At 40.9% G+C, this 140,151-nt stretch overlaps 4 protein-coding genes across 7 annotated transcripts; 2 read left to right on the top strand and 2 right to left on the bottom strand.

Moving 5' to 3' along the window:
- The first annotated feature begins 32,486 nt into the window (after positions 1 to 32,486).
- On the top strand, positions 32,487 to 47,557 carry MCUR1 (mitochondrial calcium uniporter regulator 1). The gene is made up of 9 exons (XM_058806851.1): positions 32,487 to 32,715; positions 33,715 to 33,825; positions 35,268 to 35,371; positions 37,478 to 37,579; positions 38,269 to 38,310; positions 39,888 to 39,959; positions 43,393 to 43,446; positions 44,616 to 44,730; positions 46,083 to 47,557. Exons 1-9 carry the CDS (start codon positions 32,487 to 32,489, stop codon positions 46,136 to 46,138), a joined length of 885 nt encoding a protein of 294 aa, XP_058662834.1. The 3' UTR covers positions 46,139 to 47,557.
- A 38,371-nt stretch (positions 47,558 to 85,928) lies between these two features.
- On the top strand, positions 85,929 to 126,420 carry RANBP9 (RAN binding protein 9). 3 transcript variants are annotated; one of them, XM_058818411.1, is made up of 14 exons: positions 85,929 to 86,391; positions 94,647 to 94,758; positions 105,473 to 105,525; positions 107,261 to 107,428; positions 110,498 to 110,520; positions 112,466 to 112,650; positions 113,458 to 113,570; positions 114,885 to 114,993; positions 116,384 to 116,574; positions 118,121 to 118,268; positions 119,979 to 120,100; positions 122,158 to 122,309; positions 122,976 to 123,087; positions 123,429 to 126,420. In XM_058818411.1, the coding sequence occupies exons 1-14, from the start codon at positions 85,929 to 85,931 to the stop codon at positions 123,557 to 123,559; spliced, it is 2,082 nt and encodes a 693-aa protein (XP_058674394.1). In that variant the 3' UTR covers positions 123,560 to 126,420. The 3 variants fall into 3 exon arrangements, with proteins under 3 accessions (XP_058674394.1, XP_058674538.1, XP_058674475.1); XM_058818555.1 differs by having other exon boundaries at positions 86,184 to 86,391; positions 122,164 to 122,309; XM_058818492.1 differs by having other exon boundaries at positions 86,281 to 86,391; positions 119,979 to 120,052.
- On the bottom strand, positions 123,855 to 128,986 carry NOL7 (nucleolar protein 7). The gene is made up of 8 exons (XM_058818679.1): positions 128,781 to 128,986; positions 128,164 to 128,224; positions 128,007 to 128,062; positions 127,805 to 127,836; positions 126,790 to 126,886; positions 126,065 to 126,186; positions 125,905 to 125,982; positions 123,855 to 125,141 (listed from the first exon to the last, which is right to left on the bottom strand). Exons 1-8 carry the CDS (start codon positions 128,969 to 128,971, stop codon positions 125,068 to 125,070), a joined length of 711 nt encoding a protein of 236 aa, XP_058674662.1. The 5' UTR covers positions 128,972 to 128,986; the 3' UTR covers positions 123,855 to 125,067.
- A 107-nt stretch (positions 128,987 to 129,093) lies between these two features.
- On the bottom strand, positions 129,094 to 138,974 carry SIRT5 (sirtuin 5). 2 transcript variants are annotated; one of them, XM_058814123.1, is made up of 9 exons: positions 138,930 to 138,974; positions 138,282 to 138,420; positions 136,087 to 136,220; positions 134,346 to 134,571; positions 132,739 to 132,826; positions 132,303 to 132,356; positions 131,008 to 131,131; positions 129,636 to 129,751; positions 129,094 to 129,278 (listed from the first exon to the last, which is right to left on the bottom strand). In XM_058814123.1, exons 2-9 carry the CDS (start codon positions 138,394 to 138,396, stop codon positions 129,203 to 129,205), a joined length of 933 nt encoding a protein of 310 aa, XP_058670106.1. In that variant the 5' UTR covers positions 138,397 to 138,420; positions 138,930 to 138,974; the 3' UTR covers positions 129,094 to 129,202. The 2 variants fall into 2 exon arrangements, with proteins under 2 accessions (XP_058670106.1, XP_058670098.1); XM_058814115.1 differs by lacking the exon at positions 138,930 to 138,974 and adding an exon at positions 138,660 to 138,883.
- Positions 138,975 to 140,151: the final 1,177 nt, after the last annotated feature.

The raw sequence follows: 140,151 nt of genomic DNA, 5'->3' as shown, positions 1-140,151 counted from the left end.
ACATTTCCAAGCCACCAGTCCTTCCTAATGGAGACAACCAACCTCATGCACTCCTTCCTAATGGAGACAACCAACCTCATGCACATGTACTCTGTGGTAGCCGTGCTGGAGAATTTGGCTTATGTGACTTTAGCTCTCAAGATGGACTTTTATTCCCAACCATTAGGAAACAGATCTTCAATCAGTAATACAAATTCAAGGAAAAAAATCTGAAATGGTTAACTGGGGTTTTATTTGGTTGTTTTCTTGGGTTTGTCGGTTTGTTTGTTTTTGTTCTGAGTTCACAGAATGAGCACTGTAAGGAGATAATGTGACTTTGGGAAGATTTTTGTTTAAGGCATAGTCCTTCAAAATGTTTTAATACTCTGAACTCCCCCTGTCACCACTGTGAGTTGATGGCAATCCAGACGTGGCAATTAGCATGTCTCCATTAGTGGAGCTCAGAGGAATTACTGATACTTTACCATTCCACAAATAGAACCAGGCCCTGTAAGGCTTGCTTGTATTTTGCATGGTTTAGGCTATTTTTTGAACTACTGGAAGAACACAAAAATAAGTAATATTTAATGTTTATGTGTATAACTAGGTCTAGCAACACCGCAGCTGCAAACTGGTTTTCTTGTGCACAGCAGAGTGAAGTTGAGCAGTGCAAGCCTGGTTTTTGGGTTTGGCACAAGACTTAATCATTTCAGGGCAGTGTAAAAGGGAGAGGGGTTTGTTGCATGAAAATTGAATGTATGGCCTAACAATATACTCTTAGAGCAAACAGACTTTGGTAAGAATGAAAAAATGACAGTGGGAAAAGCAGAGCCTGTCAAGAGGATTTGAAGTTAAGGTGGTTCAGTTTTTGTAGACAGCACAGGTGGTATCTGCAGTTTTATTCCTATTGCAAACAGAGAAAATGTGGAAATGTAAAGGTCCTGCTTTTCTTGACCCTCATTTTCTAATAGTGCGTATATATGTGTGTGTATGTACGTATAGACACATATGTGAGAAGAAAACTTACAGCCAAATCATGGTTTTCAAGTGTATGGAGTTATGGAGCTATGTATTGAATGATTAAAGGAAATGTTTCAGACTTTTCTGTAATGACAATAATTATACCTAAAATATTTTCAGAATTCCTAGAAAATGCTGTTCCTAAGTAGTTGTTTTTAATGTTTGTGGTAAAGCACATGTAGTTAGAATAGGAATCGTCTCCAGTCAAGGTTTGACTCATCTATGAACTCATAAATTTTAAGTATCCAACAACAATCATGTCAAAAAGAAAGAAAAATAAAAACCTATGTGGTTTTATAGAACTTCATGACTTTTGGAAAGATGTATTTGTAGTGTTAGGGGTTTATATGTTTTAGGATTTGTTCAATTTGTCTGAATATAGTGTCTCTAATAAAGGGCTAACAGAGGATATAGGTTTTGCAAATGTGTGATATATATGAATTACCTCTGCACGACATGCTCTACAGTGCTACCCGTTGTTTTTTCCTTTTGATTTTCAGCTGATTATCTTAGCTCCAGCGCCAGGTATTTTGTACTCTGTTTTAAAACAGCCTAATTGTAGCAAAATTACAGTGGTATCAGTTACACATCACAGCACAAATTAATACACCTATTGTTATACTTCTCTACTTTTCAGACTGCCAGCCCATTAAATTTATGCTGTTATTCCAGGCTGTGCTGCATTTCTAACCCACTCAAAGATGCAAGCCTGCAAAAGCATATTGATTGTACAGCTATGCTGCCACTCAGCCAGAGCATGCTATTGCCACTTTGGGGTCATAAAATACCTATATGACTTACAATATGGCCATTGAGAATCACTGGGAGATAAATCTCAATTATTTGTGGAGAAGAATTTTTGCTGTGTGACTGACCAGAAGAACTTCAGATATTACTCTTTCCTTATTTTTATTCTCTACCATCCTTTAGACTTTGGTCTGAAAGCTCTTGTGTCCTCTGCAGTGGAATAACTGTGCTGAAATCAATGTAAATGGGGCTAAAATCAAGACTAGCTTACTTCTCTGCCTGGTTTTCCTTCCTTTTTCTCTGACTGCTTTTCTCTCCTTGGAAAGTAATGGCTCCTGAGGTTGTAAAATACTGCCTGCACACTAAGGCAATTTCCTTTCAGTGGGATTTATTCCTGCTATGCCCAGACATGACTCAACCAAGTACAAAGTGCTAGAAATTCATTACTACAGGATTAATTTAGACCAAATGAGATTTTTTGTCTTGTTTTGTTTTTAATTCCTGCTTATCCTATGGATGCAGGCTCTATCCTTGCCAGCTGCCCGTGCACAGTATGATATTGTGGTATCCCCTGAGGGCTGGGGCAGGGTGATGCAGGAGCAGCTGCTGGGCACAGCTTAGGAAGGATGTGCTGAGCTGGGCCATCCTGTGAGCAAGATGAAGGTGAGGGAGGAAGCTCTGCAGGTGTGGCTTGAGCCCAGAGCCCAAAGGGTAATTAAGAGAGCGTGGGTCAACAGAGTCTGTGGGCTGTTACATAGAAAGTGGGGCTGGGCTGGGCTGACTGAGAAGCTGAGCAAACAGAGAGGGGAGGTTTGTCTATGCCTGGGACGAAGGGGATGTTTTGGATAAATATTTTGGGGTAGAGCTGCTGCAAACAGATTAATGTTTTCCATACCGACCCTTCTGGGGTTTAAAATTAATTAAATTAATTCCCGGCTGTTATTACAGTTGAGTACATTTACTTTCCAAATGGCAAAGCATTGAACTTCATTCTTGTTTAAATGGATTCTTAGATTTGGGCATAATCCCACTGTTATGTTAACTATTTAAAGCTAGAGGACTGGCCAAAGTAAGGGCTGATGTCTTTGATTTAGCTGCATTGTGAGCTTTGGTGGGTCCTGCTATATTGATTATAGGCCCACTAAACTGTATATGCTAATATGAAACACTTAAAATAGGCAAACTCTTGTCCTGATAACATTACTGGCAAATTTCAGTGTTGCCAGTATTTAACAATGTACCCAAAAATAGACCCTTCCAAACAGACTTGATTACCTGAAGGTACAGATAAGTTGGTCAGAGCATGATGCTGATGACACCAAGGTCACGTCTTTGATCCCTGTATGGACCATTCACTTGAAAGTTGGACCCCATGATCCTTGTGGGTCCCTTCCAACTCAGAGAATTCTCTGCTTCTGTGGAGTCCAGCAGCACACAGCCAGATAGACAAGCACAGAACAGGAAAACACAGCTTTCCACCTAAGTGGCTACACTTTAACCTGAGGAAGAGGAACTGAGGAGGTTCACAGGATGGTAGATGATGTTTTTGAGGGAGTTCCTTGTTATTGGGTACAGGGCTGTTGTTTTTCTTAATTTTGACCAGTTCTAGTGGTCAATTCAACTCACTACTCCTCTTACTTTTCTGCCCCCTCTCATGAACCAAGTCTACATGAGCTGTGGATAAATAGTGTTTTGTAATAAAGCAATCTTTCTTTTCTACTACACTGAGTTTGCAGCCCAGTGCAGCAGGGCAAGGCTAATACTGAAAATATGGCAAATTGGAGCCAGGATGTGAGAGTGAACAGCGTGCAGAGGGTAAACAGCAGCATGCTCTTGAAACAGTTTTGATGTCAAAGCAAGGAAAACATGGGGCTGTATCCTGCCTTGTCTTGGCTCGTTCACAATTACTGAGAGGGTGTCCCAAGCCTGAGCACCTGAGCTGTCCCAAGCATGGCTCAGCAGCCACCCCTGCATTACCTCTGGGACAGTTCACTTCAGCTGTACATCTTGATTTCTTGCACAGGAGTTCTACAATGTGATTTCATCTTCCTGCATGGATAGCAGACGGAGTGAAAGATCCTCAGTGTTACATTTTTAAACATTTTGACTATCCTAAGGTTTCTCAGGGTTGGGTTTTTTTTTTCATTTCTTCATATTTATTTCTACAAAGCAAGACAGTAAACTTTTAGTGCCCTCAAGGATTAAAAAAAAAGGAGAGAAAAATAAAAAATGAGAACTGAGAATTTTGAAGTAATTTTAAGATATTCAAAGTAGAAAAGACCAAGTGTCTTTTTACTTTCATACTAGCAGACTAGATATTATCCTTTGAGTGACATCAGTAAATATTTAGTGCTGGAGATTCCTGAGGGAGTTGATAAGTCTGCTAGACCTTAAGCACAGACCCCATACTCCACTACATTTCTGTAAAGCACCATTCTTCTTTTGCATCAACAACCTCTGTCAAAGGTGAAGCAGCACAGTTCACAAAGAGTTCTGGCACAAAGAATAAATCCCCAGTCTGGGGACAATAAATCATCTTTTTACAGACACATGTGACAGTAGCAAAGCTTTCAGTGTTAGACCTTAAACAAAGAGAAGTCATCTTGCAGTCTGAATTGCTAGCATAAATTTAATTTTAAATCAAGTTTCATTGTGCCGGGCAGCATTACAACTAGAAAACGGGTTTTTTTGTTTTTCTGCCTTTTGCTATCCAAATGTGGTTTGCATTTTAAAAAATGTATTAAATTGTAGAAATCAGAGACGGATAGGAAGAAGCCTAATAAGTAATTTTATCCATTTCCTTTGCCCCTGTAGAGATGAATGCTTTGTCTAGTCTGGTTTTAAATATCTAAAGTGATGAGGCCTCCACCTCTTCCCACAAGGGACTTCTCAGCCATTTAATAGGCTTCTTTGTTAGGAAATACTTGCCTCATACTGATCCCATTTTTTTTCTTCTGCATAATGTAGTCCCTTTCTTCTGTGCCCACTATTTTAACTTTTATGAAATCTGGGAAATGTATCATATTTATCCATTTCATACTGTAGCTGAATAATTCATAATCCTTGTTATTCAAGTAACAAAAGATATAAGCAAGCAGTAGCTGAGCAGCTAATACTTCACTGAGATGGTGTACCACGTACCAGTGGGTATATTTCCTGGCAAGTCCTGGCTGACACTTCTTTCTGCATTAGGGAGTGAAAAATGTCAAAAATGTCAAGTGAAACTGAAGAAATGCATCTTCCCAAGTGCATGCATGGAAATATTACTGAAATTTCAAGAGGTGCTGAGGCAAAGAACCTACTTCTTTGGATAGAGCTTTTCTTTCTAAAAGTGGATGATTTTATTAAAAGTACTCTTTAAAAAAGCATTTGAATTTTCTTTTCATAAGAAAACCTCTAAGATGAGAATCACACTATGTCAAAACTCTTTAACTTGTTGAGAGACAAGGCTGGATTGATTGCCACTCACTGCTAAGCAGTTTTTGCTGACAGCTTAGTTCAGAAGAAAAAATGAATCCAGTGTTTGAAAAGATGCCTTTGCAACTGTGTCACTGGAATCAGATCTGTGCATGAAAAAATGACTCATGTTTTGACAACAGTAACTGCATTTCTGATTTAATTACAATATATTAGATAATCCTCTGCCTCATTCAAAGGACAAGAAGGAGCAGTGTGACTAAGAAAATCCTAGGTGGACATCTAGATTTTATGTGGTTTTGCATTCATAAGCTACTTACTTCAAAAAAGCAGTGCTATGCTTTATGCTGACCCTGGGCCAGGTGGGAGGTCTGCTGGGTTTCTCTAACCTCAGAGCTGTAGTGGATGCACATAAAAAAGGTATATGAACAGCCCACATGATGTAGAGCTCCTCATATACCTCCTAACATATGGCAATCCGCAGTTGGAGATCTATTGAGATGGAGGTTGTGCCTGTGGGTTTCATCCTTGCCTATGGACTTCTTTGGATTCCTTTAAAGGTTGTGTTTAACCCACTTAGAGGTGCCCACTAGGCACCTATAAATTCCCACAGCATAGGGTCCCACAATTTCATTCTATACTTGGTGGAAAAGGTCTGCTTGTCTTAAAAACCCCTGAGATACTTCTGCCCTACTTATTCCAATAAGGAAAGCAGTTCTGAGGTACGATGGCATTGTTTCCTCTACACCTCAGAACTTCATCTATCCTTGGAGATGTTAACATCAGGGTTTTATCCCTCAGCTGCCTTCTGTCCAGCCTGTTTGCTCTCTCCTTAGGCAGCAGGCTTTCCATGCTCACCACCAGCCACTGCACTTGCCTGAACCTTTTCTACTGCTTCCTCTTTCTTACTTTGAGTTGGGATGAAGCGATTAGAAATAGATTCTGCTTAGTGCCATTTATTGATAAGCCATGTGACCACATAAGGTACCTGTACTCCTACAGCCATGGAAATGACTTTGTCCTGACAGCACATCTGAGGTGTTACACTTGATTATTGTTATTTTATATGTTATATGGATGTGCATTGATAAACCCACTAATATATGAGTTTATCCTGTGCATTCTTATATCCCTGTTAAAATTGTCCGCTTCACATGGGTGCAGGAGATGGTAAATTCCAGAGAATATTTAATTTAATCTTGGCATAGACTGTATGGATTTTAGCTCTATTAAGCACATGGCCTGACACTGCTGGACTGAGCAGCCACTCATCATCTCTCCCTGCCATAGTGGTGGCATCTACCTCACCCACTTGCTGCAGCCATCCCAAACTACAGCCTAGAGCCTTTTTTATTGCACGAATATGTTTTTCTTTTAAACACCTTTTACTGAATCTTTTATTTCCTTAAACCCTGTGGCCTTTTTCATGTCCCTCTTTCTTCATTCCAAGAAGAGGAGGTGCTCTCAGATAAAATTATTAATAATGATGCTGTTTAGACAGTAAGCCTATTACATTGGATTCTTCATATTGCCTAGTAGGGCAAAGCTTTGGGGTCTCTTCCTTCAGATGTCCTACCAGATATAAGCAGGGACCTCAACATTTTGCTGTCCTGGGCCTCACAGAAGGCTGCTGTCAGCCCCTGGGGATCTGCATGCTGATGCTCTTTACATCAGTGTACCGTCTTTGGGTTAGAAAAACTGAGTCACACTAAGGAAACATCATTATTGCATTAAAACTAGATAGAGCTTATTTTCTTTCAGCAAAGAATGAAATTATGAGGCTGAAATTTTTTGGGGCACTTCCAGGGTCAGCTGCAAATCTCTAACAACTTTTTTTGTTTATTTTAGTAATTAAACACAATAATAAAGCCAGGTCAATGAGGCTGCATGAATCATGCAGGTAGTTAATGAAGTTTCACAAGTAGGTGCTGAAAATGTTGGGGGAGAAAAGGGATTTTAAAAAAAAAAGGAAATGGAGGAAAAGGCTTGCTCACACAATAGGGCTTGGGTGGAGAGGGCAAGCAGCTGTAGATCCTCTACAAGAGATTGCAGAAATAATGCACAAAGACAGGTAGAATGTGCAAAATGTGTGTGTACGCTCCAGTGAATTATGGACACATTATAGAGTGAAATTGTCAATCCAACAAACTTGGAAAAAGGAAGTTTTAAACATATATTGCTTTACTTTTTACTTTGTCACAAAAATCCATAGGTTTTAAATTCCAGATCAAGTTGAGGCTTACCAAATGTAAAATGAGTTTTATGAGAGGAGTTTGGCTGCTGTAACTTTGCCTTCTATAACTGTCTTTTTTAGAATAATGAGGAAAAGTCATAATGTGGGAACTTCTTTTTGTTTGTGTTTATTTCATGGGTGGAATGATGAAATCTACCATAATCTTGCAGACAAGGAAACTATGACATGGAAGCAAATGGCAAAAATATAACCATTCCTATTTGAAATAATGAAGTACTAATGTAAAACCAATTGTTTCACTCAATAAAACTTTAATTTTTCAGTAAAGATTTGTCATGATAAGCATATTTCTTACTGTCTGGTTTTGAAGGTCTTTCAGATTTTATTCCTGTTATTCATTGGAACAGTTTAAAAAATAGACTGAAGGGGAGTATGTGATAGTATTTCACAGTTTTTTAACCAAATAGACAAAATATTTTTGTTTACTGCACAAGTATGTAAAGTGTTTTGTGCAAAGGAAGACTGCAAGAAAACTGAATTAAATCTAGACAAATTTCTGGATGATCGCTCAACCATGTATTTTTAAAATAAAATGACAGCACGTATGAGGGAGCATTCCAGGTAGCAGCCAGCAAGTAGTTTGCGGCATCTATTTTGCATTAGAGTCCTACATTTTCTGGCCTTGCCAACTGGTTATTAAAAACACAGGGCTGATTCCTGGTTTAGAGAAGGATGTTCTTGCCTGAAAATCCTTAGTGCAGACACCTCTAAAGCCCAAGTCTACATGTGTTTGCTGCTTTTGGAGGCAGCCAGCTGCAGGTTGGGCTGTCCCTGGCATTGTCAGAGAGGTGTTGGTGGAGCCCGGTCTCAGGGACTTGGATGGGATTGGCACACACGTGCACAGGGAAATGGAACTGCTCAGCCAACACACGCTCCCCTGGCATGAATTATTCCTTCTTTTAGCAGGACTGCAAGAAGTAAGAGTGTTGTGTAATTCTGCTGGCTTCAGGTGCAGCCAGACCACAAAAGTGTAACTCACAGAGGTGCAGTATGTGATCTTGTAGAAGGGGGTAGAATAGGAAGATTTATTCACATTTACCAGTATGTGGCCACTGGGGTAATTTGCATTTTGAATGGATGAGACTTCGGTTTAGTGATGGCTAGATATAAAACTCATGCAGTGCTTCTTTATTTTTTAAATTACAAAACCTTCCCTGCCATGCTTTGCTTCCTTCTTCTCTGTTAAGCTGGGATGGCCCAGAACTGATCAGCTTTCTGATACCCAGATCTCATGAGCCTCTAAGCTTGCAGATCTTTGAACCCTGGATTGTAGGCCAAACCCACTCTGAGCTGAAAGCAACCCATCCTTGGAAAAAGGTGGATGTGTGTGATAATTACATATGCTCTGAACAGAGGATTTTCCTGGGAAGCTGTGAGGAGCTGCAAGAAAGCTCAGAGAAAGAATTAAAACTATTATTACCTCAATCTCTGCCCCTGGCAGGCAATCTCTGTTTGTCAAAGATGTTTACAAGAAGGAGTTCTCCCTTCTTGATCAATAGGTGACAGAAGATTCCTCAGACTACAAGAAAAACTCCCTCAGACCTCCTTGCATGTTGGTCAATGGTGGTACTAGGGAAGTGTAGGGTAGCATCCATGGGGAAGCAAAGGGAAGTGGGGGAGCAGGAGTGGGGGCGCCCAGAGGGGACAGTTGTCACCGTGATATTTTCTGAAAAATCCCTTTGCCAGAATTTTTCTCCTGAGAAGCCTCAGAAAATAAATGTAAACAATAATTATCTGATTGCTTTGGAATGTGGTCTGGAGGTTGTTTACCAACAGGAGCATCTTTGATTGGTTCCATGTGAATTGTTTTTAATTAATGACCAATCACCATCAGCTGTGTCAGACTTTGAGGGGTCAGTCACAAGCTTCATTATCATTCTTTTCTAGCCTTCTGATGTATCCTTTCTATAGAATAGAATAGAATAGAATAGAATAGAATAGAATAGAATAGAATAGAATAGAATAGAATAGAATAGAATAGAATAGAATAATAAACCAGCCTTCTGAGAACTTGGAGTCAAATTCTCATCTCTCACCTTGTCCTGGGGACCTCACAACACAACAGAGAGTGATGTGTAATGAGTAGGGAAGGCCGTGTGGTGAGGAGGTGAAACCGGGAGGTGGAGGCTAATGAAAACTCATACCCCATCCTGAACTGAAAAACCTTCTGTAAAGACTCTTTATGCATCAGTCTTCCTTAAGGAAAATTTGTCTGTGAGCAAATGGCTCGTAAAATTAATACCAGTGACAGGTAAAATTGGGCAAGAAAAGGTGAGACCATCACTGGTTAGCTTGGAGGCTCTCCAGTCAGGGATGTCAGATGAGTTTTTCCTAGGCTAAAAGTTCTGGTAAAGCTGCCTCAGACCTATCAGTGGTCCTCTTCAAAAATTCAGGAAGGATATAAGAAATATCAGGAAGAAGGGAAAAGACAGGTGTGTTTATATTTTTCAAGGAGGATTGGGTAGGAGCAGGGAATTAGTGACTGATCAGCTCTCTGCAGCTCTCTGTGGTTCCCCTGTTATACTTGAAGGCAGATGCAGGACTACCCATTGCTCCTGCTATGATTGTGTCTCTGAATGATTGAAAAATTTCATATTTGTTATGGTAAAGGAAAAATCCAAGGTGAAGGTAAAAGCATAAAGGGAAAAATCTACTATAAAAAAATACGCTGTAGGAGTTGCATGCCTCTGTATCACCTAGGATTAATTTAATAACCAATTGTTTCAGTAAAACTGTAGTAAAAGAAATTTCCTATTGACAAGGGTTTACTTCAACAGCTGCCAAGCACAAGTCAAGTAATGTTTACTTTGGTGCCTTTGTCTGACAGAGGATTGTTTCTGGCAAGCACTTTATATTGTATTAAGATATCAGTCAAAACAAACAAGAATGTGAAAATTGCATTTCAAAAGTAATCTAAAGCCACCATGCAGAGTCTCAAACATTAAAGGACACAGCGAGGGTAGGTGTGTTGGCATATTCAAAGAATGGCAATATATTTGCCTCTTTTATATTCTTGATGTGAGTGAAACTCTTCTTGATCCATGGATCTATTCTTTTAGCACAGACAATAGTGCTCAGACTTTACAATGTCATTGACTGTTGTTCCTTGCACCAAGATATCCCAACCACCAATGTGTTTGTGCAAAAAATTTGAGCAGTTAATTTAGCTCCAGGCAAGTCACAAGTAACTCCTGTATTTCCACCATCCAGTACCAGAAGGGCTAGAGAATAGGGAATACAGCAGATCAAAGCAGTGTCATTAATATATTTAAAATCTTTTCCAGTAAACAATGTATATGCTGCATCTAGAAAATAGCAAGTTATAAAATAGTTCAGCTATGTAATTTCTTCTTTCAGCTTTACATGGTTTTCTTAACATATGACTGTTGAAAGAGATTTTCACGAGTGTTTTTTTTTTCCAGTTGCTTTGCTGTACAACTTCACCTTTAAATTCTTCAACCTGACAAAACTTTCAGTAGCTCAGTATACCAGAAGCTCCTGCTGTTAGTCCCACTGCAGCACGTTAATTGCAAACCAGAGATGATAGCTCATGTTCAAAGAGCACAGACAGAGATAGGACCAGTGATCTATCTGAGCTCTGTTACAGTGTGAAGCCTTTCTGGGAATGCTGCAGGCTAACAGAGAGAGAACAAAAATTTTAAATGATGTATCAAGAGTGCTCCCCAAACCAAGAGAAGGCCACACAGCTTCCTCAGGTGTGAAAAGCTGTACACTCCATCTATCCTCAGGCACAGCATCACACCAAGATGTGCCTGTATGTGAAGGATCTGATGTTACTGAAGTCACTGATGGGGTTTTCTCCTTCCTTTTCTGTGGGTAGGAGAATGAATGTATAGGATGCTTCCTACATGTAGTGGATGACAATGAAACCCACCAGCATGCTTTAAAAACATAAACATATATGATTTTCGTCATGTTAAAGGTGACACAGTCAAAGAAATTATTCTTGCAGCTGCAGCAGCAAAGGGTGAAGAATGAAGATGGAGAATGGCAAAGTGTGTTCCCAGAGCAGCTTGTTAGATCCCAGCAGCAGGTGTAAGGGAAGCTCTGCCTGCCACACAGGTGAGTCCTGCTCCTACCTGAAACTTCCATGGTGCTGGAAAAGGAACCTCAACAAACTGGTCTTGGGTAAACTTCCAGTTACCATAAACCATGGGGTGCATGAATGGTAAAATGAGAAATCCAACACTCAGGAAAGTACCTTAGAGCAGACAGCAGAGAGGTAATTTAGATTTGCTGAGGGGACCTGCTGTTGTAGCATGATGACCTAAGGAGGTTTCTCAACCTAGAAATCTCTGATGTCTGCCTCCCCACCTGTACCAGGCAGCTACAGCTCAATGGATACCAGGACGATTGGCTGAAGCTATGTCATTGCTCACCAGAATGGGGCCATCCCTGAGCCAGAGGTGGTGGAAAACAGGAAGCTGAAAAGCTGCAGGATGATGCAGCAACACACACGTACAAATGCTGCATTGCAAAGTGATGCAATATAGGATCAGAGACTTGTACTCTACAGGCTGAGGCAGTAAATCAGTGAGGGCAGCACTGTAACAGCATGATCTTCTCTGAAAGCTTCCCACTGCAGTCTCATGAGATCCATTTGACACATGTATTCCTCTTTCCTCATCCAATCCCACGGATAAGAGCTGGACCTTAGTACTAATGGGGATCCTTGAGTCTGTGTTGTCCAACCAGCTCACCCTGAAACTGCAAAGAGAAATGGAAAAGAGGTGGAGACAGATTTGAGTCCTGTGAGTCTTCACAGGTGAGTCCTCCTGCATCGAGGATGGTCCCCGTGAAGCACTGAGGTTTCCTATCTTTCTAAGTTACTTTGCTAAAGGTCCACGTTCCCTGCCACTTCCCTCGGGCAAATGGTGCCCTGAATTGGGCAGCAGTATTAAAGGCCCACAGCAGAATCTAGAAAGGTGTCAGGGTTAGCACTTCCTTGTAGAGTTCTTATTTGAATTTTGGGTTTGCACAGTCTACTACATTAGGTAATCCTGCCATTGCCCTCCAGCTGTCTTTACTTTGATGAGCTCCTCTTATGCTTCTGATTTGATATAATCAATAACTTCCTGTTAAGACTGATATCCCTTGCCATCTTTCTAAAATACAGTTAGAAGGTCCATAAAAGGCAGGGAATTCACAATTTTATGGAACAAGATCAGCCTTGAATCTTCACATTAGTCTCTACATAGGGCCTGACTGCATGTGAATAAAACTGACTTCCTTTTATTGGATTTGTTTTTGAGAGAAGTGTGGTTTACCTTACAAGATTCCTGTCAGTGAGGTGACTCTGAATTTGCCTCACTCAGAAGGGGTTTAAAATGAAGATGGTATCCTTGTGGCTCTAAGTCAGGAAAATATTCAAGTGTGTGCTGCTGTAAGACATGGGGTCTTAGCACACTCTATTGTCAAGGAAATTTATTTTTAGACAGAGGTGAATTTAAACAGCATATTAAAACCTGTCTTGAACTGGGACACAGTAGACAGCATTAACCTGGCTGGATTTCCCTACTGGCATTCAGTTTACCTAAGTCATTTGAACCACTAGCAAAAAGAAAAAAAACATATGGTCGAAACTTTGCTAGCAATGGTGTTTGTGTATACTGTAAATGTGTCATCAGTTGCCTTTTGATAGTATTTGTAACACTGAACTGTTAATTACAGTCTTGTGTAATCTTGAATTAGTAATTACAGTTTGGTGTAATCTAATGCCTTAAAATGTTTTTTTTTATTTGTATTTTTGTTATACTAAATTCACTGGTGTTGCATAAGCTTTGCATTAGTACTGGTCGCTGTTGACATCAAAATTAGTAAGTAAATTTAGCACAATACACTAATGTGCAAATAGAATCCTTCTTAAGGAGTCTTTGGGGGATTTTTTTAGATCATCCCTTTTTTCTCCCCTTAAGACTACAGCAACAATACAAAGCATCACATCTTTACCTTCCACAAGTGCTGACTGCCTTCCTGCATTCTTCAGCCTTCTGCTGTGTTTCCACAGCAGCAGCAATCTTCACAGTTCACACAATAAAATTATTAAGTAAACTGTCATAATATTATGGTAAGATAAATCCATCTACCTGGCCACAGTTCATTTGCATTTTACAAATCATCGACAAATTTTATATGGAACATGTGAAAACAAAACGCTTTTGACAAGAGATGGAGATGATTTTGGAGTTCTTTATTAGTGTGGATGATGGTAATAGAAGATATGTAAATCACTGATATACTCCTGCTCATTATGGAGATCTTTAAATATAGTATATAAACACATTTGAAGCACTTTGCATTGTTTAAATCAGCTCAAATAGAAACCAACCCACAGATTTCTGTGACATTCTGTCTTAGGTGCTTAGAATGAAAATGATAGAGAATGAGTAGCTGAACAAAAGGTGGTTACCTAAACCTCTCTGAGTCCTGAAAGCTTGTAGAATGCAGGTTATTACAGTGCCTAAATGATAGGAATATTTTCGATAAAAACTTTCTTCTACCTCACTGAAAAGCCACAGATCAAAAAGCAATGCTGGAGCATAGGGGATCAAAGTCAATTTAGGCTGGCTGCTTTGTTTATTTTTATGTCTTTGCATTTTCAAAATGGGTTCTAATTGTTTCTTGAAATGCTCCTGCCTTTAGCTCTATACTTCTGAATTCAGTTTATTTTAAGAATTTGTTCTCCTTCGTTCACCAGCAAACTCCCACTTAAAAACAATGCGGCCACAACATTCTCCTTTCTCTAAGAATACAATTCTTAGAGAAAGGAGAAAAATGTATTTTTCTAACAAAAGTGAGAGAATTATAAACAGGAAAACCATACCAAGCTAGAAGTAAGTTTGAGCTGCTGGGTGTTATTCTGTGTTTGCAGCTCCCTCAGGAGTGAAGAGGAGGAGATCCATGGTACCAAACAGCAGGGTCTGGTCCCGTTTGAACACAACATTCATAGCAGTTATCACAAATGTCTACAAAGACCAGTCTTGTGTATGGATTCAGTGATAAAATACAGGATTCTAAGGTATGGGGTCTACTGAAATAAGTCACAGCTTCTCTGAACTACATTTCACATGTCATTTGAAATTACTGACTGCAAGATTCCAGTTACTGGCAAGTTTCTGTGCTCTGTGGCATCTTTGGAGTTCCAGTGGTGTAACTGAGATGAGCTTACAGGTCCTTTTCAGCACTAGGCAGAAAGCCATTGCTGTCACTACCTTCATGTTATTCCGTCAGTACACATTTCTTTGTGTCACCAACATGCCTGACTCCCTGACCACTTTCTCAGAAGCTGGACCCATCCTTCCTGCTAGCAGAACACACACACAGTCCTTCAGAGCTGTCAATTATTCAGTGTGAACTGCCTGATGAAAAATCTTGTATCAATTCACCCCTTAAGAAGTCAGTATATCAAAGTGTCTTGAACCATACCCAGACACTCTTCCAAGATGGATTAATTTGCAGGCAACTTCATCTTGAATTTCAGATTCCCAGCTCTACCCTAATTTTTTTGTTTAAATTACTGTTTTTTAAAAAATCTTACTGAAAACAATTCTATCACAGAGAATCCAAAGTCAACAGAAACTTCTGCAAAAACAGAGCTAGGGCTTGCAGGAGCACCTACACTGCAGGGAGAGGCAGCACGTGATGAAAGAGCTGGAACAGAAACTGGGGTTGTTATCTTGCATTACTGTGTAAGAAGATGGAATCAAACTCACATAAACACCTGATGGAAAAACAACAACAAACAGAAAGAAGATGCTAATGATAGGCATGAATTTGAACCATGGTTATCTGCAGAGCTAACAAAAGCTTCATTTCTTAAATGGATAAGAGGAAATACTTCACATAAAGACCACTGAAAAATCTGTGCAATTAGCTTCTCAGCACAGATGTTACTCAATTGAATTCAAATTAGGAAGAAACGACTCCTAAGCTTGCTAAGATTCATCTGAATTTGAAGTATAAGATTCAAATGTAGATGATCAAACAACAGCGTGATTTATCTGTTAGATGTAACAAAAGAACTGAGCCTGGGGTTTGAATTCACGCAGGGCTTTCAGCCACTTTATGCAACATGGTATTTCTGCTCTCTCTGATCATTTCTTCATCTTTCTTTTTCATTTTTTCAAGATTTCTTTTTGCGTCATGAGCAAAGTACACTGCTCATTCATAAGGGGATTGCTCAAATCCCAAGCTCTTCTTTATTTCTGATTTCATTTGCATGAACGTTTTACTCAGCTCCTTCCTATTCTGGAGAAAGAGGAGCCATGTGGAGACTCCTACTGTCTACTCCAGCTGGCCTTGAATCAGCCAAGATCCAAGCCTTAAACTCTCCCCTCCTGCTCTGCTCTCTCTGAGATGGCCAAGAATCTTCCACAAGGATATGAGCCACTTTGATTCCTACCATTTTGACAATGCAGCTTCTTCTCCTGAGATTTTGCCTTGGCATAATTCTGTGTACAGGGGGCATTAGGAATGCATTAGTGTTGCAAAGTGTTCTTCTTGAGACATTTGTGGAAAGTACTTTTTAAACATATAAGGCTGTATTTTTGAATTGTAGAAAAGAAGTATGCTTTCCCCTAAATATTTGATTATCTGTGTAAAAAATGCGGCTTCTCTTTTTTAGTGTCTTAAGGGACAAATGCCTTTCCTCATGATAATTATTCATTATAAACAGAACTTCCCAGAGCATTAGAGAAGATAAGAAAACAAACTTGGACCAGATGTTAGTCACACTATTTAATGCATTATTGGAAGGTACTCAGATCTTGTGGTGATAGCTGTCGTATAAAAAGCTGTGCAGAACAGAAACTAGCAGCCGAGAAGCTTTCAAGCCCAAAGGAAAATAGAATTAAATTGTCCAACTGTGCAGCTCTGGTATTCTACTTTGTTGTATGTAGTCTGATAGGTTTTGTTCTGTTCTCCAGAATACTTCATTGGGCTAAATTTAGTTGTGTGTAATTCCATAGGCTTTAATACACTCATAGAAGAGTTTAGTTTGGTCTGTTGGATGTTGAGTCTTTTGTGCATGCAGCATCATTCCTGGGAGAAGATTACTTTAAAGATACATATCAAGACATGGTCCATCTTCTACCTGAGACCCAAGAGAGAAAAATAAAAATGTCAACAAATTAAGAGTTGGCAGTTGTCCAGGAAAATGAGTTGAAATGCTTTTCAAATTTTTTTTTCCATAGTTCCTTGGGAAACATTTCTATGATGTTGGAGAGAAAGATGTTATGTGTGAGGGTTTTGTTTATCCTATATTTAATTCATTTCTATCTTCATTATTTAAACCTTAAAGCTACAGAGACTAATTAGGCAATGGTATAACAAGGATTACCGAACTGTAATTATTATTTATTCAAATCAGTGGAAGAATTACCAGGGCTTATGTTAAATTCAATAGAAGCTAATGGAGGAAGATGCAAAGGAGGCCAGTAGTGATTTTAACTGCATATTGTAATAATTTAACTTGGTATTGTCAGCCACCCAGCAATGCAAAAGTAGCCATTAATTGACACCCTGAAACAGGGAGCCGGCTGATGTTGGCTTGTGAGTTATTCATTTCAACCATAATTTTTTCATATAACCTCTTTTTAAAGAAAAATCATTGGGAAAATTTATATATAGGGTACGAACACCAGTATTACTAGCTGGTTGATGAAATAAAGTGCCAGGAAAAAGCTGCAGAGATATATTTGCCTGATATTTTCTATGTATTTAAATTTGTGGTTCTTTGCTCATTCTCTGAAAGACTCCAGACTGCTTAATTGCTGCAAGTGCCCACGGCTTTTCATCTGCAGTTTTAACCCACCAGTTACTTCCCAGCTGCACTTCTAGCATTCAAAAAGCCAATTCCAGCTGCATTTTAATTTCACTGAAAATTTTCAACACTCCCCAAATGGAATAGTGCCCAGCTGAACTGCCCAGTGGTCTCCTTCCCCTCATCCCCTTCCCTCCAAACACACTCCAGCTACCAAACTTGTCAGGGCTGGTGCAGTTTACAGGCACATTATGGTGTAGTACCAGGGTTTAAGCTGGCAAAGATCCCAATCTAGAGATAAACTAGCTGATGCAGAACATCAGTATTGGCAGCCCAGTTATGTTCTCTGATCTATCATGAAATACTTTGGTTCAGTGGGACAAAAACATTCTCATTCTGGTCAATCCAAAAATATTCCCATTTTACCCAATCAGGTAAAAATTGAGATTTTTTGTAAACTGTCTTGCATTTAGTTGTACTTGCTGGAAATGGGACCCAATATCACTTGGGACTCTAGGTGCTAGTAATGAAGAGGAAGTAATTTAAAGCTGCATTTCCCTTTCTAGTTCTTCCCTACTCTCAAGTTTCCCAGATCTCAGACTGATCTCTCTGTTAATGTTACTCCCCCGAAGTCACAGGAGATGAAAGCAGGACATGTGTGTAATTTCAACAACATGTGCCTCTTGCCGAAGGAAAATCAATATGTAAAATCACCTTATAAGAGATTCTTCTTTCCATTTGATAAAGAAGAAATGTCCTTGCTTTCCTCCCATGCAGCCTCAGGTCATGTGCATTTCTCTAACTTCATGTGCATACACAAGGAAGGGCATGTGACAGGGCACAGTCACAGCCTGGAAGGGCATCACAAAAGACCTAAGATGCAGAAATGGCCATGGCATGACTGCATGAAGAAAATTCAGTGTATAGAGCCCTGAAGTCTCCTGCACTCTGCAAATTTGGGGACTGGTCAGTTGCCACAGGGATCCAAGAGCTAAAATCCTTTTCTCTCAATGAAAGCACAGCTGTCACTTTCAGGCTAGTGAAACCTTGGGGCTCCTTGGGGCAACCACAACCATGGGATTTGAGAGATGAGCCTGCTTGCCTTTATCTGCACAAATATATGTCCTCACTGTCCATTTACTGGAACTATGTGGTGTCTTCAGTATTAACCTAACAATTCATAATAATTTCCTTGCTCCTAGTAGTGTGCTGCCTTCAGTTCAATCCTGAAGATAAAGGTGATAGAAGTTAATGTCCAGATGGGTTATATGTACTGAAAACACAATTTTACATTGTTAGTTTCATATAATGTGTCTGATTTTTTGTGTCTGAGCTCCAAAATGCTGCAACAAAGATGTGGTTTTGCTACATAATCTTCTTATTTGTTTTTTAAATCTTTCATTCAGATTTATGCAGATGTTCAGTCTGCAGCTATGCAAAACTTCAGATGGTTGTAGACATAGAAAACACGATCACAAGTGTGTACATAAGCAAAATGCTTCAGCAATGCTGACTTGAAAACCTGAGCTGACTGTCCCCACTTCATCTCTGCATAGCTGGCTGATTAGCATTTGGTTTTTAACTTACCTCTTCAAAGTACATCAAGTGTACAGCTCGGTTCTTTTGAAGCATTTCCATATGAGTTTTTACACGGCATCTGAAATGGAACTTGAGATGTCATCACACCTACCCCATCTGTCTTCGAGCCGACGTAAAAAGAAACTGCTGACACACACACTTCCACACTCAGAGAAATGTTCCTAGGTCTTACTGACAGACATTGCTCTGTTTCAACCACTGCTGTTATAAAAGCCCCTTGGAACAAAGACATCCTTTTCATTTTGGTGTGGCACTTAGCATTGCAATGTCCCAGTCTGCGACTGGGGCCTGAGATGCAGTGGGAATAGAAATAATGTTGTAATACAGCCACTTGGAAAATTCTACTCAGCTGGCTTTCTGGTGCGAGAATTTGGCTTTGCTCTTGATGAGGTCATGTGAAAGGAGCATTTATTTATTTATTCATTATTTTTGCATATGTACAAAAGGGTTCTGGAAGTGCATCCTCAGCACCTTTTACACAGCTACAAATTATCTTTATAAAAATATCACTAAAGCAAAGTGCAGAGCAGCCACTCAAAAATAAATAGTTAAAAATACACTTGGCAAATGAAAAGCTGGAATCACATTTCTATATTAGTGAGATTCTTCCCCAAGCACAGTCCTGTTCAGGGAAAAATGAGGGTCTTTGTACTTAACCCATAGAGTCAACAGATAAGACATCTTTCAGAGTCTGAGACCTCAATGAGTTCCAGAACCTAAAGGCCAGATGTAAACTCCATGGAAGGCCTTCAGATTTCAAGTGACTTTCTTGACACAGCTAAGATGGGTGGCATCAGTGTGTGTGAGATTCCCTTAATTTTCTGTGTTTCTACCAGTCAAGAAATTACATCTGTTCTTCCAGCTATCCATGTCTTCAATATTATGTCAAAATAAGAAGAACGAGACTCACAGTGGATAGAAAATATTGACATAATTTTCCCATCAACAGCTGTAGGAAAGTAAAGATATAACAAAAAATGCTGGGTCCTTACAAGGTTAGGATCTCTCCTAAGACAGAAATTATGGCTATCAGCTTCTATTGCATTTAAAAGTGTTTATTTGAATTAGAGTTATACAAAAAAATCTAAATACTTCACGGAAATAGTTCTGCTGAAAGTTTTAAATCACCTTCTGGGTGATATTGTGAACACAGCATTGTAATCTGGAAAGATGTAATGATTTTAGTCATTTGGGCCAACTAGTTTTGTCAGGCACTGCCAATTGAGTGATCTACCTTAGGAGCAGTATTTACAGTTTTTTGTTTTAAACATAAATTCTGTTTTTTAAAATATAAAGTAACTTTTTACCTTGTTTTGTTAAAAAATGCACATACATCATTTAACATTCCTTGAGGAGAAAAGCATATAAAGCAAAAAGTGTCAAACTTTTTCAGATGTTTACAGTAACCTTAACAATACTGAGATACTTAAATGTATAATGAGTTTCTACTTGTCCTACTGAATTGTAAGGGCTTTTCCTTGCGGATGAAAATATATGAAAAAAAAGTCAGCAACAATAATTTAGAGGCTTTATCTCTGCAATACAGAAATTATAATAACATTTCCATTTCTCACAGCAGCTCCAAAAAGGATGTTCATTAGTGTTTAGCAGGCAGAGAGAGTACATATCTACATAATACTCTCAATGAAAAGATGTGAAATGAAAGTCTTCTGTGTGTATAAACTCATAAAAACCTCTTCCAAAAGCCAGAGCACCTTGCTTATTCAGATGGCCAAGTCATAACTGAAGTAATTTCATCTTTTTAAAATCTGTTCTTTGATTTTGGTACTCCAACAGCATTTCACATCAATTAGGTACTCATTTCAGCAAGTGTACCTTACCTAAATGTATTTAGATTAATTCAAAGATTATTTTTGTCAGATTTTTACAAAATCAACCAGCTTAAACCTTACACCAACAACATGGATATTCTGTAGGGTTTCTGCCAATTCTGGAAAAGGTATTTTCTGCTGACAAGCAATCAGCTTTCTGCTATTATTAAAAATTATTCAATGGCATTTTTGCCATCTGTTACGATGTGTACTCTTTTTAAATGTAATGAAATTTGACACTTTAGCGCAGAGTAGAAAAGTTTCTGCACAAGCAAGATCTATCTCAAAACAACTAGGCACCCTGAACTGTAATCTCTTTTCACATGTTGCCAAAAATGTTTCAAGCAGTTATGTCCCCAAATGACCTTACTGATGCAAAATCATTTCTTGGACTGCTTTCTTTCATCTGGAAATGCTACAAAATGTTATAACCTAGACTATTGGTCAGTAATGAAATGAAACATGTTACTTCCTTCAGCCACTGTATTAATTCATAATACCTTGCAGTTAGGGAGTGAAATTTTATTTTTTGAGTGATCTGAATTTTATTCTGTGGTCTAGCAGAATCCTAAAGAAATGGGGGTTCACTCTTGGTTGGTAATTTCCTTTCTCTTTCTGAATACTTAAGCAGTTATCTATCACAACCTAAAGATGTCTTCTTCCGGGTGTTTTGGCCTCACAATATTTATTTTTGGAAAGCTTTAGGTGATGTTGACATTTTAACGTTTTTTTCCAAATACTCGGGCATTTATTTTATGCAATTTTTATGGTTATAAAGCTAATTGTATCTCAGTCCTCCCGTGAGTCACTCCAAGCGCACCCCAGCAGAGATCACTCTTCATGTCAGCTGTAGAGGGGAACATTCCCTATTTTTAGATGAGTCTTCAGCGCTCTGTAGAGCAACCAGTCTCAGCCCAGACACATAGTCAGTTTCTGTCATTTATGTCACCTCCCCAGGGAGTCTATGACCAGGTCTCATATTTTAGCCATGATTAGAAGAAACAAAGCATTAGATAACATCTAGGGTATTTTAAGTAACTCATGCTTGCATCTGTCTTACCTATTCACCATTCCTTGCAGACTGTCTTCTCTGAGCCCTCACCAAGTCTGTGTGACTTCTATAAAGACAACTGACATTTCAGAAAATATATCATGGACCTCGTTGGCGTTTCTCAGAGTTTGTAGAGTCACTGGTCATTCCTAAACAAATGACGCTTCCAGGCTCAGAAGGAGTTTGATTACATGTCCTCGAGGACATTGAGTTGGCCGTGTCTTTATGGGTCTTTAGTGTCAGTTAACAGGTATCTGCCTAGAAGCTAAAGTTTTCTGAATTGAAACACTGCAGTTGTCCAGAAAATGCTTCTATAACCAGTTCAGTAAATCAACCGTTCCTATGGAATATTACACAAAAGAGAAACTTCCTCTCTGGACTACAGAGTTTGCATTTTTCCATGGAGGCAAAAAGAATCATTTGTATCCAACCAGAGAGTACATTTAACAGTATCTTCCAATTCATTAATAATTATCAACCACAGAGCCTTGGGTCCACAGCCAGCCTCTAGTCTAGATGTACTAAAGACATCTGTAAATACTGGAGGCTATAGGAGGCAGGTCAAAGTAAGGAAAAGCAATTTCCTAAAGTGCAACTACAGCCAAACATACTGCTCGTTGTCAAAGGATAGAAAAACCCACTCAGGAGTTAAATGAAAGGAAACAAGGTGGCTTGTTCCCCTTTGTCCATGTTTTTGTAAACAAGATCATGAGGTTTTCTTCTGGTAATGTTGGCAAAATGTCCACCCTCTATCCACACCTTTAAAACTCTTTGAACACTGATCAATGTTGCCAAAGGACAACAGTGTTACCTAAAATGTCACTCATCTCTGTAACTCAGACTGTTGGCAGACATTCAGGATTTCTGCATGTTTGGCTTGAGATGTATACATAATTTTCAGTTTTAAGCACCTTAAAACATCATTTGGCACAAGAAACAAAGAAGGTTTAACACTAACACAGCATTAACCCGTAACATGAGATTAAATTCAGCCAAACAAACTCCATAGTTCTAACAGAAGATAATTCTAGGATGGGCATGTTTGGAGAGAAAGCAGCAGTGAAAGAAACAAATTAAGGGTGTTGAAAGCCCATTTTGAAAGCAAACATCCAGTTTGAGCCATTTTGCACAGAGCATGCCACAGATTTGCCCTGCTCCCTAAAACTGAGTTTCTAGCTGAAATGAAAATGAGGAAAAGTCTGCAGGAACCTTAAAAAAAACCTAGAGGCCCCATGAAAATTCTATATGTAGATGCAAAGACCAACAAAAAGCATATGTGTGAATAACTGATTAATATTGATTCCAGTTTTCATACCTTAAAGGAAAAAAAAAGAGGAAATATTTAGTTGTAACTGGCAGCTTTGCCCTAGCTCATTCCTTCAAAATAAATAAATAGTACAAGCAGCAGAATAATGCAGGTGATATTGCGTCTCTTGCCTTTATAATTTCTGCGTATTTTCCACACAGAAAAAAAATTCTATTCGTGTGTATACTGTACCTGCATAGTGCCCAGTGCATGGCTGGGTGCTTATAAAAGCAGTGCCAATTTCAGCAGCCCTGACCCTCAGCATAAAGGTCTTGTCACATCACCTTAAGAGATAATCCTGCGTGACTAATACCAATTGCAGGTGCAAGATTTGATTCTGATGTGCTGCTCCAAAATCATGACAGAAAGCCACAGATAGGAGCAACTACCAAGAGCTGAAGCTAACATAATCTAATTCAGAGGAAAATAGGAGTTTACAGCATTTTTAACATGGCTGAACAGAAATAGGGTGGCATCATATCCAACCACATCTTCTGCTTCTGCTTCAGCAGACACCACTTTCCTTTAAACTAACTTTTATGTCATATTTTTCTATTTCACCTATTTCTTTATTATGTTTTTTAACAGTATTGGCTAATGTATTAAGAAGTTTCTGTTACTAGTTTCACAATACTTTTGCTAAAACAAATTAATAGTTATTACCATGTTTATATTATTATCATCAGCACATACGATATAACTTATCTTTCTAACCAACAAATACAACATTAAACCTTGTTGGAAAAACCAATAATTGCTTCAATTGAACATATATATTTTTTGTGTGAAAAACATGTTTTAGATATGAATATTATGTGCTTGCACTGCAGCATTGTCCAAAGGGGAGGCTTGGTTACCTACTGACAGACAGACCTCTTCACTACTGTGCTTCTGAGCTGTAGTGAGAAATAGCAACCCTAACCTCAGTGGGACAGGGGAACAGGATCAGCAAGAGTGGCTTTTTGCCAGCCATCCTAAGAATCCAACTAGACTTGGAACATATAATAGTTGGAAGAATCTAGTACAGCATTTCTTCTCAGCTGGATCCACAAGTCAAGCCAATATATCACAGGATGGAAGTGTTGTCTAGGTAAAGGGTTTGAGTGCTTAACTGGTAAAACACATTGTTCTCTCAAAGATTTTACAGAATCCTTTCTCTCTTGCGAGGTTTTTGGGGTTTAGCTTATTTAGCTTGGTGTTTTTTTTTTTTTGTTTTTTTCCTAAAGATAAAATGACACAGCATATCGTGTCCCCTGTACATTGAAACCACAGGAATGAGGACTTGGAAATTAGTTTTCCACCACCTTAGGGTCTGCCTTGTATTTTTATCTGTTTAAAGTAAGACAGATGTCTCTTGAAGCAGAATCCTTACACTTGACACTATCAGGGAGAGTAGTATCCAAAAGGCTGGTTAGTTTTCATCCAGCTGTAACTGCAAAGACAACTGACAAAATGGAAACATTTCTCTGCTGATGGTTGACACCTATTTTTTAGAGGTGGAAACCAATGCAAGACGGAGGAGAATTCAGCTTTCAGTCTCTTTGGTAGAAAGTACAGTTTGGCCCTGATTAATCTGGGGGCCATGAAGAACCCTGAGCCTCTCTGTGCTGCTTAGATGAATACAGAGACCATGAATCCCTCATGCGTGTCAGAGCTAGAGTCATCTCTGAACCTCCTTTAGCTCATGTCCACGTTCCCAGTGAAGGGAGGCTTGGGAGAAACAGGCCCCCTCTGCTCTGCTTCTGCAGTGGCTTCAGAACCTACTGCAGCCCAGGTTAGTCTAGCCCAAAGAGACAGATGAGAGTATGTCACAGAGGGTCTGACAACTGGTGCAGGACTTGTGTCTTCATTAGTTTTGCACCTGGTTTTATGATTTTAATTTGGATTTTTTTCTGTGCATGAAGCTGCCTCAGACATGCCCCTTATCACAAAGGAAGATTCTTCATAATTAATTCTCAGCATTATGGTCCCACTTGATAATTAACTAATTTATTCTCTTGCTGTATAACTGTTTCTCTTCTTAACCGACTGACTTCGGTAATAGTTCTCTGCATAATTGATTCATATTGCTGTTGATTCTCCCCATTTTTATTTAATATCAGAAATTATTTGCTGTATAACTGCCTCATTGCATAACTCATTATCTACACAATTGCTTGGTATCATAATTGATTCACTGCTTAACTGTCTCACAAAATAATGAAAAGCACATAACAGCCATCCACTTTTCACCTCCATTTCCCTTCCCTGCATCTGCCTCTTCCCTTCTTTACATGACAGACCAAATCTTGCCTGTCATCCATTTTAGCCCCTCAGCCCAGTACAAAATGTCACTGCTACCAGCAGTGCCCTGGCCCATATTCAGATTCCTCCAGCCACCTTTGGTGTCTTTCCCCATTGTTCTCTCAGCTGCATCACACAGAGCCGACACAACTTCAGCTCTGGGTCTGTTGTATATCCTCAGCATATTCTCAGCCTGTCTTTCAAACCATGCTGGCACCAGTTCCAAGTCAGGCTGGTTTTACAGTGCCAAGTGGCTCCTGCAATCTGCCATCAGGAACCTGGAGTGCTGAGTTTTCTTTCACAGGGAAAAGGCCTGGTGTTGGTGTTCGAGGGCCTGTGGTCCTTGGGGGCCGGTTGGCTGCTGAAATTCTGCATTGCCCAGGATGCCTCCCAGACTCAAGCTGGAACTAGTGCCAACACAGGTTGGTTTGACAGTGCCAAGTGGCTCCTGCAATCTGCCATCAGGAACTGGGGTCTGGTGACTTTTATTTCCCAGGGAAAAGGGCCGGCGTTGGTGTTCAGGGGCCTGTGGCCCGGAGTGGCCGGCTGGCTGCTGAAATTCTGCATTGTGCGGGATGCCTCATCTCATCTGTCCTCCTTTCACCACTTCATGTCTGTCCCCTCTACAGACATTTTTATCTACTACTATCTCTTGTAATATTTCTTTTGCATATTCACACCTGAAGACACCTTTGTACTAATCCACAAAGCCTCTTCTCTGCCTCCTCCTTAAAATCTTTCCTCAAATCCATACTTTCTGCACTGCACACAATGCCTGCCACACCAGAGGCCACTACAATATTGCTGTCCTCATATGACAGTGGTAAAACTTTAAATCTGCTGGCAGCACACCCAGATTTCTCATGCATCCTTGCACACACCATCACACGGCTCCTGATCCTAATTCTCTTCACAGCATATCATGTCCTTCTTAAAAAGCACACATAGGCTGCTGACTTTGTCTTGTATATTTGCACTGCCCTGCCTGAGATACCTGGGAAAAACTGTAAATAATAGATGCATTTCCAGAAAGTTAAAAAGTCAACACACAATGATCCCTAGGGAGGAAAGTTTCCACCATTAGATATGAGCCCCAAATTCCAATCTACTCCTTCTATTTTCACTTGCCTGGACATTATATATTTTTTCAAGTCTGCCAGAATAAACCAGATCTCTGAGGAGCAATTAAAATGCAGCACAGAAAGTCCTGCCTGGCAATCCCACTGCAGGACTCCTTTAGGAAAGAAGTAAGTCCAGGGTTGTGGAGACATGAAATTCTTATTTGCAACTTATATGATTCCCAGCATGTAAAGATAAAAATAAGAAACCCCTATGGATAATAGCATCCCTTACTTCTGTCTTCCTGCACATAGCAGTCAGAAGCAGCTGCTGCTGCCCTTCTATATCATGACAACAATTCCTCTTGCCTTTATTCAGTCAAAGGTGGTGAATGCATAAATATTTTGTATACAAGGTAATTCTTGGGTTAGCAGGAAGGGATATTGGTCCAAATTGTCCTCCATTGTAATGGCACTCAGTTTTGATAGCTTTAAACACAGATGGTATTTATCTGTTCATTCTACAGGAAAAACACATCCGATGAGAATATAGCAGGATTTCATATTCAAATATAAATGCCATTTCTTACTCTGCTGTCAACGATAGCACTTGAATAAATATTATACCTCCTTCCTTCAAGAAATCACAGCAGGGTTATTTCTGGCAATTGAACTAGCTTCCAGGGAGATACACTCTGCTGGTGGTTTCTGCAAGGAGTTCGGTGCATGACCCCATTTTAAGATCTCTGGAGTAGCTGTTTAGCGACTCAGAGGATCAGGTCAACTGGTTTAAACCTCATCTGGGTCCCAAGGCTGAATTGGAGCGGCACTCACAGGCAGCACCAGCAGCAGTTACTGCTGCCACCTACGGGTAGCATCCTTTTGGCTTCATTCCTCAGCGATCCTTTCTTCCTTACAAGCCATCTACACCTGTTCGTGTGCATAAACAAGTATAACGGGAGAAATCTCATACTCATCAGTTTTCCCCTAAAAAGAGAACAAAATAACAGAGGAACTTCACTTATGCATCCCCCTGAAGAGAATCGAAGAAGACTTTGAGCATTTAAAATTATTATCTGCTGTAGGTAAGAAAAAAATAGTATCTTCTTATTTTCTGTGCCTTCGGTGTTTTGGGTGCTGCCTTCACTTTAAAATCACTGGAGCACGCTCATTCCTGACATAACAGCACAGAAATTACTCGAAATGCACCTCATCTTTTGCATATTCATGTGAAAGCTGTTACAGTCCTTTTCTTCCATTCAATGTGGGAAAGCATTCATGCACTGGTGACTCTGATTCTTTTCCATGCTGGGAGGTTTTTAGCTTTTTCCATTTAGAATTAAGAACGGTTTGAGGCATTCATCACCCCTGGCAGCTGTTAATCCCCCTGAACTCTATACAATTACTGTGTTAAAATATTTTAAGTAAGTAACAGTACTAGTTAGTGCTATTCTGGATTGTACTTGTGGTACTTCTAGCTCATTAGTCTGTCTCTGACAGTGGCTAGTCCCAGATGCTTAAGGTGCAAAATGAAGAACCTCAATAGCAGAGAATTAATGCAAGGGTACAGGAACCAGTCCCTTGCTATTATAGGCAATTGTATTGTTAAATCCCTTTCACAAGCGAACCACACTCATCTAAGAACTGATTTCAGGTTTTCATCCATCCTGATTCCTGTGCAGAAGCTTTTCACAAGCTGTACTTTTGAACAAAAACCTATTAATTTCGAATCTACATTTATTTACAGCCACTTTACACCAAGTGTTCTTTTACCAGTAATGTACTTTCACATAAACAGTAGTTCTTTTTTTTTTTTTTTTACTTTTATTCATTCCATTTTGCTTACAGATGCAAACAAGAACCCCTCTCAAGCTTTGTTTTGCTTAGTTAAACAAGCCAGTTTCTTTTTAATCACCTGTGACTGAGAGGATGCTTCACTCCCCTTAATTATCCTGTTTACACAAGGGTCTCAGTTTCAATTGGATTCATCTTTACTGAAGTTACCAGAACTGTATTTCATACTTGAAATTACATTATACTCAAGGGTCAATGAAACTTTCCATGTGAACCACTGAAAATATCCAACTTGATACACCTTGGGGTTACATTTGCTTTTCCTGAAGCCACAGCACATTGGTGGGTCAACTAATACGTCCCAGAGCTCACTTTACTCTCCTTCAGTTTTCACCTAGAAGTGCAGAAGATGTTGTAATTAGCCCTTATTTTGCACTTTGCATTACTTAGCCATTTCTGTTACTCTAGTTTCTAAGGTCATTCACCACTTGTTCTCTCTCTGCAGATCTCACTTTTACAACCAAGGGGGTTGTAACTCCATAGAACAGTGAATGCTGTGTGCCTGCAGGGATGAAGTTTTCAGGACACGAAGCATTTGCTTCTTTTATAGTCTTTGAGCAGGGTCTATTGGCTATCAAGGGGTAATGGACAGATTAAAGTCAAGCATTAAGCAACTTAGAATCATGAAATAGCAGAAAGATTTTGTCCTGTTCGCTCTCCTGGCTTGCAACTGCACCATTTCTGCCTTTTCATGCAGAAATTAGTCCCCGGTGCTCAGTTACCAAAACTGATAACTCTGAAGCCACTCTAGCCTCCTGAAGGTGCCTCCAGAATGCAGGGAATCTATCTGCTGGTAGTACGCAACAGTCTCCAACATGGAGAAAATGGTCAAAAATTGGATGTGGAAATCATAGAATCATGGAAGGTTGGAAGGCACCTTAAAGGCTGGAAGGCATCTGGTTCCAGCCCCCCTGCCATGGGCAGGAACATCTTCCATCTTCCAGGTTGCTCAAAGATCCATCCAACCTGGCCTTGAGCACTGCCAGGGATGGAGGATCCATGGCTTCTCTGGGCAACCTATCCCTGTGATTCACCACCCTCACAGTAAAGAATTCTTTACTAATATCTAATCTAAACCAACTCTCCTTTAAGTTTAAAGTCATTCCCCCCTGTCCTGTCACTACACACCCTTGTAATTAGAGTCTCCTCATCTTTCTTGTGGGCTCCCTTTAGGTACTAGAAAGTACTACAAGCTCTCCCTGGAGCCCTTTCTTCTTCAGGGTGAACAATCCCAATTCTTTCAGTCTGTTCTTCTATAGAAGAGGTTCTCCAGCCCCCTGATCATGTTCATGATCTTACTCTGGACTAACTCGGGCAGGTCTATGTTCTTTATCCATTGGGGACCCCTCCAGGTGGGGTTTCACAAGAGCTGAGTAGAGGGACGGAATCACCTCCCTCAACCTGGTGACATGACACTGGAAAGGGAAAAAAATGAAAATGTTGATCTCTGACACAAAGTCATCTGCCCTAGGAGATCTCTGTAGCTCATGGTAGTGACTTTGCTTTCATGAGAGAAGATGAAAAGTGGCACTGTGTGATAGCCAGCATGTGTGGGTGCATCTGACCCTGAAGGGGCTGGCTCCAGTTGCAGTCAGAGCCTCCATCTGTACAGCACTTCTTGCACCCATTATCTGCCATCATGTCCAGGCACAAAAAACAACTGCAAAATGCAAACTGGCAGATGATATAAAAGAAGATACTTCAGCAGTCACAGTTTTGCCTTTCAATTGCCATAACAAGCGCAGGGCTTTGAAAGGGACCATTGAAGAAAGCATCAAAGAAAATACACTGCACCAGTTTCTGAATCATCCATAGAATGAAAAGACAATTGCCTGCAGACTCACAAATGTCAGCAATCAGTGCTGTGCTACTGCCAGGCAGTGTTCATGGAACAGCCGAGCAGATGCAGTGAACTTATTAGGCACATTTCTGCTTTTGCTTACGATGAAAACAAACACTGCTGTGCGAGTCGGCCCACTGATGTCCCTGACCATCCACTGTGCAAGTGGTTTAAGACATGGCTGTTCTTGAAGCCTGCAAGTATAATGATATCTCTCTGTGTCCTGGGTTGGCTATATGATGCTTGTATCCCCAATCATCTATTCTGTTTATGCTGAATAATAAGTTTTGCATTTTTAAGACTTGTCCCAGAGAGTGAAGGGGGGAGAGAAGAAGCGCACAGTTTGTTTTCAGACACTGCACTCACTCCTCCACATTCCTGCTCCTGGACTGCGTTGTCTGCAGATGGACAGACAGCTGGACAGAGCTCTCCTTGGCTTTTAGGTAGTATTAGCTAACTGAGGCAAAGAAGTTCCCTGGATTTTTTTTCACTTTTCTTTGGAGCTGCTTAACACCCAGAAGCGCACCAGCAGCTCACACCTGTGGCCCACCAGGCCAGGCCTGGGCCGCGGCATTTCCAGTGCTGGAGGGACTGATAAGAAACTGAGTCAAGCTACAGCCCACCAAGGGGACTTTCCTGAGTTTGTCTCTCTTTTGGAGTGGCAAGAAGTTTCATTCTTTAATATTGTTTAGGTTTTATTGGTTAATGAACAGTTTTTTCCACTTTTTTCCAACGAGGTATTTTTTCCCTAACCCATTGGGGCAGGGGCCAATTGAACCTGCTTTCTAAAGAAGCCCCTTTGGGGGTTCTCTCCCAAATTTGCCCTGAACCAGGACACTCTGACACGCAGAAGTAACATTTATAGTTTGTTTTGTAGGAACACCAAGGGCTTCTACTGTTCTGCTTTATCACCACAGCAGCTGGAAGGGGGTGCTGCTGAAGACCTGCTGGCCTTCTGTACATGCAGTCTCAGCTGCAGAGACACTGCTGTGCTGCTGTGACACTGTCATATGCCCTGGCAAGTCACCCCCCTTTGTGTGTATATAGACACATCTGAATTATGCCATCTTCATGCTGATTTGCTGTAATTATTGATTCTAGTAGGAAGAAAAAAAGGTGCCACATGTTTTTTTCTGTGAATTTGTAACTACCAGGAAAACTATCAGCTTGCTCTGAAGTAAGTGCTGCCTGGAGAAAATGGCAGTGGGAGGAACCAACTTCATCTCCTAATGATTTCCTAAAATATTAAGTAATGTGTCTTAACAATAGCACATAAGGAAAAAAATGCATTTTTCCCATATTTCCCAGAAACCTGTACTTTTGGCAGAACCAAACAAATAGCACACCTGACTCACACTAGTGCTTAGGGCACCTCTTCAATGGTTAAGGCTCCAGATCCACCAAATTACCCAGTCCTGGGCATCACTTGGTTAATTACTTCAAGCCCTGAAATCTCAGTCCCATTGCAGAGCAACAGGTTCTGTCTGAAATTGTTTGTCTGGTTTAGTAGTTTAGGGGTTACAGCAGCAGTGCAGCACTGACAGTAGGACTTGTCAGGAAAATTAATCCACAAACACCAGAGGTTTATGTCCAAAAAGGAGACAGGGGAGTCCTGTTACTTTATTTGAATAAAGGGAGAGGTCATGGGGCATTTCCCCTAGGGTCTCCCAAAGTTTTGGAGGACACTGCCTCCTTTTATCATAATTTCTCATCCACATTTCCCTCTCTCTTTCCCCATTGGCTGAGATACTTGAGAGTTCCCCCAAATGCCTAAAATCCCCTTCTAATGACACCCCCCCCCCTTTGTCTTTTCCTTGTGTCAATTAGGAATTCCTTATGGAATTTATGGAATTAGTGGAATTCCTTATGGAATTTATGGTTCTTCCCATTCTTTCTTTCATCTCTCAGTATTCCAGTTCATTCATCAGCAGACCTACAGTTTGTTTGTAAAGACAAATCTCTCACTCCATTTATCAATAAGTGGAATCCTTCCCATTGTTTCTTTTATCTCTCAGTATCTAGCTTTATTTACCAGCAGATCCATAGCTTGTTTGTAAGGGCAAGCCTCTCATTCCCTTCAGACTAGATGATCTCAAAGGTCTCTTCCAGCCTTGCCGATCCCACGATTTCACGGTTCTATGACCGGGGGAGTGTCCGTCTCCACCGCATCGAGCCCGCACCGCCCTCGCAAGCACCGCCCCGCCGGAACCCCGCCCGCCCGCGCCGCTCTTCTCGGCGCGCCCGCTCTGTGAGCCGTAGAATCAATCGCCGTCCCCGGCGGCGTCACCTGCCGTGTTTGGCTGCGTCCCGGAGGCGGAAGCGGGACGGCGCCCGTGGCGGAAGTGAGCCGCCGGGGCGGCTTGTGCTCGGCGATGGCATCCCAGTAGTGGCGACGGCAGCAGCGGCAGCAGCGGTTTCCCTCCTCCCCGTCCCCTTTTCCGCCGTCGGGACCCTGTGGCGCGGCCATGGCCGGGGCCCGGGCGGCCGCGAGCGGCGGGGGGCGCGCGCTGCTGCTGCTGCTCCTGCGGCCGCGCGGCTCGGACGGCGCCTCACGTGACGGCCGCGCGCCCGCGTCCCCCGCGCGCCGCTGTCTCGGCGACTGGCGGTGCCCGCCCGTAGCGCAGCCGGGCCCCGGCGGCGGCGCCCTGTGGGGAAGGGGCGGCGGCGGGGGCCGGCGGCAGCGCGGGGAGCGGGGTGAGCCCGTGGGCGTCCTGCGAGCACAGGGAGTTCGGGCACCGGGGCTGGGGAAGGGTCTGCAGAGCAGGTCCGTGCCGAGCAGCTGAGGGAGCTGGCGGTGTTTAGCCTGAAGAAGAGGAGGCTCGGGGGGACCTGATCGCTCTCTAGAACTGCTCGAAACGGGGATGTAGCAAAGTGCAGGGTGGCCTCTTCGCCGAGACAGCCAGCGACAGGATCAGAAAACATAGCTTCAAGCTGTGCCAGGAGGGGTTTAGGTTGGACATTAGGAAGAATTTCTTCCCAGAAAAAGCGGCTGGACTATGGACGTGGCCGCCCAGGGAGGTGGCGGAGTCACCGTCCCTTCGGGGTGTTTAAGGACGCGGCGCTCAGTGCCACGGTCTGGTTCACAGCGTGGTTGGTGTTGGTCAAAGGTTGGACTCGATGATCGCAAAGGTCTTTTCCAACCTAATTGATTTTATATTCTGCCTCTTGGCAGATCAGCTCCTGCCCCACCTCACGTTCATTCTGTCAGGGTTGTTCATACACTACACATCCCAGTGGAAACAGCGCGCTGTGTTAGAATGGCTTTCAGTGCGAAAAGTATTTTCTGCAAAAACAGTAAATGGCAAATTGGGAGTGATTACTTTTTTCCTAAATGACAAGTGATGAAAGCTCACTTCTTTAACAAAGAAGGGACAGAGTGTGTGGATTTAGCCCTCCAGCTTTGAAGTGCTCACAGGTCCCACCTGCTGAGGTGATTCCAGTAAAGGAACGGATTCAACTGGAGGGATTTTTTCCAGATCATTGTATTCCTGGAGAGCTCTTTTAAGGGGAAGAGTAGCATAGTGTCCTGTTTTCCAGCTCTTCACATAACACTTATTGATCAGGCTGTGGTAATCTGAACACAAATTATTTTGTCATAAGTGAAAAACATTCTGCGTAGTAAGGAAACTCCTGGAAAGCAATCATTGATAAAATATTCGTTCTTAAGAAATAACTTTTTTTTTTTTTTCACAGATGTAAGCATCTCTGTGTCATCTTTACAAAGCAAAGAGAATATTTCCTTACTGGGAAATAGGAGGCTTTATTTTGACACTCATGCATTGGTATGCCTCTTGGAAGAAAAAGGTAATTTGTTTGAAAGAAGTAGCTATTTTTAATGGCATTTATGAGTGGTTTTTTAGTTTACAAAGTTTGTTACTTTTCCTTGACATACAGTGTTACACCTTGATTTTTATGGAATTTCTGAGGGCTTACCTATATACTAGGTATACATATAGGGTTTTCTTCTGCTTCAAAAAGGAAACAGTGAGCTTATATAACTGTGTTTGGAATAATTTTTGCCCTATTGGTAGTTAAAAATGCTAAGAAAAAAAAATTTAAAAACTGAAAGCAAAGAACCCCAGAGCCTTCAAGGCAGTGGTTTAAAATGTTTTAATTGGATTCCTTCATATTTAGGATATTGCACCTTGAATATGCACCAGTGTGTTACAATTGGATGGAATATGGACCACTTTGTACAGTGCAGCTTTTAGGATAGAGCATAGAATACTATAAAAATAGTATTATGCTAAAATATAGATAAGGGAATAGATTATTTTTAATTCAGTGCAGAGGTGGGAGAGGTACCCTAAGGTGAAGCTCAGTACAGCTGAAGTGACTTGTAACAGCTCTTCATTCCTAAAATGGAGAGATCCTAGTCCCCTTCCCCTGCCAGGTGGTTTCTTCTTTTTCCATGGGCCAGGAACTTCTCAGGAAATTCTCCAGCTCTTTTTCTTGTTTGGTATTCTGAAACACTAGTTTAATGAGCTGCTGGATCAGTTGAGTGAGCACAGGTCAGAGTGTCGGGGGGGGGATAAGGGGAGAGGGAGCCTTTTAGTGGCAGTAAACTTTTATATCAGCTCTGCTGCTCAAAGTGACTTGCTCTCAGCTGTGCTTGCTGATGCTGAACTGCTGGTGAGTTTTAAATAATCACGCTTTTGCAAGTGTTTCTTTTCATAATGATTAACTCTTGTTCGTGACATTTTTACTCCTACATTTTGAGGGTGGAAAATATGAAGGTATTTTTAGGGACAGTGTTTTAGTATAGGTTCCAGTATATGCAGTTCGAAAAGTTTCTAATAGGCACTCAGAAGCTGGTAGACCTAAAATCTGGAAAATTGGCTGTGGTTTTAGTTGTTGAGTTTTGTACATCTTCAGTGGCACTGAATTTTATAGTATAATAAGTAGCTGCTTTTCAAAGTCAGAATTCTTGCTTGCTCATGGAAATAACCACATGTGAGAGATGACATTCCACAATAACTCTGGAGAACTCCCTCTTTATCCTGCTGATAGTATAATGGTGCTGTACTTGGAAGCAGTCATCCTGTGTCACAGACATGGTTTTGGGGTGGGGAAACTTGCAGGTACTGACTGTGTTCTATTGTTACTGCTGGATCAAGAGTTCTGTGTTTTATTAGCTTTCATAACTGACATTTGTTGTAATTTGGTGCTGATCGTGAGCAAGTGGCATTTCTGTGAACTGTCCAGATCTGGATCCCTCTCTGAATGTCACTCTTTGTTTCGCTTAGGGTTCACTACTCAGCAGTCGGAGGTCATTGTATCTGCATTAGTGAAAATCATGAACACCAACCTGGATATGATTTACAAGGACATGGTCACCAAAGTACAGCAGGTTAGATCCAAGGCACTGGTGGGGTTAAAGTAAATTAAAGCCTTGTATGCCTACTAATGAAATATTTGTTGCTATTTATTACTGTTTTACACTGCATTTTAAAAGTTTGAAGGTGAAGGGCAAACATTCCTCTGTATCTAGTGACTGGTTCATTTTGTCTTATCAGATAGTTACCAAAGTGTTGTGATGGACCTGGATATTTTAGTACTGTGGGTTGGTATGCAAACCACAAGTAGTTTTTTACTTTCAACCCTACAGCAACAGGACACAGAGTTACTGAGAACGCTTAGACAGTCATAAGAGGCATTCAGTGCATGGATTTGGATTTCTACATTTCTTTTGTAGACTTGTAACAAGGAAGCACAGATCTCCTCAGTTATTTACCATCCTCTTATATAGTACTTGTTTGTTTATCTCTATCTCTCAGTGACATTTGTGTTGTATTAGAATACAACCTCCTGGGGCTGCTCTGTGAGCCTGGGGTCACAGCCCCAGGTCACCTTCTGAGCGCAGGCTGCAACTTGTTTCATAGTAACCAGGCTGCTGTTTTGAGATGTGAGAAAACAGCAGCTGCTCTCTCTGTAGTGTAACAGTCTTGGCAGAAGGGTGTCTCATTAAAAAGTGGGATACTGCAAAAGTTGATTTTGTGGCACTTTCCACCTAGGGAGGTTTCAAGGCAGTCTTCCTACCTTTTAGATTGTGGGCAAACCTGCAATCCTCCTCTTGTGCTGAATTTGTTCCACAGTAACTCAGGGAATGCCATGGAAAAGGATTCTTTTCTCCCCTTGTTAGTTGTATTTTGCAACAAGCAGTCTCAGCCTCCTTCTGTGCCTAGCTTTTTGAATGAAAGTTGTTTTGTGTTGGATTTAATAGTGCTACTGATGGTAGATGTTTTCTGAGACTTAGATTTGACCTCAAGTGACTTTGTGCCATTAAGGTGCAATGTGTAGATTTGTATGGCAGCTCTGGAAGTGTGTGCCATCAACACAGGGCCACACGGTAAATTTTTACTTCCCTATAGCCTTTGATTGCACAAGGTCTTCTGCAGAAAGAGAACAAAAAATTGGAAGATTTGAAATGTTGTGGATGAGCTATTATCAAAAGTATTACCTTGGTTAGATAAAACCTTAGGGAAAAACAGATTTACATGTGTGTGTATGTATAGGCATGAAGAAGAGAAAGAATATGGAAGATTCTGGTCTCTGTTTGCTGAGTCCACTGAGGAGAAGAGAGAACAAGAACAATCTGGAGACACTGAGGAGTAAGAAAAGAGGTGTCCATGCAGTACTCTGTCTGTAGACTTTTTGTAATATGTCCAGAATACTGACAGTTTTTTTCAGTCTTGTGGTCAGGTAGCCTGGAGAGGCAGCTTTAGATGCTACTTAGAAATAAAATGCTGCAAGGTAGAATTGCATTTTGTGACAAAACTGAAGTTAGAGGGCTGAGTCAGATTTTCAGGGGTCTTAGTCCAGAACCAAAAGCAAGGGACTGCTTATTAGAGGAAGATCTTTAGTAGAGAAGGCAGTTCTTATATGCATGTGTGGGTAGTGTAGGATCTAGAACAATGTCTACAGACTTTTCCATCCTTGAAAGTTGCAGAGAATTCTTGTTTGTCTTCTGTCAGTTCAGTGTAATGGACTGAGAAGAGCAATTCAAAGCATCAGTGAGTGATTCTGAGCAGTGAGGCAGAGACTTCCTTGCAGGGAGAGGCAAAAAAGGAGGTAATTACAGAAGAGTATGATTGTGCTGAGGAATTTTGGTCTGAAGGCCAGATTTCCTCATTTGGCTCAGAGACAGCTCTGCCTAATGCCTTTGCTAGCTTAAGAATTTGATGACTTGGAAGCAAATGTTTCCTGGGCTAATAATTGAATTGTTCTGATCTGTGTTAGCACTGCCAATTTTGTCAGACATTACCAACGTTTGAGCCTAACTTGCTTATTTTGTCACTGTCACTCTATCTTGCTTTCTGAAACTTGGATAATCAACCTGAAATTGCTGAATTAAAAATTTCAGAGCACCAAAATAGTCTTTCATATTTGTAGGCACAGATGAGGAAAAGTATTATAGTTGTGATATGTTCTGAGGTTCTTCTTCCTTCTTTTAAAGGAAATTGCACTTCAGCAAGTTATGTCGCATATTGCTGGTGTGAAAAAGGACATGATTATTTTGGAAAAAAGTGAATTTTCAGCACTTCGTGCAGAAAATGAGGTAAAAATTACTGTCTTGGAAGGTTCTATTCTAGAACTTGCTTTTTTTTTTTTTTTTTTTTTTTTTTTTTTTTAAATAATGATGTAGAAAAGCATCTTGTACCAAAGGAGATAGCTGGGGGTGGGATGGTTTGGCACCTTCATTAGCGACCTTGTTGATGGAACAGAGCAGAGGGCACTTTCAACAGCTCTGCAGATGATCCAAAGCTGCTGATACACCAGGCAGTTGTGCTGCCATTCAAGGGGACATCAACAAGCTGGGAAAGTGGGATGACAGGAATCACATCAAGTAGAACAAATGGAAGTGCTCAGTCGTGCCCCTGGGGAATGCCCTCAGGCACCAGAACAGACTGAGAGTGACCAAATGGAAAGCAGCTTGGCAGGGAAGACCTGGTGGACACAAGGTGCACCATGAGCCAGTGATGAGCCCTTATGGCAAAAGCAGCCAGCAGCCTCCTGGGCTGGGTTAGGTGCTGTCAGTGGGACACTGCTGATTTCTGCCTCGTGCTGTTGTCTGGAAGGGGACAGGAGTGAGTAAACATGCATGAGTATTCATCTGGGCTTGGTTTGCCTGCCTTTCATATTATGGATTATAGTCACTGTTACTGATGATGCAAATTCTGTAGATTTCTAGATAGTGTGGTTTTATATACAGTAATAAAGTCTAAATTTTTTTTCATACTCTCACAGAAAATAAAACTTGAGCTCCAACAGATAAAGAAGCAAGTCACGGTAAGATACCATACCAATATAATTAAAAATTAACACCTGTCTAATTAGCTGGAAAAATAAAAAGTGTCACTTTCAGAATTTCATTTTTTAAGCTGTGTTCAATTGTTATGACACATGTGATACTGAAGTTGCTGTTTACAGTACACTGTGGTCTGCAGCAATGGCACTTTCATGCATACCTCGTTTATGGGGACAGGAAACTGACTAGTACAAGAGGCAAACCAAAATATAACTGAAGATATTTTTATGTCTTTAATTCAGATTCAGAAAGTAGCTGCCATGTCATGGTTAAGGCTGAGTGAAGTTCTGCATTTAGGCTTGCCTGTACATTAAAGATGCAGCATACATTTAAAGTCACTTACTAATTGTGGGCATTTGATTGTTTGGTTTGGTGGGTTTTTTGTTTCTTTTTTTCTCCAAAGACTTTCCTGTTACCTGTCCAGAATTTTAATAGCTTTTTAATGCCACAAGTTTGGGACCATTCTGTTTGGTCCCATTTGTTTGGGAGCAAATGATCAGTGCAAGAAAATAGGCTGTGTAGAAAGCTTACTCTGTTTTAAAATACATTTGGCATCTAATTTTTGAATTGTAATTTATTTTGTGGTTTTAGTTGCATGTAAATGAGTTAGTGTAATCCACTACTAGAGCATCAAGGATCTCGGTCATCTTTTCTTAAAAGCTAGATGTCTTTATATTTTACTTTCAACTGTAAATTCAGTTCTCACAAGGGCTTGCTCATACAAAAAGACACAATGTAAAACTTCAAGGAAAATTTTTATTTTTTGATTTATTAAACTGTAATGTATTCTGTTGAAATGACAGCTAAATCTATTAAAGTTCAAAATTCCAACACAGAAATTGAGTCTAATTATTGTTAATGCTAACCTAATGAGTTGGCATTGGCCTACTTGAGAAATGCTTACTTGGTTCTAGCAGTAGAATCTCCCAGAACATCGGCAATCTTTTATTTCTTGCACATATTCATCTGATCAGCAGTTTGCCACATGACAAACTGTCAGCTGGCTGGAATTCCTGCCAGGAGGTTGCATTAAAATGGCAGCTGTCACCAGGAAAAGCAGGACTCACAGCTATTGATAAAGTCAAATGCAAGTGTACAACTTAATAGTTTAAAAAAGTTAGATGTTTAAAAATGCAGTAAATGTTTCCTGACTTTTCAAATGTCTATAGCTTTTTCTGAAAATCCCAGCTGTAGTCTTTAGAAGCAGATTTTCTTTTGCACTGAATGGTGAGAAACTGCTTTGAACACATTATTTTGAGCATCAGGATTGCTTCATGGAAGAAATCCAACTTATAGGTGTAGCCAGACATGGGTTTCTGGATATCAGAGAGAGTTACAGGATATATGAAACATTCTCTGCATTTATAGAGGACATGCTCTCAATATAAATACTTATAAATAAGTATTGTAAATACTTAATACTTATGAAAATTATGTACCTTAATTGGAGATATATTCATGAGATATAAAAATAAAGATAAAATGTACTTGTCCAATTCTTTCTGCTTATGATAATACAGAAAATCTTGCTTGCTGCTTTATCAATTTTTCCCATTAGGATGAAATTAACAAAGTTCATGCAGATAACAAGTTAAACCTAAACCTGGAGAAGAGCAGAGTAAAAGAACTGGTAAGTTTTGTTTACTTCTAGAAACATCTCAACCCTGAGTAATCCCCAAATTTGGGTAAGAGCATCTCACCCAAAGAGCATTTTCCTACTGACCTGTAGCATCACTCAGCTTCACGACGGTATTAATCCAAGTTACTCGTCCTTATGGTGGTATATGCAAGGTGCCATGTTTGGGTCTGTATGTCTTACCTGTTTTGATCTTGTTTTAATATCAGGATTAACACATTACAATTAAATATATTAGGTATTTAATTTAATATGCTGACTAGCTGCCTAGAAGGTTTTGTGTTTTATATTTCTTTATCTATTTACATGCTTACTATTGCTTACACATTTTGTTGAATCATCATTGGAGATGTTTCATTTCCCTGTATCTAGTTACCTAGTTTGTCAAAAAATACCTATTGTGGAACTAGTTGTAAATTTTATTTTTTTAATTGTAAGTTGTCCTGGTTCATATTGCTTTTGAGCTTTGAAATACCTGGTAAATCTGAATTGATGTAATCTTAAATTAGGGTAATGTAGATGTAAAATTAGAAGATTAATGAGTTCTTGCATTATGCACAGCATTCTAGAGTTCTGTTCTCATAGGTTTAGGATCTCAATGAAATGGCATCTTCTAAATTGAAGGATTCTTAAATAACTTTTTCTAAATAATTATTATTTCTTTCTCAGTCCTTATTCCTAGGTGTGTTATAAAGACAAGTTTATGTAAGTTATAATACTTATCTTCAATGTAGGCAATAAGAACTGTTCAAGTAGATATCATTTATCTTCTGTGTGTGCCCCTAGAAATAGTGAGTGATTAGTTTAGGTAACAGCTGTGTTGGTGACTCAGTATAATGACTAACAGTCTGTTAGCCCATGATAGATGCTTGAATAAAGTACAGTTTGAGCAGGTAGACTTCTTGTTTAAAGGTTAATACTTCATGCTAATGCTTTTAAAAAACATCATATGAAATGTAGTCATTGTGTATACAATAAGCTTTGCAACAATTTGGGCTTACAAACCTTATATGACACCACTGCAGTAGTGATAAATTAGGCAGCAGTGTTTTCTTGTATATTAATGTAGGTAGGATTTTGGAATCTGGACTTTGGTCTTTTGTGTAGAACGCAACTTTATTTTGCCTCCCAGGAAAGGCAAACTGCATGTCAACTTTCTCTTAAAAAAATTGACCAACTTTGTAGTCTGTTGTGCAACTATAATTTCATAGTTTCTATGGAAACTGCTCTTTTCTTTTTTTTTCCTCCCTCACCATTTAATTGCAATGCGTGAACAGAAGAGGAAAAAGGCAGCTGAATGGGGAACAGGTTGTGGCACATGTGCTGGGTTGGGGGAAAGATGTAATCCAGTATTTTCTATAGTAGGCACAGCATCATTGTTATATTTACTTCAATTGTAATGTGACTAAGTAATGAATATCCAGCTTTCTGAGAAACAAAAACTAAGGATATTTGAAGGTTACCGTGCATTCTTACTAAGTTACTTTTCAGAAGAGAAATGTCTGAAGTGTTAATTGTTTTAACTTGAAGCAATAAGTAAAATGTTCTTATCCTTCAGTTTGGTGTGGAGTAAGTGCTTAAAGAGAATTTCTTAGTTTGCCTACATTGATATTGGCAGTCCTTAATATTTCAAATTTTAAATACTTTCTCTTTTATTTTCTATAGTTTATTATTTTATAGTCCCTTCTACTTTATTTCTCAGAGAATCCTACACTGCTTAGTGCACATCTCTTTATGTTGTAATTTGTCTTCAGATATGATTTAAAAACTTGAAGTACAGTACAAAAGCTTGTATATATTTGTGTGTTCATGCATCACAGTGTCTCTAAGCTTGGTGTTAAAAGCCTCAAGATGTATGTGACAATATTGATTTTTTTCCTGCACTGTGAAAAAAATGGACTTAAGGGGAAATCTCCCTGTTGAATTTCAGAGTGGGAGGTTTAGCCTTGTCCTTTCTTCTTTTTTTTTTTATCCACTATGTTTATGTTGTTACAGAGGTGATGATGGCTTGCACTAAGATGCCAATTTCAGTGTCTTAAACTAAAAGTAAAATCCTTGAGTCTGACCTGGAGAGTTCTAAACACAAAACAAAACTTAAAGAAACATCCAGAAAGCTTGTAGAATATAAATAATTCAAAATATGTGAATTTGGCTAGCTGCATCTATTTAAACAGATTAACTATTTCAGTCCATAAAATTATTTTAATTCTCATAGTTCTTTTGAGAGTGATCAGTTCCTCAATGTGAGGTCCAATTCTTGCATTTCTACCAAAACATTTTTTTTTAGATTATTTTATAAATATTCTGTCATTTTTACATTTTCAAAAATGGGGATTTATAAAAAATGTCTGAATTTCTTTTTTTATCTCTGTCTTCATTTTGCAGAATCTAGTGACTCCTTTAATTGTAGACATGCTGTTGTCTTTATATAATTTTCTACATTTGTAGCAGCCTGCTCTCTTTTAACTTCAACTTGAGAAAAGTAAAAAGTCCAAACAGAGCTCTAGATCTTTAAGGAATGTTTTTTCAGTGCTGAAGCATTTATGTAGATTAATCTGATTTTAATGTTAAAATTCAATGACCTTCTAGAGTGAAGGAAAATAAAGGTGACTTTCCACGTGGGAATGTCAATAGATAAGGTTATTGCTGTTTAACTTGGGATTCTGAGATGGGTGCCTGATGACCTTAGTACTCTTCACTGGAAACTGGTGCTTTATCAGTTTTCTGTGAATAATTTAATTGCTCCAGTAGTGGGGCAGGAACCATTATAGATGTCAAGGTAAATCAAGTTCATGAGTCAGAAAGCTAACTTGCTTTAAAGATATGATTCCTTATTTTGGATTTAACTTCTCCTTGAACCCAAATAGCCATAACTTTAAAATAAGCCACAGCTTCTGGTGATCCACAAACAAAAGGCTTCACATGCAATACAAATTTTCTGTTTTTAACAAATATATCATGGAATGACAGGTCAGAACAATTCAAATTGTGAGTGCATATGGTGCTGGCTAAACATTTTGTTGATAGCTGAGTTTGGTGTGATTTAAGAGTTCTCCCCTTCCTGAAGGCAGCAGATGGTTCAGTCTCAATTGTGCTTGTATGCCAGAGTCACTGTTTAGAGTCATAGGTCCTTGCTTTTCAGAAATGCAAATCTGCCCGTCTCTCTTCCAGCTGCTTACTAATATATACAGATTTTGTGGAATATGAGTGTCTGAAGAACTTGTTGCACTTCACATTTTTGAAGTGTGCTTTCAAAAGGACAGCAGATACCCTAATGCTGTCTCTCAAGTGCTGTCAGACAATAATCTTGTCCAGATTATGTGTTCTGTGTAATCTGGAAACAAAGAAACATGCTTTTAAGTGGAGAAAAAAAGGAACAAAAAGTTTAAGGACAGTATCATGTTTAACTTTTTTTTTCTCCTTCTAGTATTCACTTAATGAAAGAAAACTACTTGAAATGAGGACAGAAATAGTGGAATTGGTAAGAACTTAGTAGCTGATTATCACACGGCAAGTCTTTTTGTACTTGTGTTATAGACCTTGTATCGTTTTTGGATTTGGTGATGTCCTTAGGCACTTTAGCTTAAGTGTCTAGAGAACAAAAAGACCTTCATATATATCATTAGACCCTCTGCATGTATATATGAGCTGTTCAGTAGTCACTTTGTTTTGAAACCTCATGCATGTAGTATTTTTTGTAGATGAAATTCCACTCACAATGTGAAATTAATTCTTTCCCCGTCTTTAGGGAGAAACTCATTGCTAGACTGATTTGCCTTTGTTTTAGAGGAGTTTTTTACCAAGCACCACTATTCTCTTTGTTTCCTGAATTATCCCTCGGAAGTCATCTAGCAGTAAATCATTAACTGATTCACAAAGTTTCACTAGTGCTGATTTGAAACTATCAGCAGCTCAGCAGCTGTTGTTCTTAGTTTACAAGTTGGATTTTTCAGTCTCTTCTGAGTAATAATTCTATCCCATATTTATTTAGTGGAAATCCTGTCTGCTGTCATAATCAAATTCTGAATTTGTAGCTGATTTTGTGGTAAAACTCATTGTGAGACAAAGACATGTTTTTGTGACACAAGACCAATTCTGTTTTTCTAATGATCCATAAATCTCTCTGCTCCAGTATGACTTTGTCACGAGAGGCTCTTAGGCTTCTCAGTAGCTCTTAAAATTGAGCGGTGACTTAAGTCAGTGGGCTGAATGACAGATTGAAGTTAATGTTTATGCTGTTAGATTGAGATAAGAAGGCATCCAGTTCTGCCAGTTTCCAGATTACTTTTTAAGGAACATGTAATCACATAAATTTCCTGAGTTCACCAAATTATTCAGTTCCTTGGATACGATCAGCTAAGAAGGAACTTGTTGTCTTTGAATAAGGTCTGTGTTAGCTCAGCTGGTTAGAGCATGATGCTAATAGTGCCAAGGTTGTGAACTCCATCCCTGTACAGGCCATTCACGGCAGAGTTGGACTTAGGATCCTTGTGAATCCCTTCCAACTCAGAATGTTTTGTAACTTCTGTAAGAATGCAAATTAACGTGCATTTAAAGAGGAAGCAAAAATACACCTTGAAGAGATGGGTTCTATTTCTAAATCAGCTAGGAAGTGTTCAAATTGCATCATTTTGTTGCTTTGCTTTCTAGCACGCACAACAAGACCGAGCTCTGACCCAAACAGACAGAAAAATTGACACAGAAGTTGCAGATCTGAAAACAATGCTCGAAACGCACAAGCTTGATAATATTAAATACTTAGCAGGTAAGGAGTCTGGCAGTTGTCTCTGACGGTTTGGCAAACTCTCAATTGTCTGTATTTATAAAGGCCCTTATTAAAAAAAAAAAAACCAAAAACAAAAAAACAAAAACCAAACTTGAAATACTCTTAGGCAAGATTAGCAGCCTTATTTCTGTACTTTAACCAGAAGAAGTTTCCTGTGATTCACAACTTTATTTTGCATGGCATTTTTTCAGGTTTTTGTCCTTCTTTATACTGTTAATAATAATATGTATGAGAAATCTGAAAGACTGCCTGTTAACAAGGATGACAAAGTTCTGTGCCTGACTTAATTTATGTAAGCAGTCTGCTGTATGCATTTCTAGGATTTCTTCATCCATCTGATGGAGATCTCTGTGCAAAAAGGAATATTTCAGTTTTTCTGACTGTTCAAGGCCACATATTCTTTAAATTTCCATATTTACACAAGTACTTGGAGAAAATACTATATATGTGTGCTGACATTATTGCCCTAGGTAATTTGAACATTTTGACATTTTACTACTGAGTGTGCAGTACCATTAAATGAAGTTTGCAGTAGAAAATTATTCTGATTTAGATTTCCTGATTATTTTTTCATAGTGGGCTTTGTCAAAAGTACGTAAGCCTAATAGTACTAGTATTTCAGACATATAATTTAGAGAGAACCAATAAAATGGAAAATAAAAGGTGCTTTATTAAAATGAGAGGAAATTCTTTTCCCTACCATTCCTACTCAAAAACAAGTTGAACTCTACATGGAAGAAAAAAATAATTTAAAATAATTTGTAATTTGTTTGAAGGACTAATTTAAAATAATTTGTAATTTGTTTGAAGGACTCCCATTGCAAACAAAGGCAAAAATATTTTGTGTTTATGTCCTGAAATAAAATTTCTATTTCATTGCAGTAGAAATTTAAAAAATGTAAAACTAATAAGCCTTGTTTAAAATGGCTTTCATTCATTTGTTTGCTAAATACTTGACTGTGTTTTATTAATCCCATTATTTATTACCTTGTTTTACATCTGTAACTTGTTATATTGATCTTTTTGGAATGGTGAGCAAGTAAGGGTTTCTTTCAGCCTTTTGATACTTTTCCAGCATTCTTTTTTTTTTTCCTCTCCTTTTTATTTGTTGTTTTTTATACTCTTCCTACCTTGAAATGGTTTGTTGTAAAGGAAAAACTTAATCTCTCACATGGCCAGAAGTGAACTTTTGGTAGGGAAGTCACTGAACTTTTAGTATTGTAGTAAGATATGTACATTGCTTTCTGAAGAGATGTTTTGAGAGGTATTGATTTAATGTTATTTAATATCAATATTAATGCCATTTTCCTTCCATCTTTATTTTCTTTCAGGTTCAGTATTTACATGCCTTACTGTAGCACTGGGATTTTATCGTTTATGGATATAACAAAACACGAATTTAAAGGGACTTCTTTGCCTGAGATTCTGAAAAACGGAAGTTTTTTATCTTTACCTGAATTTTTAACCAAATCTTGACTGTTTTATTTATTATTTTATAAAGCAGACTGTGTTGAGAATGTAACCAAAGATGTGCCTAAAAACAAGCTGTGCACATACCATGCCAACATTGAACCTCACCTCTGACGGAAGTGCTCCTGCTGGTTCCCTCCGTTCTGAGCTGCAGGGCACCTGCTGCTGCCTTCGTGTGGGCAAAGACTGGCATTCCTGACAATGGAGTGGGCCTGCATGCTGCAGAGAAAATCAGTGGAATTACGTTCCATTGCCTGCTTAGGCAGGTTGGCCAGACTCAGTTGCATGTGTTGGACTGAAGTATTTATTATTAGTGTAAAACTGAAGCTACGTGTTCTGTGGCTTGGAGGCACTCTTGTATAAGTGGAGTTTGTGCTAACTGAATCATGCTCACTTCCCTCCCTCTAACACTTGTTCTTACAGTTACTATGATCAAATATTTGTTTGGCTATTTTTGTAACATAGCTATCAGCTTTTTTTCCAGATGGCTGCCCAATCAGTTGTGTTCATGAACGAGTCCTGTGTAAAGATTGCAGTGTTTTCTGCTGGTTTTGTTTGTAAGGTATTTCTAGAGATTTTTGTGACTAACTTGCCTTTGGTAGATGTTAGTATCTGATACTCATTCCATATGCTAATTGCTTACCTTACCACTGTAACTGGAAGTTGAAAATGCAGTAACCTACACTGGTTGTGTTAATTTGTTCTTAGGTGATACAAAGTGTCTCAGGTGCTGCCTTCTTGATGAAAAGGAATTGATGCTTCTACAAACGAAAGAGATTTTAAATGGTGGTTATGAAACAGGCTCTTAGGCAAGAGAACTGCAGTACCAACAGTCTTCTGGGGGGTTTACTGTTTCATTTCTTAAAAAATCATGTTGATTCTTCAAATTTGGAACTCTTATAGTGATGACAATAATTGAAGCAGCAGTGGGCACCTGTAAAGATGTTAAACTCACATGAATCAGGAAGTGCCATTGAAAGCAGTGAAGATGTCCAGTGTATCCAGGTATTTGTCATTCTTCCACTGAGGAGATAATTGTTTTAGTAGCAGAGCTGCCATCTGTGTTCCTTCACTTAAGGGAAATTTCCCTTTCTGCTTAGGGGAGGAGGGGAGCTTAGTTTTTGCATTGGTGATAAATGTTGTTAGAGCACAGTGATGGCTTTGCTTAATGAAAGTAAAGCTTTTTGGCTACTTTGTGCCTGTATTGTAATAACCATTTAACATTTTTGTGGTTGGAAGTGCCAACTTTGATCATGTGCAAGTTCGGAGGAAGAGATGGATGCCTGTAACAATACTGTACTGGCCTGAAATAAAGAGTTTTGAATATTTCATAGAATATGATGTGTTTTCATTATAAAAGCAACTTTATTTGAAAATTGTCTCTTTGGTTGAAGGTAAGTCACTGCTCATATGAAGTCTTTTAAGACAAGAATTTGCAAAGTCAACAGCTCCTCCAAGATGCTGAAGAGAAATAACATAAGGAAAATTATTATTGTAGACTAACTTAACAGCCCCTCTAAATTATTGAATTTATAATTGAGAACATCACTTTTTTGTTTAAAAATTTATTTTTTTTATACTAAGTTAGAGAAACAATAATTCAGTTTTTAGAATGACTTTGCTGTTGGTCTTATCTTCCCAAGGCAGATGGTTCTATATATGTCCATGGAATCAGTACATGTTGGCCTGCAGGCTTGTGCATCTGACAAATAGTTGCTAAAATAAGTGTTTAAGACTAATTTTAAACATAGGGTCTATCCTGCTAAAAACAGATACTGTGCAAATAAATTTCTGTTTAGGGCAGGTGGAAGGAGGAAGTGAAAGATTATAGAGCACCAGCATCTTGGAATTACCAAACTGTCAGCAAACCAGCGCTTCTTGGTGTTTAAGCAAAAAATGAAGTCAATGTGTCATTCAGGGAAAATGCACTATAAATAGAACATAATTATTGTCTCCTAGTCCATAAAGTCTTCAAGGGTGTGTAAAAGCTTTTTATTCCCAGTCTATGTGCATACACACAAAATCTTCTCTCATTTACTCTGCTTACCACTGTGTCATCATATATACCACATGTATTTATTGGCTTTCCAAAAATTTAGAAAATCCCTCCATATATTTCCAAACACAAATCTGACAAAGAGATTTAAACTCAAGGAATGAGCATTTTGGTACAGGCAAGAATCTGTCACAGAATCACAGAATGGTTTGTGTTGGAAGGGACCTTAAACATCATCTTGTTCCACCTCCCATTCTGTTGACAGGGACACCTTTCATGGACCAGGTTCCTCAAAGCTCCATCCAACCTGGCCTTGGGAATGGCCAGGGATGGGGCGTCCACAGCTTCTCTGGGCAACCTGTGCCAGTGCACCACCACGCTCACAGTAAAGAACATTTGCTAATACCTCATCTAAACTGGTGCTCTTTGAGTTTTAAGCCATCACCCCTTGTCCTGTCGCTACATCACTTTGTACCAAGTCCCTCTCCAGCTTTCATGTAGCCCCTCTTCAGGCCCTGGAAGGTGCTGCAAGGCGTCTCCAGAGCCTTCTCCAGGCTGAACAGCCCCATCTCTCATCCTTTCATAGGAGAGATGCTCCAGCCCTCTGAGCATCTTCCTGGCTTCTGGGCTGGCTTGAGCAGGCTATGTCCATCTTATTTTGGGACCCCAGAGGCAGATGCAGCACTCCAGCTTTGGTCTCACCAGAGCAGAGTGGCAGAATCACCTCCCTGGCCCTGCTGTTTTTGATAGAGCTAGGATACAATTGGCTTTCTGGGCTGCAAATGCACAGCTCTTGAATGTTGAGAGTCAAATGATCACTGAAGTCATAAAAAAAGGCTCTAAGTTGGCAATTTTCCAAATTAGTTTCTGTAAGACTCTGTATCATGCTGTATGTTGTGTCTAATTAGAATCATGAGAATTCTAAATGTACAGAGATATTTTTCTGCTTTGATTTTTAATTTTCAGAGCTCTGTCAAAAGATGCAAGTGAAAAATAAATGAAATTGTTGTACCGAAGAACCACCTCAGCTGAAACCTGCCATAGCTCCCCAGTGATTCAGAAGTTACAGAATATTTGCAGTTGGAAGGTACCTACAAGGATCATCAAGTCCTGCTCGTAGGTGAATGGCCTGGATGGGGATCAAACCCACAACCTTGGCATTATTAGCACGGTGCTCTGACCAACTGACCTAATCTCATCTATCTGTTCATTTCCTGCCTGGCATAAAAAGAACTAAAAAAGAATAAAAGAAAAAAAATCCAGAAATGTTAGATCTCTCAGGTTCTCTCTTTAAGTCAAGCTGAAGCTGAGGTCCAGCCCTAATTTGCTTTCAAGAAAAGTCCATTTCTATTGTGAGCATGTAAGAGTAAGGGTCTGTCTGTACAAACACTAGTTGTGAGTTTTTCTTGTGAATTTCCCCATTTACATAGTAAAGACAGGATGTTCTTTAAGAATTTTTTTCTGGAGAAGGAAATCTGAGAATCATTCCATTTGGTGGAAAGCCTGAGTTGCACCAAAACTTCTTTGTGTTTTGCAGAACAAATTGAGATCCAGAGTTCTTACACAACTGTATTTACTTGTGAAATGTTACTGGGAGTATCCTGAGTTTGTCTATTTTGTTTTCCTTTTTGTTTTCAGTAAAAGTCCACAAGGGAGCAGTCTCCCTTTCACTGGTATGTATTAGACAAATTGTTTACTTCAAGTATTTTTTTACTATTAAATCCCATGCAGTCTAGCCCCTTCTCTATTAGAAGTGTTTCTTGCATCATTCATTTCCCAGAATGTGGTAGAGTTGTGCTTAAAACCACAAGTTGACAAATGGAAACATATTTTTAATGTAGATATGAAATCTGCTTCAATTTTACTAACCACAAATGTTTTGGTTTACTAGAATAACACTTCTCCTAGTTGTGAATGTTCACTTAAATGACCTTTCCAAAAATGGTGAAATCCTGTCTCCAAGCAGCTATTAACAGTACTTCAAGATGTTTTGAGTCATACTGCTTCAGTGGACTTTTCTCTTCTTACTCTTGCTGCTATCTGCAGACCGTGCACAGGAAAACTGATGAGGTTTTTCATGTGGTTTGGGATTTTGGGTTTTTTTAAATCTGCAGAGTTAGGTAAATTCATGTAACTAGTTCTCTTGAATTACTGCAAGATGTGAGCAAGACTTAGTTTTGCATTGAGTTTCCAGGAATCATGTAAACTGCCTTTATTATGATTTCTAAAAATTATCAGAACTCTGTAAGACAAATTACTGTTTTATAAAACTTCTGTTTGAAGTCTCTTCAAGAAATAAGTAAACAGTAAAATAATTTTTAATGTTTTAATATATTTGAAAATTATTTATTCGTTTCAAATGTGAATGTTTTCTTTTAAGATGTTTTTCCTTTATTTATATACATCTTGAATTTAAAGGGCTGTTTGTTGTTGAGGTTTTTGTTGTTGGGTGTTGGGGTTTTTTTTAATTTTAGAATAAAGATTTCTGTATAAGCAATACAGTTCCTTTAGTCTCTAAATAGACAGTTCATTTACAATCAAATATGTGCCTGGAGTTTTGGGGGTCACTTTGAGCAAAAACAAATGCATACTCCCTTGGAGATAGATGGCCTGCTGTGTCTTTGTTAGGAAAGCTTCCTTTGTCTTAAAACATATTTTTTACCCTATTGCTAAACATTTTAAAGCTGTGGTGTTGCTTCTTTATTTTAGGCTTATGTTCTATGTCAGAGCAGTCACCCCTGATCCTCAACATGCAGTTTGAGAGGATCATGGAGATCATAGAGGAAGACAGCCAGCATTTGCACAATGTTCCTTCAAAGTCTGCCCCTTCCAAGGAAGAAGATTCTGGTTTTCTTGGGAGGGTGCCTAGCTGGTATCAAAAACAAAAGTACTGGAAATGAGTAACAAAATATTGCAGAAAATAAATATCAACCTTGGGCCAATGTTTACCCCCATAGTGAGACATGTCAGTGTGGTGTAACATTTCAAATACCCCACATGCACCCTGTCAAACTCTTGGAAGTTCATTAGGTTCCCTGGTGTATTCTGAAGTTATATCAGCTTGATTCGAGTCATGAGTAATACTACTCATGAACAATCTCTTCTTGTTGGATGAGTAAAAACGTAGTGAGGGGAAAAAAGAAGGGTGGTGTGTTGTTTTGGTTGTGGTTTGTTTTTCTTTCCCTGCGGGGAAGTGGCACATGTTCTGTGAGAACTTTAAACAGAGCTGTGTGGTACATGAATATAACAGTGGCATATTTATAGCAAGCAACTGAATCTGGTCAAATGCAGCTTGTATGCAGGGCTCCAAGGTTTACAGAGACAGTAATAGTTGTCTTAAAGGGGGTCAGGAATGGAAGCAGGGCAGATTTCTCAGCTTGAAGGGAAAACTCAACATTTATACTGCTTTCACTTCAATCTCCAGCATGCTTTGGTCTTTCTCCATTGTTGGAAACCCTGTGCAGGACTACACATTGGGAATACATGTTACTTCATGAATGGGCAGCTATTAAATGTGTCACTGTTAATTGTGATTTTGTCCAGAATAATGGGTCACTCCAAGTCATTCTCCTCTCTTTACCCAGGATCTGTTCTCTTGTGGCAAAGGTATACTATGTTTTATACACTCACAAATTCTCACAGCAATGCAAGAAATGAATAAGTACAAAGGCCACTTGTATTTAAAGAAATGAATGCAAGAAATGAATAAATACAAAGGCCACTTTTAAAGGCTACTTACCACAACCAGATCCAGATAGTGGCAGGAGATTTTTAAAATCTTTTATATCACAGCTTTAACAGAAGTCGATTCCATTGCCTCAAGATTTACATGCAGAGTTCCCTTGTGTTCCTTGACTCCAGCTAAGCCAAGGACCTAACCACCTAACCAAGCTCTTCACTGAGCATTTGAAACCAAATAAAGTGACAGGCCTGTGCCTATTAAAAAAAAAAAAGACCTCTGCTGGTGCTCAGAAGAGACTGAGCCCACCTACTGTGGATCTTGCACATCAATTTAACGTTTTTGTTCAGTTGGTTTTTGAATGTAGTTAGTTACCTTGTCTCATGTGTTACATTGCACCACCACTCAGAAGGACTGGGCTCTGAGAAGTTTTTTAAGAAGGAGCTCAAACTATATGGAAATTGAGGGGGGGAAGTGCAAAATATGGCTCACACTTCCAAAAGTCCACAGGAAAATTATGGCAGAGATGGTAGTATTTTCATTCCCTCTAAAAAGGAACCATGTTTAAAAATAAACTGAGTTGATTTTTTTTTCTTTAATCCTTCTAGCCACCTTCCAGTCTCTGCACTGCTGCATGCTCCTGTATGTGAATTGTTTCATTTTTAATAATCTGGTTTGGGCATGCCCAAACTACAGCTCTCAAAAAAAGCTATGTTGAGATTACTCTCTCTTTTTACTACAGTAAAAATGCATTCAAGGCTTCAGCACATTTAACAGCATATTGTCTGCTGAGCTGCTTAAGCAGTTAACATGTCTTGTTTGCAACAGGGTCCCAGTTTGCCCTGAGGTATCAAACCACACCTGACAAGTTATAAATTTGGTGATTCATAAGGTGCAGCTAACTGGAGGGTTGGGAATGTCTGATAAACAGTGGTAGTCATCAGTTAACATCAGTTAACAAAGCAAAAATGTGCTCACTGTGAAAGGTTCTATAGAAACCTCATCTCCATTTACTTAAAAGCCAGTTTTTTGAAAGGTATTTTCTTTTTCTGCTGTTACCTAGCAGGAAAAAATAAAAAAAAACCCATAGCTCTGTACTTGAGTACTCTTAGCTCATTTTCCTTTGCAGTTCCTATCTTCAAATTTTCAATATGTGATTTAATAAATTATTTTGGATTTTTTGTCTGCTATTTGTAGTTTCAATATTGTTTTCAAGCTTTCTTGTCCATGCCAGGTTATAGGGAGATTTGGAGGAGGCAGAGGTTGTTTTTCAGTGTTCTTAATGAGGGCTTTAATGTATTTCTTAATAAAACAGTGCTCAATACATTAAAATATGACCAAAGGCTCCCTTGCAAGCCTTTACTTGTTGACTGAAGTTAAAAGCTTATTTATATGGAGGATTCACATCAGTCTTCTGATTGATGCTTGTTTAAGTTTTTGTACAAATTGTATTTCAAGTAGCAATTTAAATATTTTTGTACACTGTTAGTGCATCACCACATGCAGCAAAACCACAAGACCCTGAGGTGCTCAAATATCTCTGAATAAAAAAAGCCACTGGATGGCATAGAAACAGATACAAACATGGGGGGATAGGGGGGGAATTGCAAGGTGCTACAAGTCTGTGTACTGTATAAATATCTAAGATACCAAATAGATAAGAGAGTAGCAACGGTGAATGAAAACATAAGCAAAGCCAGTCTCTTTGGTCCACAAATGAAGGTTGAGGCATGCAGCTCCTCTTTGCTCTTGGACAAAACCCAGCAATGGAGACAGGCAGCTGTTCAACAACTGCCCTTGCAGCAAGCGTGGCTGCCTGTTCCTGTAACTGCTGGTAGCAGTGTGTTAACCCAGAAATTTCTTCACTGTGAAGGTGGTGAGGTACTGGCACAGGTTGTCCAGAGAAGTTGTGGATGCCCCATCCCTGGAAGTGCTCAGGGTTGGATGGGGCTCTGAGCAACCTGGTCTAGTGAAAGGTGTCCCTGTCCAGGGCAGGGGTGTTGGCAATAGATAATCTTTAAAGTCCTTTTCAACCCAACCATTCTCCAATTCTATTAAAGTGGAGCATTATTTTTATGTACTTTTCTGCTGTCCTGGGATGAAGCACATTATTGGAAATAAGTGAAGTTTCATATAAACGGCATTAGACTTGGTGTGAAAATCATAACATAAACATGTGATGGGGGTTGGCTGGTTTTTAGATCCTTTACCTATGTTGCTCTAGCATACTGTGTTTGGGTCCTAATTGCTAGTGACCAAAGGTTGATTGTTCCTTGCTAATTACCCTTACTGAAGTAACAGCTGGGCTAAGTGATGTGGTGATAGATCTAAGACAATGAGCTGTAGCCATGCTGGTAAGATTTCTGTAGAGAGATTGGAGAGATAGCCTATAAAAGGCCAAAACCAAGGAGAGCGAATTGCTTCTTGAAGCACTGCCTCAGGGGGAGGAATACTTGAAATATATACAGATAATGAAAGGGAAAACATCAAGAAATGGTAACATTAAAGAAGGCCTAGGACCAATAGCAGGAGCAAGTTAGTTGCTAAGTTACAAGGGCAATTTTGGACAGCAGCTGTGTAGGCAAGGATGGTTTAACAGGCCTGTGCTGAAGTTCCCATGATCAGGGGTTACATGGAAGCATTATGTCGGCATCAAATCATCACACACAGAGTGCAGCAGTTCTGTTGATGGGAAAGATACCTGCCCTGCCAGGGAAAGGACTGCCTTGCTTTCCACTCCACATAGGGCCGGGAGAGCTGGCCAGCACCACCCTTTATGCCTTGCTCAGTCCCACACTCAGATGAGTCCCTCAAATTCCAGCTCCTACTGCGATAATTATACAGGGAAATCCAGCTTTTGGGAGCAGGAAGGTAGTTCCTGACTTTTCATAGCACTTCTTTCCAGGTCTGCCAGCACTTTGAACTTCTGCCCTCAGAAGAGATCCCAGCCTGCCTGAAGACAGAAACAATGACCCTTGGCATTATCTTTTCTGGCAATGGGGATGAAATAGGGCCATTGAATGACAAAAAGACACTCTTCTCTTTTGCTGGGATCCCAAGGGCTGAAGGGCTTTTGTCAGAGAATGGATTCTAGCATTTCCAAAGACAAAGGATGGTGAATTCAGAAATGAGTCCCTAGCTAGCCAGCATAATAGATTCACTCCATTTAAACCTTGTCCCCAGAGACCTGTACGTGGGTAGCTTTTTTTTTATTTGTGGTCTCTGCTAACACAGAGTTCAGATCGATGGAAGTGCTCATGAAATACGTAACTGGCACTTGTGATGGAGATTGATAAATATGGCTGAATATAGCTGTGTGTTCCAGAGACCTAGCTCCTTGCACTGATGCTGTGGACTGATACAGGCTGTTGCCAGAATCTTTATTTCATTCTTTTTGGTATGTGATAAATGTTAGTCAGCTAGACAGATTTATGAAGCCACATTTGATCTGTATGACAATTATGATTTTCTTTGAGCTCTTTCCGTAGTACATCCAATTTCATTTACTGTGGCTTGCTACCTCCACTCATTCAGGGAGCTGTTCAAATAACACAAAAGAAAGAATACTTGGAAATGTAAAAGGAAATCTGCACAAAAAGTATAGCTTTATCAAGAGTAGACTGTGCCAGACTAATGTGGCAGCTTTCTTTGGTAATAACTGTATAACAGACTTTCTAGGAAAAAGAAACACTATGGATCTAATAGATATTGACCACAGGTTCCACATAATCTAACTTGAAGGAGACACAATGATAATGGTATTAAGAAGTTGCCTCATGATGGGAAGACAAAAAAAGAGTTCTCTTCACTGCTGTTCAAGAAAGACCAATTCAAACTGTAAGTGTTCTGAGGAAGAGCTACCAGGCTGTTCAGAAATATGATTCACTTCCCCTAAAAAATGAAAACTGAAGCCAAGCAGACTCTGGGAATGCTCTCACTGGTGCTATGTTAGTAGCAAACACAAGAAAAAGGAAAGAATTGTTTGAGGTGACAGGCCTAGACTTGCCACAAGTACACTTAGGGTAGAAATTATAGAGATATTCCTGACCACCAGAGAATTTAGGGTTTGGAATAGGAGTCCAGTAGAAGCAGCAAGAGATGGGGTTGGAAAATTTGCATGAACCAGCACAGTCACATTATACTGTGTTGTGCTTATCTTAGCAAAGCTAGGACTCCATAGAGAACTTCCCTCTGCTGTAGGTTTATGTAAACACTGGAGGGAAATGCTTTTTATTTTATGGCTATCTGGAAACCTTTAGCAGTGCTATAGTACAACATTATAGCCACTGGTTCAAATGTCAGGACTATGTCAGCATTTTTTACAGCAACTTCAGTACATCAAAATACATGTGTCATGCCCTAGTGTTCAATGAGTATGAAAAGTGTGATTTCTAAAGGCTTGGGTTTTTTTTATTTTTCTAATCTTCTGCCAGTGAAGAATAAATAATTAAATAATTTACTATAAAACTCAAGACATCACTAATGGGCCATTCCCTTCAGTACAGCATGAGTTTAAAGGGGGAAACATCTGGATTCTGAAGTGTGCTACACCTTATTTTGATCTTTAAATGATATTTTAAATTTCTTTAGAGATATTTTTAATATATATGCACATCTAATTACCGCTAAAGATAGTTTGTACTTCAATTATCCTCCCTTCCTGCTAGGTCCTCAGCAGAAGAAAGTCTTCAGCCTGGGTGCTCTCTGCTCCAACCACACCTTGATGGATCCTCTCTCCTGCTCCCAGAAGTCCAAAGATGAAAAAGGGTAAATCTGTGTGAAATGTGTGAAATACACACACACACGCACACACACACACACACACACACACACACACACACACACACACAGGGAGGGCAGGGAAGGAACATCTGCCCTAAAACTGTTTTACATTCACTGTATCCAGTATTTAAACAGTTACTTCTGAACACGCAGCCCTGTTTTGAAAAAAGGAGTTTCCCACACTGCCATGAAAAGCTGTTTCTTGGAGTTTCAGAATCCAAGGCTCACCAGCATTTGGTTGTTTTACAGTCTTTTTGATCTCTCTTTATGATTTGTACATTCTCTTCCTTATTCAACCCAAAACTGCAGCCGCCTCATTTCACCCCAGCCTTAGTGCCGGGCCCCACTTCAGTCTGGGCCCTCCCTGGGGTGCCTCTGCTGCTCCCCACTGTCCTGCTGCTGCAGAGCCTCTGGCTGGAGATCTGGGGTGCATTTCCAATAGCTGGCCTCAAGCCAGCTAAGGCTGATGGGAAGCTGCAGGCATTTTGAGGAGAGCACATGAAATGGAAGCCTCTTCTTGGGTATTGATGACACAAGTAACCTCTGCTCCTTTTCGGTTCACCAGCTCCAGCTGCTGGTCACCGTCCAGCTCCGGGATGTTGCAACACTGCATTGCAAGCCTCTGTGTTCTCATCCTTTGTTCTGCAGCCCCGTTTCACTGGCAACACCGTGTTTTGCCTCTGGCAAAATGACACACATCTGCTGCTCCTCCTCAAGGGCTGTTTGTCATCCTGCTCTCCTCCACCAATACATGGGGTGCCATAATCGATACTTTCAGGTGTGATGGAAGAGGAAATTAAGTGGTTTTGGAGGTGCAAGCTTTCAGCCTGCCTGTCCTCTGTTATTTACTTCTTTTCTTAGTTTTCTTCAGGAGAAATAGATAAGGTCCTCTAAAGCATGTTCCTTAGTTGGCAGCTTGGTGAAGGAGCATTGGGAGTGTGTATTAAAGAAGCTGGAATAAACAACAAAACCAAAACATAAGGTCACAATTCAAGCAAATATGCCAGAGGGAACACTGGGAGCAGACGATGCTGTTGCTCAATGCAGTCTAAAGTCCAGGCAGTGTGAGAATGCAGTCCAGAGGAGCTCTCCTGAAGCTTGGAATGGTGAGGTGCACAGAGAGCAGGCCACAGACGAGGCAGCATGTTTTTCTTTGAAAAGGGTCAGTAATGATTGTGCAGTAGGCTGGAAATACTTAGTCATATAAAAGGTGTCAGTGCTAGCAGCAGAATAGAAGCTTTCACACATTTCTTTATTAAAAAAAATAAAATTAATCAGACCTTAAACATTAGTGTGAGACAGCAGGTCAGTCACCATTTCTTATAAAAACTATTGCAGCTGAAAATGACTGTGGGAAAACTTCCTAATTAGCCCTGTTGGGGTTTTTTGTTTTTTAAGAGAAAAGTAGCTGAACTTCTGAATCTGGTTTCCTGTGGAAACAAAGCTTACACAATCGGTGTTTGTCCTGTACCTAAAAATTTTTGTAACCCTCTGGCAAATCAGGTTTTGACTGACATTGAAAGAGTGATAGTGTTGGACATGATTATGTTTTTTTTAACATTTTGTGAAGTCTGGCAGCAGGAAAAGGGACAGAGTCAAGTTACTGCCCTGCCTGAAGAAAGGGCTCTCAGCCATGATGTGCAGGTCCCAGCCAGCTGGCTAGGAGGCACACACGTGCCGTGCCCACAGTGAGTGCATTTGTAGCTTCAAAACAGCCCCAGTTTGTTGTCTCTTGGTGGTGGCAGCGTGATTGGAGGCATGAGGAGAGCTGGGATTAATGTGGTGAAGAGAAAGAGATGTGGGACAAAGGACTCAAATCCATAGGAAATCAGGCTTCGTTAGTTGTGCTGCTCAGGAACAACATGTTTGTCTAACAATAGCTTTCTGCCCAAGTGCACACGTCAGAGCCAGATTAGATTTCTATTTGCATACCTCCTTACCTTTCTCAGGAATGCCTCTGGCATAATACTCCTCAATTTCTCTTTCTTCCTTAAGGCACAGGTCTCCTGGAAAATAACTCTAAAAAGTTGCATCTTATTTCTGAATAGATTTATTACTTTGTTTACTTAAAGTCAGATGAGCTGGGTTTAATAACCACATCAAATGTTTGCTGGGGTTTTTTTAATCCTCTTGGCTCTTCAGAAATAACATAACAGAGAGAGAGAGCAAATGAGCTGGATGCAATTACATTTTGTGCACACACACTGAGAGCAGAACCTGAAGACAGGATTGTTGTGCAATGTAAACAGGGCATAAAGTTATCCTGCTGAACCCTGGTAGCTGGTGATCTGAGAGGGAAAGAATCCAGTGGATTCCTGAAGCACAGGGATGAGCCTGCAGTACCGACAGGAAGATCAGGATTATTTTGTTTTCTTTAGAACTGAACACATTTTATACTTGTTGAAATAATAAGCATAGAAAAAAACAACCCATAAGAAAACTTTTAACAGCCAGGGTACAAAAGAATGCTGCAGTATCCAACAGAGTTTTTAATCTGCAGGGAGAGAGAACAGGAGCTGTACTCTTCTTTCTGTCTTATGTAGTCTAAGGTCTGCATTATGCTCATTATAATGATATCAGTGTTCCTAAATTAAAGTGGCTATGCCTAGATTCCACAGGGATGTGTGTCACAGAAATGCATGTGCTAGTAATTAAAACAGAGTGTTCAAATATTGCTTCATGTTCAGACAAGAACCTTTTTATGCAGTTGTGTAATAAATAAAAAAAAAAAAAAAAAAAAGGAAGGTAGGCCCAAACTGAGGGCAGCATTAATGCACTACACAGCCACTGACACGACAGGAGACCTTGTGCACTACTGCTGCCACAGCCACGCTGAAGAAAAGAAGTGTTTTCAAACACTAAGTAGCATTTCAGAAAGATTTTATGGAAGTCCATTCAAACTCCTGCTCTGTGTTCCCTCTGCTAAGTAACCACTTAGAAAACTCACTCCTAAGAATGCCTAGTCACCTAGAAAGCAAATAAGATACAGCTACAATGAAACAGATACTATTTTAGTAAATCTGACCACTAGGCTATTCCATATACAGCCATCAATATTTTGTGCCTTTTCAGGGGCAAGTATTTGGCTCTTCAGGGGGAAAAAGAAAAGCACAAAGAGGCACCTGGGCTGTGCTGCACTTCATGGGGCAGGGGATAGTCCTTCCTGATCCCCCCATGGACAACGGGTTTGTGAAAAGAAGTACAGAGCAATTACCCTAATCACTGGCTTAGCAAATGTGATTAATGATCAAACAGTTTTCCAGTGTTTGGGAAAATCCTGTCTTAGTGTTATTTGCCTTTAATTCCTCCCGCTGCAATCAGCTGTGTAAGTTGACAAAATGCAAATTCAAAAAGCACTACCTTTTTTGTCCCAGGGGTGCCACAGATTCATTATACCAAATCTACTCTTTAACAGCTGACCTAATTTCTTCTGTTGTTATAATTTTAGAAGGAAGTTTTTACAGGCTCTTTGTACATTATACAGATTAGTATTTGAAGGTATCTTGGCCAAAAAAAAGAAGATGAAAAATAGTCTTTTGTTCCCAGTACATTGTTGGTTTAACTTAGTCAGGTGTGTCTCGTGGAGTCACATTTAAGGCTTGCTGATTTTGCTCCCAACTTGCCTTTATGTGTTCTGAGGCTGAAATAAAGCTTGTGTTGCACATGTAGTGTGGCTAAAGAATTAGCTCCCCTCATCAGCTGAACTGCTAAGGAGTTTTACACTGGGTCAAACCTAATGCATTGGCACTTCACAATCTAGCAGCTCAGATCTGCTTTCAAAACAAACACCTCAAATGTGCCATTAAAAGGCTAAAATACACCCACTGGGAAAGACCTGCATCCCAATAATGTGGCTGCATGACTTTTAGAGTCAAGGGGGTCCTGTGAAAAGCAACACTTTACTCACAGCAGTAGTGAAGGGGATGGGGTTTGTCTTATACAATTTTTATACAAGTAACTTGCTACAGTCTGTTGATTTTTGCTCAGTCACACCTGGTCAAACAGGTTTACATTGTCTCCTGCCTCATCTTTTTTCTTTCTTTTCTTTCTTTTCTTTCTTTTCTTTCTTTTCTTTCTTTTCCTCCTTTCCTTCCTTCCTTCCTTCCTTCCTTCCTTCCTTCCTTCCTTCCTTCCTTCCTTCCTTCCTTCCTTCCTTCCTTCCTTCCTTCCTTCCTTCCTTCCTTCCTTCCTTCCTTCCTTCCTTCCTTCCTTCCTTCCTTCCTTCCTTCCTTCCTTCCTTCCTTCCTTCCTTCCTTCCTTCCTTCCTTCCTTCCTTCCTTCCTTCCTTCCTTCCTTCCTTCCTTCCTTCCTTCCTTCCTTCCTTCCTTCCTTCCTTCCTTCCTTCCTTCCTTCCTTCCTTCCTTCCTTCCTTCCTTCCTTCCTTCCTTCCTTCCTTCCTTCCTTCCTTCCTTCCTTCCTTCCTTCCTTCCTTCCTTCCTTCCTTCCTTCCTTCCTTCCTTCCCCTCATTCCCTCTTCCCCCCTTTCCTTTCCAAGCCTTTTTTTTTAAACTTTTTTTAACACTTGTGCTAGAATTGTTATCAGAAACTACCAACATGATAAAAACAGAGTGGGCTTCAGAGGCCTGTCTTGAGTTCAGACTTAACGGCCTGAGATCACTTGCTTGTGACAGATGTTCATTTAAGTAATTAATACATATGATGTTCATTTAAGTAATTAATACATATGACTGAGTGCAGAGCTTTGGAGTCTTCCCAGCCCTCCCCTGTGCAGTTCAAGTACATTTTTCTATCATGGCACAAGCCTTGTGAGAAATCAGAAAGTGGTTTTTGCATGGCACAAGCTGAAAACTTTCCCCTTGCTCCCAAGGGGAGAAAGGCTGACTTGCAGCAATTTTTAATCCAGGAATACAAACTCTGTGGAGATCAACTCTCTTGAAAAGCTGTGACAGCAGGGCTAATTTGGAGTAAAGCATTTTTGGACCAAATAAATGGCACACCAGGGAGAGTAGGAGGTCTGGAAGGAGGCTGCAGAAAGTGTGGATGAGTAACCTAGGTTATTGTACTAATGAGATTATGTTTTGCTATGAGATCTACTGTAGAGAGAGCCTGAGTCATTTGGTCTTGGCCTGTGTCATGAGGAGGGGGAGGCTAAGATTTAATGACCAAAAAAGCTGTAATGCTGCCAGGGTGTGCCTTGGCTCCCTGGGCACCCCCTCACAGCTGTCCAGGAGAGTTACAGAGAGCTTTTCCTTTTAGTCTTCTCTATGCCACCAGCCACTGTTCTCTCACCAAGCCTCTCCAAGACCTCCCTTACCTCCAGGCCCATCCTTCTGGCTTTTTGGCACCTCCATTGATGCTTGGTGAGATTGCTTTTTTTGGAGGTCTTTGACAGCAGGGACCCTCCTGGCTCCCACCCCACCTTTTCTGGGCTGGGACTTCCCTTCCCACAGCTGGGGCCTCCCCAAGCCCCTGGTACAGGGGAGCCTCCCTCTCCAGCTTTCCTCTCCCTGCAGGCATTGCAGTGCAATCAGCCCCTGCTGAGCTGGTTTTTGATTTCCCTGGTTTCTCTCCGAGCACCAAACAGAGCTTTTCAAATCTACAAAAATGTGTATATTATATATCCCGTTACAGTAAAATAACAGTGGCTGCTGTAAGTCCCTTTTATACACCTTATCAGACTCCCTCATAGGGAATTATTTATTGTGTTTTAATTATATTGATGTAGTTGCAGCAGTACATAGTTCTCCCTGTAAAAACAGAATGAGAAAAATCCCTAGGTAAGGGAAATTCTGCTGGTCAGTTTTAGAAAAACCTTCCCATGCCTAACTTCTGTTTCAGGAATCCTGTGATTTTCTGTATGTGTTGATGATAATTTCCTTTTCCAAGTGACAGAGGAGCCACCAAGGAGAGGTGCTGTTCTGGACCTCATTGTCACCAACAAGGAGGGTCTGGTGTGGAATGTGGAGCTCAGGGGCAGCCAGGGCTGCAGTGAACATTGAATGCTGGCATTCAAGATCCCTAGGGCAGCAAGCAGGAGCACAGCAAGCTCACTGCCCTGGAATTCAGGAGAGCAGACTTGGGCCTTTTCAAGGATCTGCATGGCAGAGTATCACAGGATAAAGCTCTGGAGAGAAGAGGGGCCCAGGAAAGCTGGTTAATATTCAAGGACCACCTCCTCCAACCTCAGGAGTGATCCATCTCAAAAAAACGAGGAAGTCCAAGAAAAAGGAAGTAAGAAAAAAATGCCAGAAAGCCTGAACTGATGGAAAGCTTGGTCTAGTAGCTGTTGCTGCCCATGGAGAGTGGTTGGAACTCAATATTTAAGGTTTCTTCCAACCCAAACCATTCCATGACCCAGCTCCATGCATGACTAAAGAAACTGCATCATTATATTTCTGTAACTCCAGCATCTTCCACTGCTCCCCTTTCCTTGGTCATCTCCATTTCTGCCATCATTCAGACTCTGTGCTCCACCAGCACAAAGTGCAGTGCCCAAGGCCACGTTTGGTCATGGATGTTCTCTGCATGGATAGATACACTGCACAGCTCCCTTGTTCTGTCAGAACTCAGGGGTGAGGCTGAAGTCCTTCTTTTCTCTTTCCAGGATTTCCATGGGGATGAATTTTGACAAGCTTTGGTCCATGTCCCTGCACTTGATGGCATGCCATGCCTTTTGATGACTTTGACTTTGGCAAAGATATTTTTTTTTTTAATATCCATGCCATGTCTCATATCTTCCCCTTAAAGTTCTGTCTTCCTCCTTGATTTTTTCTCCTGCTTTTGCAGCATCTATGAGCTTAGTTTTGGCATGTTTTGGTCCTTTGCACTGCACTTCATTTCCTCCCAGACTATTTTCTGGAAGTCACTAAATGTCCCAATTTTCTGGAGTTTTTTGGGTTTTTTTCAGTTGCATTTCATTTGATCCTATCTCCTTTCCAGAGTGTTTGTAAGCCTTTCTTTTCTGGTTTGCAAGATTCCATTTCCCTTTAAATTTCCTTTAAAAATGTGAAGAAGTGAGAACTCATCTTCAAGTGTACCCAAACTTGTGTTCAGCCTTACTCACTGCTTTTAGTATTAGGCAGAACTGTCAGTAGAGTTTCTACAGGACTGGTTATACCCCAAAAATATAAGCATGCTTATGGCTTATAGTAGTGGTGGCAGAGCTGCATCCACAGAGTATCAGGATCTGGGGCTCCCAAATTGCAAAATTACTTTGTTTGTTTCCCTTCCGACCCAAATTATTCCATGAGTCTGTGAACATTAAGGGAATTAAGCACTGTGCAGAGGATGAAGCCCTAAATTAGAAAGCACTAGGCAGAAATTCAAGCAGACTGTGGAATTGCTGGACTGGGCAAAAAGTTGTTAGCCTTGTAAGTTCATTTTTTAAATTTTCTTCCTTTCTCAGTGCAGTGAATCCACAATTTCTATCCCCCATGTCAACCTTTAAAATATTTTAATGTTTATGTCAGCGCACTCCAGGCAGTTAATAGATTCTTTCATATATTTGTGACTGCTTGACTTTCATCAATTTACATTTATTTGTTCATGGTACATTGGTACTTCCTCAGTGGGTGGAAGTAAAAAATCAACAAACACTAAAACCATTTATATCGGTTTTATCAAATTGTTCTTTTATCAATACTGGGCAGGTTTTATTTTTTCTTTTAGACTGCTAAAAAAAATCCAGTTTCCTAGCAAATTCCTTCAAGTTTATCTGAAAGAGACAGAGTAGAAAGGGAAGATAGATTGCTCAAGTTTTATATTTGTATTATAGCTATTCAGGTGGAACGAAAATAAGTATTTAAAAAGGAGTGGCAACAGATTTTTCAAGGACTAGTGTTTATATCACAGATAAAGCAGAAAAAGACAGACATGGCATGATAAGAATTAAAAGTGGTTAGAAGTGGGTGTGACTGTGAAGGAGGAAGAAAATTAAAAGTTGAGTGATGGTAAAAGAGAGAGTCAGGGAAGAGACTTAAAACAATTGAGAAAATGGGCAAGAATAAGTGTACCAGCTTTTGTTTGTGATAGGGATGCAGGGGCTGTTAAGGATGTCTCCCATAAGGACAGAGAGGGGGAGAAAGGGCAGGAAACATGCAAGAATGCTGTGATTTTGAGAGAAAAGCTTGCAAAGCCTGGGCATGACCCATCTGCCCGGAGGTAAGACTGACTTTGATTAGTTCAAGCAACAGGGTAGGACAAAATGAAGAGCAATGCTTACAAAGAGACTGGAGGAATTGGATTAGCACTTTGGGGGGCTCCTTGGAAGTTCAGCAGCAGCCATATGAAAGTTGAATTGGCAAAGACACTTCCCCAAGAAGATATAACAGCTAAAATGTAGGACTGGATGGAGAGACGAAGATAAATGCACTGGTGCCAATGTGACTGGGTACTGATGCACCAGGGGAGAAAGCCTGCTGAGATTTCCATGGCAAATGGGAATTGAAAAGGAAGCCTCAGCTGTCAAAAGGGAGAAGCAAAGATGGAGCTCTGGAAGCCAAGGAGAGCCAAGTGTTAAGGGGGAAAAGAAAGTAAGAGACAGGGATCAGTGAAGATACAAAAAAACCCCAACATCATTTAAGGAGGCAGAAGTCACAGGAGTGATTTCAGTAGCACGATGAGAGAAGATAGTAGAATGTCAGAATGCAAGACAGAGCAGAAAAGCTTGGAAGTACTCTCTGTGTGGGAGTTGTGGTTTTAGTCTTGGTGAGATCTGAGTGAAAGAAATGAGGAGATGTTGTGATTATTGAGAATAACCATGCACACCACAGGAAAGTTAGTGAAGGCTCTGAAGGACAGAGGGAACAAGACAGAGAAGTGTTATGAGCATGTGAAAGAGAGGTGGTGTGAGTATTGGTATCTTCAGGAACTTGTTTATGCAGTCTTGCCCTGTGAAGAGAACTCACAGGAGAAAGCTTGGTAGCACAGGTAGGGAAGATGTTTTCAGAGATTTTTCCTTCCTCTATCTGAAACTTGATGGATGTATATGGATCCTTTAGCATCAAGGCTGGTTTTCAGACAAACCAGCAAGACAGAAAGGAATAATTGACCATAAGGAGAGATAGTTAAGGGAATGGAGGGAAAGAATTTGGTTGAGAAATATGGAACTATCAAGTAAGCCTAACTGGCATCCATCATCTACCATTTCCTACAGCATCATCATTTCCCAATATCCACTGTACTGAAATTCTATGTAATGACAAGAGGGATTCAGGTCACCTGGAAGACCAGCAGCTGTACCTGCTGATTTCTAGGGTTATACCTGTTTCTCTTTTGTCAAAGATGAGAAGCAGGAAAAGAAAAAGCAGTTTTCAAAGTCAGGGTCAGCAGAGATGAGCTCACCGTTTGCATTTTTATTTATGTGGGCTAGCTCAGCAGGCAAAGTCTAGAATACTGATAAAAGATTCTGTAACAAAAAAAAATATGTTGCAAAAAAGTAGTGACTGCATATCATTTTCTTCCCTTATGCAAATGAGGGAAGGTGGGGGGGACATTGGGGTGTGTGTCATTTCATTTCGCTCAGGAAATAGAGGTGTAGGCTAGACAAAAAAGGCTCCTGATATTCCACCAAGGAAATATTTTGTGAAAAAAGAGGTTGAGCTGGGCCCCATGGCTGTCACATAATCCTGCTCCTAGGTGGTACCTACTGTATTGGGTCTACATGTTCTCCCTCTGTTTTCAATCTGATCGGCTCACAGAGCTGGCCCTGTCCTTGGCTGCTGGCATAGAAACCCTCAATTAGTCCTCTATAGAAAGGAAAACCTTTTACAGCTTGGATCCTATCATCTCCCAAAACATAGCTGCTCTTCCCTTTACCCCACACTTCCCATTAGCTCAAACACAGGTTTTTGTCCCTCCCTTCCTACAAAGTAGCATGGAGTTACTGAGTACAGAGCATCTCTTCATGGCCCTGTTGTGGTTGAGGAAGCCACTGAAGACATGTGTTTGAGGGGTGCTAGCACTGAATGTGCCTTACTGAGGCAGCTCAAGGAATAGACAGACACATGCAAAATAATCAGTATGTATGTGGTTTTCCTTGCCTGAGGCTTCTGAGCTTTCTTAGGGCTGTGATCAGAGACGTGGGTGCCTTCTGCTCTCCTCCAAATCATAGGAAGCTTACTCTTTAGTTTGAGTTGGAACTCACAGTTAAACCAATGTGCTACCAAAGGAGGCTTGTCTGTTCTGTTCTGCTCAAGCTTTCTGTGAGAGCACCCCCAGCCTGTCAGGCCCACAGTGGGATTAGACAGCTCGTCTCACCTTTAATAATTTTAATAATTACTTGCTGCCAAAAGGGGAGATCCCACTCCACCTCCTTCCCAGCCGTGTACCCCAGCAGCTTCCCTTCCTGTGGCACTGCAGCTCATCTAGACTCACAGCAAGGATTTCAAGGGACCTAATCCAGCAGAAAACTAACTGTGACACAGAGGGTGAGCAGCATTTTTGCTGGATTGGCTAGAGGAACCATCTCACCACAGGATCACGTTAGCACAACCTGTGGGAGGCAGGACTGCCCTGTGTGGTGTCAGAGAGGCTTGGCTGTACCCTCACCCCATATTCCACAGCACTGAAGAATTCATGCTTAATGCTATTTCATGCTCTGCATACAAGAAAATTCTTCCATGCCTCTCTCCTGGACATCAGGAAAACTAGGCAAAACTGATTCATCCTCCAGCCACCTGACTTTCCAGAGATGGTCCTATTTTGAGTGGGAGCAATTGACTTTGACTAAATCTCTGCTTTCTTGTCTCTGGAAGGTGTGGGACATGGATCTGACAGCTCAGCTCCACATCCACCAGTACATTCAGTAACTCATCAATTTCTTAACTTGAATCAGAGTACAAGAATTTATACACAGGCACAGTCCTCAGATTGTCACAGACAGAAATGATGAAGAGTCTACACATTGACCCACAGGATGTGTTAATTTGTTCCTAATTATATTGGCTCTGGTACCAGAACAGGGATAAGTAGGTACTGAATTGAGATGAATTTATGTCTATTTTATATTGAACTGACATATGTTTCAGTTTCCAGCACTATTATAAAAATTAAAATATGTAAAATACAGCATGTGTTGTATTCTGATTAATTGGGGTAAAAAATAATCAGGTGTTTTAACCCTTTGAATAATTTTTTATTAGAAAATTTTTGTCACTCCCTATTCTGGCTTGCAGTGGCCTTACATTGATATATTTTCTTCTAGGTGTCTTCCTTTTTTTCTTTTCCTTCATGCTGTATCTGTTGGCACAGAGCTAAACCCAAATTTCATCATTGCATATCCATGTCTAAACAGCCACCTTACTGTCTTTTAACTGTTAGTTTTAATTTTGTCTTGGATCTGTAATCTCAGACAAGAAAGTTAAAAGTAGTGCACACTCAAGTCTCTTGCAATGTCTCGTCCATGAACATAATAATTTTACTTGGATCCAACATAGATCTAAGATATAAAACCTGAAAGAATATTTGTGAAATGAGAATTCCGTCTTCGGTTATGGTAATTAAAAGCACATTTGTGAAACTAAAGGTGGTCTGTTGTGTTGGCTTATATGATAATGCTATAATTACCTGTACAATACAACTATTATTGTAATATTTTGATTTGTTTTTGTCTAAACTTTAAATAGTAAAACAAAATCTTCTGGGTAAATAAATGTGCATACAGAAACCTTATGTCATCACATAGGCTTCTAGACATAGCACTGTATGTTCATCTGGAAAGTAAGGGAAACACTATTCTCTAATCAACGCCTTTTAACTCTTTATTCACTTGGGGAGATTTGTCTACAGAAAAGAGCCTCCTCCCCTCCAAGGAAGTTACACCATCACTGTGTCCCACAGGAAACCTTGGGCTATGGGGCCTTGGCAGCATGGCAAAGTGGATGTATCTCAGACCAACACACAAATTTGCCCAGTGACTGATTCCACGTGACTAAACGTGTGGGGTTTTTCCGTAGGGCGACAGGAATGTTTCAGTAGTGATTTGCAGAGGCACTGCTGTGCACCTCGCTGCCTGTGGCTGCCTCAGCAGGTGCTAGGTGACTTAGAGTGACTTCCACTCTGCTGCTTGCAGTGGCTCAGACAGCTTTGAATGAATCACAGGATTCCAAGAATTAGCAACAAGCCTCATCACATGGGCAACCTGCAGCACAGGAGCTGTCAGAACAATGTGGTGACTAAGGGAGCTGATGTGATCCCTGAATTCCTTCCGTGGGAGGAGAGAGGTGATATTACAGTAACAGTAAGGGAATGGTGTGTCTTCTTCTGGTGCTCACTCTTGAGAAAAATTATGTTGACAATTTAGGCTTCACAAAGGAGTAATAAGAGTTACATGATATCTAAGCAAAGCTGATTTATAGCAAAAGACTTACAATCAGTCTTTTGATTTATTGAAAAGGAGACTAAGAGGAAACCTGGTGATGAACAGCAGGTTATGCAGGTTCTCAACTGCAAGGAGTTCTGTCATCATCTACAGACAAAAAAAGCATAGCCACATTCCATGGCAGGTGAAAGCTAGAAATAAAGTAGGTAGAGTAGTTCAGGGGTGACAATCAATAAACTTCATCACAGTATTGTCCTTGGATCATATTCTGCCTTAAAAACTCCAGAAGTCCTTTTAATTATGATGAAAAAGGTGTCAGGAAATGTGTGCATGAATAATTGAGACGATATTCTGTGTAAACAGGGCCAAATGAAACTTCCCTCCACAGAACCTGAAAGTGCTGACTGGGACATCTGCACGTGAAAAGCTCCTAAGGGAGGATTGTGCAAATCAAGGACTCTTTTGCTGCTATGGACAGTTCCAGAAGACACTGCTTATGGCCTTTCCAAAAGCAGGCTTGTTTTCTATTCCTTCCTGTGCCATCTCTGCCGCATTAGCCTGTAAATCAGTACGTCATTTATCCTCAAATTCCTCCTCAGTGCTGGTCATTCGTATGTTTGGGGGAAAATACTCCTGTGCTTCTCTCCCATTAAAATCAATGAGTTTTCAGGCTGTCAAAAGAAAAACATAGAGGTCAGGCTTTTTGAATGCAGCAAGTATCCTACTGATTGTGTCCAGGTGAAGAGCTGGTGGGCATCCTTCACTTCTTTGACTTCACATCAGTTTATTTCATGTAGTCTATTTAGATGCTAAGTGCTTTAAAGTGCAAATTGTCATTTCTATGGATGTAGTGTTTAGCACAGCTGAAGCCTGTCTTGATTGAGGGCTCTAGATTCAACCTGAATGCAGATAATAGAAATTTATAATAAGACTTCACTTAATGCTTAGTCTCCCATGCTGTACAGTTTGACATCAGTGCTGCTTTTTTACTGTGAGCATTTACAGAAGTTACAGTCTTTCTAAGAGGACTCATTAAATGAAGGAGGATTTTGTGCTTTGTCTTGTAGAAAATATTTCCAGTAGTGGACTGTTTCTTTTATGTGATCATGTGCTCAAAGAAGAAATCAGCATTTGCTTATCTACAACTAATCTGAATCTAGGTATGGACTGAAGTGAAAATTTAAAATAAAAACTACTTTTAGCTTATATGGGCACTCAACAGCTCCTTGGGTGCCTGCTCTCAGCTCTCTGTACATAGCTCTAGTTGCTATCAGGTCCTGGTTGAAATTCAAATCAGTTTCAGCATTGCTGCTGTCTCTTCTAATTGACTGTGTCCATGCACTTAGTTGGTGGGAGGGACAGAAGAGCAAAGCATGCAGAAAGGACAAAATGTTTTCCACACATGCTAGGCTATTCAGAAAAGTGGTAGGGGTGCAGGGGCCTGACACTGGACAAGCATTGGGATTCCCAGTGTCCTACCACAGAGCACTCTGTCAGGAAGCAAAGACTTCTTTTTTTGTTAGTGCTAGAAGCCGGAGGACCAGACAGCAGTTGGAAACCACAGTTCAGCTGGTGATCAGTGCTGTGCAGCAGCAGAAGCACATGGAAAAATTCTGGCTGACCAGAAATTCATCTGCTGATCCAAGGAACGTGCAGCTGGAGCGGGATCCTGGCGCTCCTGCAAGGGACAGGTCTGCCACCTCGGCATGATGTGGGCAGCAATCAAGCCTCTCTCACCCAGGTAGCCCCTCAGGCCCCTCATGGGGCTGGTCTCCTCCTGCAGGGAGGGTCAGGAGTGGAGCCCTGGGATGCTTCATGAGGATGCTGCTGTGGGGAAGGGTCAGTGAGGGAGCTGGCCCCATGCCCTGGGACAACACGTGTGACGATTTGAGGAATCCATCCCAGCCAGTTCACTCTTCAGACCTTCACAGCTCTGTGTGTGTGATGCAAACTCTGCACTTAGAGACTCTGCTCTTGGCGTACAACCTCCTGCTGAGCTGGGTTTCCAAGTGCTTCTGGCAATGGGCTGGCCAGGTGTTATTAAACTGTAATGATCTTCACCCAGAACCGAAAAGGTAGGCAGCTGCAACCCAGGGCAAAGTAGTTTTCAAACCTGACCTTCAGTTTGGCAGTAGCTAAGCAACATATTCCATATTGAGGGATTTCAGTCACATGAGGTTATGAGGTTATGATGAGGTTATTTTGAAAGTATGAGTGGCCTGAAAGAGACAAGTAGAAAGTCTTGAGGGCTGTTTGAAAGAAAAACAGAAGAAACAGGATGAATATCAGAGACTGTGATTTGCAGTTCTGTGCAGTAGCCTAAACTCAGAGAGGTTTGCAAGATAATCTTATGGCAAAGAATGATAATAAATAAGAGGAAATAATGAAAGACATGAGAGACAAATGAAAGTAAATGATGAAAGAAGGTGTTAATTACTTAACTCCATCCATGCATTCCTTCTACTGCCAAGGGCTGAAGAAGGTAACTCCTCCAGGACTGACTGCTTCCACTAATTTTCTGAAGGGATGAATGAAGTTGAGAGTTCTCAAAATACCAGAGCTACAAAATAAGCTTGTGGGAAACCTTTCAAGCATTAGTCCTGGGACTGTATGGTCATCCCCACAGCCTGGGCAGAGCAAAGAGCTGAAGTGCATGTGTACACAGTAATTCCCAGTACAAGGGCCTCAGGATGTCAGCTGCGTTGCAGATGCCCCAAGGCACCCATAGATCAAGAGGGCTCTATGCCATAATTCTTGCTGTGGTGGATAACTTCCAGCTGAATGCTCTATCAGCAAAAGCATGGAAAAACTTAATGAAACAAGTTTCAGAACTCATTAGATAGTACACACGAGTCAAACACATCAGTTACATTCAGAGTCTGCAAATGTAGATCTATTTTACTTCCAGAAACTGTGGATAATTGTCTTTCCAGGGCTGTAGCGATTTTTGCTACCCTTGATCATCTAAAAAAAGAAAATAAAATACATGAATAGAGACATAATCTAGAAAACGTGGCATGTTCTAATAAAAACTTCACCTGGCCAAAGCAAAGTTCCTTTACTACATGCTGCTTGATCTCACACATGCTTCTGTAGTTATTTTCTAGTCTTGAACCCAGTTACTTCACAGTATTTCAGTTGGTTATATATATTTTCATCTTGTGTTCTGCCATTGCTCCCGAGAGCACTCTTCATTGCACAATTCTCCGGATTATTTATTTTGAGGCAGCTTCTAGGATAAAGAATTAGTCCTGGGATTTATTCACAGTTTTCACATTGTCCAGCTGGGTGAGTTCTGGCCAAGTCTCTGCACCTCTTCACGACTGTTTTCCCAGCAGGAAGTGCAGGGTAATAACCCTTTCTGAAATCACATGGAGTTCTACAGATGAAGTACTGTATAGTTTACAGACCCTCTTTACAGCAATGGTTTTACTGACATAGCAGACTTATGTACAGAATTTTCCTTTGCTTTGTTTTGTTTTTAGCAGATAAAAACATGAAGAGCACCTGTCAAAGTGCTTATAAACCTACGACAGAACTGGCAGAAACAAATGATCACTGAATGTTTCTGTTCCTCAGCCTGTTTTAAAAAAGGCACAACAGTAATACAGACAAGCTTTTATATTACATGTTTGTGACCTATTTGGAACATGTACAAGCAATGCAGACTTTGCTCATTGTTTTGAATTTTTTTCTTAAGGTGGTCTCTGTGGGAACAAATACAAAACTTATCATACCTGTAACTATGCATGCCCTTGGCCCAGCCAGGCAGGGATGCTGCTTGAATTGCAGCAGCCTCAGGACATGGCAGGGAAGAGCTGCTTACATTTAAAAGCCTCACTGTGACACTTACTTTCCAGTCCAGCCTGAGAGTTCACTTAACCCCACACAGAAGGTCTGTCAAATTAGGAAAGTGTCTCTGCCTCTTTAAAAAAGCGCCCAACAGCAAGATTAAATTTGTCTTCCAGTAACTTTCAGGTCCTCAGATTGAGGACTCTCTAAAGAGATTCAAGTGCAACAGCCAAGTGATTTGGCTAAAGATGCATCAGTTAATTTTAAAAGATATTTCCTCTTTCACTCTTTTGCATAATCTTCTCTTAAAAAAAAAAAAAAAGTAAATTAGTACTAAATACATTTTCTTACAGACATCAGCTACTGGAAAGGTTTTTTAAAACATACACAGTCACGATCCTGTAATTGTCTTGTACAGTAATAAGCATATCTTATCTCTTAAGTTCACTTTTGGAGTTCAACTCTGTATCAAAAAAATCCCCCCAAAGAGGGATATTAGTCAGATTACCCCTGGCTTGCCTTTTCTTTGTAACCACATCTTTATTTCCTGATGTACACATGGCATAATTCAAACACTGAGTGCCCCTTCATAGCAAAGCTCTCCATTCCTGCTCAGAGACGGGGCCCTGGCTTTGATACCTGATACACTAGGCACCAACGTGAAGCTTGATTTACCAATGAGAATCCAAGGGAGTTCAAAATCCTACTAATACAAGTGAGACTGGATGATAAGGAACTAGGACTGTTGTTTTGGAGCTGCTGATCAGGGATTTTTGCAGTATTACAGTCGATGATTTTTCCATCATCTGAGCCCTAGTAAACAAAGGCAAAACTCTGCAGTATTATTTTGATGTTTATTTTAAGTGTATCATCTTGCAGTGCCAAAGTTATGTCATGCATCTGTTGATTTTGTAACTAAAGTACTGTTGGTTAAATTGTCCTCCTTACTACTTCATAACTGTGGGAGGAAAACATATTAGTGGATCAGAATAGTGCACCACAACAATGAATGTAACTCTCATCTAAGACATAGGATGTGAGAGAGAGGAATCAAACTGGAGTCAGCTGAGGACATCTCTTCTACCAGGCACTCAAGTTCCTCCAAGAGGATATTATCCAACCCCCTTGAAACCTACCTGGGATATTTCTTCCAGTAGAGCTACACTTGCAGTGTATGCAGGGCACAGACATTGTACCACAGTCAAACCACATGCAGCCTGGTTACACTTTGTTGTGTTCTTGGCTGCACTGAAGGAGAATGATTTAGTGAATTTCTTTCATGTATGTGCTTGTAAAAAGCACAGGACTGCATGTTCGACATCACTAAGGAGCCAAAATAAATATACTGTGCTAATGACCTTCAGGATGTGGAAGAGAATGTTCTATCACTTAATGATAAGTAAATAAATAGAATAGCAGTTCTGGCCTTGTTAATTCAGCAATGTAGTTAACTTCAATACAGTAGTAGACACCTGGCTCTTTCTTACCATGTTTTTAAAGTTCAGTCAGGCACTGGACCTCTACAGTCCTTTCTTCTCAGTTAAAAATTAAAGTTCATTCTTATACAGGCTCAGAAACTAGACAAAATTTTGATAAAATACATGGTTAATTCTAGTGGCACAAAGCCCTTACTCCTCTTCCCACCTTCCCCTGATTTTAGGATCCATACTAAAAGGAAGCAGAGCTATCTCTCAAGCAACGTTGATGCCCATCTTCATGACACCCCTTTAAAAGATGTTGTTGGATGTGTAATCATTAGCATTCATTTCTTCAGAGATGCAGAGAACCCTTGGTTTCCAGAGCCAGAGAGCACAAGCTCAGATATCCATCACTTGGCACTTCTCGCTGGCCGGTTCTGTGCTGCTGCTTTCACACACACCTGTCACTGGCGGTTCATTAACGAGGAGCAGGCAGTTTCTTGTTACAGCAGGGGGCTGCCCTAAACTTTCCCTGCCCTGTTGCTCCAACAATGTTTGCTGGGTTTGTTCTCCAGTTCACATTAATCCCACCTGAGCCATACCGAGCTGAAAGCACACACCTGACCAAGGAACATTTAAAAGATTTGTGTGGCTGCCTTTATATTCTCTGTGAGTAGACATGGTTATAATACTTCCTTTTCCTACATTTTTCACCATGGTTCAACATTCCTGTACACAAGACTGTGCCACTTTATGGATTGTGCTTCCATTTAAGTTGACAGAGAACTTGTATTAAAAGTTTGAAAGAGAAGTTGCTGCCTTCTCTGCTATTAATAGTATTGCTGGTTTATATAACTTCATGATTCCCATACAGTGGATAAATTATAACAGACAAATAAGCATCTCTGCCCACAAGGAAATTTTACTTCTGCATAAAAAGAGCTTAAAAGATACACAGCAGGAAAGTTCAATGCAGAAAACAGACTGAGGTTGAGGGCAGAGAGAAAATGCTGCAAAGAAGTAGCAAGTCTGCAAAAGGTCATATCTTATTCTATTGATGAGGGACAGTCACCATAATCAGGGCCAGCATTAATGTCTCATAATACATACAGAAATTCCTGGATGAGCAGCGAAAATTGAGACATCAGGAAGAGAGAAGATGCTGTTTTTCTCATAAAGTATTTAATTTTCCAAGTGTATTTCCTCTTGCCCAAGCTTTTGTCTCACCTCTTCCTATGAGCCAAGGATGACATGCCACTGAGTCACATCTCACTTCAGCTGCATTGCATCTTCAGCAGCTTTTGTCCCCACCTCTTCAGCATTTTTGCCAGTGCTATCTCCTGTTCTCCTTGCTCAGATACAAAACTTGGGCAGGGTGGAGGGACAGCAAGCTCGCCCATACCCACTGTCTCTCTGTGTCCAGGGCCATGTGTGCGCCAGGCTGGGCTATGGCACAGCTGGGCTTTGTGGTGATCAGGGTGCTGGGTGGCACCAAAGGGTCCTAGGGGACCCACAGGGGCCAGGTAAAGACCCTTGTGCTGAATTGCATCAAATAAAGGGTTTTATGCTGCAGGCAGAGGATTTGGACAGTAAAAGCCTGGTTTAAATAATACACTGTCTCTAGAAGCCAAATATGTACTACAAGAAATCACTAAGAGCAAAAACCTCCTCCTCTCCCTCCAAATTATACTATTTTAAAGGGCATAGATTAAAATTTACCATACAGTGAGTTTAACATAAATATCTCATGGCTGTAAAAATATTGTAAGACATTATAAAGGTTTCAAAGCCAAGCATCCATAAAAATTAGAAACATGATAATTTGGATGAAGTCTTGCAGCTTTAATTCTTTCTGAATGCACTTGCATCCTGGTAGTCCTAATTTGTATGATCACATATAACTTTTTTAAGAACACAGAATGCTTGATTAATCTGGAACTTGTTCATATGTTTTTGTCAAATGTGCTGGAATGGGAGGGATGTTTCCAGGCACCTTTCTTTCTCCATTAAATGCTGACACAACTAAGGTCAGAAGTTAGGTAAGAAGCACAATGTATTGGTCAGTGAAGTGATTCATGCTTCTGGTACTGACACAGAGCACTCTTACTGGGAGTAATACATTTTTTTCCCAGTAAATTTCACCACCTGCTGATCCACGACTGGTGCAAACCTTGCACAGAGAGAAACTGTAGTGCTTGGTGGTTCCTGGTGCACTCCCACAGTGTGTCACTCACTGGCTAAGAGGCTTGGGTGGCCCAGAAACCTTATGGCAATCAAAAACTGAAACACGTCTCTTTATGCACCAGTTTGTACCTTTCTGCAGTATGGCAACAACTTTTCAAAACATATTTTCAGGCTCTTCATTTTAGCATGGACCCTAAGGTTGTTGCAAACAAGAAAAATCAAACTTTACTAACCCACAGATATGATTTTAATATGGGATTTGCCTCGCTCTCACTAATGAGCTGGTTCTCCAATACAACTTCCAGCTGTTGGTTAGTGTTGGAGGGGCTGACCTTCCCTACAGCAGTGGGCCCCTGCAGATTGCTCCTTTGGAAGGCCGGGGTCAGAGCCAGCGATGAATGTTATGGCACATATGAATTTAATACGGCACTCCAGGAAACTCGCGAGCTGCTCTCACCAAGCCCGCCAGCCGAGTGCAAGGTGCTGCACAAAAGGAGGTCTTTGCATTCACAGAGTTTGCTCAAAGTTGCTTGGCACATCAGCAAGGTAACATATTCACTAGAAGAAATAAGGACTCTCTAACACAAGGGCACAATATATTCACTAGAAGAAATAAGGAGGCTCTAACAAGCAAGTTTATCCTAGAACAGACCATTAAAATGAAGTAAACCGCTTGTTTATTGAAAAGTTCCTTTAATTACCAAGAAGAAGCCAAATGTGACAAATCCATGACAACACTGAATTGTTATTTTACTGCAAACTCTAAGTTTTAAAATAAATTCCTCTCTACCACGAGGCTTAACTTATTAAGACCCAGGAGTACAGACAGTATTTGCCTATTAGAAAGCCTTATTATGCATTAATTACCTTAAGAAGGAGAAAAGTAACACTGCAGTTAGCAATATACAATGGAGAGCTTTTTGAGATGGAAAGGATTTGTACTCCACACTTTTCCTCAGCCTTTCTCAAAATATGCCAAATATATTAAATATGAGGGGACCTATATATACAGATTACTGTTTGTTTCTCTACAAAGCTGTAGCAGTGAGGAGAACACTGTCAGGTCAAATGAAGGGTTGCTGATTTTTATTATTTCATTGCAAATCCTTCAACAGTTTTTTGTTCTGGGGTCAAAGCCAAGAGACTGCAGTAAGAATCCTACCTTTTCTATTTTTTTCTATTTTTAAGCAAATTTTTTTCTATTTTTAAGCAAATTTTTAATTTTCTGTACCACAAAACTTGTAAATATGAAAAGAAAGTCTCCTAAAAACTCATAAAACAGATGGCAAATAACCAACCGCCTACCTATCTTCTCTAAATGTCTTATTTTTAAGAAAATGGGCTTTTAAGCCAACTTCATTTGTGGGTGGGCATTGACTCATGAGTTTTGAACACTCACTGTGGCAATGTAAATCTGGATCAAAATTTAAATTCTATGTTTCAAAAAAAAAAACCAGTTGAAAAAAAAATTAAAGCAACAGAAGTGCTTGTATGCCATTTAATTTTCAGATTATCCAAATTAAATATGTATTTTCAAACCACTCAAGAATTGCTGCTAGTCAAAACACAAGAGAAACTTGTTAGTGTCTCAGTCACAGGAGGTTTAATGAAGAGTTTAAGCAAGCGCCTGCCAGGAATGCTCATGGCATAGCAGGTCCAGCCATGGAGGGGACAGGAGGTCAGATCATCCCTCAGATTTTCTCAACTTTTTGATTCCTAGAAAGGAATTATTACTGAGACACTTCAAAGGGAGGCAGTGCCATGAAGCTGTGACAAATCAGTGATGATACTGTGGTTTTTATAGACTGAAGATTTTTATATCATGTTCTATAATATCCTCACACAGATAAGTTCATAAGGTAAGATAAAAGAAGCTGTCAAGTAGATAAGATTCAGTAATTTTCAAGCTGATTAAACAATATTGTTGATGACAGAGGTTAGCGTAGGTCTGGCTTGGCAAACAACAATAATTGCTGATCATAATAATAATAACATGTACTGGAACAGGAAGCTACTCTTCCTCCAAGCTTCTGAGCATATAGACTGCAATCATGACAGCATACATAATGGCAAGCTAATCTTAAAAACAATCACCTGCAAAATCATGACCTTGTTTGAAATATTTTAATTGCTCTGTCATGCAAGTATTCTCCAAGGTTACTATGACTGAACAAAGTCAGAAAAATACTTTGTATTTTGTCAGACAGTGTGCTTTGTAGACACATGGGTTTTTTTACTTCTGAAATAAAAGAAGGCAACTGTCTGTACATGCTACATGTTTCTTGTATATTTAACATATTCCATAAATCATAAAATAGTGATTGGTCATGTACAATATAATGCTACAGTCTAAAAAGCGCAGCAGATATCCAGGATTTCACATTTCAGCAGATATTCAGTGCTTGTTTCCCTGGAACAGATGTGAAAGAGACAAACTACAGATTGGTAGGAGTGGGAGCAGCTACAATAGCTGAAGATTATTAGAACACTGTGTTTTCACCTGACAATTTCACATCACTAAAGTCCATTTAAAATCTACTTTTGCCACTAAATTAACATGTGGAGCATTTAAATTTGTAAGTGTGACAGATGCAGAGAGGAAAAAAATAGTTTCTCATATGTAAGCATCTCTTTTACTGAAGAGCCAAGTGAGCTAAAGAGAAAAGCAAGACAAAACTCTATCTGTGTGCAATTCCTGAAGCCTTATTCATCTCACTTCCTGATTCTTCTTTTTGGCCGCCTTTCCCTTAGGGCCCTCCCACCTCTATAAACACCATAACAATAATTATCACGTCAGTGGAGACTTAAACATTCTTGACATCCTAACATCTAACAAGTACAGGACATTTCACAAAGGCCTGGCCTGGCTTTCCAGAAGTGGGTCAGTTTGACACATCCCATGTGTTTCTGAAAGCCAGCAGTCTTTGAGCTTGCTCATCTATGGTAATGGGCACCCTACCAATGCACAGCCTGGAAACAAAACACTGCCTGGTTTGCCAGGGGAACTTTAAATTGTTTACCAAAAGCACGTAACTCTTAAATTTCCATCCTAAACATCACAGAGAGGGTGTCTTATGGTGCCTGGCCACAGAGTAGTTTCCAAACTCGGCAGTTTTGTGACCCACCTGCCCCCCACTAGCTGAAAGGGTGCTGGAATTGCTTCAGGCACACGCAGGAGTCAGCCTGCTGATGTGCCCAGCCAGGGTAAGACAAAAGGGAGTGCAGAGTGTTTCCATCCATTAGTCCAAGAAGGCTGTGTGGTGAGCTCTTCACTTCTTTCGTTTAAACTCCTCCTGTCCTTCAGCCTTGGTTACACACTGCAACAGGATTTTTTAATTCTGGCTGATCTGGCCAAACAAACTCTTTTCCCATAGAAAATCTGGCTGCTGTGGGGTTTTTTTTTCAGTCACCCTTCAATAGTTCTCCTTATATTTCAACATTTAAATCATGCCAACTTGCTTCCACCCTCGGCAGAAATTCATGATGACTCAGAAATGGATCTTGTCCTTCTAGCTGAGAATCACTTCTCTAGTGATTTTATACTCATGCTATGGTTTGATATCTGCTTTCACAAAGGGAATAAGCCAATGTGTCTTATCATATTTTCTATCCTGCCCCCACATAAATTTCTGTTGTGAATAAAAAACATTCTATTCAGCATGGAGGGCATTTTATTTTTGTGCACATTTCGAGATTTTAGTTGGAATACGATGCTTGTACAGTAACCCAGGTAGCAGAGACTATAAAATCTTCCATTTATGAGCTATTCCAGTGAACAGATTTTCAGTTCTCCTTAAACTGACTTTTAATATTAAGTAAAAACCCCACAAGTCTATGCACTAGAAAATGATCCAGAATAATTGTTCTTCAATGTGGAAAGAAGATATGGTAAAGACATGTGAATGGTTATTAGGAAGAAATGCATAAAGTTAGCTATGAATAAACTCTCTAAACTCATTAACAAAATGCAAAGAAATAATAAAAGAAAAATTAGACTGCAGGGATTAAATTTGGTGAGATTTTGTATAAAGAGTGAATCATACTTCTATAAAACTTGGTGTGCCTGTAGGTCACAGTGCTCGTGTACAGACCAGAAAGGTAAGAACAGAATAAAGAGAACAAGCCTGATCCCGCTGTGTATACATGCTGATGTTCAAGTACCAAAACTAACTAAATATAGATATTTATCTACCTATATCTCTCCTGATATATTGTATAGATATATAAATACCACAACTGAAGCATTGGCAAACAAGTGAGATTTCTAATCACTTTTGCTCTAAGATAGCACAGGCATAGTTGAGTCATACAACGAAACTATTTCTATTAGCAGATTGCTCAGCTTTATCAAAGCAGAAGCACCATGAGCAGCAATATAGTGATACTTAAATTGCAAATGGATTACCATTTGATTCAACAAAGTTAATAGGTGATGATGGCCTATAATTCATATGTGATTCATTTTAGCAAGTCTTCCATTTGTCAGTTCATCAAGCCTATCCTATACATAAGCAATTAAATCAGCAGGGCTAAAAAGGAGAAAAAGGCTCAGGTAGCTTAAAGAGATCTATCCTTCATACTGTTCAAATATCATTGCCTACTTCTTAGTGGTTCTCTTCTCTTGCTAGGATCAGTAAATCAGCTCAGTAGGCACAATAATAAATAACACATTGCTGATTTCCAAGCAGCTTCTAGAAGCAGGAAAATTAATTCCAAAACAGTTACAAAGAAACTACACACTGGAAAAGCTTAACTGGGAGGAATACTAAACAAAGAACAGCAAACAGTTACCATCACTACAAAGGGGAGATATTAAATTTCAGAGAAGTGGCTGGAAATGTGTCAGGCTGGCAGCCACAGCACAAGCACTAAATTCATGTGCAACTAGGAGGCTTGGTCCTACAGCAGGGACAAAGGACACATACAGAAATAGACTCCCAAGGAGAATCCTGCCTCTGTTTCTTGATGACAGCCAGAATGCTATTGGCATCACTGGCACAGATGGCCCTAGCCCACTTACTCACTGTTAATGAAAACACAGAGAGCAGCCAACACAGGATCCAGGAGCTAAATTAACTTCTGCAACATCGAGGCCGTGCACAAAGCTCTGCTGTGAGAAGAAGATGTGTTTGTGCCATCAGGACAGTTTCATTCCAACTGGTGCTGCCTGAAGGGTGTCAGGCGGGGTTTCTCTCCCCTCTCCTCGGGCTCTGGATTCCCCAAGGAGAGCGATGGGTGTACTGACAGTGAGCTGATGCCCACGCAGCACATCTGCTCAGAGGATATGGCTCCTGGACTGAGGAAGTGATCACCTGCACTTGCTTTAAAACACATGTTCCACACGCTGATTCCCTGCTGATAGGCTCAACAAGAGGCCAAACAAATACCCTCAGCGCCTGGAATGCTTGGATTGCTTTTTCCTTGATAGAAATGGTCTCTTAAAGTAAACATAAATGAAAACCAAGCATACAGAAGAGAATGTTGCCATTTAAATGTCAAAATTAGGCCTAACATAAAAGGGGGGTTTGGCTTTCTGCAAAGCTAAATAATCTCTAGCTGATCCATCTACTAAAATTCTTTGAAAGCATCAAAAAAAGAAACCACCCCAAAAAAATCAAAGAGATTTTGGTGGACTAGTCAATGTTTTACAGTGTTTCAAAAGGCCTTTGATTAAATCTCTAAGCCAGAGAGGACTCAAGCAGCTAAGTAATCACTGGGCAAAAAGAAAAGTACAATCATGGTTCAAAAACTGGAGATGGAAAACAAAGAGCAGAATTGAACTGCAACTTTCTGCGATGGTGGAAGGTTAGCGTCAGCCAGCTTCGGGGCTCTGCAGCAAGTCTCATATTGCTGCTGTATTTACCACTGATCTAGAAAGAGGGCTGCATTGTGAGATGGCAACATTTGCAGCTGTCATAATTATTTCAGCTAAGCAAGACAAGGGGGGACTGTGATGATGAGGAAGTGCTAACAAAACAATGCACCATGTAATGGTGAATTAAATTCAATACTGAAAATGCAAAACAACACACGTTAGGGAGGGACATGAGTGCCACTTCTAAATCTGACAAGCTCCCATTCATTTATACTAAACTGGAAAGTAAACTGGGCATTTATGTAAATATCTATCTGCTATTTCTAATCCTCACAAAGCTGTAGTCAGAAAATGAGTTAGTAGAACACAGGAGGAATAAGTAACATACTGGTTAACACCAATTATTAGAATTCTCTACAAAACCTCTGGCATAGTCAGTGCAGTCTATCCTCACTCAGAAAAAGTCATGTGAATGTGTTTGTCTAGGTGCATAGTTTGGAGAAAAGACTTTTATAAAAAACAATGCTTTGTTCCACTTGGATTATTTATCCTTGAAAGATGGCAAAAGATGTGATAAAAGCAACCAGAGTAGCAAAGTAGTGGATAATGTCAAGAAGTAAGTGCACAAACATCTGCTCTCCTGTCTTACTGTTCAAGAAACAGGAACCTCATGGTGGCAATCTCAAATGGGTGACATGAAGCATTTTGGCACAAATGCTAGAAGTGAGACACAACTGAGGAAGCAGATATGACAGAAGATTTATTGACAATCACAAAAGACTTAAGACACATCTACACTCAGGAACATAACAAATGTATCTCCCAATGTCTATTGTTAGCCGAATACTGTATTTTTAATAAAAATGTAAACATCTAAGCTTCACGGTTTACAACAACATCTAAATATTAGAAAGCAAACTTATATATAGTGGGAGATAGCCTACAGTGCCGGGGTAATTGACCTCAGGCATGGTCCAGCTTGTGTTTCAACATCCATCCTAGTCACTTCTACTCTTGTACAGTTTGCAGCTCCTCCTGATAGGGTATTTATAGATAACTGCAATTTGTCCAGCCATAAATGCTATTAGACATCACCAAGCAGTTGCATGTGACAGGATATTTTGGCAACTATAGGTGAGAAATGTTTAGCTTCATACAAGCCTTTGTGAGTGTCACACCTCCATTACCTCACACACCATTTCACACAGATGAAGCATAATTAACCTCCTCTGTTTCCTGCTGCTGTGCCTGTACTCCAATATGCTGGCAGCTGGAAAAGGGTTTGTGAAGTGATCAACACTTCAGGTTCATAGAATCACAAAATTTGTTGGGTTGGAAGAAATCATCCAGTCCAACTTTGGTGACAAGACAGGGTCACCTAGAGCAGGTGACACAGAAACACATCCAGGTGTGTTTGGAATGCCTCCAGAGAGGGAGACTCCACAGCTTCCCTAGGCAGTCCATTCAGTGCTCTGCCACTCTCGATGTAAACTTCTTCCTCATGTTCAGGTGAAATTTCTGTTTTAATTTATAGGCACTGCTCCTCGTCCTGTTGCGGGCACACTGAAAAGAGTCCATGCTCTTGACACCCACCTTTGAGATATTTATATGCATTAATGAGATGCTCTCTCAGTCTTTTCTTCTCCAGACTAAACAGGCCCAGCTCCCTCAGCTTCTCCTCATAAGAGAGATGGTCCAGACCCCTCATCATCCTTGTGGCCTCTGCTGATCCCTCTCTAGAACTCCTCGTTATTCTTCTACTGAGGAGCCCAGAACTGGACACAAGTTCTAGATTTGCCAGTGACATTCCTTCTTTTCCTAATGTTTTCCAAGGCAAGCTTGCCAATCTGTAAACCATTTCTCTTTCACTGCTGCCATGTGAATATATTAGTGCAGGCAACCACTGAATAACCAACAACATTAAGCACAAACAAAACCACCCTGCAACACACAAACCAAAGGAAAACAGGCCCCAAACAAAACCCCCTCAGAAACACTGCACTGCTCCTCCTGTCTTCCTGAGCTGAGGCATTCCCAAGCTTTCCCATCTCTGCAAAATGCTCTCAGTGGCATTTCCCCATAGCAGCTGCAGTGTTGGACACAAGGCAGCAGACCCACGCTGTGCCTGTCAGGAGGCACAGCCTCCTTGGTGGCACACACCAGCCTGTCTCCATTTTCCCTAGATGTCATCCCCAATGGCGGCAGAGCCTGCTGCCATGGCACCTTCTCCTTCTTCTCCAACTCAATGTCATGACCTGCACCTGAAGGCAGGGTAACTGAGGTTCTTGTTAATAGATCATTTGGAGTGGACTAGAGTGAAATGACACTGAGTGGCTGGTGTTTACAGAGGTGCGTGTATATATATATATATGTGTGTGTGTGTGTGTGTGTATGTGGGCGTATATGCATAGTTTATGTTCTTTTATAAGAATTGTCATTTGATCCAGCCCTGCTTGTGGGTCATGGCAGCTATTACCAGCCCAGGTCATACTGGGAGGAAAAGGGTCGGCATTATGACTGTTTAATTTCATCAGAAAGGGACAATCCCCGTTGGACTCAATCTGGTTAGTCAATCCTTTTGAATTGGTCATTAACACACTGAGGGTTAATGTGTGTCCCCATTATCCCTCTGAGGGTCAGCTTGACTTTGTCCCCGAGAAAATCTTTCAGCAGGTCTGGGTTACACCAGAAAACTTTTCAACAGGTCTGATGTGCCCAGGTCAACACTGAGAAGAGAATTATCATTGTAGTCTCATGACTGTAATGTCAGTGACAGGACTCTAGGAAAACAGCATGAAGCTGTGTTGAGGCAGGTTCAGGGTAGAGATCAGGAAAACATTCTTCACTCAGAGGGTAGTTGAGCACTGGAACAGGCTCCCCACGGAAGTGGTCACAGCACCAAGCCTGGCAGTGTTGAAGACGCATTTGGACAAAGCTCTCGAGCGGCATATTCTGATTCCATGATAATTCCATGACGAGGGGACAGTCACCATTTGGCTGGCCCTCGGCAGCAACACCCTTCAGCGAGCCACTGAGGGTGAGGGTCCCTTTCCCCACCACTCTCGAGGGATCGCGCAGACTTCCTCCTGGAGAAAAGCTCGCGACAGGTCCGGGTTACGCCAGAGAGCCCTACAGCAGCTCTGGACCGTACGGATCGCTCCAGCACCACCCCCAAGGGCGCTTGGCGGTACCGCCAAGCCAACCCTCCTGCCCTCACCCTCACGTCCCTCCCTCTCCCGCCCCGCTCCCCTCCCTCCGTGCCTCGCGCCCGCCGAGGGGCGAAGGCCCCGCCCCGCCGCGAGCGCGGGGAGGAGGAGGGGCGGGGCCGCGGGCTCAGCTGGTGCGGGGGCGCGCGGCGGCGGGGGCGCGCCGGGGGCCGGACGGAGCGTGTGCGCGCCGGGCGCGCCCCCGACCGGAGGAGGGGCCGGGGGCCGAGCCAGCCCCGCCGCCGCGGCGCCCGCTCCCCGCCCGCCTCCCGCTTCCGCCCGGCGCCGCCGCCGCCGCTCTGCCCGCCTCGCCCCCGGCCCCGCCGCGCCCCGCGACGCCCCTCGCTCCCATCGGGCACCTCCACCGGCCGCCGTCATCGCCAACCCTCCCCCACCCCGCCCCCCGTCTTCTACCGAGACGCTCCGGTTGTGGGGGTGACCCGCGCTCCGCACGGCCCCGGGCCTGCCCGTCGCTCCGCCCCCGGGCCCGTCCGGTGACAGTCGCGACCGCCGCGGGAGGTGGCGGCGGAGGAGCAGGAGGAGGCCGGAGCCGGGATGTCCGGGCAACAGCAGCAGCAACAACAGCCGCCGTCGCCACAGCTTTCTTTGGCGGCCGCCGTTCCCCCGCCGGCGCCGGGGATCCCCTCCGCCGCCGCAAGCCCCGGCCCCGCTCCGGCCGCCGCGCTCCTGCTCCACCCGCCACCGCCGCCTCCGGCCACCGCGGCCCCGCCGCCACCCGCCGCCGTCACGGCCGGCAGCAGCGGGCCCGCGGCCGCGGGGGGCGGCGGTGCCGGCGCCGCGCTGGGCCTGCCGGCGGGGAGCGGCACCAGCGCCCCGGCGCCCTTCCCGCACGGAGACCCGGCCCTGAACGAGCAGGAGAAGGAGCTGAAGCGGCGGCTGAAGAGGCTCTACCCGGCCGTGGACGAGCAGGAGACGCCGCTGCCCCGCTCCTGGAGCCCGAAGGACAAATTCAGTTACATCGGCCTCTCGCAGAACAACCTGCGGGTGCACTACAAAGGTGAGGAGGGGCGGCCCGGGCCGCCGCGACACCCCCGGTCCCCCCCAGGGGCCGGGGGCAGCCCAACCCCTCCGTCGGGCAGTGGGCACAGGAGTAACAATAACAGGAAATAACACACGCTCCTCTCCCTCCTTCTTCCCTGTTTTCCGATCCCCTAAATTTCCCCCCGCAGCGGGGAGATAAGGGGCTTGTTTTCCCTTATTTCAGGTTTATTTTTCTCTCCTTTCCCCTCCCCCTCCCCGTTTCTGTCGCCGTGCGGGGAAAGGGGGGGGACACAAGGGGCCGCCCCCGCCTCCTTATGCTTCTGGAGTGGGCATTATGTAAACTCCGAGACTTCCTCCGTGGATTCAGGTATCGCCGGAACGTTTGGGTCGGAGGCAGGAGAATAAAGGACGCTCGGCATGACGTGTCCTGTTTATGGTAATGAGCGAGAAAAAGAAGTGGCTGCTTTTTTTTTTTTTGCCCCTCTCGAGAAGAGCAAGGGTTAAATGGAGTTAAGAGCAGCAAGCGTTAAGCTATTGAACACGGAAATGACGGGAGGGGAAAGCTCTGAGAAAAACACGGTTTATTTTTAAGCTGTGAAAAAAATGACTTTAAAGTCACTGGTAATAGTCTTGCCTAACTATTGCACAGAGTGATTTGAGGGAAGGAACGACAGTAGGACTTAACATTAATAAAGGTGACTAAAACTTTCCTCCTAGACGTTCCACAGTTAAAGTTACAGATTTTCAAATAAAAGGTCAAAACCAGTATGCTTTTGTATTAAAAAATAACATTGGCAAGAGGTATTAGAAGAAAAACTTGTGTTGATTGTTATGAAATGTCATAAAACCTGGAAACATATGCCTACACTCTGACCTGAAAAAACACAGACACATCTGGTGTTCTAGGCCCAAAGTCCTAAAGTAGAAGTGTTGTGGATTCAAAGCCACTTCTGAGTTGGCTGTGAAGAACTGGATCCTTTGTCAGTCTGTAGTCAAATGAACGTAGTGGGAGGGGAAAAAAACAACCATGCAGTTACCCTTTCTCAGAGTTTGCAGTGGAGAAATTCAAGGGAAATTTCGATAAACATGTTACTGTTTAATCGGAGGAGGAAAATGGCAACACAAAGACATGGCAGGATTTGGCGGCCATGAAAGGATTAAATGTACTCTGGGAGACTTTTTTTTTTTTTAATAGAGAGGTTTTAATATTACACACACACAAAATACTCTGTTAAAAATGCTAAGTTTAATGCACTGTACAAAGATAATAAAGGAGCTTGATGACTACAGAGCAGGTTTCTGGGAGGCACCAAGTGATTTAAGGATGTGTAATTTAATACTCAACTCTGAATTTCCTGGCTTTTGTTCAGTGTTTTATGACCTTGTATTTTTAGAAACATTTTGTATTTTCTGGTGCTTAGTGGCAGTGAGTTGTTTGGTTTTGGTGTTTTTTTCTTCTAAGATGATCATAGCTTAGTGGCTATCAACTCCTTCTGCTGGTTTGTTTTGCTTTGGCCAACTTCTTTTTCTCATAAGCTAGAATTTAGAGGTCGAACCTCTGATCTCTCAGTTTTATTGCAGAATATATTTTCAGGCTTTCCTTGTGGTATCCCTGTTTTTCCTCATATACCTCCTTTCCACGGTGTTACCAAAAATCATTACCTCAAAGACATTACAGAAGTCATGAGGCACAGTCAGTAGGTTATAACAATGAAATACCTTTACTCTAGCTCTTAAATAATGGCATGTGCTGAAGGTTGAAGAGTTCCTAGGTTAGCCCAAAGGACTTTGAAAAGGAGAGGTGCCAATATAACACGTCTGTGCTTTTTCCTAAGTGCAGATGGGAGTAAATGGCTTCTTAAGTGGCCCATCTTTCCTTCTGGGTAATTTAATGAAGGTGGCTGTTAGGGCAACTCCATGTTTATGTTACCAGCCTGGCACCTGGAGCTGCTAACTGGGCTAAGCAGTGAATGGCATCAGAGTATTTCTACCTGAGAACCAGGGGGCAAACATGCTGAACATCTCCTGCCTTTTCTCCCTCCTGGATCCTTCAGCCCTAAGAATACAATAAAAGGGGAGAAAATGAGGAGGTTCAATGAGGAGAGTAAGGGAAGATGGCAAGTAGGAATGTGCTTAGCGCTGTGAAATAGTGTTTTACATACCAGATCTCAAAAGGAAGCACTCACAGTATCTTCTTTTGTAATATTGGCACTTTAAGTGCTTCTGAAATTACCTAAGTAGTAGTGGAAGAACATGGGATGTTTTTGTTGAGAGGAAATATGAATGTTGAGCAGAGATAAAGAACTGTTGTATTCTTGACCAAAATACTCAAGGAAATGATAGATCTGTCCAAAGAAGCCAGTAAACTAAAGCAATTCTTACTATTTTCTATTACTGTAGTATAAATTTTCTTTTCTGCCTCTGTAGATTTCTGGCTATAGAACTGTTTTTCTGGAGTAATTTCCTTCTGTGACTGATAGGAGGCAGAAAGTGTTAACAGCAGTGCTTTGCCTTCACCTTGGATGTGTTGGGGCTACTGAAAAAATGTATGAGAGGAACAATCAGCACAAAAGCTTTAGAAGTTATTTTTCATATAGATACCTTCATAGTTTTAATGTGCTAATGTATTGTGAACAGTGATATTTTTGTTTCACTGGTTTGTGAGATGGATGATGGTCCTCTCGATGTAATTTCTGAAGATTCCTTTTATTTTCCTGCTTACCAGTGGACAAGTTGTATGGAAGCATGAAGTGCAGTGGATGTCTCTACCCATTGCAGCTGGGATGTTTTGTGTACTGCATTTCTGGACCTGAAGATTTTTGCAAGCATCCTACAGAGTGCTTAAGAAATGGAAACTGCCACAAAACCAGGCATTGATCTAATGGTGGAGGTTTAAAAAAAAAGAGTATAGTCTAGCATGAGAATAAAAGCTCTTCAAATTTTGTTAAGGCAAACAAAACCCAAGAGTCAGTGCTTTTTTGTGCTATCTCTCAGAATCGTAGTGTTACTTGGAAAGGAAAACTTAAATGAGGCAGTGGTTTTGTTTAGCGGGTTAGGTAGCTTTGTTAAAATCTTCATAGGAAATACATAGACAATGGCATCAGTGATACTGTAAATATATGAAAGACTATATCTAGAGTATTTTTGTTTTTCCTATGGGCAGACATACATTTTTGTGGTGCTGCCAGTTAGCTGTGCAAGCTGATAGAAAGCTAATACTGTCTTACTACCTGTTGTTTGTAAGGGAGACAATGCAAAACTGTATCAGGAAAAAATTGATGTCATTTCACTTAATTATAATTTTTACAGCTCTGAGCTGTAGGTAAGTGGTAAAGAAAGCATAAGTGCATGCTGCACATAAAACATGCACAAAATTACATAGCTAGTAAGGCAAGACATCTTTAAAAATATTCCTATATATTTCTAAAAGATTCAGAAATAAGACATGGGTCCTGTTGAAAACCAGGGAATTCATAAATGGTGTATGTGGTATGAAAGATCCACTAGACAGGCAAGTTAGGTTTCCAGCAGGTAGTGATCTGTACTACGTAGTGTAAGGAGATAAAAACAGACTCAGATTTGTGACCATGGAAGAAACTATATACAGAATTAGGTAAACAGACAAAATAATTGGTGTGGAAATAATGGAAACTCCTATAGAAACTTCAGTTAACTTAGTCTTGCGACAATTGTCCAAAAAAGCTGAAGAAAGTTATGCAATTTTGACTAAGCTGCCCATTGCATGAACTTTTTCTAATGTATCACAGGCCAGGGGATCTTAGCCAGATATTTATTTACAGTGCCGTTGCCTTTGAACTGCCTGTAGTGCAAAACAAAAATAAACTATTTTTCAGTGCAAACTATGCATTCCATTTCCTGTTGGAAAACGAGGAGGATTCTATACTAATAGTTCTGTGTTGTCACTCAGTGTTGCAAGGATGGTGTCACTTTTGCTGGCAGAGAACACTCAGGGTACATTGAGTACAGTTTGCCTGTTTTGGACAGCCTTGTAGCTCTGAGATGTCTTGCTTTTTTTTTTTAAACGGGGGAAGAAGTTAAAGTAAAATTAGTAATTTGTGTCTTTTGATTTGGTTTTTTTCTTAAAATTATAGAATCATTTAGTTTGCAAAAGAGCTCTGGGAACACCGAGTCCAACCACAAACTCAGTACTGCTGAGTCCTCGACTAAACCGTGTCCCCAAGTGCCACATCTACAGGTTTTGTAAATACCTCCAGGGGTGGTGACTCAATCTCTTCCCTGGGCAGCCTGTTCCAGTCTTGTCTCAGTGAAACTTGCCTAATGAATACAACAGAAGATTAGGCTTTGATTATTTTATTTTTGGCAGTGTGAGCAAGTCATTGAACCACCTGTTGGAAATAACTGCAGTTCAGCTTATGTAAACTTCGTTTGAGGATTTAAACTGGATAAACATGCTTACTTTTGTCTAGGTAGGTGCTGCTATAGGTTTCTTCTGGACTATTTGGTGTGTATGCATTATAAACTTAGATTTAGGTTCAAAGATTATCTTTTTTGAAAGCAGCGATGGTTTCTCCAAACATGTTTATATCCGAGTTAGCTTTTGATAGAATTAAAATTTAGATTAATTTCACTGTAATTTTGCTTAAGTAATAGCGATACTACTTACTAAAAATCATTAGTGTGAGTGCTTAAAAAGTTATATAAAGCATGGTCAACTCATGCTTGTCAAACACTTCTAATGAAAGCCCAAGTAAAAGCAGCACTAGTAATTGAACTCACCTATGATCTGGTTTAGTGTAAAGTTCAAGATTTGTAGACCTGTTTTCCCTTCTCTGCTCCCAGTGCATCTGTTTGCAGAGTTCTCTTTTTAATGATGAAAATCCCTAGTGTTAAATACTACATACTTCAAAAGTGTTCTTTTAAATACTCAACCTTGTGAGTATTGCTTGTATTGCTTGCAAGTTATAGCTTGTGACTGTTGGAGGGGTGTGTTTTGAGGAAACATTGGGCAGTGTTTGTGTGATCTACTTCAGGTGTTTGAAACCTCCGATTCAGAAGTTCAGAGTTGGGTGTCAAAGTTCTTTTTAATTCTTAAGCAAGGAAGTGAGGATTCAGGTTACCAAAGAATGTGGCAGCAGTAGAAGACATCAAGGTGATGGGCCACTCAGCTCAGGAGTCCCATTGGTGACAGTGGTCGCAAGTGCCTGAGAAAAAATCTAAAAACATGTCGGGCATAAATGGTGTGTGTCTGTTTCCCCTCTCAGCTTCCAGCCATTTTAAGCTGAAGGACATTGTGGACTCAAGGCAGTGTCTCAGTTAACTGCAGTTCTAGAAGCTGTGTTCTCTTAAACACTAACATCTGTAGTATCCTCTGCTAAGGAATTTTGCAGTTCAGCTAACTGGTCAGTTAAGAGCCTCTTTATTGTTTTAAAGCAGGATGATAAACTAGGATCTCATGACCACATGTAATTCAGTGGTACTGAAAGACTTAACTACCATGTTTAGACAGTGTAGAGATACTTGGAATATTGGAAAGTAGTTAGCTGGATGATGTTTAGCCTTCTAGACATATTAATTTTATGTAAGTACAAATTAAAGCACTATGCTCAAGCAGTAAAATGGGATTCATAGGAGATTATGTTAGAGGGACAGCAGTTCTAAATTTAGGGTGTCTTCTGTTTTAATGGGATGAAAGTAGTTTTGGGCACTGACTTCCCCAAGCATGTTGCTTCACCACATGAAGTGTTTGGCAATACTGGTAAGGTATCCTGTTACTTCTGCCCCTCTGTTGACCTCTTATTTGCAGTGCGACAGCTGTGTGTGGCTGTGTTGTGAACTGGATCAGGGAACTGATCTGCTGCTTAAAAAAATCTGGTAGGTTTCTTAAACCCCGATCAGCTAATCAATCTGGTTCCTAGTATGGCCTTGCAAATAAATGCCTGGATTGGGGAGGAGATGGGAGAAGGGGAGTTTCAGGAAGAGGTGTTAAGAATACCTTAAATAGGTATTGTTGCCAAACACTTAGATTGTGATTTCACAAAGCCAAGTCTGCTGGGTAATAGATTTACATTTTCAGTAATATTTGGCTGGTTCCTACTGCTTTAGTCTTTTCTATGTGGAAGACTTTCCCAAATAAGGAGAATGACTCAGACTGAAACTACACAGATTGTCAAGTGCATAGAGTAACCAAGGGAACTTCTTTGCAGTCTATTTTAAAGTAAAAACCTAAAGACATTTTAGAAGAAAGTATTTTTCCTTCTTCCAGTGCATTGTTTAATTGGACTTCTTTGAACTTAAGGGATATCTTAGAAATTCAGTGTTCTGCCCTTTTACCTGAAGGATTTCAATGTACTTAGATGTGATAATCTGTAATAGCTAAATAGTGATCCACCAGCCCTTGAAAACCAAGCAAACTCATGGAAGCTCTAAGATTATGTACTTGGTTGTTACACTGGTTGTCACAGCCCGAGGAAATAAGTTAAAAGTAGTGAACAATAAAATGTATTGTGTATGTATACGAGGAGTAAATTACTGTTTTTCCCTCATGTGATACATCACATCAGCATGCAGAAATCAACATGCAGAACGTAGGCAGCAAACTTAACATTGTCAAACGTGTGAGGTGATCGAAGGATTTCTGCACAAAATGTTTAGTAGTACTAACAAAACACTGAAGCAAGCAATGGGTTTGCACTCAGAAAAGTAAGGTGGTTGGCCACTTGTGTTTAGATAGTAGCACACTGGGGTGAGTCACCAACATCGGAGAAAACATGGTAGGTTAAACCTAATGTCAGTGGGTGAAGAATTTGTGCTGTCCAAAAAGGTGTTGGTTGCTGGTGTGGCCTTGGTGACAGTTCTCCCTGGCTGAGCACGTGCCATTGGTTAGGAGCTGGTGGGTGCTGGCTCTGCAGGCTGATAAGCACTGACAGTTCTATGAACATTTGCACAAGGGAGCACTGTGCTCAGAGGTTCTGTACAGGTCAATCCCTGGCCCTCTGCCCTTAGAGGTTTTGTACTGTGGGCCAGCTGGGCCTTATCTTTCTGCCTGCCTAGGCTATCATTCTCCTACAGTTTCTTCTTTGCTGTGTGACCTGACTTGCTGCACCTGAGACATGATTAATCTGAGCCTGAGCAGTAATGCCAGTGTTAATGCCCCTGAAAGAAGTGTGTTTGGTTGTGGGATTTTTGCATATGCGGATCAATTGCTGTGCAGGTACAGTAGGCCTCCCTGTCTGGACTGGAAATGACAGCTGGAGTGCTGCAGCACAAGTGATTTGTACAGCACACTCAAACCAGGCAGCTCCTTTCATCATGCCACAGATCCACTTCAAGAGTAGGCATGGGATCGGCGTGAGTTATTCTTATGGCAGTGACAGTCTGTTCTTGGTTTCCACCTTACTGAATTGCCTTGCTTCTTGCCATGATCCAATATACTTTCCATCTTGTTTCTTAAATTTTTTTAAATTATGTCCAGTGGCCCCATGCATGACTGTCACTCAAAAGTTGAGGAGTTTTGGGTGTACTTTCGAGACACTGCGCTTGCTTGAGCAGGTTGTTGCTAAAACAAGTCATCTGGTCAAAAGCCTGCTTGCAGGTTGCTTTTGGAAAGGGCTGTGAGGAGGAAGGATGACACCTTCAGAAGGTTGGTGTTAGTAGAATGCAAGTGGCTCTTGGGTTTGGGTTGAAAATCCTGGGAGTAGACAAGAGCTGAAATTGGGCATTATTGTGGCAGAGCTAATGTAGAGTGAGCCTAATAAGAAAAAGGAGCAGGAGCTGCATGAGCTCAGTTGCAGGCTGTAAGGCTTAATGCTGTCCTGGAACAACATTGGAATGTGGAAATTGATTGTGAGTAGCATGTTCTGTATAATGACTGATGTTTATTCTGGAGGATGTTAGAATTGAAATGTCTTCAGTAACTTGTAGATTCAGAGTACTAAGCATTAGATGAAACTCTCTTACGTTGTGTTTCAGTTTATAAAAATGAGTAAGCCCTGTGCATTTGAGAAATCATACAGTTCTTTCAGACACAGGTGGCCTTTTGTCAATCATGTTACTTAGAATGGTGAAACTTTTTCCTGGCTTCCTTTTAAATAATTGTGGGACCTATTTGGGTTACTATATCCAGGACTTCTTTTAGCATCCTTGTTTGCAATACAGGTGCTTACAGTATTTGAAACAAAATTCTCCAGCATAAAAGTCAGGTTGATAAGAATGGCATGCATAGCTTTGAGTCACCTTCTGCAATTAACTAAAATACATTTTTTGTGTGTTTTGAATGCTCTTGTTTTTCAGGTCATGGAAAGACTCCAAAAGATGCTGCTTCTGTTCGAGCTACACATCCTATACCTGCAGCCTGTGGCATATATTATTTCGAAGTTAAAATTGTCAGTAAGGGAAGAGATGGGTAAGCAGAGTGCATTATTAATTAATTGTTTCTTGAGATACTGTCTTATATCATCTTTCAGTCAACAGATGTTTTCAGTATCAAAACTTATTTTCCTATTTTACCACTTTATATAGCTTGATTCCTTATTGTTGAGAAATTGCACTCTTATATTTGATTCTTTTAAGAGAGCTGATTGTGATATTTATTGTCCACAAATCAGTGTACAGTAAATACCAAAACATCTCATTTTTTCTTGACAAAAAAAGTTAGGGTTTGAATGACCAGATTGACCCTGCTGTTACCTTTAAAGGTGTTGGGTTTTGGCTATATGGATTTACAGACTTTGATGTAATTTTTAGGGTGTGTAGCAGACAACTTATTTCCTCAGTGTGATCTTTTCATGGATGTCATATCAATTTTGAAACAGAAAGTTATTCTTAAGGCTACTTGTTGATGAACAGTAATAAGAATAAAGGGGAATATTCTGAATAAGTGCCTTGGAATTTGTCACCCTATGGAAAGAACAAGAATTGATGAGTAAGAAGCTGCTGCTTCCCATAATCCATCTGAATTATGAATCTGTTGAAGCACAAGTAATACATGCTTTTAAGTCTGCTGAGGCAGATAGAATCTCACCTGGGAAAGTCTTGAAGTGCTAATGAAATCTTTGCTGAAGCACTTTAGTTCCTTTTCATCTTACACTGCTTTTGGTAGAGGATGGGTGTTAATAGTGATACACTGTAGGACTGCTTTCTAATGTGCTGTAGTACATTCTCTGGTTCTGCTGCAAGGTTCAGGACTGGCTGTCCATGTTCTAGGTACTGTACAAGCATATTGCAGGTGCTTATGCCCTGGTGTGAAAGTAAATCTTGAGAGAAGAACCATGGATGAAATTCAGTGCCTTTGTCTTTTCTTTGTCTTGCTGCGGTTTGTTTCTTTCATTTTCCCAGAGTCCTGTAAGCCCTCTGTAAGTCAGAAACAGTATCCAAACTTGTTTTCCTTATAGTATTGCATAGTAATATTTTGAAAGAATAGCCTCTCAGTAGTGCTGCAGCTTTGTAGGGGCATTTATGAGTTTGTTGTTATTTCTGTCTCAAAAGTTATCCCTGGGAGAGTTCTTTGCTGTGAAAAGCTTACATCCGCAGTTACTTTTGTTACACTGTGAAGACCTAATTATTTTAAATTGAGGTGGTAGAAATTAGCTTTTCAAGTAACATTCTGCTACCGAATTTAGGAACACCTTTATTTTTGGGGGGGGTGTGGGGTGTGAGTTTCCTGGATTTTTTTTGGTTTTTGGGGTATTTTTAATTTTAGGAACATTTTTTAAAAAATTATCCTGCTGCTTGCTGTGAGTTAAGGAGAGGTTCTTATTGTGACTTGCTAGTAGTGTGTCTCTTCTTGAAATAGTTTTCTGCCTACTTAGTTTGGAAGGTAGCTTTTTTGAAGTGATGGATTTCAAACAGTGTCCACATGTGTGGGTGTATCATTTTACATAGCTCCTCTAACATTTCACTGGTGATCCTTTGTGTTGGATTTTAGTAACTTCAGATTCAATAAGGCAACCCTGCAAAAGTGGGAAGACATCACTGAGTAAAGTTTTTCAAAGTTTTGTATTTAAGTGGTTACTTGTGAGATTATGAATTGCAAAGTTGCCTCTTGAGATTGCATAAAAAATGGAGGGGACCTTTTTCAGTTAATACCGCCTCATCCTTGCTTCAGCCTTATGAACTTCATTTAGTGTCACGTTATGAAACATTAGCTGCACAATGAGCTGAGATGTGAATTTTTTCATTGTGTAAGGTAGTATGGTAGCTGGGAAATACTATATACACAGCTAAAGCCAAATGCAGTCTGGGTGATAAAGACCAGGAATCAACATGTGGCACCTCACTGGATGTGAGGTCTCTAGACCCTGTTCTCAGGTCCAGGAAGTCTTTGGTGAGATGCAGCATGAATCTCTTACAGTTCAGTGTTACCTTGCATTTAAACTAATAAATTTTGTCATAATAAGTAAACTGGGGAATTTAATGCAGAGAAATAGGACTATAGAAACCAGTTTCTGTCAGTTCGGATTTATTAGTTCTTTTTCACTGCCTGCTGTTTTTCACCTGGCTTGCTCCAGGTACATTTTTGCCATTTTTTTTTTTTCTTTTTGTTATCTGGTAATGGGAACAGAGTTCAGGAGGACCATATCTGTAGAAGACCAGCATGTAACTAATTGGGTCAATTAGCTAAAATGCCTTACTTGCAAAATCAAGTTTTCTCAAGGTGTTAGCCTAGCTGTGGCAGCAGCAGAGCTGTATTTTACAATACTGTTTAAAGTAAATCCTAGACTATGTGAGACAACTGAGATATCTATCTGTAAGCTGAAGTACAGCTTCCAGCTTGCATAAATGTCAGTGGATAATTTTGTGCTGTTTGTTTGGAGTTCCCTTTGGTAGTAGTCTTTACTACTTTAATTTTTTAATAAACTCAGTTGAAAGTATCTAGTCCATGTACTGTATAATAGGAGTATATCTAAGAGCCTTCTTGCTTGTGTGCTCTACTTAGCATGACTTGCGTGAAATAATCAAAACCCCTTTACTAAAAACCTGCTGTAGGAGATCCATTTTTCATACTACTGTAGTACTTGAAAGTGCTGCTTCTGGAATCTGATCTTGCATATCTGAAAGTAGCAGGGCAAAAATTATTCTTCTTTGAAGAAGCATAGCTCTTTTTTTTTTTTTTTGTTTAGGGTGTGGATGTAGCATGGCTTCTTGTGGCTGTGTTTGAGCACAGAGTTGGTTTTGTCACTCTAATGACCTAGGTCATTAAATTCTTTAATGTATCTACGTGAGTAACTGGCTTGAGTAGAAATTTGAAGGTGTGTAATATGTTAATTTTGCAGAAGTTCGTGACCAACTTTGAGAACATTATGAACACACTGAAGAAAGTGTGAAAAAACCAGCTTTACTAGGAAGGAAGAACTGGATATGGGAATTGGTGTTGCAGAGCAGATGAGCAGCAAAGTTGCTTTTTGATACCTCCATGTGGTGTGATAGGGTCAGTAACTGATGGTACTGAATGAGAAGAAGGGAAGCGAGAATTAAGTTCAGTAAGGTTGAAATATTCAAACAAAATCTGTCTTGGTATTTGTAGAGTGTTTGACACAAGGAGTCCTGATGTGCTGCTACAGTACAGATGCGTGAAATAATTACGCTAGATATTTTTAAATTCTTGCTGAAAGTTCTAACCAACTGTCATATTGCTTTGTAAATATTTCCTGTTGTTCTTTATTTTTTCAGTTTTCTTTCTTAGTTTCATGTTGTCTTTTGTAGCCTAAGGGCTTCTGTGTATATGTATTCTGTCCTTTTATACTCTCTTTGGCTTTGCTTTGTTTGGCTCATGTGGAACATTGTGGATGGTTATGTGAGTAACAGTAGAAGGGTAATGGGTGTATGGGGAACAGTACCAAGGTGATGATTAGAAAGCATGGCAGGAAGGGGACTATTAACTAACAGTAAGTTATGTCTGCCTCTCTGTTGAAATGCCCAGTTAACTTAAAAATAAATAAAAAATTTTGGCCAAGAGAAGAAGCAGTCCCTGAACACTCATTGAGTTGGTGTCCCTTTTCCCAGTTTGTGACTGTTTGTATCAGCTTCATGGTAAATCTGATTGGATAACTAATTTGCCAAAAGCTGACCTCCAGAGTGAGTTTGTTTTCATTCAGTTTTTTCCCCCAGTATGGCTGCTTGTATCATTTCATGAGTAGCTATGACAGCAAAAGAGGATGAAACTAGGAGCAGAAAGCAAAATGTGAAACAAAGGGCCTGGGAATGTGACTTTCGGTCATGGTGTAGCTTATACCCATTAATTTTAGTTTAAATACAGCCTTTTGGCTTTTTAAATCTTTCACTAGGAGAGACATGTTTCTTTCCCAGAGAAAATGAACTTCTGGGAACAATAATTTTATCTTCCATGTCCTGAATTTCAGTCCATTCTTACTCATTGATTTGTAAATGCAATTAATAAGAATGGGCAAAAAATGATAGTAATAGCATGTACTTCTAGACAGTCTTCAGTGCTTTTAGAACAGCTGAGGAAGATGCTTAAAATGCAAAAATCATAGAGTCACAGAATGCTTTGGGTTGGAAGGGACTTTAAAGATCATCCCGTTCCAACCCCACTGCCAAGGGCAGGCACACCTTTCACTAGACCAGGTTGCTCAACACTCCATCCAACCTGGCCTCGAGAACTGCTGATTTTTTTTTTTTTTTCCAAGAAGAATGAAAACAAGGATTGGGAGTGGTAAGCCATCCGGAAGAATTGATGAAAACTAAGTTTAGAAAGGCTGTATCCTTTTAACAAATAGCACTCAGCTTGCACTTGTGTGAGCAGTGTTGTTTAGTCTGTGGTGTAGCGGTGCTGATGCAGATCTTCATGGCCAGCCTTTATAGCACCATGTGTAAGTTCTGCTAAATATAGTGCTCTAAAATAAAATTTTAGTACAGCAATTCATGCAAGTAATCAGTATGTTTTTGGTAAAGCAGTGTTAATAAGGCTTTAAACACTTGTTACACTATGGCTGGTTTTTAACACTGGGTATACAATCAGTCATCTGTTGTTTTGGCAGTATCTTGTGTAGTGTGTGTTGTGTATGTGATGAAGTAGGTGGTGAAGTAAAAAAGGAAAAACTATCCAAAACAAAAATACCATGGGAATTAAGTTTGAGTGTTCATGACACCTATGCCTGCGGCAGAGCCTGAGCTGTTTTAGAGTGTTTGAGTCATAAATGCTTTGTTGTCTCCTAGAGGATGTATGTGTAGCTCTTCAAACACAAACTATACTTTTTTATTACAAGTTGTTTGTGTTGCAGTAAGTTGGCTTTTCCTTTAGCATCCAGTATACCCATTTTCTTGTTCAACAGAAGCATTAACCAATAAACAAAATATATAACATTGTCAGTTGCTGATTGGTTTGTATTTGTTTTGTACATTATTAATGTATTCTGAAAATTTTATGCAGTCCTAAGACCTGTTTTTATAGTTTTAATATGTCTTCAGCTGGTATTTGTTAAAAGAACAGGTATTTGGTAAAACAACATGCAAAACTTCACTCAGTCTCTCCATATAAGTAGGCCTTGCAGAGTACTTGTGTACAGGGTAGAATCTGATAAGGTCTGAAGTATCCTTCTTTCATTGGTGTCTTCATTTGAATTGTAGCAGCTGCAAGAAGAGATCAGGTCATGAATCAGCAAGTGTACCTTTTCTTAAACTATAGCAGTAATTAATTTTTCACCTGAGTGTATGAGACCAGATATTGGCAGAAATGAACATTAACTAAATGTTTAATAAGATTGTTTAAGGTTTGTGTTTACCTGGTCAGAAATATTGGAGCTATGACAAAAGTTTTCTTTCTTTGATGGTGTATGCTAGAAATTGAAAATTGTAATTTACAAAGAGTGTTAAGAGAATGTTTGATTTCTTGGTCTTCTTTAAAAATCTTTTACTTCTTTCTTCTGAAGTTCATTCACATAAATACAGTGTATAGATGCTAACTTTACTGTAGTCCACATTTACATGATATTATTTTCTTTGTAATTATTCTTTTCTGACAGTATGGTCCCCAAAAAGGCTCTAGTCCTTGGGGACAAGTGTCCCAGGATGAAATGATGAAACTTCAAAGTGGGAGGGATGTCAGTAAATGAGAATCCTTCTACGAACATTAGAGCAATCACAAGCAAAATGTTACAGGAGTAACAGTTTCGAGCACTATGCAAAATGACTGCCTGATGTATTTTTGGTTTTGCCTCTCTATGCAGAACTGCATGGATCTGAAACCTGAGTTTATCATGTTCAAAATACTGTTTCCTTGGAAATGCTCTGTAAAATTTAACTTGTTTTCAATTTGAAATTAAAGACTCAAACTGTCTATGGCATATTTTGAAACATTTAAATAGATTAACATCTCATTTCTTATTGTGATTGTGCAGACAATAAGGATCTTGAATTTGCACATTTCTGCAAAATTTTAAAGCAGAGTAACTATATTAAAGATAAATATAGGTACCTTTTTAATGTGGCTTATTTCTGGCCTCATAGTGTCGGCGAAAGCAGTGTAGAAAACTATAGGAGAACATTATTCAAACTTTTTATGTCCTTGCAAGTCAGTTGTGAGGACCCTGTAGAAGTTCACTGAGTCTTTAAAGTCCTAAAGATGATGCCTTTTTTTTCTTCTTGTCCTCTTTCCAAGGTACTAACATAATGATAAAGCAAACTATACTTGGTATATAGCTTATATTTTTTTTCAGTGTTACTTCTACTTTTCTTAGTAATCAATGCATTCAAAACATTAGGGTGTTTTCAGTTGCCTTATTTATGGCTGTAAACATCTGTTCGTGCTTTGTCTTAGGTTCCCTACAGATAATATGGTAACTTAAGTTTTAATGCTGTATGGTTGAAGTTGCTTTCTTTAAATGGATAACATGTAGAGAATAAGGCACCACGTTGGTTAGTTACTTTTTGCAACAACAAAAGAGTTGGTTTTCGAAGCAGCATGCAGAAGTTCCCCAGGTTATAATGTCTTCAGCAGCATATGTAGGCACAATGGAAGTCAGAAGAAATTTGACTCTTTGCAGAGATAGCAGGTGACATTTCTGTAGTAGGAAGTCTGTCACATACTATTATGTAAGTATCTGCTAAATTATGTTAGTTTGCTTTATAAATACAGCATGGAATTTTTTTTTTACTAGGGAAGTGATTATTTAGTACTTGAATTTATCTTCAGCCTTTCTGAGTTGTCTGTGGTTTGGTATAGTTTTTGAGATTCCTCTTTATGGAGTGAGCAGGATAGGATATAATTAATCCGAGTTCTGATTTTTATCAGCTTTCATGTTGAAAGGTCTTCCATATACCTTCAACATAGTAGCTACAAGATCGAATGGAACAGTTATAAATAAAAATCAGAAAAAAATCAGAAAAACAGTTATAAATAAAAATCAGAGTTTCTTTCTGAGTTTTGTTAATTTCTTGATCTTTTAGCATCTGCAGTTCTGTACCATCTCTTACTGCTGTTTGTTCCTTCTGTTTGGCTCTGGCTGTTTTCATTTCTCACAATTAGTCTATTCAGGCATCCAAGTAGAAACTTAAGGCTCCAGCAAAAATGTAAATTTAGTTCTTTGACTAGAAAGATACTTGAGGAGAAAATAGTTATTGTGAGCTTTCTGCTTCTTAAACATTCCTCTGCAGAGAAGCCTAGGCTTTTCAGTATGTGTTATAGGAAACAAGTAGGTATCATAATGCCTCTTTTTTTTGACATTTTCTCTTTTGCTTTGTGGTAAAAAAAAAAAAAGAATCTTCAGCGAATTTTAAATTCTGTCGTTTTCTGGTGTTCCTAAAGTTTGTATATCACTTCTGAAATGTAAACTAGAAAATGTGCTGAGACACTAAAATGGTAACTTATATCTTAATTGATCTGGACTGGAACAAGAATAAATACAATTTGAAGTGAAAAAAAACCCCAAGTCTTTGTAAAATACACTTGCTTTCTTGGTCCTTAATATCAATTTGGCTGTACTTTACATTGCTTTCCAGCTATATTCTCTAATTTCAGATTCTCATGGGTTGATTTCATGTCTTCCATGTATGGTTGTTTGTTATTTTATGAGATCCTGTAAGAGTTGAGCATGTTAATGAGATGATGAGTAGCAGCCAGTGGGACTGAAATTGCTCAAGAGAGGGGCTGCTTAATAAAACAGGCCACTTTGTGCCATTTGCCTGGGTAAATGATCCTCCCAGTGCAACAGCCAGGGACACGTCTGGGTAGGGAGCTGAGGTGGAGGGACAGGCCTTGGGTACTGAGGGAGGCAGCATCAGAACCACAGCACTGTTCACGCTCTCTGGTCTCTGAAGCCACAAAGCTGTGTCCATTTTTGGAAGGTGCTGCAGGATGGACTGAGCGTGCTGCTTCATGGTGCTGACACCTCCACTTGCCCAGGACAGCTCTTATGGCCAGCAGAGCTGCAGACAGGAAGGACAGGTCCACTTGGATCTCCTAGACCAAACCTCTTAATGTGACAGGACAGCATCATGAGCAGACATAGAACATTCTGGGCCTGCATTGCACCTGGGCTGCTTGTCGTGCTGCCCATCATTTTTGTCATAGGCTAAGGGAGGAAAACTTAAATACATAGTTCTGCCACTCTTCTGATCCTGACATGCATGAAATGTGAGCTTTAAGCAGCAAATGGGAGAACAGTTTGTGTACTTCCTCCCACTGAAGCAAGTCTTTGCAAAACCTGACTCTTGACCTAAACAAGTGTTAAGTGTCTTAAAAAAACAAAGAAGTCGATTCCCGTCTGAAGGTTGCGGGTGTGGGGAAAAGGTTAGAAAGTTACATGTAGTGGTTTGGGATAGATACAATTCCTTTTAATAAGTTTTAGAGCATTTAAAGCCTGTCTGTCATGGTACCATTTTCCCCCATAATTTATAGTATACTAACCTAGTTGAACATGAAATTAGCTGTCTATCAACTCTAATAAATAATAATTAACTTAATTGATGAGCCTTTAATTTCTCTCACTTCAGACCATAAGTTGTAGACATTCCTTTTGCCTTGTGAAAGATGTCTGTAGTAAATTTGTTAGTTGCAATGTTTTCATCTAACTTCATTTTCTATTAATAGCAAGTCTCCTTCACAAAATGTTGTTAACATTTTGAGTAGTTGTAAGTACATCCCAGGGAAAAATATATACTGTTAACATTCATCTTCTTTCTGAGATGGTGTCAGTGCCTAGTGCTTTCCAGTCACTACCAGTGGGTAAAGATTCCTTGTTCCCAGCTGTATTTAAATACAGTTTAACTGTGTTAAAAGCTGTTGCTGAGGAAGGTTGGAAGTTAGGATATCTGAGGAAGAAAAGAGTGGTGTTACCAAAATGTTGCCTAGACCATGATCAGAAGATCTAATCATCTAATATTTTGAATTTTTGTGTAACTGTAGTCTTGTTATTATAAAAATACTGAAACAGAACCTTGATTGCGTTCTTAATCTGACTCGCATTCAAAGGCTTTTTGCAGTCAGTGGAGTTAAAGTTATCTAAAATTGTTTTTAAAAGTAAACATCCTTTCTTTGATGAATAAGAGATTTTCACTCTTCACATGAGTATCCTTCACGTGTCAGACCTCAGACTATGCTAATAACAACTCTGCCTTTATTATTAAAGACAAAATCAAGGGCTTTCCACTTGTTGCTTTCATTTATAATAATTGTTTTGTTGAATCTGCTGCTGCAGTGGTGCCTCAGTAATGTATTCAGCAGTGCAGCAAAGACTAATCCTTTTGTTTGTTGCCCTTTGCTTCAGCTCTTCAGTATTTTTAAATGTAATATCTGCTATATATGGTTCTGAGGTTCCATTTCATGCTGGTATGTTTGAAGAAGAGGAAGACAGTATTATTATACATGAGAAATTATCAGAGGAGGGCTTTTTAGGTATCAAACATAGACTTGGGTAAGGTAACTGTTAGAAGTGGTCATAGAAAGAGCAGAAATTCCCATACACAATTAAGCATATCACTTCTGAGATGTTCTGCTCAGTTCCATTCTGTGGCAAAAGCATTTTAAATAGCAGATTGACTTGCACTTCCAAGTGGAATAGTTGCTTAAAAATTCTTTTTATGAGATGGGAATACAAAGGTGATGTTTGTTGACTTAAACTTTCCAGATTGCCACAGATGAATATTTTGTTTTCATACAGTTTATTATTTCATAGCGAATTCTTGGTAACTGATGTGAACTAGTGTCAAACTACTTTGAATGATTTGATAAAAGTAAATGTAGGTTTAGGTGATTTTTGAATGCTTGCTTTAGTTGTTGGAGGGGGGTTGCTTTATTTTGGGCAAGGGACAGTGGTGAAAGCCTAGATTTTCTTTTTGCTGTTTCTCTTTTTGTATTCCTGTTGTCTTGGTAATGGCATTAGTTTTTCTTAAGAAACAAACACAATTGATTTTGATAACTTCTAATAGTGCTATTTAGGGATGAGGAAATTCTTCATTTCAGCTTTGTAATATTTGCTATAAACTGTCCTGGACACTGACTTTATGAAAACCACCTTTTTGTAAAGCTGGCTTTTGGACTTTGTTTCAGATAACTGGTTAGTGTAGTACAAATATTTTCTCCTCTTTAGTCTGCCATCAGATTACAAGCAGCTGAGTGCTGTTGTGGGTTAACTTGAGAAATTTAACATTCTGCTGTACAATCCAGGCCTTTAATGTTTCAGTGTGATCTTTTCATAAGTGCTGTGCAAGGTTGCATTTTGCTGCTGAAGTAAAGCAGTGTTGCATGTATTTTATAAAATTACTCCTTCCAGTTTGTCTGCAAAACATCATTAGGTATGTTGAAGATGATGAAATTGGTATGTGTATGGCTGTACCCCTACTTTCAAAATAAGATCAGACCTTTGGCTTCCTTTGTTCATGCCTTAAACATTTTAGCTAATAAAATGTTAGCATAAATGGAACATTATTTTAGCCCAGGATGCCAGAAAGAAAAGAAGTTGTCCTTACCTCCTGTGGAGACAGGATCTGTCAATATTAAACCATATATGCTGGGAATCCCCTGTTCTTCTGCCACTATTAAATGACCTCTCAGTAGCTTAATTGGTACATGATTAGTCATCATAGTGTTTCTTGGCAATGTTCCACATACATATGTATTTTTGTAAGAGACAGATGCATTTCTTTTGTTCTTTCATTTTTAGTTACATGGGAATTGGGCTTTCGGCACAGGGTGTGAACATGAACAGACTACCAGGTATGTTTCAGTTACTTACATTGGTTTTTAAAATATGCTTCAGCTTTGGTAAGCAAGAGAGTGTAGCATGACACCTCTGTGTTGTATCTATTACTGGAGTTATGTAACACTTGCAGCTGAAAAGTTTAACTTTTACTGTACATTTACTCCTATACTACTTCTGTCAGCTCTTACTGTTATTTTTAACATTATGAAGATATTTTTTAGCAAACAAATATAGTATAAAATTTTCATTATGTGTCCTGATAAAAAATGAAGCTATAGATTTCCATGCTCTGTATGTTGGATTTCTAGCAATAAAAATGATCTACTGTGATAAAAACTCTCTGTCAAACATGGAGGGAACTCTACTTTTGTCACTTTCTGTACCTTTACCTTTCCAGCCTTCATAGTAAGAGTGTGTAGCCTAGTTTTAAGTTTTGACTGTTCCATTAACCTGCATGGTCACGGACACTGTCTAGTTAACAATTGTCTGTAGTATCTCTGAATTTGTATGTGTATACATAAAAAACTGGGTTTTTAACAGATCTTTAAACATGTAAAAAAATATCCACCCAAAACCAACCGACTTGAAAATACCAAAATATAAAACCATGTTTAATTGACCTTCGAGTATCTGCATTTCATTACTTTTGAGTTTTAACTTTCTTACCAAATGCTTTGGTAGAGATCCATATGATGACTGCAAGTCCCCATTACACTGTGAGCCCACCTAAGGCTCATGAATTATTAGTGGGTGGCATTAGGTTTGATTTAGGATGCTATAATTATCAAAGATACTACTAATGAATGCAACTGCAATAATTTGGGGTCGTCTTAATTTACTGAGAGGTGCTTAATATGGTACCAGCTGAAGCTACTGATGATAAAGATTAAGGGTCTAAGTGTGTAAAATACTTCCAAATTAACCTGCTAGGCAGCAGCTTGACAGAAGAGGTTCAGTATTGACTTGCAGAGAGTGTAGATAGGTATTTATAGAAGAGCACAGACCAAGATTGCTTATTGTGAATTTCATTGCGTAGTGAAACAGTGTGAAGCTCCTTAAAGATTCTACCGCTTCTTCACCTGCAAAATCAGCACCATATTTGCATGCATAATGACTAGCTCTTGGCTGTGATTTTCACCTGTGTTGCTAATTTTTTCCTTTTATTTAAAATTTATTTTTATTTTCAGGGGCAGCATAGCTAGTTACACTTTAGTCTGGAGATTCTGTTATTATGCAGAGGCTGCTTGCTGCTGAATAGTCATTGAGAATAATCAGGACTAGAAATATGTTTCCCCAGAGATGCCTGTTTGGTTTGTAGCCAGGAAGAATCTGATTATGACATATGGTAGCAATAGTTTTGCAAAATGAAAGGGAGAACAGGAGAATCTTCACTGCTTTACTGGGACATGTCAGATCTGTATATAGCTTTTTGAATTTCAGCATTGTACCTGATTATATTTTTGAGGTTGGTAATACTGTATGTTGGAGTAAAGAGAAAAATGTGTTATCTGAATTTGCATTACCTGTTATATACTACAAATGCAATTACTTATTCATCCATTTTGATAAAAGAAGTTGTCATTTTAAAGATTACACAGTGGCTTTCCTAGATAAGAAATATTAGAAAGCAGAAGGCTGAGCATAGTAATTAATTGTGTTAGCCTGGCTAGAATATACCAACTTAGCACAGTCTTCAATTTATTTAATAATGAAGAAAATGAATAAATTGCAAATGCTTTTGTTCTCTAGGTTGGGATAAACACTCGTATGGTTACCATGGAGATGATGGCCATTCCTTCTGTTCCTCTGGAACGGGACAACCTTACGGCCCAACGTTCACTACGGGCGATGTCATTGGTTGTTGTGTCAACCTTATCAACAACACCTGCTTCTACACCAAGAATGGACACAGCCTGGGTATGCAGAAACGCTGCCTTTTGTGACTGCACTATATCTTTATGTCTGGTGTGAATAGGAAGCCCTCTTCACATCAGGAACCAAGGGTTTGAATAGTTCTTTTGATAGTTTGATAGTCTATGAAGTAATTAAAGAACTGGGAAAAAGAATTTCTTCTGTGCCATTAGCACTAACATTCCTTGTGAATTTGGGAGGATTGGTCTTATAGCATCTCTTTCCACAGGATTTGCATTAATGAACTCTATTACTCAATCCACAAATAGTGCTTGATAGTCATAAAGTAATAGATAATAAGAGAACTGAAGATAAGGAAAATGGATTTAGCTAAAATTCCTTGCTGCTGTAGGGGGAACACCCAGCCTTCACTAAAACCTTACATTGGATGCATGTTGTTTTGAGCATATGTTGGAGAGCAGTGTATTTTGGATTCCCAGTCTGGAGTCATTCATAGTTGGGCTAAAGCCATAAATTATAAAAGTTGAGCTAAAATTAAGTCCATTAAACTCATACAGTAAATTGTAGTATTAGGCAACACTGCAAGATAATTTTTGAATTTGAAGATGTCAGGAGTGGGTGGAGTTAAAAATTTTTATGGAATACCTATTTCAGTTACTTAATGTAAATTAATGAGCCAAGATATAGAGTGTAAAGAAAGAAAAAAAGAATTACTTCTTGCATTAAGAAAGGAGTGGGGGCTTGGGAAGAGATCTTGGAATTGTGCTGAGGGGAACAGGAGCTTTGAAGGGAAAAACCTCAAAGAATAAGGTTTCTGTGATGGGTAGAAATGCGATAAGGAAAGGAAAGGGTAGCATGAAATGAAGTAAGAGATTATTGAGATAGGTGGTCTTGAAGTTGCTGTTCTATTTTCTTACACTGGCAAACACAAAGTAGGTTTGGAAAAAGGGGGAAGGATGTGGTTTAAATTCTTTTCTAGCCTCCCTGAACGAGACTGACAGTTTGTTTGCTCAGGCTTTGAGCAAACACATCTGACTTGGGAGTTTTCCTGCTTCTACTCACATCAGGGCTTAGGAATCTCCTCCTGAGGTCAGTTCCATGTAATCAATTTTGTGATTATATTCTTTCATGATTTAATGTTCCTTCTACATTGAATGAGTCTATATACCTTGAGACCTAGGGCAGTGGGACACTTGAAGCATGCACTGTATAGTTGTTTCTTTTGGCATCCTGTTGCAGGATAGGTCCAACTGGAAGATATGGGGCTTGTGTTTGCCCTAATCTTTAACTGGGGTAAAGCTGAGAAAAGCAGTCTTACCTTTTTCCCTTTTTGAAACATTCACAATGTGCCTGCAGAGAAGTTGGATCATGTGATCAATTAAAGAGACATGAATGTTCTCACTACCCTTATGGTCACCTGAAAGCGTGAGTGAGCTAGGAAGGCAAAAGCAGAACCCTTCTTTTCAGTGGTAAAGCAGACTGGATTAGGGCAACTATGAAACAACAGTGCAAAAGATTAAAATCCATTTTTAGAGGAGACCAGAACGGCATAGGTGAGAGGAGGCTAATAACATGTCATCTGTCAGAGACTGAGTCTGACAAACACTTTATGGATTTCACAAGGAAACCTGACAGTTGTTCTGCTGTCATGGACTTTGCTAGCTTTAGCTTCTGACATGAGAAAATTGATTCTGTGTTGAGTGGAAAAAGAAATCAGAAATTTTGTCTGTCTCACTGAGTTGTTGCAGTTGCTAGTTGTCCAGAATTCCTGTACATTCGTGACTTGGAGGACATTTATGTTTCTTCTCTGGGCCCACATATTTGGCCTAGAATTTAGGAAGTCTCCGGCTCAGCCTGGGATTTGATGCTGCAGAAAGAGCAAAGCTGTTCTCCTGCAAGTGTGAAATCCTGGGTTGAGAAGAAGCCCCAGCCAACCCCCACCCCACCCCCAAGACCCCAGCTCCTACATATCACTTAGTCATCATTTATTTGTCATGCCTACAGCCTCCATTTTGGAAAAGAGCAAGCTGGATGTCAAAATTGCCAAATAGAAAAAATGGTATAGCTTAGAAAAAGATAAAGTAAGAGCAGGGAATAAATAAAATGATAGCTTTGAGATATGATGGGAGGAAACAAAGGAAACAGATTCACTCAGTATGCCATCCTTCTGTCTCAAAAGATGTGTGTAAGGAATCCAGATGCTCTTGAGGTTTGAAATCCTGGTGAACAGTAGAGATTGAAAACAGGGATGGAATTTAGGACAAAAGGTTAAAAGCTTTTTTTTCATCTTAAATTTGAAAAGGTGGTGGTACAGAATAAATTGAAGTTTGAAGGGATAAGTGGATTTGAATAATTCAGCATTAAAAAAAATACTTGCAACAATAAAGGAAATTCTGAAATACTGTTATTATTTGGCTGTCAGAAGGAGATTACTTATGTGGTTTTTTTTAACTGAAAGCTTCCCACCCCCTGAAATAGCCTGAAGTTCCTGAAGTGTATAGAGGTCATATTTTTCTCTAATCCTGAGACAGCAAAATCACTCCCTTGGTTTTAAGGGTAGATGGATGTTTGTAATTATGTAAGAAGATATTAAGCTGTTCTGTTTGAAAACCAAAGCATGAGGGCATGGATTAGAGTGAAACACTTGCAGGCTAGTTTGGAGTATTATAGATATATGCTGCTTGTGTAAAGAATGTGAGTATGAAGAAAAGTAATAGCAAACAAGAAAAGACACCATTAAATCTTGATGTTGCAGCATCATGACATGCAAGTGAAAAAGTATTCTTAGATATCCTTACCTTTCTTCTCTAAATTTAGTATGTAGCTAGAACTTTCAGACTTTCTAATCTGCCTATCTGTATGATTTGCTAAGTCTTATTATCTATTTTGAAAAAATTAAGGGCAATTTAAGTATTTTTGATGATTACTTTTTGACAAATACTGCCATTTATTATTTTAAAAACATGAATTGTGCATAACATCATGGGTTTCACCATACTTTGCTTATTTCTGAGATGGTTTGAGTGAGATTTCTGAACAGATAATGATACTTTAAGAAAATGAGGTTTGAATCCAGACACGTGGAAATTAATCTTAATTTTCTCTTTATTACAGGCATCGCTTTCACAGATTTACCGGTAAGATAAGTGCATTTTCAAACAGTTTTCCTTTGTGTCTTTAAACAGATGTTTCAGATCAGACTAGCATTCACCCTGTGCTTGTTGGAATCACAATGATAATCTTTGTAGCCAGTTTAATATTAAATACTTCTCATCATGATTTCAGTGGTGATTTTTTAATTGAAGGAGAAGGTGTTTTGGTTTTACGCTGATCCTTACAAGAGGTTTTTCCTTTTCAGGTGTTTTTTGTTTAGCAGAATAATAATACATGCAAATAATTATTACATGCTTTGGCATATTCAAGCCTTACATACAAAATCAGAGCTGTATTAAACACCAACATGGTGGATGGCTGCTTGAGATATTGTCACTTTAACTCATTCTTGATGCCTGATTTTCACAAGTTTTGCTTCATAGAAACAAATGTATCAATTTTTTTAAAGCTGCACATATCTGAAGTCTTGTGGCTTTTGAGTCAATTAAATTGTGCTTTCCTTAAAAGTGGCATCTGTTCCCTATACTGCTGATAAAGGCATGATACTGCAATTTCTTTGGTTTTCTTCTCATCAGCTTCATTTCTGATTTAATCTGTTTAAGGAGCAGTGTGTGATGCACGTCCACCTGGCCAGCTACTCCCTTTGTGTGGCCTTAAGAGGCAAGGACAGATATTAAGGAAAAATGAAGTCAGTAACCCAAGGAGCCTCTTAGTCCTACCACAGGGCTGAGTGTTTTGTGTAGGAAACCACTGCCACTGTTCTGGATCTTCAGGTTGCTAGCACATGGTGCCAGCTCAGGAAAACTGACACTATAATCTGAAGTATGAGGCTGAACCTCTTTTTAGAATCAATGGTTTCCATCTCATTAAAAGATTTGAGACTTGTGGTTTGTTGATTATTTTTGACTAGGTAACAGTATGAGCATGTTTATTTAAAAAAGCAAATGGTGTATTTGTGGAAATAGAGGTAAGATTGGCTTGGGTGTGGCTTGAGAAACCAGAGTATTTTTCATTTCACTGGATTCTCTGGGCTCCAGAGTTCCTACTGACCTGTGTGTTGATAACTTCTTAATGATAGCTTTAATTTATTTAGCATAATAGTTCTGTAGATCAACATCCTATTATACCATACCACACCACCATTGTCTGCAGTGTAATTATGATGTAGGTATATTTATTACATAAACTTCAAAAAAAAATTAAACTACCTCCCCCACCCCCACCCCCCCACAAGACCCCAGTAACAAAACCCCATTCACAGTGAACAATTGATTGCCTTGCCATTGCTGGGATGCTCATTATATTTAAGAAAAGTACCTTTATCCCAAGGCAGATTTTACCTTTCTCATATTTGCCATATTTTAAATTTGCATGGAGACCTAATTTCATCAGAAAATAAAACTGAGACAACAATAAATGCTGTTCAAGTATTTTCCTAGATACAAGTCCAGGAATTCACAAAATCGTCAATGCATTGTTACAGTTTTTGTTAGGCACTACAGTTGGACTTTGAGGCTATTGAGTTTTCTATCCTGTCAGTTCTTACCACTAAAATTCAGTGATCTTTTAAGTATTTCACCCTAAAAGGAAAATGGCCCGCTTTGTAAGTTTAATTTCTTTTCTCTTTTTAAAGGAAAAGGACTGGTCTTTAAAATAATCAAAAATTGTTACATAATATTTTGTGAAATTTAACCCAAAAGTTGTAACATGTAGCACAGTTTAAAAAGTGTATTTTCTGGCTAGAATGTCAGTAAGATTTTCTTCTTCCAAACACAAAGAAATTGAGTACTGGGAATAAATTAGTCAGTCATTGTATTGCTGTATTGGCAGAAGCTGCTTTTACTGCTGGAGTACCCTACTAGAAGCAGTAAGGTTATTACTAGAGGTGAAAAAAAAAACCCAAAACAAACCCACAACAGTGGGGATTTTAGGGCAAGTGTCAAAAACTAACTAAAATATTTCTTGCAGCCAAACTTGTACCCTACAGTAGGGCTTCAAACACCAGGAGAGGTTGTGGATGCTAATTTTGGACAACACCCATTTGTATTTGATATTGAAGACTATATGCGAGAGTGGAGAACCAAAATTCAAGCACAGATTGACAGATTTCCAATAGGAGATCGGGAAGGAGAGTGGCAAACAATGATTCAGAAGTAAGACTTGTATTATTATTAGGTTTTTTAAAAGTCATTAGTTGCATGATTTCAGAGTTCTTCAAAATATTTTATCTATTGTCTTGTGCAAAAAGTGATAGATGCTATTAAAAATTCGTACAAGTAAGTTTGTTACCAGGTTTGATAATAGTGTAAAAAGGAGTATGAACAGATTTTGTGGCGGAGTTGTCTGTGTCATTAATAATTTGGACTTTATAATGATGAGTTTAGGACTTCTGTTCTAATTTGTCTTACCTAATATGGACTGGGGAGTTTGTAGGAAAGTTGTTGTGGTTGTAATGGGCAGTTTTAATACTCTGGGCTCTGGAAATTTCCCTTTGCTTTCTCAGCCTTCAGCATGCCAGGTTAAGTTATGTCTCATTAGTATTTCTTGGAAAAATGGTGGTTCTGACTTTGCATTCTTTATTTTCTCTGTGAAAACAAAAACTTAATGTGCAGCAATTTCACTTCAGTGGGAGTAATGAGAAAAAAAAACCAAAACAGCTTAATTAGCAGTTAATATTTGAACTGACCCTGCCTTTGGGTCATGAATAATTGTTACTAAAATTCATCATAATAAAGTTATGTTTTTATTATTTTTAAAAATTATTTTTCTGTACAGTGTTTTGAAGAATATACTGACTCTTAATTGAATTACTTTTGTCTGACTTGTACAGAAGTCTCTGCATTTCAAGCTGAATTTTTCAATTCAGCTTATATTATCAAAGAGTTTTGACATTCAGGAGTTCTTGGTTTCTTACCTGTATTTAATGAGTATTTCTGAGTTTTGTTTTTGTTTATTTTTAGAATGGTATCATCTTACTTAGTTCACCATGGATACTGTGCAACAGCAGAGGCATTCGCCAGATCCACAGACCAGACTGTGCTAGAAGAATTAGCTTCCATTAAGAACAGACAAAGTAAGGCTGGAAAGCACGTTGCATCCCTTTTTTCCTCCCTTAAACAGATACTGCATAAAGCTTTTTCCTAAGCAGCATTGTAAAATTGGCTTGCAGCACTGCTCCATAGCACAGTTCTTTGCTGTCATCTAATGTTACACGTGTATGAGCAGCTGGGTATGAAAAATCTGCACAGTAATACTTTGTAACTTGTTTGTTGTAGCAGAATGTGGTAAATTATCTGTTGTCTTTTCTCTCGAATGGAAAGTTGTGATATGTCTGAAACAATTGTGTGTAATGTCTCTGAGTGTTTGTGAGAGCTAATGGTTAGTCACAAACAGGAATATAAAACTTAGTCGTGACAGGCATTTATATTTTTATCTGAATGTGAAAAGGGATTGAGTTTAGAGAAGGTTTTATAAGTTAAATGAAACTGCTTACAGCTGTGAGGGGAAGAGGACAAGGACAACTAACCACAGTTCAGTTCTAACTTGCCATGCCAGTGCTGTTTGCAGCCTGATGGAACAGTGCCTTCCCCTTCCATTTAAATCCCTGCTCTATGACCATCAGCATTTGTGTTACTGTATGACATACCACATGGGGAAACTGCTTTGGTTGTAAAACAACACATGTTGGGGTTTTTTCATTTGGATCAGTTTCTCTGTTGGTGAAGAGAGCTGGGAGGCTGTTTGCAGCTTGAGCCAAGTTACAGCCATAGAAGCATCAACTAAAGCAGGAACCTTTGTGAAAGATTTTGCTCAACTGTAGTTTGATTAGAAGTATGTGTTGTAGGTGAAAGAGACTGAATTTTTGTTTTTCTTAGTCAAAATTGAACCTGTAGGAGTGCGATGTAATTTGGATGTTCTTGAGTGACAGTAATTTGAAATGTGCTTATTTATAAAGTTGTGAAAATGAGAACTAAATCGCAGAAGAGTGTCTGCAGTCTTATTCTAGCTCTAAATGCAGAGTCTGACTACAAAGCAGTTGGATGCTGGCAATAAATAAAAATACCGAGTTCTCATTTAGATACATGTAGGTGGAGTGCAGTTCTTAAATTTTCCTGTTGAACATTTTAAGCAAACATGATCTTTCTTTACACTATTTTTTTCTAAAAGGAAAAAAATCTTGTTGATTGATGGTTGCAGTGTCTTTTAATCATTTATGTACGTGTATTAATCCGTAAGCTGTCCATTTAACTGATGTTGGTTTTGCTGAACAGAAGTTCAGAAATTGGTTTTGGCAGGATGAATGGAGAACCCATTGAAACAACATAACAGCTGTATCCAAGTTTACTAGAAAAAAATCCTAATCTCTTATTTGTTTTTTGGTGAACAGGAATTCAGAAATTGGTTTTAGCAGGAAGAATGGGAGAAGCCATTGAAACAACACAACAGTTGTATCCAAGTTTACTAGAAAGAAATCCTAATCTCTTATTTGCATTAAAGTGAGTCTTCAAATTATACAGATGTGTGTTTATAGATGGCACAGTACCTTCTGAGACAAGACAGTTACTCATTTAAAGCTTTCACAGAAATTTGTACAAAGTTAAGCAGCGCTTTTTAGAAAATGTGTGTATTTCACTTTTTTATGCTCTTCTTATTTGCTACATGTTTAACTAGGTTTTGTCATCGAGGTCCTGGTTTGCAGCATAATTCACATCTCCCTGTAGACTTTTCTCTAGAACTAAGTTCTGTAGTTCTTTTTAATGAATTTAATCCCATTTGGGTGTTAAGTAAAACTTAAAATGGAAACTGATACAGTAGCACATCCAAGAAGGTTAAGAATCCTGATAGCATAAGTCAGTCTGTTCCTCCAAAGGAGTGACTGACTTTAAAGACCAGCTTAATTGAGCTGTTTCATTCCATGCCACTTTACTGGAAAACTCTGGCTAAAACTGTGGAATTCCATAATCCCAAAGAGTTCTCTTGGCTTCCCAGGTACACAATAGTCACCTTCATTCTGGCATTTTCACTTGCCAGCTGCGCTGTTCTCCAGAATTTTGTATCACATTGCAGTGTTTGAATGTGGGAAAAATGCGTTATCTCCTCTAAGAACAAAGCACTTTAATTTTATGTGCAGTTAAATAACTGGGAATGTGTTTGAAGTCTGTCATGCTCAAGTGCTGAACACAATTCACATGATAGTACTCCAGACTTATCACAGAATTCACAAAATGCTAACATTTTGATGAAAGACTTCACTCAATAGCATCAATTTTATCTTATCTTTTCCTCAGTCTGTCTAAATTTTGCCTGTTCTATTGAGGCTACTGAAGCCTTAAGCATAAAGCAGGAGTTCTGAGCTTCCTTAAAGTCCATAGTAAAACCTCCTTATCTAAAATGGAATTCACAAAGAGCAACAGCCTCTAAAGGAAGGTTTGTATGGGAATTTGCTTTTCAAACTATTTTCTAGAGCAGGTGTTTAATGTGAGGTGTTACCCTTTAATGCTTAATGTTCCAGACAGTCAAACTCTGTTCTCATTTACTTTGAGAAAATGACAGACATGACAACATGATGACATATCTTTCTCAAGAAATAACCTTGCCCCTGCCAATAAAAGAAAACAGTTAGACCAAGAAAATATAGTTTAAATCTCTAGACTTTGAGGACTTAGTGACAAAGGATAATATTCCTGTTCAGCTCCCTCACAAATTTGTAATTGTGTATTTTTGGCGGAATGCTCCAGAGCTTATTGACGATTGGGTTACTGACATTCAGCATTTTGTTGAGTCAGACTTGTTCTATATTTAACACTAAAATAAAATCATTGCTATCGTTGGTTATTTGAAATGTGTAAATGGTTTTATTAGCTTAACTTTTTGCCTTTTGTTTAGGGTGCGTCAGTTCATAGAGATGGTGAATGGTACAGACAGTGAAGTGCGGTGCTTGGGAGGCCACAGTCCAAAATCTCAAGACAGTTACCCTGTTAGCCCAAGGTCATTCAGTAGTCCTAGCATGAGTCCCAGCCATGGAATGAATATTCACAATTTGGCAACAGGCAAAGGGAGCAGCACACACTTCACTGGTAAGTTCGTGTGGAGGATACACCACACAGATTTGAAGGTACCATGCCACATAGAATTTACTGTTTTTAACTTAAGATTTTATGCTGAATGCTGTGTGTAACAGTAAAATATTAGTGATTAAAATATGGGATTTCCAGTCACTGGGAAAAATGAAAGTTTCATCACATAATTTTTGCCTGTGCTCTTGGGTTTACTTCTTGCAAAGTAGGTTGCCACCAATTTCTAAAAAATACTTCCCTTTGGGAGGTGGAAAGTTCTGACATATATTTCTCTTGTCTTTTTGATGATAATTTATGGTTTGGGCAAGATGGTTTAAATCCAGTAAGTGGTATATATGATCCAATTCCTGTGGTGTTGATGGAGAAGTCAGAATAGCTGTGGTTGAGCAGGAAACACCAGAAGCCGGGTGGTAGGGTTGGGTAAAAAACATGCTGCTGGCAGCCACATTTCAGTCTGCACAGTTGAAACATTTCTTAGAGCATTTAAGTAGTGGGAAATCTTCAGTGGGAGGCCACTAATGTTCAGAGCTGTCCCAAGCTTATGGGGAGATCCCCATGCCTTCCAAAGCACCCCTGCTGAATGGAAGCAGAGAATGTTAAAATGATACCTGAACATGGCATCCTTGAAGACTAAGACTCTTAAGGTAGCAGAGACCATCAGCTTTCACTTATGCTTAATTTCCAAATCCAAACTGGAGCTGATTGGGGGCACTTTTTTTTTTCCCCTCTCTGGGGTGTCAGTGAAGAACCACTCAGATTTTCTGGTTGTTCTTCAGGTGGTTATTAGGATGTAGTGTAGAAAGTACCTGTAATTATTGTGATTTTGAGAATCGAGGCAGGTTGATGAATGTATTACTAGAATTGATGTTTGGGATTTTGTAAATGGCAGCAGCTGCTTTCTTTATAATAAGCCCTTCCTGTGACCTGTTCCTATTTTAGAACATACTTGGGAGTTCTTGGTTTGATAGAACTGGCAATTACATGTTTGCTTCAAATTGTAGTTTTCCTGTTATATTTTAGAAGGGTCAGAAGAGATTTTAGCTAGGCATCATAATTTCACAGCATGGTGTAATTTTTTTAGCAAAGCACAATATTAACAATTAAAATAATTACATGGTGAAGGAGATTGTATGTAAGTATAGCAACTTAGCAATTCAGCACTGAATTCTACTGCACATTTATCAAAAGAATTATGTGATCAGGAATTAATAATGTTTGCTTCCATTCATAATGATTACAGTGGCCTAGAAAAGATTTTCTAAAAATCTTCTACATTAGTGCAATTTTTTGTTTTACCAGAATATTAGTACAACTGGAAAAACCTTCTTGTGTCTGTGTTCATACTTGTTAAATAATGCTTAACTTCTGCACTCTAGAAGCCTTAAGGGTTCAAATACCTGAAACGTGGAGGTGAAGTACTTGAGTTTGTGTGGCAAATTTAGCATACTTGTTCCTGGTCAGTAAATGCTACACTTACTTCTTTTTTTTCTACAAACTTATCTGCAAGTACCACTTTAAGACTACAACTGTTAAAATTTCCTTGCAGGGTTTGAAAGTAGTTGCAGTAATGGAGTAATATCAAATAAAGTGCATCAGTCTTACTGTCACAGTAAACACACGACCACCAGCTTGAATGTACCAGAGCTCAACAACATAAATGTATCCAGATCACAGCAGGTTAACAGCTATCCCAGGTAAATAAACTTTACATGCTTCTAAGTTGCTTTAAGGCTTCTGTTCTCCACGTGTTTGCATGGCAGGGAAGAGTTTTCAGTGGGTTTTGATGTGATGGTTTTTTTCCTCCCTAAGGACAGTTGAAACAAAGTGTAAGGAGCCAACAGCTTGTGGTAACTCTGGTTGTTTTGACAGTTCAAGCTCAACAGACCTTTTTCTCCTGTTGGGGTAAAGAAATGAAGTGGACAAAAATAAATTACCTTGCTTATAGCTATGGTCAGTTTTGAAGTTCCATAGTGAAGGGTAATTAGCTCTTTGGCACTTTTAAAAATTCAATTTAATTGAAGCCACTGACACCACACTGATTTAAGTGTGTTGCACACAGGTAATGAAAAGTTTTCCAGATACTCTCCATTTGTAGCAGTATCTGGAAAGTAAACACAGTTGAGATTCAAATGAAGTGTGGATTCCCTTTCCCTGTATACTCCAGGATTGTTTGCCTACTCCAGGCACTGTCACGAGTGCAAATGCATTCAGTTCAGAGAGTGAAAATAGATCTCTTAACCAGAGTTAGTAGGGTTCTTCATAACCAGTATGGTTAAGCTCTGGGTTGCATGGATGCAGCAGAACCCAATTTGATGTGAAATGCAACAGCACTCAGCTGCATTGTGCCAAACAGATTCCCAAAACTACCACACAGGATGTGATGATGTGGTGGTGATGACCAAAGGTATTTTAGTTGAATAGTGATAATCGGGATAAAAAAGTAAGAGTAACAATTTACTTTTTAACTTTCTACAATTTCTGTTTGCATCAGCAGTTGCCTCTGTCAAAATGTCTGGCAGTGTCCAGGCAACTTGGAGATTTTTCAGGGAGGAAGACAGTTCCTTGGCTGTGTTCTTGCCCAGTCAGAGAGGCCTTTTGGTTTCCTTCCTCAAAGGAAGCTGAGTATCTTTGGTTGCTTAGAAGCAAGATATTAAACTTCCACATTGAATCTATTTGGTCTTGACAGAGGTTTTAGGTTGCTATTCTCCATGATGGAATAGAACAGGCCAGGATGCAACTGTCAGCAAAGCTCAGTCCCTGAAGCCACGCTGGCATTTTCTAAAAGCAGTTCTGTGAGCAGAGGGTTGTGAGGAGCTGAATGCTCTGCATTTGCCACTGAGTGTCTCTTCAGTGTTCTGCTTTACTCAGCATTTGCTTTGGGGTTTTCTTTTTTTGTTTTCCCTCTGTCGTTCCACAGAGTAAATAAGAGGAGAAAGCATTTTTTCAAAATAATTAGTTATCTAAATATGGTATTTTCCAAGTAGGATGTATATTGATTTAACTATATTTTTTATGTATAAATGCTAACTATATTGGAAAGTGGGAGTAGTACATTTTCTCAATGCATTTTCTTCAACTCTGGGTATATACAATTATATAAAAAAGGTAAGAACTGTTTGGTCTGTATTTAGTGCTATATTCCTTACTCCTGAATAATGGGGGACATGTTTAAATTTTCAGCATCTGAAAACAGTATTTTACTGAAAACTATTGTTAAGGCAACCTTGAAACTTTCCATGGTGCTCTGATATCACCAGTTGCTGTCGAAGAAACTGTGACCTACCTTGGTAATATTTAAGAGCAGCTTTTCAGTAGTTAAGATGAGGAAGTAGTGTGATGAAGTTGTAAAGATAACCTAAGTACTTAAATATGAGTAAAACTTGTATTTACTACTCTCTTTTCAGCAATGATGTAGACATGGAAACAGATCACTACTCCAATGGGGTTGCTGAGACTTCATCCAATGGCTTCCTAAATGGTAGTTCTAAACATGATCACGAAATGGAAGAATGTGACACAGAAATGGGTCTGCAGTGATATTTCTTACATTTTTATTAAGTGATGGCAACAAGGTTATGTTTTTACTTGCAATGCTTCCCAACTTGAAAATTAGGGTTACTAGCTCAAATCTTTAATTTTTGATTGTTTTGCTATTATTAGATGTATATTTTAAAACCACTGATTTAGGTGGTCCAATATCAGTGTGAGAACAGGGGAAATGGGTAACTTATGGCTAGTGAAATTAGCATTAATTTTTAAGGAAGTACCTCTGAGAAGAAGTACCCGGTTGTGTAGCACCCTGTGTTTGAGTTGGGAAATTGCTTCTCCCTCTTCCCATTCATGGTTCTCATGGCATCTTTGTGCTCCACAGTAAGCACAGAAATTCTAAATCTTTTATATTGAAATGCAAAGTGCTAATATTTAATGCTCAAGAGTTTTATTAGGGAAATGTAAAAATGAAAAATTAACTTTTTTCCCATGTTTTCCACCAAAAAAATACCGATCTATATAGTTACAAGGTAAAAATTAACTTTGTTTTACTTAATTTGCTTTTTACTCTGTCATGCCTATTGATGTTGGTGACAAATGAGTATTTAAATCCCCTCTGCTTGCCCTTTGTGCAGCTGCAGAATTGGTACTCAAACAATTGATTTAAGCAAATGTCAGTTAATGTGTAGTTTAAATGAAATGTGCAGCTGGAGACCTTCAGAACGCAGCAGCGCGTGCAGAGCGCTGTGAGTGCTTCCCAGTTCTGGGGCTGCTGCTGATCCTGCAGCTTTGCTGGGAAATGCAGGGGGACAGCAAATGGCATTCTCCTACAGCCCTGCAAGGAGGAATGCAAGCTGCCACACCATTTTCCCTGCATTATGCTCTGAAACTGGATAATAATAACAGGACCTTATTTCTGTGACAGAAAACCCAAAACAGGTCCTTGCTCTCTTGCAGCCTTTTCTGCAGAGACTTGCAGTGACAGACACGCAGCAGCTGCACAGGGAAGGGAGTTGTGCTTTTTGTTGTCTCCTGCCTTTGGAAAGTCATGTCTTAGATGAGGCTGAGCTAGGGACAAACACCACTGCTTGAAAATTTGTGGGTGCTTCACCTACACTGGTTACCGCCCGACCCTGCCCCCAGGTTGAGTCTGGTGGTTTTTCACTTTTTGAACTATTGATATATTCTCCTTAGTGCTACTTAATTGAAGTAGGCAGGTATCTTCCAGAGCTGATACACTTACATCTAAAGGGAAAAAAAAGGAGCCAGGTAAAAATCCTGTTTTGAAAGAGTAGTAAAAATATATCACTAAATAGCAGTGTTAAAGTCAGAAAGAAGAGTGGATTTGTAACTGAAGAGTCCATCAAAATGCTCATTTTAAAACTTGATTCCATGGATGAAAAAAAGACAAGGAATGGATAAATGCCTTTCTTTTAATGCAGTGTTTTAGGTGTAAATTTTTAAAAAGCAGATTTTTCAAAGAAGCCAAGTGTTAGTTTACTATTCGTAAGCTGCATCAGTATCTTTTAAAATCACTAGTATTGGGAGTATTGTATGAAACAGTAAACAAATCAGTTGTAGTGTCCTGCTTGATTACAAAAGAAGTCTGAAATAGCCAAATGATTTAAGATGTGTTCTGCAAGGAGTATGAACAGTCTAAATGATTGTCTTGTAGCAGAGTCCATCATGGCTGTTGAGGAAGTTCGGCTTTTTTTTACACTCTATTAGTTCCCAATTTGGTGTATCTTCAGAAATGCAATGCCAAAGAATTTAAAAAGTTAGAACTGTGGGACTTTTGTTGTTTTTAAACTCCCTTAAAATTTTAGGGTAAAATCTGGTTTACCATCTAGTTATTTAAAATTACCCCTTGCAGATAACAGCACATGCTGTGATGGCCTTTGCCATTAGTGAATCAGATCTGTTACATGTTCCTAAGGAGCAGTTCCCCAGTGTGTGGTACAGGAGCACATGGGCTCTGAGGCTGACCTGCTCTCTCTGGGCAGGCAGCTGTGTTTGGGTGAAGTCAGGCTGTAGATCCATGGGTTGTTACCCTCGGCCCTGCCCGTGGTGATGATGACGATATCGTTTCTTTAGAAGTAGATTCAAGTCAATTAAGACGCCAGCTCTGTGGTGGCAGCCAAGCAGCCATTGAAAGGATGATCCATTTTGGAAGAGAATTGCAAGCAATGAGCGAGCAGCTAAGAAGAGAATGTGGCAAAAACACAGTGAATAAGAAAATGCTCAAGGTATGTTTAATTTTCTTGTGAAGGTGAATAATTGTGCTGCCCAGCAGGAGCTTCCCACAGCGTGTTGTGCTGGAATACTGTTCTGCCTTAAATTCTGCCATTTTTCACGTGTGTCAGAGCAGATGTTCTGGTCAGCTGTGGTGTAGCACTGTCTTCTTTTTTGTCTGTGCAACACATGCTCAGGGAAGATAATTTTGTGCTGTTACACAGTTAAACACAGAAATTGATTTAGTGCTTTCCTTTCTCTCATTTGTGACCATGTAACTTGCCCGTGAGAATCGAAGCTCTGCTTTTGTCTTTTTGATCTTTTGTCAATGATAAATGAACCTCAGGGGGATTGGTAGAGATGCCCAAAATCTGCATGTTAATTAGTTTGCCTTGACTTGAGACAGCTCTGGAAAAGAATTCTCCTGCCAAAGACTGCATGCAGTTTTCAGTCTGTTTTATCTTAGCCCATGAGTTAGTAAAATAATGCTACCTTTTGCCTTGCTCTTGGGAAAAAACCCTAAATGGAGCAAGTCCTGTCAGAATTTCTTTTTATCTTTTCGTATTGATGGATACTGACAGTCACCTTTGTGATTCTGAATCAAAACAGTTGAACAAAATATCCCTTCTTTTCACTAGTAGCTTGTAGCTGTAGATGTAATCAAAGTCATTTTCCCACAGGATGCATTCAGTTTGCTTGCATATTCTGATCCCTGGAGCAGCCCTGTTGGAAATCAGCTTGACCCCATACAAAGAGAACCAGTGTGCTCTGTGCTCAATAGTGCAATACTAGGTAAGTGTGGCCTGCTGGCTGCCCAGGGGACTTGGGGTGCCACACAGGTGGCCCTGCTGCTCCACCGTAAGGACAGCAGTGTTGGGTGCACTCTTCTGGGAAGAGAGGGATTGTTTTGGAGGGTATGTAAAATAACAGGTACTTGCCTGCTGTTGTAGTCCAGAGCAAAATTGGCCTGTTCAGTAACGGTGCTGTGCAAGGTCACGTTGTTGCTCCTACTTTGTGGCTTGCTCTAAGAGTAAACTTGCAGATGAATGATTTAAGTAGTTTAGATGTCAAGTTTTCAGTGTGTTACTATGAAATGATTCAGGTATTTTAACTGCACTGTGATTCTCTTTCAGAGACTCACAATCTGCCAAAGCAACCCCCGCTTGCCCTGGCCATGGGACAGGCGTCACAGTGTCTAGGATTGATGGCCCGGTCAGGAATCGGCTCCTGCGCCTTTGCCACAGTGGAAGACTACCTACACTAGCTATGCATTTTGAAGGTCTGAAAGGCGTTGTGGCATATTCAACATGGAAAGTAGACCAGCTCTGCTGACTGGAATTTGGAATTTTAATTATGTACTAAGGACAAGTCTGTCGCTTTATGTTGCTTCCTAGTTTACAGCATGATGCAAATGATTTCTAACTTAGTGTTAGGAGATTTCCATCTTTAAACCTCTTAGACAACTAAGAGTTGAAAATATCACTGGTAACGTCAGACATCCAAATTGACAAGTACCAATCCTTTGAACGATTGTCCAAAACAAACCAAAAATCCTGCTACCTTGTGGTGGGACGGAAGAATAGAAAACATGGATGTATTAGCATGTGGGTGATGTAAACGTCAAGCAGGATGACTTGCCAACCTCCACCCCCATTGTTACATAGTTCAATCAGTGTAATTTGCAAAATGCAAATGGTTTGGATATATAGTGTTGATGGGAAGAAATGATATTTTTTAATGTGTACTGTAAAACTTGAATTACTCAGGAGCTGAGTGAATATGTTTGTTGCTACTTACAATCCCAACCTGTTGATCTTAGTAGTTTTTTGTTTTAACATGGTCTTTTCAACTTCGTTTCCTTGTTTAACTACAGACAGCTTCTGTTGTGTAGGCTCACCAGTTTAACTGTTGTATTATAACAGTATTACATGTCAACACAGTGTGGTTATGACCTATTTATATAAAAACCAAATATTTAGTCAATTTACAGTCTTAATTTAATCTTTGTACACCTTGCATTTTTAAAAGTGCTTAAATAGTACTATATTGCAATAAAATGTAGTGATATCATAATTAACCAGCCATTAAAAACTTACGTCTACATCCACGGTAGCATGGACATGTATGCTACATTGTCTTGTTCTAGAGCTCCATCCTAGAACAGCAGTTCTTGTGGAGACCTCTGAGGGGAGCTGCCACCTCCCCGAGGAGCTGGGCTGGTCCAGGTGAAAGGTTTTGCCATGTTCTTGCCACACAGTGAGTCTAGCTACGGGTGCAGGAAGCTTACTCAGGCCTCCCTGCAGATGGGGAAAATCCCTTACTGCTGGAAAGTAATCCTGAGGGTGGAGAGAAGTGTCCTGCTGTGGGAGCTGATTTAGTGATTCTGCTGTTAGGGTACAGCCTTTCCTTAGAGACACAAGTCACTGAGGCAGCAGGAGCGACTGCCTGTTGTAAGGAATGCAGCATCCACAACAGTAGGTACAACATTGCTGATGTTTATTCTCTGCAAAGGCATTGCCTCACGGAGGCAGCTCAGCAAGCCTGGTCCTAGCACCAGCTGTTCTACAACACTGGTCTGGCTGCTCTGTAGCTTCCCCAGGAACTTCTGAAAGGGGAGAGGAGAGTACAGGGAAGTTCCATCAGGCTCAGCTCAGTGCCTTCTGCTGGCTGGAGCTGAAAGCAAAGTGATGATGAAGTGGGAAAAACACCTGTGTTGTGTTGAGATCAACTGTCACTAAAAGTCCTTAGCAGCATCTTCTCAAAAAGCTGTCTTCAGAGTCCATTTTTAATATGTGCTGCCAGCCAGCGTTTCTTAAACCTTGCTGCTTTTTCCTTTTTATCTTGCCCTTAAAAAAAAAAAAAAAGCTGTTAGTTACCATTTTTCTTAGCCCCCATGTGCTGGAGAAGCAGCAATCCCTTAGCAGCTGCAGCATTTCAGAGCAGAACAACCACCTCAAACACTGATAAACTTCCTACAGTATTTTATGTGCCCCAGGTGCATTTCACTGGCCAGGAGTAGCAGTTTGCACCAGCCTCCTTAGGAGGGTGGGGGGAATACAGTGGAGCTTGCAGTGATGGAGCACAGATGGAAAGCAGGCCCTGCTAGGTAAGGACAAGTAACTTTTCCCTGTGGTGTTCGTGACCCTCACAGAATGTGTGGGTGTGAAACTGTCCCTGTCCATTATGGAAATGAGGAGAAATGGGTGTTTTTTCCCTGTGCTCACATAGAGGTTCTGGGATCTTGGTATCTTTTAAGTCTGAGATGCACCTAAAATGCCTTCTGACAGCTCAGAGAGTGGAGTCTGAAACAACAGCTCCTTAAGTATTTATTTCACTGAGCAGCCCTGGCTCTAATACAAGAGCTGTCTCTTAACATACCAAAAAAGAGGTAATTTTTTTTTAATTGTGTCTCATACACCACCCCTGGGGGTGTGCTCATGATACCTGCTGAGGCTGCAGTGCACTGCTGCCCTTCCCTTACTCTCCAGGTGCTTGGAGTTAAGAGGATCACAAGCCAGGATGCTCTAGCATGGAAACCCTGATTTTATTCAAGTGTATTTTTAGCCACATATGCAGAAAACAGTACCTACTCTGACTTTCTATACTCACCCCAAGACTTGTCCACAAACTGAACAGCAGCTTTTTTGACAGGGGCTCTCTTGTTTGCAAGGGAGAAAAATTCATTTGCTGCAATGGAGACGAATGTTAATAGCCAAGTTCAAGGCAGACAAGGCTCCACCCAGACCCACCCAGGAGCAGCAGTGCTTACCCGGTACCCGGTTGGTGTGTGGCCCGTAGAGCTGAGCATTTAGGAAGTCTTTGGCCAGCTGCTGGTGGAGGCCTGTGGCACTGTGGTCCTTCAAGCACACAGCCACATAGTTCCTTTTTGTCCTAGTCAAAGGGAGATGTAAATCCCCGAAGTGTGGTTACAGGATCCAGAACAACAAACACTGCTGTCAAGCTTTGCTACTCGAGCACAGCAGCAGCCAGTGATGGTTTCTGATACTCAGATGAGCTTTGTGGCAGTATTAAAAAATAAAAAGCTGGACCAATACACTCAAGCTGTTGTCCTATGCCTTTGTGTGCCCTGAGTAGTTTCCTTGGGTGTCCTGAGCTCATCCTACCAGAAGCTAGGGCAATTACTCTCTAGGGCCATCAGTGACAATGAAATAAAGAGCAGAGAGAAAAACAGATTGAAATGCAGGAATTTGGTGCTCAATCACCCCACAACACAATGTGTACTGCTGTGCTTATGACTGCCCAGCCATTTCATAGCAGTTACATACATGTAATATGCAAAAATTATTTCTATCTTATATATATATATATGTATGCACACATATATAAGTATGCTAAAGCAGAAGATATTGAAGGCACTTCTAGTACATAAATACACTTTCAATCAGACAAAGGATGGGGGAACATGAAGTGCAGAAGAGGGTACAGCCATGCAGAACAGACCTTCCCACACCAGGCAAAATCATCTTCTCTTACCTGGCACCCTTCCTCCTCTTGCCTTTCTTCTCTTGCACTTCGGCTTGGCCTAGCTCCAGCTCTACAGCCTCAGCTTCAAGTTCTTCATCTAAAGTAACTTGTAAATGAAATTTCCCAAAGGTTACAAATGGAAACCAGTCAGTGAAACAGGAACAGGACTTACAATAAGCAGCATTTTTCAGAAGAACTGACTAGGAAGAACAGCTGTAAGAGGGATGGAAAGAAATATGCTGAGGAGAGCAACCCAAAGTACTGCTAGCCAGCTTTCCTCAGCATCAACAAAATGGGATTCGTCACTGGACAAAAATTCAATGCAACACAACAGCTGTGGGTAACCCATAAAGGGAAATCCAACTCTGGCTTCAGTCTTGCTTCATTCTCAGCTCATCTCTTTGCTATGTCAATACAACAGATCTTTTTTAAATAAAGGCAAGAAAAAGTAGCAGTTACATCATACAGCAGCATGTGAGATTTGGATGAGAAAATGTTTAAGATTTTTTCTGAAGTACTTCGAAATACAGATGAAGCAAAAACAGCAGTCATAGACACTCTAGACTCTTGATTTTGTAATTCTGAGTTTGAAAAGAGTCAATTAATATCCTACAGATGCTACTGAACTGTAGTTTGATATATAAAGTATAGAGGCAATTTAACAACTGTACCCAGGAACAGCCTCTATAACTTAAACAAAGGCTAAATATTAATCCACCTTTGATAATCCTTGCTTTTTCTGCTGTAACACCTGCCCATGATTTCCTTAAACACTTCAGGGTATTTAATTGAAATCACTGCACAGCAAGTGATTTCTGTAAAAGGTGTAAGAATTAGATTCAATCTAACTTTGTATTTTTCCTCAGACATTTCTTTTCCTGGGGAAAAGAATCTATGCATTATGCTCATGATTAAGACTTGGAGAAGGTGTCTTCACCAGAGCTCCCCCTTGGAGCTCTGGCACAGGAATGAACTCCTGAAGTACCAGATGTGCCCCTCGTTAGCGAAGCGAGCTGTAACATACCCGGGTCATCTGCCGCAGCCTGCTCAGCGGGCCTGGGGAGCAAAGGGAAGGCAACAAGTTACTCTTCAATTCACACTCCCTTCCTTTACTAAAGCCGTGAAACCCCCATTTCCAGTATGGTCTCCCAGAAGGGGCTGCCCCAGGGGTGGGAGATACAGAGGGGGATCCCAACAGCCACCGCCGCCTGCCCATGTCCCCTCACCGTGCGGACACATCCTGCAGCTCCTGCAGCACGGCCTCGGGCAGCAGCCTGCGCTTCTGCGGGGGAGAGAGAGGGGAGTCAGGCGGGCACGGACACGGCCGGCACACAGACACCCACACACACAGAGCCGGGCCCGCCCCGGGGGGTAGCGCGGTACCTTCTGCTCCGCGAACAGCTCCTGGTGCCGCCGCCGCTTCTCCTTCAGCAGCTCCCGGTGCCTGCGGGAAGGCGGGAGCCATCGTCAGCATTCCAGGGCAGGAGAGGGGGGATTACAGGCGGGGACAAAGGGGGTGAACGAGGGCTTGGAGGGGCTTGGAAGGGCAAAGGAGGTGGCGACGAGGGGCAAGTGGGGGGATAAGGGAGAGGGGATAGGAAAAGTGAAAAAGTGAAAGGGGCTTAGAGGGGTGAAGGGGGGGAAGGGGTTACGGGCACGATAAGGAAGGAGAAGGGGCCGGGGAGGCGTAGGAGGGGTGGTGGGGTTAGAAGAGAGATGGGGGGCAGGGGGGGAGGGAGGAAGCAACAAGGGGACATAAGCAGAGATAAGGGAGGGAATAAGGGGAGGATAAGAGGGGGAAAGAGGTGTGTGCGGGGGTAAAAAGGGATCTAAGAGGGTGAGAGGGGTGGAGGGGGGGATTAGAGAGGTAAGCGAGGGGTTACGGCGGCGGTAAGAGGGGTGAAAGGGGAGATGAGCGGGGCTAGGCGGAGGGGGTAAAGGAGGGAAGCGCTGGTGTGGGAGCCGCCGTTCCGGAGCAGGAGGCCCCGGCGTGTCCGCACCTCCGCGCCGCCTCTCCCACGAGCTTCCGCTCGGCCTCGGCCGCCTCCCTCGCCACGCCGAAGGGCACCTCCTCCGGGGCCTCGTCCGCCTCCTCCTCCGAGGAGGAAGCCGGGCTGGGCAGCGCGGCGGGAGCCCTGCGCTTGCCCGCGGCCGCCGCCTTCGCCTCCTTCGCCTTCTGCCGGCGCGCCATGGCCGCGGCCTCTGTGCCGCCCGCCCCGGAAGCGCTCCCGCCTTCCGCCGGGGAATGCCGAGCGCCAGGACACCCGCCCCGCCCCGCGGGATGCGCGCACACACAATACAGGACACCACAGGTGGCTCTGCCGCCCCGCCTTTATTGCCGTGGGACGAGTCCCGCCGCCGCCGGCCCGCCCGCCCCCGTACTCCGGGGGTCATCCCAGGGCTCAGGAGATGATCCCAGGGCTCAGGTGATGATCTCCGTCTCGTGTCGCGCCAGCGCCGGCGGCAGCGTGGTCCCGCAGGGGCCCGGGAAGTGGAACCTGGAAGGAAGCGGCAGGTTTAGGGCGCGGGCAGGCACCGGCGCACCCCGCTGCTTGACCTGGCGAGTCTGGCGGGGGCACGGCAGGGACGGAGCAAAGACGAGGAGGAGAGAGGGGTTTAAGCCTTGTGGGGCGTAGGGACAGACTTCAGCCTCACCCTTTAAATAATACGGTTTGTGTCTTAGATGAAAATTCCACCATGGAAGAAGAATCCTCTTTTCTTACTTCTTAACAGAAACTCAATATTTCATAAGGCGGGGGGGGGGCAAACCAGACTGTATTTGTCTAAACCCAGCGTTAGCAGCTGGACCAGGGGCAGGAAGGAGGGGACTGAAGGCGTTCCCTGAGCAGCGTTACCTGAACCTGTCGGTGGCAGGAGTGGTTTCCATGTTGAACTCTGCGACCGGGACTCCTCTGGCCGAGACCTGCGGGGCGAACATGGCCGCAGGATACACCACGGACGAGGTCCCGACCTGCGGGCAGTGGGACAGGAGTCACAAGAGTAGTAGGACAGCACTCAAACAGACCAAACCAACCCAGCCCCGAGGTGAGGGCCCTTCTCACAACTGTACGTGCACTGAAGCCTAGGAGATGCCTACAGAAATGAAACCGAATCGGTATCTGATCAGTGTCACTGCAGATGTAACTATTTAACTTAGCACAGCAATTAGGAATTGTTTCTCTGATGCAGCCCAAAGAAACCCACTTGTAACTGTAGATGGAAAAAAAAAATCCCAGAAAAAAATGGCACACTTTGTCTTCAAGGAAAAATAATAACAAAACTTTCCTTCTGTTACTTGAGATCATCCTGTAAATGGAAGACAACACTAACCAAGTGTTTTGGTTAGGGATCTGGAACCTACATGGCATGTAAACCACCTTGCAAAAAAGCAGCACATTATAACTTATTTCCTTTTCAAACTGAGCATCAAAATAATTGTATGTTTTACTGTTTGAGAAATTAGAACAATAGAACAGTTTGGATTGGAAGAGACCTCAAAGATTATCTTTCCAACCTCTCTGCCATGGGCAGGGACACCTTCTACTAGCCCAGGTTGGTCAGAGCCCCATCCAACCTGGCCTTGAACACTTCCAGGGATGGGGCACCCACAGCTTATCTGGACAACATGTGCCAGTGCCTCACCACCCTCACATGAAACAATGTCTCCCTATATGTAATCTAAAGCCACTCTCTTTCAGTTAAAAGCCATCATGCCTTGTTCCTGATGAAGCATCCCTCTCTGGCCTCCTTGCAGGCCTCTTTCAGGACTGGAAGGCCACTCTAAGGTCTCCCAAGAGCCCTCCCTTCTCCAGGCTGAGCAGCCCCACTCTCTCAGACTCTCTTCATAGGGAAGGTGCTCCAGTGCCTTTATGAACTTTGTGGCTCTCCTCTGGACTTGCTCCAACACTTCCATGTCCTTATGCTGGGGGCACCAGAACTGTCCACACTATTCCAGATGGGGTCTCACCAGAGCAGAGTAGAGGGGGAGTGAAATTCAGCAGCCAAACAGCATTGTCTCTAACCCCTGTGTACTTGACTTCTGAGTAGTCTGTGTACATTTTCAAACGGAAAGGTCATTTAATGTTTTGCACTGACACCAGAGAAGCCCTCTGGGGCTTTCAGTTCCCTCAGGGAAGCTCAGATGCATCTGCTTTGCCCAGGAGTTGCCACGTCCCTAGCATGGCCTCCCTGGCGGTTCAGAGGACAGGTAAGGAAAGCGCCACTCACGACCAAGCAGAGGTCACAAATATCCAGCTCCTTCTCCACCGCCGTGAGCACGCCGGGATCCAGGGCTTCCCCAAACCACACCACGTGGGGCCGCAGGAGCCCATTGCAGCCGTCCTCCTCACACCTGCTCACACACCACACAGGGACAGGTCAGCAGCGCTCCAGGCTGCAGAGCAGATCGCATTCTCCCCTGGGCAGTCTTACCTGCCATCATCCTCTCTCCTCCTTCACAGCCCTCCCCACACCCTCCTCTACCACGTGCTGGACAGAAGGCAGATCATTCCATGCTACACACATGCTGGAAATACACATGGTACTGCATGATCCCAAGGAAGGGGGTGCTGAACAGTTGTTCAGCACAGACACTTAATTGTGTCTTCCCCTTACTCAGCTCCTGAAATGCATGAAAGTTAAAACTCAGCCTCCAACAGCTTTAACAAACTAGCTGACGGGGTTTTAAGGAGAAAATGACCCAAAAGACAGAAGCATCTTGTTAGTCTCTTTTTCCTTAGGAATCAGATGAAAAATGTGGCAGCTTTTTCCATCTGCAACTAGCTAAGGCAAAGTTTCAGGCAACATAAAAAAGCATCTTAGCACATTCTGTGCCTGTGAGGGGACCCCACCATGGTATTCCAGAAAAACAGTGGGTGACACCTGCAAAGTAACAAAACATTTACTGCTGTAGCACTCACTTTCTTGCTGCAATTCTCCTACTACTTCACTTACTACAAACCCCAGGAATTTGGCCACGTTTCATCTTGGTGCTCAAGTACACAAACGTGTGATGCCTTTAGCACCATGGTAACTTCTACATGCTCCTTTGTCTGATGCCCCTGTAACTTTAGACTCAGTTTCCTGGGGCAGATTTCCAGAGTTGTTCTCATCTTATTGCAGGAGTTCCATACTGCTATCTCCTATCGCAAAAGTTTCATACCTTCTTAGTGTTTCTCATGAGTAGCTCCTCAGAGCACTGACTCTTTCTTCTTCACAAAGTAGCCAACTGACTCCAGTTTTCAACCACCCCACTCTTTTATAGCACTCTTCTTCTCATTGGTTACAGCTGTGGCTTGTTAAAGTCAGGCCTGTTCCTAATCTTTGCTAACTGGCCCAGCTGCAACTCCTTATGGATAAGATTACTTTCTACACTATCTATATTTTCTTATATTCTGTCCCCCTACACAGAGTTCTTTGTCTCCTGTGGAATGTCCTTCCAAAACAACATGAACAGTAACATGAAGCTTTGAGATGCACAAAGCATGAAGAGGTAACAGGCCAGCAAAGTGATCCATACATACTGAGGAAGGTCTTCAACTGGAATGGCAGCATCTTCTGTGTCAGGATCTGGAGCCCTGTATACACAAAATGGAAATACATGTTCAGCAGTACAACAGGTATTTTATAGATTAATAAAAACTTAACATTCTCTAAAAACCTTCATATTCTCTAAAGCACATCCTCCAATCAAATCTGCAACTTCAGCCAACTTGAACACCTACTACAATCCTAAAATACCATACATGAGGCAGACAGGAATTTGTCCAGAATTATCCTGAAGCTGAGCAACTTTAATAAGCTGGCCAAAACTGTCAAAGGCACAACAACTATTTATGTAATTATCTAAAGGTCTGGTGAAATGTAAAGGGAAAAAAGTCCTAAAAAATCTTTGAGTGTATGCCTGGCCCGTCCCCCTGCTCGCTTCCTTTTTTAATGGTGAAAGAAAGAAAGGATTACCCCTTCCCAGCCAATGCGGGGCAGATCGGGCTCTTGTAATTCGCAGCTACATTTCCACAGCTGGTGCAGCGAGTTTTAAATAAACTACCTGGAACACATAAAGAGGAAACATCAGAGATGAAGCAATGACTCTGAGGTGTGGCTGTGCAGGCAAGTGGTTGTGTTTATCCTGGGCAGCTTCTCTTTGCAGACCTTGAAAGCTGTGCCTTGCAGGTAACTTACAACAGGAATGCAACAGCAAAGACAGTCCCACTGTGCCACCTTGTTCTGCCTCAGGACATGAGTAATACACAGTCCCATAACATATTTTGCAGGAAAATCGTAATTCAAAATATCACTGAGGGAGATGATTTCTGTTTATTGCTTTTCCTCTTACATCAGAAACATTTTCTTGAAAAAATAAAAGATGCTGGTCAACACCATTTTGTTTGATGCAAAACTCCACCCCCAAAACTTCTGTAGCATTACTAACATGCTGTCAAGATGTGTAATACAGCCAAGAGCTAAAAATTGTGTCCATTTTGTAAGGAATACAAATAACCAAAATTAAACTCTTGTCAAGACTTCATTGGGTCCACAACTGCTAAATAGCTTGTGCAGGTTTCCTGTGTCCAAAGCACAAAAGTGGTGGTGGGAAATCCCATTTACACCTTTAGTGATACTTGAGTTAAAAAGCATCACAGTGCTAGAGGACCAGGATGGGTCTTTGTCCTGGGAGACTTCTACCCTGTGGCAGGGCCTGAGAAGTGAAAAATCACAGAATCACAGAATAATGAGGTTGGAAGAGACCTCTAAGATCATCAAATCCAACCTATGCCCTAACACCTCAACTAGACTATAGCACCACGTGCCATGTCCAGTCTTTTTTTAATCACATCCAGAGATGGTGATTCTGTGGGGTCAGCTCCAAGGGCTTCCAAACCGTCTTCCTCTCCACACCTGTATATTTCCTCAGATCCCAAACCCCCGCTGACCCCCAGGGTGCTGCACTTGCCATGTGCTCCTCTGGCACTTTGTGGGAGTAAGGAATACCACTGACTACAGGGAAGAGAGGGGGAGGGCCACTGGCTGCAGGAAAGAAAGGTAAGGGAATCTCAATTGCTTCCAGTCCCTTTGTCCTCCTGTAGCCAGGAAGTGCACAAGTGAGAAGAGGACAGAGGGAAAACACCAGGGCTGGTGAGGCCAGGCTTGCCAATACACCCTTTATTGGTGGCAGTCTGACACCATCTCTACCACACAGTGGAATCCCTGGGGTTCTTTTCCCCTTTCCTAAGTTAAATCAGCCAGGTGTCACAGCCACATGAATTCAAGTGGATCTGCAGAAAACTGTGCAAGCAAAAGGGAGAACCATTTCCTGTGTACTGTCAGAATCCATTAAAAACAGAAAGATGAGATTCTGTGATCCTAAAGGTGAGGAATAAAGAGAGGCTACAAAGTACCTGAAACAACTTCCAAAAGAGAACAGGGTGTTATTGTAAATAAATTTATGCAAATTATTGTAATTTTGAAGACAAAAATCTTTTCTCTCTGTACTTATCCCATTTTCCCTTCTTCCCACTCCCCACCCCAGGTTTCCTGGCCTGTGGTAGACGTGAGCCGGCTCCTACCATGGATTTCTAAGAGGTGCTTGGTGCCTGCCTTCCTGTGCAGCTCATCAATGTTCTGAGTGATGACCACAACGCTCCTTCCTTGCTTGCTGAGACGCTTCTCGCACTCTGCGATGGCAATGTGGGCTGGATTGGGATGTTTGCTCAGCATCACCTCCCGCCGGTAGTGGTAGAATTCCCACACACGGGAAGGGTTTCGCGCAAAAGCCCCTGGAGTAGCCAGCTCCTGCAAAAGATGTAACAGGTCATCCTACAATGAAAGAAGAATCCCTTCCCCAGATGAAGCTTGCTGCATCTCTGCCATTTATACATCTCTGCATCACAAGGTCATCAAATGCAGATTTTCTATAACCAAATGCAGTTGATGAGAATATTGTTCCACAGCCCTTACAGGGGGGACAAGTCAAAATGTCAGATCAAAAGAGGAAATAACTTACAACAACCATGTGGTACGTGGGCTTACACTACACTCCAACCATCCTCTGTGCTGCCCTACCAAACTATTAGGGGCTTAGCACAAAGCAAGATGAGATATTCCAGTGCACACCCTTTTTTTGGCACCCACAACTCTTTTCCACGGCAGCCATAAAACTCAGCATCAAGTAAATGTATTTCCTTTGCTATGAATTTCTTTTCTGCTTTAAGTGTAACACAAGCCAAATTACACCCATTGTCAAAACCAAAGTCTAATGTCTTGTATTTTGTGTGCAGGTAAAATTGAAGCTGCTTTTTGCGGTAACTTTAATTTTGGATTCTCTTTCTCAAAAACGAGGTGCAGCTCAGTCCAGCACCTCAGTGCAGAATTCCACTGACAGAGAAACTGAATGCAAGTTTCTGATGCAGCAGGACCAAACACTTATACACACACATGCTTTATCTGAATTGATGGTCACTGAAAGCAAAAAACTCATCTTTAGATTCAAACCAGTTTCAAAAATCCATGTCTCTGGCACTTTTTTAGCTTCATCAGATCTTTCAGGAATGCTGTAATTAAAAACCACAAAGAAAGCAGGTGTGATTGCAGCATTTGGGGTAGCAGGTACTGACAGCAGAACAGCTGCTGAAACACCTGCAGCACCAGCAGGATGAGACTCGTGAGGCCTCCATAGAGCTCACACTGTTGGTGCCTTCAGCTGTACTCCCAGTGTCTGCTCCCACCTCCTCCCCCACCCCTTTGGCAGGCAAGATCATTCCAGGCAAAATCCCAGTGCTGGCAAGATCATTCCAGCAGGAGAGACAGCCTGTGGGAGAATTAAAGAACCTGCCCCAAAATAAAACAAGTCCTAAAGCATTTTGAAAGGGTGTTATGAGACACCAAGATTAAAAGAAAACAACCAGTCTCTATTGTCAGTTCTTCCTTTGGTATTTTGGTTTGTTTAAAACGCTAAAGAGTGTAAAACAGGAAAGGCCCCACATGGTAGGAAAACAGTGAGGTTTTGCTCATCTTGCAAAAGATGAGCAAACAGCTGAACTGCAGGAAAACAAGGATGGCAGAAAGACCCAGAGCTGCCTGCAAGAATGTTGTATTTCCCAAGCAACTGATAAACCGAAGGACAGAAGCAGATCCCCAAGGGCACAGAGAAGAGCTGCAGAGGCAACTGCTGTAGGGAGAGTTCTGTCCCGGCTGCACTGCCATGGGAGAACTTCCACCCTCTTCCTCCAGCTGTTCCTGACACTCCATGCTCACATGTGTGATGCACAGAGAGGCACGGCTGAGCAGACACGGGCCACCAGCACCTACCTGGGCTTGCCACTTTCTCCAGAAGCCTCCAGCCCCTCTGAAGGTGGGGACGCCGCTCTCGGCGCTGACCCCGGCTCCAGTGATGATGGCGATGTGCTTGGCCTTGGCAAACACCTCTCGGAAATCAGCCATGTCTGTGCCAGGGCAGGGAAACAAGGAGCTGTTCAGGCACTCACACCCTGCCCTCAGAGGCCACACTTACACATCCACACATGGCTTCCATACACACCTCCCATGACTTCAATTTCGGAACACCTACTGCCTCCTGAGCTTCTGTATGTTGGAATTTAAAGGGCAGTTCCTGGAGATCCTCAAAACTTGTGTCTGAGCAGGCTCAGTAGGGCAACATGTGCTAAACATGATTATGGTCAATACTGGAAAAGCAGAGCCTATAACTAAAACCCCACACTGGATGCTACCCCAATAACAACTGTTGGCACCACCACCCAGGAAGTTTGCTTTCTTATTGTTACTTAAGATCCTGAGATGAAAAAATATACATTTGTTTTGTTGTTTTTGTTTGGATTTTTTTCTTCCACAAAGTATCACCTTCAAAATTAAGGTAATTTGGGAAAATGTGCTTTCTTTTGTGACATTTTTCCTATTTTCTAAGTTTGCAGCTGTATTTTATATTTTTAAATGTGTTATTCCCACCATTTTTCCTTGCATGGTAGTTTGGGAAAAAGATGGAAAATTTCCTTTGCCTTTTTATGTGAGCCAAGACAAGATTAAACAGGAACAGGTTAACTACAGACAGATAAAAAAAAATCTCTTGCAGTTTACCTCAGATATGATTTTTAAAGCAACTCAGGTTAGAATCACAAAATGGCTGAGGTGGGACCAGACCTCTGGAGATTGTTTTGTTCAACCCCCTCTGCTTAAGCAGGGTCAGCCAGAGCAGACTGCCCTGGACTGTGTCCTGTGGGGCGGCTTTTGATATCTCCTTGGATAGAGACTCCATAACCTTCCTGCACAACTCAATCATTGTTTGACCACCCTCACAGCTGACAAACACCATGGGGTGTCTTTATGCACTGAGAGGATGCCCTGGAGCCTTCATCGCCACAAGGGCTCATCACTAGCTTAAGGCCAATGTGGTGCCCACTGGATCCCCAGGGACACTCCTGCCCAGCTGGTCACTCCAGCCTGTCCTAGTGCCTGGGGTTATTTATTCCCAGGGGCAGGACCCTCTGGAGTATCAACCACTCCTCCCAGCTTTGTATTATATGGAAGCTTGCCAAGGATACACTCTGGTCCATTGTCCAGGCCATTAATGAAGGTGTTAAACAACACTGGCCTCAGTACAGGCTCCTATGGTATCCCACCAGTGAGCAGCCTCCAGCTGAACTTTGAGCTGCTCACCACAACCCTAATCCTCACAATTTACCAGGTGATCTTTCAAATAAAAACCAAAATTACCCCCTCCCTCCCCCCACACATAGAAAAGCCCACCCAAAGGCAGGTAAGTTCCTGTAGGAAGGAAGAGCCACTGGAGAGGTCCCAGGAACCACAGCACAGAGCCACAGGACTGGGCAGAGAACGCTGCAGTTCTGATGTCCCACCTGCTGCTGCAAACCAAACCTCACAAGCCCTGAACGTGTAAAGCTCAGGCCAAAAGCCCTCCCAGCCAGCTCTCTGGCAGCAGCCAAACGCTGATGCTCAAGGCAGCACAAAAAGCAAGTTTGCCTCAGCTACCTGACATTAGGGGGTTGCTATAGTACCTGTGTGCAATTTTCAAGTTAAGGCACATTCTCAAATTGAAAAACAAAACCAAAATACCCCCAAACAGGTGAAAAGAGATCAGCCTTAACTGCTAGCCTGAACAGGGCTCCTGAACTGTTACAAATGCTCAAGGCCCAGTTTACTACAAAGAAATGAGGAATTAGTTTTATTACTCATTAGCATTATGAAAGGAAAATGCAATTAACCACTGCATACTATTGTGCATAGACTATAAACATTAAAAACGTGTTTATGCTGTAACCATGCTGACTGCAAGGGTTTTTGGAACTCTACAGAAAACGGACACAGAAAGGTAATTTTACTATTCTGGGGGACAAATAAAGCAACTTCACACTGTTTTAAACATTTTTAATTAAGCCATGGATTTCACCTAGCACACAAAACCTTCTAGCACTTCAAATCCACCTTAAAAACCTGTCCGGGGTGCTAAAGCAAACAAATACATGTCTTACTTGAACTGGGACGGGCCATTTCCAAGCAAAACTTCTGTTTCTTTGAAGACGAGGCCTTAAGTCCACAGTGCACTTGGGAAACCAACCTTCTAGCGGTAGATTGAAAGAGACACATCAGGATCCCTCGGAAGTGTTTCACCTGGGGAGAAATAAATCAAACATCAGCGGCCCAGCCAGGGTGCGTATTTCTGCCACCTTCCTGTCAGGGGCTCTCCCTAAAGAACCAGGTGCGAGCGTTCTTCATGGCTTCTTCCTGCACCTGCAGAACACGGAATCACCGCCGACCCGAGACCCTGGGGCCGGGATCACCGCTTTTGTTCAGAACCGGGGAGAACAGCCCCGCTCCACAGCGGCGCTTTCAGCCGACACTCAACTTACGCGACGCTCCCGAACTGCGCTGCTAACCCGAGGCAGCTCCCAGGACCACCGGCATTTTAAGAAGGGGGAAAAGCAAAGGACGGAGCTTCGGCGGGCTGCAAGCCTACGTGCATCTGCCGGCCCGCAGAAGGGCGAAGGGACAGCGTGGGCAGGCGGAGCGTCGGCGAGGGGGAGGGGGCGAGCGCCGGGCCCTCACGTCGGGGCTCCGCCCGCCGGGCCCTCACGCCGGCCCCGGGGCAGCGAGTTCGCGGCCCGCCCGCTGCGACTCACCCCGGGCGGCGGCGGCTGAGGCGGCCGAGCCGTGCTGTGCCGCACGTCCCGCCCCGCGCTGCGCCGCTCCGCCCTCCCACGGGGAAGGGCCGCGGGGTTAAGGCGGCATGGAGGCGTGGATGCGTGCACTGGAGGCAGCCGCGAGCCGCTTCCCGGCGCTGCGCGGAGCGCGCACGTATCAGCTGGAATGACACGCAAGTAGGTCAGGAAAGCTGGATGGCTTTCCAGCGTCATCCCTCTCTGCGGTCCACCCTCGGGCGTTCGCAGTTTACGCGTTCACGGATGAAAACTCCGCTGCACTCGGACAGCACACTTTTATTTTTTTTTTCTTAATGAGGAACGCTGTTTTTAGCATGTTTTGCTGCATAAAGAAGGCAGCGCCTGCTCTCATCCAGCCGCCTCCTCTCCGCCCTTCCCCAACAACCTTAAATCATTACGGTCCTTTTCAGTCAAAGGTTTTGACACATTTCTCCCCCTCCCTTTGGATTCTGTAAATTACCAGCTAAGCAGGTGAAGAAGCCCCCAAAACACGCACCCAAAGAGGGGAAAAAGTTCCACCGTGCTCTTTCAAGTCCACCAGCAGCCTGTCCAGCCCCGGGGCAGCTCCTGTGTCCCTCTCCTGTAGGCACAGAGGAGTTACCTGAGCGGGTTCACCTGAGGGCAGGGCACAGCCAGAGCTGCTCCCAGAGATGGCAGCCGACCTTTCCCTCCTTACCCTGCTCCATGGCACTTGTTATTGTTTAGAGTTCCAGCACTCCGTACTCTGCCTCCAGCTGCAAACTCGAAGGAAGCCTTTGGTGCGGGAATGTTGTTGTTAGTCAGTGGTGCTGACTGAACGCTTGTGCTGGTGCTTGCTGGGCTGTCACAGCTGTTCCCTGAGCGCTCCGTGTCTCCGTAAAGGCAAGCGTGCTCAAAAAAACCAGCATATCATACACTCAGAAAACAAGGTGAAGGCCAGCATGATCTTACTTAGCACTCTAATGACCCTGATGTCAAAATCCAGTAATTCTGTGCAGATTGGGAAAACAAACAGGATGGCAGGTTTGTTGAATGAGGGACTGGCTCTGCATAATGTTATTCAGTATCATGACTGGTGTTTGGTTTTTTGAAAATTGAGATCTTGCTACAGACTGTACACTATGCTTACTAGGCAGCTGCTAATTAAAATTAAAAAGAAAAAAAAAAGCAATTCACAGTTGCACTATCACCACAATTTTCTTCC

The sequence above is a fragment of the Ammospiza caudacuta genome, chromosome 1 (assembly GCF_027887145.1).
Source record: "Ammospiza caudacuta isolate bAmmCau1 chromosome 1, bAmmCau1.pri, whole genome shotgun sequence".
Taxonomy (NCBI): Eukaryota; Metazoa; Chordata; class Aves; order Passeriformes; family Passerellidae; genus Ammospiza; species Ammospiza caudacuta.
Note: the sequence above shows the minus strand (reverse complement) of the source record. Positions and strands in the feature narration are given on the sequence as shown.

Coding starts and splice junctions, on each gene's coding strand:
- NOL7 (XM_058818679.1), bottom strand. CDS start 128,971: ATGGCGCGCCGGCAGAAGGCGAAGGAGGCGAAGGCGGCGGCCGCGGGC. Junction 128,225..128,780: donor GTGGGAGAGGCGGCGCGGAG/GTGCGGACACGC, acceptor GCCTTCCCGCAG/GCACCGGGAGCTGCTGAAGG. Junction 127,837..128,006: donor CTGCAGGATGTGTCCGCACG/GTGAGGGGACAT, acceptor TTTGCTCCCCAG/GCCCGCTGAGCAGGCTGCGG.
- MCUR1 (XM_058806851.1), top strand. CDS start 32,487: ATGGCCGGGGCCCGGGCGGCCGCGAGCGGCGGGGGGCGCGCGCTGCTG. Junction 33,826..35,267: donor ATGCCTCTTGGAAGAAAAAG/GTAATTTGTTTG, acceptor TGTTTCGCTTAG/GGTTCACTACTCAGCAGTCG. Junction 39,960..43,392: donor AGAGCAGAGTAAAAGAACTG/GTAAGTTTTGTT, acceptor TTCTCCTTCTAG/TATTCACTTAATGAAAGAAA.
- RANBP9 (XM_058818411.1), top strand. CDS start 85,929: ATGTCCGGGCAACAGCAGCAGCAACAACAGCCGCCGTCGCCACAGCTT. Junction 118,269..119,978: donor CAGGTTAACAGCTATCCCAG/GTAAATAAACTT, acceptor CTCTCTTTTCAG/CAATGATGTAGACATGGAAA. Junction 123,088..123,428: donor GCTCAATAGTGCAATACTAG/GTAAGTGTGGCC, acceptor ATTCTCTTTCAG/AGACTCACAATCTGCCAAAG.
- SIRT5 (XM_058814123.1), bottom strand. CDS start 138,396: ATGTGTCTCTTTCAATCTACCGCTAGAAGGTTGGTTTCCCAAGTGCAC. Junction 136,221..138,281: donor AATGGCCCGTCCCAGTTCAA/GTAAGACATGTA, acceptor GCCCTGGCACAG/ACATGGCTGATTTCCGAGAG. Junction 132,827..134,345: donor GCACCTCTTAGAAATCCATG/GTAGGAGCCGGC, acceptor TATGTGTTCCAG/GTAGTTTATTTAAAACTCGC.